General features: G+C 38.5%; 1 protein-coding gene across 1 annotated transcript; it reads left to right on the forward strand.

Annotated features, from left to right (window-relative positions):
- The first annotated feature begins 1346 nt into the window (after positions 1-1346).
- Positions 1347-118156, forward strand: St8sia6 (ST8 alpha-N-acetyl-neuraminide alpha-2,8-sialyltransferase 6). The gene is made up of 9 exons (XM_076872893.1): positions 1347-1723; positions 1782-1883; positions 2383-2481; positions 65534-65623; positions 85529-85615; positions 109325-109469; positions 113094-113206; positions 115670-115762; positions 117694-118156. The coding sequence occupies exons 1-9, from the start codon at positions 1347-1349 to the stop codon at positions 118154-118156; spliced, it is 1569 nt and encodes a 522-aa protein (XP_076729008.1).
- Positions 118157-144179: the final 26023 nt, after the last annotated feature.

Below are 144179 nucleotides of genomic sequence, written 5' to 3' on the forward strand. Positions count from 1 at the left end.
TTCTTGGTTGACTGATAGCAGACCTCTACTGGAGATTGAAACCCACAGGTACTTGACCACTGAGTCCCAGCCCCAGTCTGTTTTTTTTTTTTTTTTAATTATTATTATTTTTTTATTTTGAGACAGGTTCACTAAGTGACTCAGAGCCTCATTAGTTTGCTGAGGCTGACTTTTAACTTGTGATCCTCTTGCCTCAGCCTCTTGAGCGGCTGGGATTACAGGTGTGGCTTACCTCACCATGCAGAGAGGACAGAGAGAGAGAGGATGGGGGGCGCTGGCATGGGTGGGGTGTGGAGAGACAACAAACCCTTTCCTGCCTCATCTTTTAAGGGTTGTCACCCATTGTGAGAAAACTACCCTTATGACCTCCCAAAGGCCCTATGACCCAACCCATCACATTGAGGATTAGAGTTTCAACACATGAATTTTGGAGGGATACCAACATTCGACCCATAGCAGCAATACAAGAAAAACTTTGTAGACCAACTTAGCAGTTTATTTGAGCAAAGAGTACACATAAACCAGGCATCACTTAGAATCAGAAGTGATTGAGTGAGCTGAAGCTAGCAGTGTGAGCGAGCATCAAGCTTTTATTGGGGAAACACAGAGGCTTAGTAGAGAAATCACCTGATTGACTGGCTTTATCTAGGTGGCTGCCTTATTTGGGTGTGATGTGATGAGTTGGCTGTCTATGATTGGCTAAAACCTGGTTGCCTGTGACTGGCTGAAACTTAAAGAGGTCCTTGTTAGGAAGTCGCTAAAAGTACAGAGAGAGCCTCAGGCTAATGGGCTCTTTAACAGCAGAAGGCCAACTTTTTCTGGAACTTGACAGATAGGATATGGACTTTGAGGGTTACAGGAATCTCTGTCACCTCTCCTCAGTTCTGCTCTTGTAGTGCCAAAGCAACCGTAAATCCCACAGCCTTATATGGTCATGGATAGTACAGAGTAGCTTAAAGTAGTGGACACAGGTGTAAGTGTTCTAATAAAACTATTTACAAAAACAGGCAGGGAGTGAATTTAGTCCTCGCCCACCCCTAAAGATTTCCTAGTCTCTGGTATCAATGAGTCTGCGTTTAAGAAGGGGAAGTTACTGTTTCCATCCAACCTCCAAGTCCTGGCAGCCTTTAATGTGTGGGAGGATCCAGTAGAGCGACTCCACAGTTTTCGAAGTTTCTGAAGTGGGCCCTTTTTTCTTTCCTCTTTCGCTCCTCCAAGTCCTTCCTCTCCACCGCTGCGACACAGACCCAGTTGTGGTGTGATTAGGTGGGCTGCGTGGGCTTCAGAGGAGCCATGCGGGCACTCAGAAGGTGGTGAGGGCGCGGAAAAGTTGAAGCCCAATCAGCATGGAGTTGAGCTCCGCGCCCCAACCTTCAGGTGACCCCGCGCGGTGGCGGCAGAGGCAGCGGCGGCTGCAGCGACCAGAGCCCGCAGCAGCTAGGAGCGCCTCCGGGAGGACAGGCGGCGAGCTCGGTGAATCGTCATCTGCCAGTGGAGCGCCGAGCTTCGGCGGGCCGTGGCTGGGTGGAGAAGAAGGAGCCAGGACACAGCTTCTTTTCTCTCCCCGCCAAGATTGTGCAGGCTGGGCTCAGGGCGCCCAGAGTGTGCGGGCCCTCGCTGCGCGCTGTTGTCGCCCCTCGCCGCCGCCTTTGAACACTGGGGGTGTGCGTGGCTACGGCCGTGGTGGCGGCGGCGGCGGCAGCGGCGGGAGTAGCGAGCTGGGGCCGCCCCGGCTACGCTTCGCCCGGGCATCGGCGGCGGCGGCGGCGCCCATGGCTCAGGGTACGGCCAGGGTGCGCGCTGCTCTCCCTGCTCTCCAGCCTGCTACTACTGCTGCTGCTGCGCCTGCTCTGGTGCCCCACCGACGCGCCCGCCCGCTCCAGGTAATCCCGGGCCCCAGCCGATCGACCTGCGGGTCCCGCGCATCCTTGCTGTGCGCCCCGCCGTGCGCCTCGAGAGCTCTGGGCGCAGATCTGCTTGCCTTGGGCGCACAGACTTTTGGTAGCTAGGGGAACAAGCCCAGGGGCAGCAGCTGCCTGAGGAAGGGGTGGGGCAGAGGGGTGACTCTTGGATCCGTGGGCATCGCCATGGGTGGTGAGGGACCTGTCAGGGTGGTGGGGGCTCCAGTGTGCGTCGCTGTGGGTGAGACAGCTGCGGAGCAGGACCTGCCGTCGGGTTCCCTACAGCCTCCCGGGCTCTCCATTCTGGTCTTTGCTATCCTTTCCTACCCTTCCTAAGGCATTTCCAACTTCGTGCTTGGGGAACTGTCCCCCGAGCCGGGGTGCGCAAAGATGCCCTGGCTAGGCTTGGAGCGCAACGCACAACCTGCCAGCCAACAGCTCCCCGCGAGGTGTGACAACTTAGTTTTTTCCCCTGGTGCAGGCTTTTGGTGGACGAAAGCGAGGAGGATCCCCAGGGCACCTCCCCAGCGCTGAGGATGCTCAGGAGCCCCGCGCCCCCGGTACCGCGCACCACGAACAGGTACGCCCGCGGAGCAAGGGACTGGCAAGGGACTGGCGGGCGGACTCCTGGGCCACCAACTAGCTTGAGCTGTCAGCTTGGGATGACATGATTGAATGTGTGTGTGTGTGTGTGTGTGTGTGTGTGTGTGTGTGTCTGTGTGTATTACTCTGAGAAACTCTTGATGCTCACTCAACCTTTGAAAGCCTGCCCCTCTATGTGAGTGTTGAGTGGTTTTTGGAAACCCCCTCCCCCTAGAGAAGTCGCTTCTCCTTTTTGAGGGATTAGTTTTTTTTTTTTTTCCTTCTATGGTTTAAAGTGTATCATTATTAAGATTCAGGTTTGGAGGATTGGAATTCTTGGGTGTGCTGTAAACGTTTTTCTCCTTGGTGAATGAAGACTTAAATATTTTCCTTTATCATTCATATGAATATTTAAACAGAGACAAGAGTGATTTGGATTTTCGTTTTTTTTTCTGATCATAAAAATAATACAACTCAGGAAATACAACAGGAAAAATATATAAAAGAAAATAATTCACTAAGTCCCAGCACCCAGAGACAGTATTCATATTGGTAATTATTTTCTTCTAGTGGTCTTTGCCATATACACATATTTTTAAAATACAGTTTAGATTGTATTTTGTACTTTGTGTTCCACCTTTCCCCCTAAACAGTCGTAGACTTGTGTACATTTTATTAATTTTGTCCTAAAACATTGCTTTTGATTATTGTATAACCCATCATATGAATAGTTCCTAATTTATTTAACTATCTTCATTTTTAGACATTAAGGTTGTTTCCAGTTTTTTTTTGGGGGGGGGGTTGCTATCAAAATTCTATTAAATACATCCTTGTTTGTATATCTTTGTTTCAAATTAATTCCCCAGAATGAATTGATAGAAGTTGGATTATTAAGTCAAAGAGTATGTGCATTTAAGGTTCTAAATCACATTTCCAATTGCTTACTAGAAGGATCAAATCCATTTATGCTTTCACTAACAGAATGTACTGCTTTGTTCCTCAGCATTGCTATTATTATTATTGCAATCTTTTACCGTCTCACGTCTTCATATCTCTTGTGAATCCCTTTTCCTCTATTTATCTTCCTGTATTTCTTGGCTCTTGGATCACCTTAATCTTCTGATTGCCTGACTGGAGGCTCCCTCCTTTGTGGCTCTGGCTTGGCACTATGAAAGTCCAGAAGTACCTGGAAGAGACTCCAGAGTGAGGAACAGTACTGCCAGACCCAGTCCCCTGTTGAATGTCATATTATACTAGAGGCACTAACAAATTCTGAATTAACAAAAGCTTGTGAGAAAAATGTTGGCCTATAGTTTTATTTTATGCAGTTTTGTGTGTGCAGATGGGTAGCTTTTCAATGAACTGGGGGCATTTCATTTTCTTCCAAGTCTTTTGACTATTATACATCCTGAGGTTTCTGCTTTGGGAAAGTTTGAAAGCATGTGCTCATTAAATGATCTGGTCCCAGGTCTTCGAGTGTGTGTGTGTGTGTGTGTGTGTGTGTGTGTATTTTTTATGAGTTTTACAACAGTTTATTTTGGCACACTTTTTTTTTCCATTTGGCATACTTCTTGAATTAATATAGGTAATTAATTCATATTTTTTTGAGTGTGGTCAAATTTTTTCATTTATACCATAGTGCTGTGTTAGTAGAAATCTCTTTGCCCTTTGATCTGCTTTATATCCCCCTTTATCACTTTTAATTTTATTACTTATGTATCAGGGGAACAAATTTTAAATCACTGTACTACTTGGTTATATAGAGAAATTGCAATTTCTTATTCTGCAGCTGGTCTGATCTTCCTCATTAATGATACCAATAAGAGGAGCCCCAAATGAATGAACTCTTCTTATGGGCCAGACACTTATCTATACCCTTTATTAACTCTTTTAATCCTTAGAAATAGTAAGAAAAACCTGTTTCATTTTATAAACCTGCTTCATTTTATAGGCAAGGAAACTGAAACACTGAGAAATTAAGTAATTAAGTAATTACCCTAAGTTATAGATTTCCAAATGGTGCTACTAGGAATCAAATCCATGGACCCAGAATCCCACACCTAATCTCTCTGCAGTGCATTGTTTTATTGGTGCAGGGCCAGTTGGTGTACGTACCTATCCTTAAAACTCTTTCTGGTAATATTTACTCTGTTAACAAATTATTCATATCTCACATTGCTCCCAATATATCCTTTCACTTAAAAATGACATCTAGGTGGGTGTGGTGGCACTCACCCATAATCTCAGTGACTCAAGAAGCTGAGGCAAGAGAATCCAAAGTTCTAGGACAGCTTCAGCAACTTAGCGAGTTCCTGTCTCTGAATGAAAAATAAAAAGGACTGGGGATGGAGCTTAGTGGTAGAGCCTATGGTTCAAGATCATGGTACACTTTAACTCCTCTGGTCTCCGGAGTGATGTTACATCTTTTCTATCTGGTAGACAGGCCACCTTTCAATAGCCAGGTATGAGATCCTTCCGCTTGGAGTTCATTCTTTTTTGGTTAGGCATTACACCTGTTAGTACTTTCTAGTTATCTCAGTGCCCACTGATGCTATAAGGAATCTGGTGAAGGGTTTCTGTGGATCCTTTACTAGATTGTCACTTTTTGACCTTTGCTACAATACTATCTCTCTCAGCTCTAGCTAGCTAGTTCCACAGTCTCTTAGCCTTTTAGGGGAACCATCTAACCTAACCATTGTTGGTTCAAGAAACTAAATATCAGGGCCTCCCTCCCTTGTGCTCCACCAAGATGGGACCCCACTCACGGTTAATTTAAAAATAGGGGACTGCTCAAGAGGTGGTCTGTTTCCAGAATCTTAATAGGAGGATGCAAAAACCTCCTTTCCCTCTGTTATTATCCTTGATGTTATCGTGTTATGGTCCCCACCTGTTTCTCTCCAAACCCAAACTCTCTTCTACCTTTTTGTTGCTTCGTCTCACCTGTACTCCATGATAGGAATGTGCTGGTTCCCCTCTGCTTCATATTTTGTCATGACTCAAATACGAGCTTTAATGGAAAATTGTGGGGGTCAGGGGAAAGGGACTGGGAAAACTCAGGGAACAATGTCTTCTTCTAGGTCATGTGGTTAGTGTGTTAAAGGAGGGGAATAGGAGAAATCTCTTGGAGCTGAAGCAAATTCTATTTTGCATTGTCTAGAGTACAATATTACCTTATACTTTCTCTTTGCATTCTTTCTTTATAAAAAAAATCTTATTTTCTCCAACAACCCCCAAAGATATTTCTAAATGCTTCTAGAAGACTCATGTATTAAGAAAGACAGAAAAGCCCAGCAGCTTCAGAGGCTGAGGCAGGAGGATCGCGAGTTCAAAGCCAGCCTCAACAAAAGCCGGGTACTAAGCAAGTTAGTGAGATCCTGTCTCTAAACTCAGTGGTCAAGTGCCCCTGAGTTCAAACCCTGTACCCTTTCTCCCCTCAAAAAAAAAAAAAAAAAATAACAAAAGAGAAAATATATTAATAATTTTTAAAATATTATCCCATTACAGTGGATTTTTTCTCTTCCAGATAAATTGCCAAAAATCTGTCATTGTCAAACAAGAAGTTTTTGAATTTAGATCTTAACTCTTGTATCTCCTTTATGTTACTTTTTTATTTTAAAATATCATTTTCCCCAGTGTAATGTCTTGTGGTGCCTGCTTGATTTATTTATGTAATTTCCTCCTTTTCCTTTGTAAAAGGATATTTAATACTATGAACTTTCCTTTGAATAAAGCTTTGGATATTTATTTATTTTTAGGTACTAGGGATTGAATCCAGTGGTGCTTTACACTGAGTTCCATTTCTATCCCTTTTTACTTTTTATTTTGATACAGGGTCTCACTAACTTGCTTAGGGTCTTGCTAAGTTGCTGAGGCTGGCTTTGAACTTTCAATCCTCCTACCTCGTCCTCCCAAGCTGCTGGGGATTACAGGCATGTGCCACCATGCCCAGCTCCATTTATTTATTCATTTATTTATTTGTATTATGAATTGAACTCAGGGTCTCCTGCATTCTAGGCAAGCAGCTCTAGACTAATTCCTTAAATTTGAATACATGGTATCCATATTTAAATATATATATTCCATATTATTTGATTACATTTACATTTTTATTATATCTCCATTATTATTTTGAGAATGATTTAAAAATTTCTCTATGGTGGATTGTTTTCTTAAGAATTAATTGAATAGTTTTTAAAAATAATATCAGTTTACTTAGATTAGATTTTTTAATTATGAAAGAAATCCAATAAAATGCTGCTATGATCATAAGTGAGTTCCCAAATATCTAATTATTAGAAATGAGGAGCTGAATTATTGTGAGCTAATGAAATGGTTAGCATAAGCCTGTGTAACTAGCTAATCTGGAGTTGAAGGGTCTCACTGTGGGATCTATCCAGGTTCTGGCCATGGTTCAGTACCTTTTATTGGCAGTTGTTCATTCTGACTTAAACATCACTGATGATGATTTAAGATCCTGTAGCTGGCTAGAACTTTCTGGACAGCAATAGCTATTCCTTGAAGCGTCGTTAGTTGATGCCTGTTTTGACTTATCTGGGATGATTGGACAATTACCCCCACTCCCCAATACCACATATGTTTTCCCAAAGAGGTTTGCCTGCTGTTTCCCTTGTGACCTTGCCCTCCCTGCCAGTAATCCTTCTTTCCTGAAGAGGAACTTGGACTTGTCCCTGTTTGAGAACTGGGGCGAGGCAGAGAGCAGACAGCAACTGTATTATGTTCCAACTCCCATTATTGTAAGGTGTGTCATTGTAGAGATTTCATTGTAAGTTTTTAGATGAACACGGAGAAAAGGAAGATAGCCTGTCATTTCAATACCTTAAAAAATGGCATCTCATATTTTGTTATATTTTATGAGCATTAATCTAATAATTTTGCTATGAATATATTTTTTTGTCTTCATACATGTACTTTGGAGAATAATGCCCATCACATTGCTATGGATATTTTGATACAGGTTAGGAACTTCTTTAAAAACAATACCTGAACTTTTTTCCATGTCATTAGTATTCTTCTGCAACATAAAATTAAAGCATGATTATAGAATGTATAGATGTATCTTAATTAATGTATTCTTTCCTTTTGTACATTTGGGTTATTTATTATCTTTGATTTTGATTTATATTCTAATATGAATGACTTTAGGCTCATGCACACACTTTAGTTGTTTGGACAAGTTCTTCTTAAAAATGAAGGGGCTGCATCATAGAATATATGAAATTTTCAAATGTTGCCATGATTTTTCCAATAATTTTCACAAATGGTTGTTAGTTGTTCCAAATTATCTCACTTTCAGAAGTACATGAGAGTGACTGTTGACCCTAACCCTTTTCAATACTGTGTATTGGACTTTTTTCCCCCATTTTTTCTAACTATTTTCAAGATGAAAATTTATGTCTTAAATTTTGTTTACCATTTTTCTTTCTTTCTTTCTTTCTTTTTTTTTGTTTTTTTTTTTTTTGGTGGTACTAGAGATTGAACCTAGAACTTGGCACATGCTGGGTAAGCTCTACCGCTGAACTATAATCCAAACCTTTTTATATTTCATTTTGAGACAAGATCTCTACAAGTTGCCCAGGCTGGTCATGAACTTGTTATCCTCCTGCCTCAGCCTTCCAAATAGTCAGAATTACAGGTGTGTACCACCATGGGTGGCTCATGGTGCTTAATTTTCAAGATATTTGCTGGCCATTTATATTTTTTCCCTAAATTGATTTTTCATATCCTTGTCTATTTTTCCACTAAGATATTCTATTTTCTTATTGATTTTCAAGATATATATATATATATATATATTTCAGGCTATATATAGATATTTTATATATAGATTAAAAGTATAACAGTAGAATGCATTTTGACATATAATATATAAATGGAGTATAACTTCTCATTCATCTGGTTGTACATGATGTAGAGTTACACCAGTTGTGTAATCATATGTGCACATAGGGTAATAATGTCCAATTCATTCTACTTTCATTCCTACCCCGATTCCCCCTACCCTCCCTTTACTCCCCTCTTTCTAGTCCAAAATACCTCTATTCTCCCCCCTCCCCTTATTATGAATTAGCATCCACATATCAGAGAAAACATTTGGCCTTTGGTTCTTTGGGATTGGCTTATTTTACTTAGCATGATATTCTCCAATTCCATCTATTTACCAGCAAATGGCATAATTTCATTCTTATTTAAGGCTGAATAATATTCCATTATGTATGTACAACATAGTTTCTTTATCCATTCATCTGTTGAAGGGCACCTAGGCTGGTTTCATAGTTTAGCTATTGTGAATTGAGCTGCTATAAACATTGATGTGGCTGCATCATTGTAGTATACTGATTTTAAGTCTTTTGCCCACCCTCATTTAAAAATATTTACTCTGAGTATTTAAGTCAATTTATTTTCTATTGAGAATTTATTTTGGCATGTAGCAAAAAGGTTTTTTTTTTGGGTGGTGGTGGGGAGGGTTACCGGGGATTGAACCCAGCAGTGACTTTACCACTGAGCTATATCCCCAGCCCTTTTAATTTTTTGTTTTGAGGCAGAATCTTCCTAAGTTGCTTAGGGCCTTGCTGTATTGCTGAGGCTAGCCTCAAATTTGTGATCCTCTTGTCTCAAGCCTCCTGAGTTGTGGGGATTTCAGAAATGTGCCATCACACCTGGCATGGGATAGACTTTTTACTTTTTTATTAAATAAAATAATATTTAATGTATTATTTTGATAAATAAAAGTATCAATAAATTATTATTTGAGAATTATTTTTAAATTTAAATCAAGCTTAAAAATCTAGAAGTACTATTTAGATTCTCTTTTCAGTGCTTGAAATTTGCCATTTTAATGATCCTCTTCCCATTTCTTCTTCTTCTTCTTTTTTTTTTTTTATTTTATTCCTTTCTTGGTCAGTTGGCATAAATTTTCCAACATTTTTAGCATTGAAATGTGGATGACAGTCTTTCTGAAACTTCAGATTTAAAAAAAAAACATTTTTTTTAGATACAGATGGACTTAATACCTTTATTTTATTTATTTATTTTTATGTAGTGCTGAGGATTGAACCCAGGGCCTCATATGTGCGAGGCAAGTGACCTGCCCTGAAGCCACAATCCCAGCCCGAACTTCAGATATTTTTCATACGTGAATACTGAATTAGCACTGAGTAATGAACACACCTTCACTGTGTTTTTTGTTTTTCTTCTTAAAATGTTTGTGAACAGTGTTCCCTAATTTCTGGCATTTAAGGGTTCTGAAAGAGAAATAGAGGCAATCTAATTTTTATTTCTTGTAAAGTAATTGGTTTTTTTTTATTGTAATTGGTTTATTTTTTTTATTGGATCCTGACATTTGTTTTCATTAGATTTAATGTAAAATTCACACGAATATGTCTATACAGGGTCTCTTCTGACTAATTTTGCCTGTCTTTTAAATCACCTGACTCAGTGAGTTTTAAATTCAGGAAGGAAAAACAAAAAAAACAAAACAAAAAACAAAAACAAAGCTTGTCCAATGTTGGGTGACTTGAGTGTTCCGCATGTTTGGGCAATACTCTGTGAAGCAGATCTTCATGTTCCATCTCCTATCTCTGCAACTCTCCCTCTTCCTCTTTCTCCATGTCAACAACTTTATTTCACCTTCAGATTTCTGTTTTCTTTGTCCTTTTCCTCTGTTCTTTGGGATGGCTTCTCAAATGTGTCCTCTTTGTTACTGTAGTTTATTTTTTCCATAGTATCCATTCTTGGTTTTGCCCGGTCTATGATAGTACATTGATTTTTATTTTTATTCTCTTAAGAATTTTTCCTTCCAGGCTATCAGTTTACATCTCAGAAAGCATCTGAGTAACTTTTTAAGTCTCACTCCCCCCCCCCTTATTTTATGTTTTCTTGTATTTCCTGGGAATATTCCTTGTAAAGGTTTCTTCTGTTTCTCGTAATAAATATTTTTCAAACACAGGGCACTATCCTCCTCCTATAGGACAGCATCTTTGCATAAGTTCTAGAAAGTTTGTTCAATTTAGGTGCCCCCAAGGACGAGGCTTCTTTCTGGCAGTGTTTGTCAAATTGGAGGCATTGGGATTCCTTGCTGGCCACTCCAGAGCCTGGAAGAATCTCTTTCTCTGAGCGTATGTCAAAGGAAAGACTGAGTCACAGAGCCCTTAAGTTTTAAGTTTGTTTTTAATTATGATAAAATACACATAGCATAAATACACATAACATAAACTTTACCAATTGGAGTTTTTAGGAACCAGACCCAAAAGCTGTCTCTTGCTCTTACATTGTGGACTCATGCCTGTCAGAAAGTTCAAGTATACCTGGGTGATCTTCACCACCCTGGACTTCTGCTGCTGCCCAGAACCATGCATGACAAATGTCATTCAAAACCCCTGAGGCTCCCTGGGTATCAGCCATGGACACTTCATGTCCTAGGGTATGATGACTGATTGGTTCCCTTTCCCATTTCCTTCTATGCCTTTAGTGTTACTATGCAATGCAATGCAATATTAATCTAGTATAATACAATATTATATAACATAGGCACAATCTCAAGAGGAAGTAGAAAGAGCAATAGAGAAGGCTTCAGCAACACCCAAACGGCCCTTCCTGCCATGGGAAGCAGATCTCTCCAGATCTCTAATTTTCTGGCCTAGGCAAACTCTTTTCCTCAGGTAAAGAGAGGCAGACAGACAGTGGGAGAAGAATCACAACCTTTTTCATTTTTCCTCCTTGGACCTGCTTTGTTTCTGAGGTGAAAATTTGCATCTGCCCCTGGTAATTCCAAACACTGTGCTTACACCTTTGCTCTTGTCCATAATATCTCTTCCCTGAACTAGTCAAATTTCAGAAGCAGCTGATCTGTTGCCATCCAAATATATGCTTGTCATTTTGTGTAGACTTGTGTACATTGAGAAGAATGTAAATAGTCTGGGAGAGGGAAGATCGGGCCCTGTCTACTCTCCACTGTCATAACCTGCAAGTTGTAATCATGTTTCATTTGACATTTTTCTGTTGTATATGTTCACACTGGGATCATAACTGCAGGCTTCAGAAAATTCAAGATGAGCATGAACTAGAATTTGAAAAAAAAAAAAAAAGGACCATATAACTAAACATCACTCCAAAGCAGCTCATTTTTACCCTCTTCCCCTTTCTCTCTACCCCACCCCACACATATGTGAAGGTTATTGGATTTTACTTCTGAGAGCAGTAAAAGCTTTTTCACTTGCACATTTTTTTCTTTTTGCTTTTAGAAGTAACGATACTAATGCATCCTGATTTTTAAAATTCAGAATGCTTTAGGGTTGCCTTGAGTCTGCTTCCTGAAATACTTTGAAATGAGGCTTGGAATCTTGCATTCTTTTCCTACTTCCTAATTCTCCGTTTTAGTTGCAACCCTTCCCTTTTAAGGAGTAGAGAGGATTCTCCTCCATTCTCTCCTGACAGCACAGTTTACTTTTCTCCTTGCTTTCTCTGTGGTTTGGATGTGGGTTCACTGTGGTCTTCCTGATGGGCATTTTTCAGTGTCTTCATTCTCTGCCTTCCATGTCTCCTGTTTGGCTACCCAGCTCCGGAAAAACTGTAGGATGCATGGGTTTGGGGCAGTGTATGCAGAGAGAGGGCTTCAAAGCATGGGCTACAGTCACTGCTAGGGCTTCTACAAAAATCACTGGCATGTGGGTAGAAGAGTCAGGAGAGCTTGAAGGACATGGAGAAATGTCCTCCTATTCCCTTTACTTTGTGGATGGATGAGTAGGACAGGAGTTTATAAGAAATGGGCTCTGAATGACTCACCTGTTACTTCAGAGGTTCTTGGAGGTGGAATTTCATTTTCCACCAGACTCAAGGAATACAGTCTGTGTAATGTCCCTTGGAATCCATGGGGTATGTGTTCTCATATGCATATGCACCAATGCTCAAGTCCCATATGTAAAAAGGTGTAATATTTCCAAATAATGTGTGCACATCCTCCCTTTTCTTTGTCATCTACCCATTACTTATAATACATAATATAAAGTAAATGCTATGTATGTAGTGGTTAGACGATATTGTGTAAGGAATAATGACAAGGAAAAATGTATCGGTGTTCAGCACAGACACAGTTTTTCCCCCCATGGTTAGATGGATCTACAGATATGGGGCCTGCCCAAGGGTGAGGACCATAATCCTGACTTGACTGCATACGTCTCTGAGCGGAGAGTCCAGGATGCTTCTTTATGCAACTGAGGGGTAACATCTCAGTAAACAGTACTGTTCCCAGCGTATGTCAGAGCAAAGGTGGTTCTATTTCAACATCAGTTCAGATGGCCTTCATGTGGTGTGGCTGTGTGTGAGTTCACTGTCCCCTGGATAGACATTTTCTTGAGCCAACAGGCATTCGGATGAATTTGAAAAAGAAAAAACCCTGGCTGTCCCTGGGAGGGGCGATAGAGATCTGATAAGGCAGGAGTGGGGAGAAGCACACAAGGACTGGGAAATTGGGTGCTAACAGCAGAGATGATGAGACAGAGGTCTGGATAGAGAAGAAAGAATATGAGGGGGAAGGAAGTGAATGTGTGTCCTCCTCTGCCAGCTGCAGTATTTCTACTCACTGGTCCTCAGCTGCATATGGTTTAAGGGTGCAAGAATTCTATAAGCTCTTGTTTGGGGGCAGAGAGAGAAGGCTTCTAAAGAGCCATGGAGGCTTTAGGGAAAAACTTGAGAAAGTGCTTTTATTTCTAGATGCCTTGTTTTGTGGATGCTTTTGTCATTAAGATGGTTATTAAATATATTTATCTGTACATACTTGGGATGTTAACTTGTCCAGAGTGGTTAAGTTCATCTTTTTTATACTTTTAGATTAGGAAAAAAAATTGTTTCACCCAGTACTGAGAAGGATTGTACCTGCTGTAGACAGTAATTCTTGGGAACATTTATATCCATGACTATAATTATTTCTAAAGATAATTTCATAAGGAACAACCTGTTATTTTGCAGTGATTGTAAAATAATTTCCATTATCCTAGTTGGTTAGTTATTGTTGTTATTGTCGAGTACATTGAAATTCTTTAACATGTAACTTTTAAACAGTTGCATCCAAAGAAATTGAGGTTGTAAAGGATCATTAATTTTGCAAGTGATAAATATCTCCCATGGTTGCTGGAACCTTAGTTGGAATACAAGTGGCCCCTGCTATGCTGTCTTCAAAGGACAAATCCATATTCCAGATATTCTCTTTTGAGAGTCCATTCCATTATTTCCTTACTTGATGGAATATAATATATGATTCCCAAACTTGATATTTAAATGTATTTTTTAATGCTGCAGTATGCATTTTTAATATCCCTGATACTTCATAACTTTAGAAGGACTCCTATATTCTAAATATTTATACTTGTCCACATAATATTATTACTTGCATGTTAAGTTTATGGGCATATTTTTGTGGGGTTTTTTTTTTTTTTTTTTTTTGTACTGGGGATTGAACTTGGTGCTTAACCACCAAGCCACACAAAATTCCCAGCCCTTTTTGTATTTTTATTTTGAGACAGGGTCTCGTTAAGTTGCTTAGGGCCTCATCAAGTTGCTGAGGCTGGCTTTGAACTTGTGGTTTTCCTGCCTCAGCTTCCCCAGGCCCCTGGGACTGACTATAGGCATGCACCACCACACCTGGAATATTTTTGTGATTTAGACGTGAGAATTCATTCAACACTTCTGTTCTGTTTGTGGACACCAAGTACTTGCGCTGTTTCTGTCTGAGGGATATTAGGCAAAGGGCTGTAGTACTGAAGGCCCTTGTCTATCTCTTTCATCACTCTGCCCCCACTATATATTCCAGAACTCCATCCAGCATGTGGACATTTGCATCCTGTTGCCTTGTCTTCATAATGGTCCTAGGTTATTGAAGTACACTTTATCATTTTTCAATGTACGATAGACAGTAAGATTTACAGGATAAAATACTAGTGATAACAAAACCAGGGTTTATAGCTGTGTGCTGAGGTATGAGTAAATGAAATAAAATGTTCCAGTGGGAAGAGAATGGATTCAGCCTGGAAAGTTGAAAACTCTTATCTACAATGGTTTCTTAAAGGCAGAACAAATGTAGATTAACAAAGAATTTGAATAAATAGGTGTGGTGCCTGCCCATAATCCTGACTTGGATTTCAAGTGTTGTGAAATTCCTACCAAGGGGAATTATTCTTTAGATAAACGGTTCAGAGATGAGTGATGGTATATCTGTTCAGTCAATGTTAACATTCCTATTTCTGTGGGGTTTTGGAACACTCTTTGAAAAGCCTCAGATTTGTTGGTTGGAAATTGTTTTTTGTTTTGGGTACCAGGGATTGAACCCAGGGGGCACTTAATCACTGAGCCCACATCTCCAGTGTTTTTTAATTTTTTTTTAAATTTTGAGACAGTTCTCACTAAGTTGCTTAGAGCTTTGTTAAGTTGCTGAGGCTGGCTTTGAACTTGTGATCCTCCTGCTTCGGCCTCCCAAGCCGCTAGGAGTATAGGCTGTGTGCCACTGTGCCTAATAAGCTTTTAATAAAAATGTAACTTTTGATAAATAATGATTAAAAATGCATTTTTCAAAGCAGAAAAAAATTAGTGTTAGATTTCTGCTGGGCTGCTGCTAGAAGATTCTTGTAAACAAAAATGACATGTTCTAAGCTAGCAATTCTCTACATAATTTTTTTTATTTTATAATATATTACTACTCATGCATGAGAGCCTTAGGCTGGTCTCTTAAAAAAAAGCTATGACAACCTGAAAAATCTTGCTATTTTACAAAATTTTAAACATTGTATGAGGTTTTCTCCATTTCTCCATGTGTTTTTTGAAGAGACTATAACATGTATCACATTTAAGAGATTGTTTTATGTTATCTTTATTCTGAAAACAATAAAAGTCAGAGAACAGAGCTGCTGTTTGGACATAATTTCAAATAAGTTTTTTTCTTATATATAATCATGATTTTATTGAGTGTGACAGAGTCTTTCAAATGAAATTAATTAAATTCATTAACACTTTTAGAGGTGAGATTTCCAGATGGTGGAGTGAGAATAGTCTTTTTAGTAAATGATGTTGGCACAGTTGGATCTCTATATGCAAAAAGTGTCTTAACCTGTTTTCTGCTGCTATATTAGAATACCATATACTTGGTCATTGACAAAGAACAGGGGTATATTTGACTCAGCATTCTGGAGGTAGAGAAGTTAAGGCCATGGTGGTAGCATGTGGTGGGAGCCTTCTTGCTGTTTTATCTGAATGTTGGAAACAGGGGAGGATAAGCATGTATCTGTAAAAGAAAAAGCCTGAGGAACAGACTTGTTTTATAACAATCTGTTTTCATGATTACTGGCCTAATCTCTGATAACAGCAGTAATACATTCACGAGGACTCTGACCTCATGATCCAATCATCTATTAGGACTCACTTCCCAATATTCTTGTATTGAGGATTGTGTTTCCAACATACAATTTTTGGGGGGGGGCATATGCAAACCATAATAGTAAATATAGACCCTTACCTCACACCATATACCAAAACAAATAAATAAACAAACAAACAAATAAATAAATAAATCTCAGTGTTAAAACCATAAACTTCTAAAAAGAAAGCAGGAGAAAATCATAACTGTGGATCAACTAGAGTTCTTGGATTAAAACTAAAAGCAAAAATGATACAAGAAAAAAAATTGATACACTTATTTTAATTAAACATTTCTTTGCTTCTACATACACCAATAAGAATATAAAAAGCCATCAAAGGCTGGGAGGAAAATATTTGTAAACTCTATATCTGATAAAAGACTTCTATTTGGAATATATGAAGAAATCTTTCAAGTCCATAATAGGAAAACCAACAACCCAACTGAAAAATGGGCAGAAGATCTGAAGAGACATTTCATAGCTGAATGGGGTTCTGACTTCAGAGTCTGTGCTCCTTATGTTCTTAGAGACTGCAGGTAGAGGAACAGGGTTCAGCTGTGGTGTGTCCCATGGGAAATGCCGGGTGGTTTTTCCAGACATTCGGGGGTCTTGGGAGAGGAAGATGGTAAGTGATCATTCATGACTTAGCCTTGCAGACACAGAGGGCCTCGGCGAGATGCGGGCATGACAGCACTCATGCTGGCGCAGCGGACCAACCAGAGATCTCTGGATTCCTTCAGTCTGTGAAGTCAGGCTTGCTGAAGCCGATGTGCAGGAGTGACAAGGACTGCAGAATAAGCTGCATGGACAGGGGCATGCCAGCAGGCTATCCATATCCTCCTGGGTGTAATCCAGGCCATTCCTTAAAAGAGCCCCCAGAGAACTGACCTCAGCTTGGGAGTCCTTGATGAATCTGGAAGATCAGAGTCACCCTAACCTGCATGGTGTGTGTGTGTGTTGCCGGGGTTGGGGGGATGGTTCAGAGAGCTTGCACTAAGCTTTAAAGGCCAAAGTTGGGTCTTTTGGTGTCCACCTGCCGAAAGTGGCCATCTCATGTTAAAAGTAAAATCTTAACTGGGTCAGGTTTAACTGAGACCCTAGTTTTTGTTCACCCAATCTGAAGTCAACCAACTCAGGCAGTTTCTCTCTTCCCAGCTTTATCTAATTTCTCTCTCTCTCTGTGTGTGTGTGTGTGTGTGTGTGTGTGTGTGTGTGTGTTCTCCATGCAGACACAGGCTCACTCTTTATTCCTATCAAGTATAGGCTTTGTTAGTAGGATCATACTGTTCTTTCGGGAAGGTCCAAGGAGCAAGCACATCCGCCCCATTCACTGTGACTTTCATTAAGAGCAAGTTCCCTAAGAAAAGAATGATTCGTAACCAAGCAATTCTATCCTTAGTCAGTCAAAAAGGTGATTTTCTTTTCTTTTGAAAATATCCTTCCCAGCACTGCACTGACTCCAGCACACAGTCAAAGGTTATTAATGACTTCATTCATCCGTTCAGTAGATATTTATGCTGCAGGAGACCTGTGCTCTTATCTCAGAGCCTGGGCACCAGGAAGGTGGATATGCAGGTGGGACCTAATTTGATTTGGGGAAAAACATGCTTCTTTCCTTAGGGAGGCAGTCACCAAGTTCAGCTCAGCAGAATTTGTGGCAAAGCACATCAATCATCTAACCTCCAGAGATTTTCTGTGCTTCCAACTTGGTCAGCCAGAGGGGCAGATATGTGGACGTAATCCTGAAGAAGCATTCCCTCCCTGGTTTTGAGAAGTCCCTCATCCAGAGAGTAAGAGGCAGCATATGTAATGACCACCCAGTGCAAGCTCTGCCCTGGAAATGTGCCCAGACATAGAGAAGGGGAGGCCTGGGGGAGGGAAGCTAGACAAGTAAGGGTGACTGTGTGGAGTCTCCAAATTTTAAGAAATAGTTCCATGAGCGGACAAGGGCGGGGCCCAGACATTCTCAGGATGTGAAAAGTCTTGGAGATATAAGGACAAAGATGGTTTATGAGGTTGAAAAATCTTTCAGGATGGCTGCACCCCAGGATGTCAGTTTAGGGGTGATGAGCCTGAGACTGAAGAGCAGATGGGTTAGAAAACAAAGGAAAGTCCCTTGCTAAATAGCTCAGAAACTACTTTGTAGGTTGTGAGTACCCAGGGAAGGATTTCCAGAAAGAGGGACATGAGAGGGTCTGTAATGTAGAGAGGTGATTTGGGCTAGTGAGTTGGGATAGCTGTACCAGTTCTTAAAGGCTGGGAGAGCTGCAAGTCTGAGTCCTAGGTGCTCTACCCCACCTGCTGCCCTGCTCCCAAAGCCACCAAAGGTGGGTGCCTGGCTGAGCAGGTGACTGCACTATGGCCTGACACCTTGGCCCTGCATCTGTTTAGAATCTGTTGTGGTCTCCTTTGAACATCTTTCACTCTGCAGATGTTGGACCAAAAGGAGAAGGAACTGAAGACAGAGAAACCAATAATTAGGATTATCAGAGCCCCAAATTAGGATGAGTCTGAGTTTACACCCATATGTGGGGAATGGAGGGGAATTGAAAGACACATATGAGAGGTCTGAATCGTCAAGTTTTGTTGACTGAATGGAATTGGTGTGTCAAAAGGCATCTGAATAAGGTCAATGGCATGTGCAGTTACAGATAGCATTAGTTTGTTCAGGTAAAATGCTTCAGGTTGTGTAGCTTAAACAACAGAAACTGAGTCACAGTCTGGAGATTGAAAATCTAAGGACTTGGTTCCTTCTGAGGGCTGTGTTGGAAGGATATTTTCTAGGCCTCTCTCCTTGGCTAGTAGATGGCCATCTTTTCCCCTTGTCTTCATATCATCTTTCCTCTGTGTCTGGGTCCAGATTTCCTCTTCTGAGGATACCAGTCATTGACCTGTGATCTCATTTTAGCTTAATGACCTTTTTAAAGACACAGCCTCCAAATGCAGTCATATTCTGAAGTAGTAGGGGTTAGGATATTGACAAATGAATCTTCGCTGGGCGGGGGGCATGATTTAGACCATAACATGGAGATGTAAAACAGTACCAATAAGCTCCGTTAAATGATTCATCCTGAGGGATCATAATAGGCTTGCCTGTATTTCCAGTGACCAGAGTTGATGTGCTATTTGTGTAATGGAAGGGAAACTTACATACAAAGACTTTCATGGAAGGAATCCCATGACCTAAGTTGAGGCAGCATACCATAACCTGGTTTTGGAAATTCAGATTTTCCTCAAGGTGAGTGCTGCTCCTTTGCTTTCCATGACTGTGTTTAGCAGGGATGACCTGAGTGTCTGTGGGGGTAAGTATATTTCAGGAGTATACACAGTCCAGTAGCCTGAAACTCTGGGTGGGGTGTGTGTGTGTGTGTGTGTGTGTGCCCCTTTGCATGTGAGAGTATGCAATCACATGTGCATGCATGTGATGGATGGAGTCAGATGAGCCTAGATTCTCATCTTTTGCTAAGAGCCACAGACAAGTAATATGATGTATGGCATTTTTGGTTGAAAGGTGACCGCCAGCTAGCCATTGAGATGATATGATTATGTTAAGATTTGCATTCTTATGGATATTGGACTCCTGCTGTCCACCTCGGCATGCAATGGGACTCCTGGAGAGTTTCCATTGGTTGGGGAAGTGCGGTAGGAGGGAATTCCGGAGGAGGAACTTCCTCTTGGGATCCGGGAGAACGCTGCGTGCGTAGATCGGCAATCTTCCGGGGCGCATACAGGGCATTGGCGGCAGTTTCAAAAATAAAGTTTGTTCCTGCTTGAGTGGCTCATGATTTTGTGCCCAGCCAGACTGCGGCAATCTTTCCTCAGCCTGTCAGTCTTAATCTGGTCAGGCTATCATAAGAAAATACCAGGCAGAGCCTAGGTAGCGTCAACAATAGAAATATATTTTATTGCAGTTCCAGAGGCTAAAATTAAAGATCAGGGTGCCTCTGTGGTTGGTTTCTGGTGGGGGCTATCTTTTTGGCTTGCAGATGGCTGCCTTTTCCATGTGTGTTCATATGATGAAGAGAAAGAGACAAATAGAGTTTCCCTGATGTCTCTTCTTGTTGGGGGTACTAATCCCATGCAATGAGGGCCCCACCTTCATGGCTTCATCTAAACCTAATCACTTCCAAAGTCCCTTTCTCCAAATAGCATCACGTGACAAGGAGTGGCAAGACTTCAGGATATGGACTTTGTGGGGAACACAAGCATTCAGTTCATAACACCATCCTGTGCAACCTTAGGAAATTTACTTAACCATCTTAGTCCAGTTGGGCTGCTATAACCAAATGCTTTAGACTAAGTCATTTATAAAAAACAGAAGTTAATTTCTCGAAGCTCTGGAGGCTGGGAAGTTCATGATCAAGGTGCCGGCAAAGTTGGTGTCTGGTGAGAGCCGGTTTATCATACATGGTAGCTTCTTGCTGCATCCCTCTCATGGTAGTGGGGGTGAACAGGCTCACTCAGGCCTCCTTTATATGCAATAATCCCATTCAGGAGGGTTCTTCCTTATGGACTAGTCACTTCCCCAAGGCCCCACCTATTAATTCTGTTGTGTTGGTTACTACGTTTCAACATGTGAATTATAGGGGGATATAAACATTAATTCCCTAGCATCATCTTAACTGTGGGACCTTAGGAAATTGACCCACCTTTTCCTGAACATCCTTTCTTCATCTCCCAAGGTGGGAAAAATCGTTAATGGTGGACACACGGAGCCTGGAATACAAGAAATGTTAGTTCCATCAATAAGAGTTCTCTTTTGTGACTCAGTAGAACACCCAAAGCAAATTCTGCCTCATCATATTCTGCCTCTGTCCATGGTGTTCAGATTATTAATGTGCTCTAATAAGAACTGAACTTTATATTAGAAACACCTGAATCCTGTGCACTTATATAGTTTGTGATATAAGCTACTATGCCCTATTCTTATGTTAATTTTTACTAAGTAGTCCATTAAATAGTTAAAAAGCCCAAGAGTACAATTAATTTTTTTTTCCCCTAGAAAGAAAAGATATATATGGTTTGTACTAGTGCTGGTTGCTGGCAGGAATAGATTTAGTTCTTTTATTCTTCATCTCGCCATCAGAAGACAGACACACACACACACTCACACACACACACACACACACACACATACACACACTTTTCTCTCTACTCTCCTAATACTATTATGCAGACTTCAATTAATTCTTTATTAAGTTGCATTAGTATGAATTTGTAAATATTATTCACAGCTGAATCATATACTGGCCTATGATTACATCTTTTGTTCTCTCTTTTTTTTTATCTGCTTATGTTTTGTTTGCTTGGTTTTGTGAATAGCTATCGAAAATTTCACCCCAAATTCTCTGAAGGAGCTATAAAATCCTACTCTTTGGGTCTAACAATCAGATAATCTATGAGTGCAATTTCTTTTTTGGAAAACACCTTCCTTAGAGCCCATAAGTTGTCCTGCCCCTGTCAGGACTGGCTGCTCTCTCTGCTATTTCATTGTGATGCTAGACTTTTATTTTAGGATCATTCTGGAATTTGTCTCTTTCTTAAATTGAGACCCCTGTTTCCCAAATCTCAAACTTATTTTTTTTCCCTATGCTCCTTTGTTTAGGTGGATGCATTCCCCAACAGCTTCCTCAGCAAGGACACATGACAGTTAAATTCTCTACGCTTTTTTATTGTCCCCAAACTACTTTATTCTACCTTACCACTTCATGACAATTGAGTCTGGAATTCCAGGTTGGAAACTATGCCTCTCATGTCTTCCAGCTTTTGGAAGTTAATTTCTCACAGCTCTGGAGCCTGGGAAACTCATGATCAAGGTGCCAGGAGGTTTGGAGTCTGGTGAGGGCCTGTTCATCATAGGTGGTGGAATCCAGTGCCCTTCTGACTGCTCATTGATTCATGTATCCATTCATTTATTTATTCAGCAAATATCTAGAGAACTGTTTCTTTACCTATTATGTGCCAGACTACCTTTGAGGTTTGGGGCACCCAGAACATAATAGATAAAGCTCTCTGCTTCACAGAGCTTACCTTCTGATGTTTAGAAAGTGGCCAAGTATTTATTTATTCTTACTTACTTACTTGTTGTCTCTCCAGAGGACACCACAGTTCTGGGAGTATGGGCTTGACTGTTAGCATTCTGGGGGTCCCTTGGGAGAAGGAGTTGGGGTCTCCCATTTGCCATCTATATGTACATTTTCACTGAGCTATCCCCACCCCCCATCATTGATGACTGTGTTCTCTGGTTCCATTTGATGACTGTGTTCTCTGGTTCCATTTCTCCAGAAGGGATGGCTAGACCCCCTGGTGCAAGCTCCCTACCCCAACTTTCTGAAATATCCGATTCCTGTGCCCTTCTGAGGCTGTGTGGTTCCGAGTAGCGCATCCACCCGCAGCACACAGGCTGGAGCTTTCTTTTCCTCATTAAGTCAGTAATTACTCATCTATCTACTTTCTGTCTTCCAGAAATTGCCTAAAGCTTTCATTTGTACACTTTCTCTTTTTCTCTTGATGGATTTATATCATTGGTTCTTCTTTGTTTTTCTCACTGTAGTGAGAATTTAGGAGACAAAAACATTTATTCTGTCATGTTCCTCCTCTGAAATTGTGACATTTTCCCAAAAACTTTAAACTAAATGAACATGCACTTTTGTGTTAACATATTTATTTTAATTTTAAAAGGGAGCATGGGGTCATTTCAAGTTTATAGGATATAGTATTATATTTTACATATTAATTAACTAGTTACTTAGTAAATAGATACCCTCAAACTGTCCCAGCACAGCAGCTTCATGTCATTATTGTAGTTTTCCTGACAGGAATAAAATAAGGTATATATCTTCAACTTAAGACTTAATTTCTCCACCCTAAAAGGACTTGCCCCAAATATGGAGAAGCATGTATTACATTAGAACTTGTGCTTAAAGTGTTTTCTCTTGCTCCTTTAGAAGTTGTTGTATTAATTCAAAAACAGTCTTTCTGACTTCTGTAAGAAAACACTCTATCTCTGGGTAGCTTATCAAAAACAGGAATTCATTTCTCATGGTTTCGGAGGCTGGAAGACCTAGGTCATGGTGCCAACGTGGCTGGGTTCTGGTGAGGACCCTCTTCCATGTTGCAGGAGGCCAGGTTCCCTTGTGTTCTCACTTGGTAGGTGCACTCTCGGGGGCAGGGTTGGGGGGGCTCTCTTTTCATCAGCGCATTAATCCTACTTATAAAAGCCCCACCCTCTTGACCTAATCACCTCCTGAAGGCTCCACCTTGCTGGTTAATATTTCAAGATGTGAATTTTGAGACACATTCAATCCATGACATAGATGTTTTTATATTAATATGGCATCTGAGACTAAAATGACTCTTTTTTAGTATGTGAGATGATGATTGCTAGTCTGTTACAGAATAAGGTCCAAAATGATACTAGCTGCTGCAGTTGAAATTGTCTTCTTATTCATACACATGCTATTTAAATCAAAGGATGGTGACTGCAAAGAACATACTGGGGACTCCATAATAAAAATAAAAATAAGAAACCAGACAAACGGAATAAACCATTCTCTTCCTCTAAGGATATCTCCCTGTGATATCAGTCGGGATTCACCCCAGCTCACCCCAGGGCCTAAAGCAGACATCAACAGGGGAATCTTGGGAGTGGAGTCTTCTGGATCTAATGCAGCCTGGGGCACTTCCTACAGGCTGTGACTCAGTGGGTGGAGATCAGCAATCTGCACTTAGCACGCAAGTCAGATAATTCTGATTAGACGTTCCTCCATGATCTTTTTTTTTTTTTCCTTGATACCAGAGACTGAAATCAGGAGGGCTGGGTCACTGAGCCACATCCCAGTTCTTTTTTGATATTTTATGTAGAGACAGAGTCTTGCTGAGTTGCTTAAGACCTTGCTAAGTTGCTTAGACTGGCTTTGAACTCACAGTCCTCCTGCAATTGCCATTGAGGTTACAGGCATTTTCCACTGTGCCCTCCCAAGATCTTTTGAGAACTCTTTGTCGGGAGGACCCCAAAATCATTCTAGTTAGTCTTCAGCTTTCATGTGCCCCAAGTATGTTCCTTTAAGGGCTTAGATATCTCAGAGTGTGGGACCCAGCTTCTGTGAACCAAACAATTTCTTGGCTTTTTTTTTTTTTTCCTCTCTTTAACTTGCCTTTGTAAACCACTTCAAAGTGATCTCAAGGTTGTATCTTGTAAAGTTGCCAGGGTTTTGTTGTAGTTAAAACTGTATAACCATTTCATTTAGAAAAACTATAAAAAAGGAAATGAAAACTACCTTGAAAGACACCTATTACCCTTTATGATATGGGAATATTGTCTTCCAGAATCATTTTTTGTGTGTATATATACATTAACATATGTAACATTATATATATATATGCACAAATATATGTATATACACCTGCACATACATATATTTAAACACAAATTTGTATCATGTCTTTTTTACTTAATTAAACACTTAAAAATTCTTTAAAAATGCATATTTTAAATTACTCTTGTATGTGACTTTCATGATTTACCCATACTTTCTTCTATTTCTATTTTTCCCTACTTAATACCATCTATCTTTCACATTCCATTTTCATAATACTTACTAACAAATGATATCTATGTGTTTGTTTAATTGATTGATTGTTTATCTCACCCTAAGAATTTAAAGTTTTATTTCTTACACTGTCCCACCCCTACTCAGGGGCCTGGATCAGTATCTGGATATTATTGGTAATAATCAATAAGTGTTTGCTGAATGAACAGTGCATATTTATGCCTATACTTTTTTCACTTTATGGAATCTTTAGAATAGACTTTAGAAGGATCATTATCAGCAGCAGATATTGACAATTTTAAATCTTTGATGCATGTGTTAGTTAGCTTTCCATCACTATAACAAATACTTTTATACCAATTTATAAAGAGGAAAGGTTTATTTTGGCTCACAGTTTTGCAGGTTGCAGTCTATGACTAATTGGCCCCATGACTTTGAGGTCTGTGGTAAGGCAGTGCATCGTGAATGGGACATGTGCAGAACAAAATTACTCCATTCATGGCTGGGTAGGGAAAATAGAAAGATTAAAAAAGAAAGAGGAAAGGATGAAATCCTGCTACCCCTTCAAAGGCATGGCCCTTCCTCCTATTGTACCACCTCCCAAACAGCACCAAGCTGGGGACCAAGCCTTCAACACGTGGTAATTCCAGGTCCAAACTATTGCAATACATATTGACATTTTCTGCTTTTGAAAGATTATATCAATTTAAAACCCACCACTATGATATAAGAATTGCTATTTCATTAAACATTTGCCTACACTAGGTATTAATTATGTTTTTGTATTTGTTAGATTGATGAGTAAAAAAATGGTATGTTTTAATTCTAATTTCTTTCATTCCTAATAGTTGAATATTAAAGCTATATCTCAGAGCTTCATCCTTAAAAATAAATGAACAATGACCTGTTATTTTTTTTCCCATCAGTGTTAAACAGTTTTTAAAAGCCAAGTGTTTTAATCAGCTTTTTGCCTCCAAAGTCATGCCCCCAGTGAACTATGTATCTCTGCTAGCCACACCTTAGTTGCCTAGTTACCACCCAGTTGAGTGTTATCAATCCACTGATAAAATTATAACTCTCATAATCTAATAATTTCACCTTTGAACGTTCTTGCATTGTGTCATTCATGAACCTTTGGAGGACACTTCACATCTGAATCATAACAGCAATATTGTGTATATGTGTAAGTGTGTGTGTGTGTGTGTGTGACAACTTGATGTAGATATGTTATATGTATTTAAACAAGTTGATGCAGAAATGATCTGGAACTGTTGAGGAAATGTACAGTTTTTTTTTTTCTTTTTCCTCCAGATCTGGAATGCTCATTAGTTTCTTGAGTCACATAAAGACTCCAGAGAATTTAGGGTGTGACTTATATGTGACCGGACTCATCTGTTTCCTTAGATCATTAAGCAGGCTCTAAATATGACACCAACCTAGAGTCAGTTGTTTGAAAAGCTGAAAAGTACATCTTTATCACTGTGAGCGCATAATATGAAACCATATTTGTTGGCTATATTTTTTCCTACTAGCATGTTTTTAGCATAAAGATCATAATCTGGCAATAATAATGCATCTTAAATGCATAAGGTGTCTTGTAACTTATGTTCATGTGAATGACATCATGGCTGATTGGTGGAGCAGAACAGGCCGGTATCCATCCATCCGTCTGACTGGATTGTGGATTGCCTCAGAACTCCTGCCCTTCAGTGCCCCTTCTCACAACCTCAGGATCAGTGGTCCTTTTAAATATAAACTCCCTCCTGTCATTCTCCTCTAGTGACTCCTCAATTCACTCAGAGTAAAAACACAGTCCTTTCAACGGCCTGTGAGTCATAAAATCTGTCCCCATTGCCTGTCTTGACTTCATTCCTTTCAGTTCTTCTTGCTTGCTGTGCTATGGCCACATGGAACTTCTAGCTATTTCTAGAATTCTATGCTCAGGTGCCTTTTCTCTGACTCTTCCCTGCTTGGACCAGTGCTCCCCAATGCTCCCCACAAGCTGGCTCCCTTACACATCGAGGTCTTTCTCCAAGTTGTCAGCCTCCAGCTTCTCCCCACTGTCCATTTGTCTCCACTACGAATCCCTCTCACTGTGCCCCCTTTCACCGGCTTCATTTTTCCCTATTCCTTTTTTCACCACGTGACATGAGCTGACTTGGGTTGTGGTCTGTCTCCTCCCTCTGGGCAGAGAGCTCCATGTGGGCATGGAGTTTTGCTTGTTAGCAGCTCTGCTTGGAATAATACCAGGAAAGATGATAAAGAGGCACAGAAAAACTTAATGATTTCCCTGACAGCACACAGGTGGTGGGTCTTGACTTGGGACTTGAACCCAGGTTGCCTTCTTGTGCTGTTTTTAGGGTACCAAGATTCTCAACACTGGCTTTCCGAATTCCATATTGTTTTTATGGCAGGTTTTTCATTGTTGTTCTTCTAGTTAGTGGTTTGTTGTTGTTGTTGTTGTTTGTTTTTTTTTTCACTGTAGCCTGGACAGTTTATATTTTTTAAATCCAAATAAATCTATATATTATAATCATCTGCCCCCGCCACCTTTAAAATAATTTTTTTGTTGTTGTTCACTCAATGACTGCTTTCAAATCAGTATATCCTCATTCTGGTCATACCTTAAAGTGACATGCTTAAAATACCTTTAAAACAGCACTGTGGGGCTGGGGTTGTGGCTCAGTGGCAGATCACTTGTCTTACACATGTGAGGCCCTGGGTTCAATTCTCAGCACCATATAAAAATAAACAAACAAAATAAAGGTATTATGTACATCTATAACTAAAACAATAATTAAAAAATAGCACTGTGAAGAAATTTCTTTTGAATAAAGATAACAAATGTGAGCTAAAATAAATGCCCTGACTTTCTCACCTCTATTCTCTGTCTCAGAACAGAATCTACCTGCCCATCAAGGTGAGGACCACAGGGATTTCCCCCAATTTATCTGCCATTCTGTTCAAGTAATATTGTCTTAGTTGGAATGGAATCAGGATGCCACCTGGCCTCTTGGTGTCAATAACATCAGACTTTCTCAGAAGAGGATGATAAAGTGAGGGGGCAAGATAGCCCTTGGGTTCTGCTTCATTCAGAGCTGCATCTCTCATTAATTCGGTACAACTTATCAAATTTACATGAACTATTAGTTGTTTTAAAAAAGGTTCTGCAGAAAACATTTGAGAAGTATGCATTTGGTTCTTTGCTGCTGAGCTACTTATTCTGTAATTTCCACAGAAGCTACTTATTCTGCAATTTCCTCCACTGCTCAGTCCAGACTTCCCTCACGTACATGGTTCACAGCCTTCAGCAGAGTTTTAGAGCTGTCTGGCTGCCACTTGCATAATGATCGCCTGGGGTACTCATGAAAAATGAAAATTCCTGGACCCCACTTCAGACCTGTGACGTCAAAATGCCTAGAGCCGGGTCCCAGGAATCTGAATTTTAAAACGTCACGTCCTATTTCATCTGCCCTTGCAAGTCCCTGAGGTATGCACTTTTGTTATTGCACCCTTGTGCTTCTCCCCTTTCATCAAAGGCTAGGGGCCCTGTTTGCTCTTCATAGTCCATTGATGGATCTTCTCTTCCTCCTTCCCCATTTCTCTTCTCCTTCAGTAATTTTTTATACTGGCAGTGGGGGTGACACATCCATTTTTATTTGTGTGGCATGTGCAACTTTGTAATTTCTTGCCCAGGCAAGTTTCTGGGTACTTCAGTGTGTTGCTTTTGGTCCAGGAGTCAAGAGGATCAGGAAATATGTCAAACCAAACTTCAGGGTCATCTGATTAGAGATCTTCCCAGAAGGAAACCATGTTGGGCAAGAGGCAGCATTGCAATAGGGGATAGTTTGCTTTGCATAAACTTGGAGCAGCCTAGCAATGGAGCTTTAGAGGAAAGCATGGAGGTCAGAGGGCTCCTGAGCTGCAAGGGGCCATATAGAGCAATGAGCACCAACCCAGTGCCAGCTTGGGATGCTTCCAGGAGCATGCTCCACCTAAGACTGTCTCCGGCAATGAGTAACAGGGAATGTACGTAGCAACAGTGGCTTGGGATTCTTACCTAGCAAGAAGTCTTGAACTAGCAGTCCAGGGCAGTATGGCAGCTGTCCTTATTGTCAGAATCCCAAATGCCTTCTGCCAGCCTCAGAGGGTGCTTCTCATTCCCCCATCATCCAAGGGTAGTTTCTCCTTAGAAGATCTGCATCACAGCTGGGAGGAAAGGAAAGGGTAGTGATAAAGGGCTTTTTTTCCTAATGAGGCTTTGTCTTTATAGTTGGAAAGAAAATTCCAATCCAAAGATTTCTGCCTAAATCGTTTTGGCTATAATTGTTTCACATCCAGGCCAGGCTGCAAGGAAGACTAGAAAGAGAAATGTTCTAGCTTGTGTAGCCTGTGTTACCAGAGGAGGGCAAAAGAAAACGATTTGTGAATGGCTTTGGGGCTGTGGATCCATGGTCTGCCACAAGGGGGAAACCCTGATCACACTGAGCAAGTGCCTTTAGGAAACCCTATTATGAAGACTATAGGCACTTGGGAGAGGAGTGGGACTACAGAACCAAGAACAAGTTGCAGAACGAAGCCCCAAATCACAAGAAGTGATGTACAGATAAGAGTTAAAAGTACACAGGAATTTGGGGGATATTGGTAGTGGGGACGGTGGTACTAATGGTGTATTATATACTCAAAAGAGAAAAACTAACAGTGTAAATATGTACGGTATGATAAATTAACTCATATGAAATATGACTATCAAGAGAGAGATCTCTGAAGATACCAGATACAAGCCAACAACAGCAAACCTGTGTTTACTGTATGCACTACTGGTATAATCAGGGACCCCCTAACATAAGGGGAGGGGCCACAGAAAGCACGTAGTACATTTGCGTTCAACTCCCACTCATTCTTCAAACTCTCACAGGGCTGGCTTCTGCGCCTACCTACTGTTCTGACAGTCTTTCTTCTATGATTATCAGCAACGCAGCCAATGGACCCTTGCTAATCTCTATGCTACTTCTTTGGTTGGATTGGCTGATCCTTTCTTCTCAACCTTGGACTACCATGCTGCTAGGTGGTAGCTGGGCCTCTGCTTCTCTAACCTATCCTTTCCCTGGGGAAATCTTACAGCCACTTTTCCTTCCTCTCTCTAACTTTCTCCCTGTGTGTTTCTTGACTGAGCTCATTATCTCACTAGAGTAAATGGACTCTTCATTTGTCCCTCTTGGGGGAGTCTGAGAGCTGTGTAACAGTAGGGACTGCCCATCATTTTTGTATCTCCAGCATTAATTGAGTATCCTGTAACAAATAAAAATAAATGTTTGTTAACTCAGTGAATGAATGAAAGCATTAGGATTTACAGTGCATCTAATTCTATGAAGGAAAAAAAAGATCCCTAAGATAACTGAGGAGGTGAACAGAGTGTGGGGCTTGGATGGAGACCCCAGCGAGGAGTGTGAATCGTGTTACTTTATCATCATGGCAACCCCTGGGATACATGTGGTCGTACTTATGTTATAGTATTTAAAGAAATGGACATCAAGAGGGATTTAGTCACTCAGCCAGTAAGTGAGAAAAACTGCTAGGAATAATACTAAAAGTTAATAGGGCTTAAAATGAAGTCAAAACAATGTCTCAGAACACTGACAGTCAACACAATGATCTTGTTTCTTTTCTTCACACAAGTAGAAGGACTCTTAGAGTACTTCTTGCCTACTTGAATTCAGAGGAAAAAAGATAAAGCACTAGTGAGGGTTGTCCTCTTTTCCTGAGCAAATGCAGTTCCATGTCACCAAGGTACCAGGCTATTCTCAACAGACTCCTGCCTGTGCCCCTTCAGGAGCAGAATGTGGAAGTGCAGGCATCCCCTTGGCCACAGATAAGTAACTGCTTGTTTCTGGCACAAGAGTGACCTCAACTCCAGCTCTCAATATGATCTCCTGTGGAGATCTTGCTACACGCTGTCCATTGAGGAGAATGACCTCATACATTGGGACTTTGACTGGTCTCATGTTCAGGTGCTGTCCTTAAGTTTAATTGGGTATCACATGATGGGGAGGATACCTACAGAGAAGCATGCTGTTAGGTAATTCTGTTTTCTCGTGAAATCACAGAGTGTGTTTACACAAGGAGGTGCGGGGTCACTTGTTGGACTTGTCCTCTGATACAAGGGAGAGATTCATAAGGCATCTGCCACCATAGCATTATGTTCTGTTTTGTAGTAAACATTTTTTTTTTAATAAGGAGAAGGAGTACAGTTTAAAACAATGATAAAACGTATTGTATAGTAAATGATAAACTACTAAGCATAGTGGTTGATTATCATTATCAAATGTTATAGTTGAGTGCAATCGACCCACGCCTATAATCCCAACGACTCCGGAGGCTGAGGCCAGAGGATCCCAAGTTCAAAACTAGCTTTGGCAACTTAGTGAGGTACTTAGCAACTCTGTGAGACCCTGTCTCTAAATAAAAATATAAAAAGAGCTGGGGATATGGCTCAGTGGGTAAGCACCCCTGGATTCAGTCTCTGGTACCAAAAAAAAAAAAAAAAGTATATGTATTGTCCATAGTTGTATGTGCTTTGCTTTTATTTGACTGGCAGCATAGTAGGTTCGTTTACACCAGTCTCACCACAGACCTGAGTGATTTGACATTACAATGGCTACAATGTCACTCGGCAATGGGGATTTTTCATCTGAGTTATAATTTCATGGGATCGGCACCGTATATGTGGTCTGTTGTGACTGAAATTTCGTTCTGAGGCTCATGACTGTACTTCTCTTTACTCAAACGATGTCCTTGACCTTGATCTTTGTACAGAAAAGCTCATTATCATCTCCAAAACAGCCAAGACAAAGCTGCTGAATTTTCTTCTGTGACTTTCCTCATGCTTTGCTGGTCCTTCCTACCATTGAAGTGGCCTGCTCTGATGCTGTTTTGACTGTGTCATGTCCTTATCACTCAGCACAGGTCTCCATAACTCTGTGTTTGAAGATTTTCGGTTGCAGAGTCTTGGCCTTGGGCCAAGCATGGCCTCTAGACTGGCAGTGTCAGCATCACAGGGGAAATAGGTAGAAATTCAGTTCCCAGGCCTCACCCAGATGACTTCCTGAGAGCCTTTGGATGGACATCCTCACCTTCCAGATGGTTTTGATGCATGCCGAAGGCTGAGACCCACCCCATTGCCAAGCACTAGAAATGAGAGAGATGGAGTGGCACCAAACTTCATCAAGCTGTGACACTCTAGCCTTTTTAACTTTATTCCCTTTTGGTGCATGGAACTTTAACTGTCTGATGAGAATCATTCTATATGTGGATTAGTGAATTTTGTGGAAAAAAAAAATCAGGATCAAACAAGATTTTGGCATAAGGGACCACAGCTCTTTCATACTGTGGCAGCCTGGCCCTGCCCATATCCCCTCAGGTCTTACAGGGAGAGTGTTGTGGACCAGCTGCCAACTGTGGATCCCGGGTCCCTCTGCTACATGGCTCCTTCAGTAGTGACCAACAAGAATTGGCTTTTAAAAGCCCCAGCTCTTAACTCAGGCCACAGTGGTGCCCACCAGTAATACCAGCAACTCTGGAGGCCAAAATAGGAGGATCACAACTTGGAGGCTGGCCTCAGCAATTTAACAAGACCCTGTAAAAAGGGATTAGCTCTATGATAAAATACCCCTGGGTTCAGTCCCCAGTACTGCAAAAAAGGGGGGAAAAAAGCCCAACTCTTTTACCATTTTGGAGAGGGGTCTCTGAGGTTTTTTTCTGACTGGCTCCCAGAACTCTCCAGATGGCTTTAACTCCAGTTGCTCAGTGAGCCACAGTAGTAACTCACTTGACAGTGCACATTTTATTACATGCATTTCCTTCTGTATGTATCTCTTTTAATTGCCTCCTGTTCTCCCTTTTAGTGAGGGAAGGATTTCCCTCCCCCCAGGGGTTACAGGGACGTCCACACTGGAGAGATGTGATTAATGGCCATTTATTATTCTCATATACTCATAGTACAGGGGAGGAAGACACTGCATGTCACTTGGGGTCACATGGAGGTTGTGCTTGGAAGCAGAGTGAATATCCTCTGAGTTGTTCTTATCAGATATTTTGGTCACAGTGATACAAAAGCTGACTAAAACAGCATCTCACCCTGGTTAAGATCTCAGTGGAAAGCAGGAGGTGAGGATGATGGGGGAGAACATTGCTTCAAAGCAAGAAGTTAGAAAGTGGAAGTCTAACCACTGTTGTATTTCTGACATTGGGGAATTTTATAATAACTGGCACATGATAGGTGCTCAGTTAATACCTGTGATCTCTGCTTCACTTTACTTATCTACAAAGGCTTGGTAGAATACATATTGTTCTGAAGATGATTTCAGAGAGAGGTTTAAGATTCCCTTGAAGATTATTGCCCATGTATTTCAGGACCCATCACGGATGCCTGAATGCACAGGAACAAGTGATCTATTTTGGTGTGCCTAGCACAAAGGGTGGGAGGAACTGCCCCTTTTCTGTAAATGTCACGTTGTTCTAGGGATGCTGTCTGCTATTGTAGTCTCATCAGAGTGGTAGCAGAAGAGAAAGTAAGAGTGTCTAGAGATAATGCATGTAACAACCAAAAAGAGATTGAAAAAAAAAAATAGAGAAGACTACTATTGAAAAGATCACTCATTCATTTAAAAAATATATCTGGGGCACCTGTAATGTGTCTCATACAGTATGAGGTGTGCGGAAACCAGCAGATGCAAGGTCCCTGGTCTCATTCAGCTGCCAATCTAGTTGTAAAACATTAATTATTCTAGTTCAGGGAAATACTAATTACTGAACCCCAGGAATGTTCAGTTATGTCCATAGGACTCTATGAGAACATGTAAGAAGGGGATTCGAGATTTCCCTGCGGAAATTACTAGAATGGGGAACACAGGAGCTACCAGTTATAAATATGGTGATTTTTCTCATCTTCCCATTTGTTTGTTGTCTGTGGTTGGAATTTGTGGGATGGCTGCTGCTTGTGGTGCTGTTTCAATATTTCTGTCTAATTACCTGCTAATTTGGCTTCATAATATATCAGACACATATTTTCTGTTCCCCAGCATTCCCTGAGTATCTCCTTGGCTCTGGTGCAACCGAATGAATGGCACCAATATTCTATTTAAAAATGCTCCCATGCACATTTATTTTCTGTTGTGATGAGATTTTCATCATTTCCCAGTTGGTTTTATTCAAAGTGAAATTGCCACTGTCCATCATCCCCGTCTAGTACGTATTGTTAAACAATTCCTCTATTTTCTATCATTCTCTTGCTCTTACCTTGCTTAATATTGCTCAGGATTTCCTGTTTAGTTTTTTTTGGAAATTTTAGCATAATTCAGTTGACTTTAAGTGGTATTGGATCAATGAAAGCCAGGCGTTTCAGACGATTTTTAAGTACCGTTGACCGTAAAGACATAGACACATCATCATCATTAAAGTTGAAGATAAATTGCTGCCCCTAAGAGTCAGTAAAAGAGGTTTTTTTACAGTCCATTTCACTAAGTGTTTAGACTGTGTATTACCTGATTAATCAATGTGTCATGAACCATGACAATGTCGATGTATTTTCGCTGTTCTGTACAGGGGCAGCGGTAAGAGAGGAGTGGAATTATTTAAGGCACTCTTTGCCATGGAGTAGTACATTATCAGGTTCATAATTAAAGGAGCTGTTGGCTGCCATGGGGTAAGGAGCAGATCAGGATTATGGGACTGAAAGGAATTTGCAAATGTTGTCTTTCTGACTCAAAGTAATTGGATCTGACTTGCTCAATCCTGTCCTATAAACCAAATCTTAATTACTTATGGGGAGGTGCTTTAGGCAAAATGCTAGCCCAGAGCATAAATTCATTAATTAGAGGAATAAAAATGGTATCTCATAAAAGTTTTAGAATAGTTGACTTTCAAACGTGAGCTTTCCCCTGCAAGATATTTTAACTTTTTTTTTTTTTTAATATACATCAAGTTTTTCCTCTTGCAGCATGATTGAATACTATTTCTGTTAGCTTCTGTTGATTAAAAGTGAGATGAGGGCGTGGTATCATAGGTGCTCTACTTTTTATGTAAGTAGATTTAAGATTGAAATGATCTATATGCATGGAATTATAAATTCTAGATTATCATAATAAATAAGAAACTCTGTAACATATCCTATCGTAAATCTGAAAAGGAGTGTTTCAAGCAAATCTTTGCAGAGCCTTTAAAATCTCCACTTACTTTGAAGACCATGTACCAATGGAAAATGTTCATTCCTTAAAGACAATAAAATTAATTTTAAGACTTGTTCTAACTCTGTAGGTATCCTTTTATTTCTAAGATCTCACTTATTCAGGGCTGAGATAATTGGAAAATTTATATACACTTTTTTTTTTTTTTTTTGTATACCCAGTAGAAACTCAGGTCAATTAAACTACATAGGGTAGTTTGTACTTTATTGAGTGTTATATCTCCAGGTCCCCTGGAATAAGGATGCTGGGATGGGGATCTATCTCAGTAGGAAGTGCCTTCAACAACCATGCCCAGGAGGGAAGCAGGATTTACAGGGGGAAAGTGGACTGTAGTATAGTTGCAACAGGGGACACTGCCAGTTCCTTGGAGAGCTCTGAAGCTGGAATGGCTCTTGTGCTGAGTTGTGGTAAAGGTCTGGCATTGATCAGGCAAGGCATGCAGCTCTAGCAGACAGTGTCAGCTTGGAAGGGGCAGCTCCTGCCAGGGAGGACACCTGCTGGGGAAGAACCCAGTGTGAGCTATTGTTGTACAAACTCCCAGCAGCTAGAAGAACAACGAATGTCCCAGTCCTGAAGGAGGGGTCTGTGTGGCATGCCACGGAAGTCTCTACTCAACATCTCAAACTTCATGGCACCTAAATTGGCTCCAGGAAGTATCCGTCTATATGGATGGATTCCCTGGATGATGCCTATAGGGAGTTTCTGGGGGATGATCATAAGCAATACAAATATTCACATATTCACCAAAATAGAAAAGCGTACTTTCTCTCTCATAAAGCATTTCAGAGTTTTCAGTCTTTGAAGTTATATTTTTTAAAAATGTAACTATCATGGTTATCATCTTAATACCTCATTCTTATCTGATTGGAAAAATCTGTGTGTTTAAGACTTGCCAGGTGGAAAAACTCTTAACAACATGAAATTCTGATGACATAAATGCAAATGAAAATACAGGGAAACAGGTTTTAGGTTAGCATGGCTGCAGGATCTCAGTTTCAGATAGGGCAGGTGGACAGATAAAGCAAGTATAAGAAAGATATGTACAAAACAGTGGCCCAACATTGTAAGACTGAAAAAAAGCTCAGGAATACAGTGAACCTTTGATTTTTTTTTTCTTTTTGTTTATTTGTTTATTTTCTTTTTGTTATTGGAGATGGGACCCAGAAGTGCTTTACCACTAAGCTATATCCCTAGCCTTTTTTATTTTTTATTCCAAGACAGGGTCTCTCTAAGTTGCTGAGGCTGGCCTTGAACTTGCCATCCATCTGCCCCAGCCTCCAAGTTGCTGGGATTACAGGCGAGCACCACTGTGCCTGGCCTGATGTTTTTTTAGATAGCCAGATTTTAAGCAAAAACAGGAGAGGGATATGTTCATTGCTTGGGGCAGATTGAGTATTTTTCCCTGTTGGTGGGGAAATGAGAACTGTCTGTTCGTTTCTGTTTCAAACTTGCTTTTCGAAGACATTGATCTTCAAGGAAACTTAGCACAGAAGAGGGAATAGAAATCCTAGACAGTAAAAAAGAGCTAGTTAGAGTCACTCCACTTTATGTAATTTCGTTGCTTCAGATGGAGACAAATTATCCGCCAGGTACTGACTATTCTTTACAAGTAGAATTGGATACTCACTACTGGTGGTCTTTAAGGAATCAGACAGAGGAGAGGCGATAGAAAACCACAAAAAGGAACAGATGTTACTTTGACACTTAACGAGAGGGACAAATGTTATTTTTGACACTGAGAGGGAGGATGAAGATGTATTCTGAAGTCACAAATTGGTGTGCTTGACTTAAATCACTAGGAACAATTAGGAGGGAAAACAAGAAGATGCCTTAGATTTGAACTCTTATTTTGCTGCATTTACTGAATGATTATGATCGTGTCAAATAACCTCTTACCAGAGTGATCCAATTCAGAATTGTCAGTTACGCTGTTTATAATCCCATTTACTCTTTTTATTATTTACTTTCCCACACCTTCCAGGTACTCAAATTTGACAAATGCTGAAAGAATTCTCTGGCTTACACCTGGACTGTCTAGTGCAACCCTCCCCTCCCCCCCAACTCCCTTCCATTAACTACTCAATCACACCTGTGTTCTTTATTATTTTTGACTGACAACCAATTTTTCCAAGTCTGTCCCCTCCTAAGCCTTTCAAGTTCTATCTTTTTCTATTAATTCTCTGTCAATTCCCTCCATGTACAAAGAGCCCAGGTCCAGTCTGGCTGAGCCCTCTCTCCTTGGGAGATAAGTGAGGTGGGAACAAATGGAGAATTGGAGGAAGGCAATTATGGGCTTCTTCTGGCAGCCCAGAGGAGTGGGGGGAGAAGCTGAGATCCATTTCATTCCTGCAGTGAGCATCCAGGTATGTGCCTGGTGGAGAAACCCAGCAGGAACCCAACAGACAAAGCCCTGCCCTCTTGAGTTCATTGTGATTGGTATGAAAGAAGCAGAAAGAAAATGCTGAGGGCGGATGAGGGTGTATGGTGGTGGTGGGGGGTCAGCCTTAGATGGGGTGGAGGAAAAGCCACTTTCAGGGGCTGACCTTTGAGTTAAGATCTGAAGGACAAAAAGGAATGTTTCAGGTGGAGGGAACAGCCAGGACATAAGTCCCTGAGCTTGACATGTTTGCAAAGCAGAAAGAAGAGGGCCTAGAGAGCAAAGGGAAAAAGAGTAAAAGTGACCCAGCAAGTCAGATTATGAGGTAGGCTGTGAGCCTTGCTGAGGACTTTTGAGTTTTATTCCAATAATATTCCAGTGAAATTGCTGATGGGTTTTGAACAAGGGAAGCTCCAAATTGATTCAAGTGTTGAAAAGATGACTGGGATCTCTGCACAGGAATGCACAGTGGTAGGGCAAGAATGTAAGCAGAAAAACTAGTTAGGACACTGTGGCTCCTCTCCAGACAAAGGCTGACGTGCCTTGGACCAGGGCGACAGAGGAGAGATAAAAAGAAGTGGATGGATTGGAGGCAGAATAGCCACAAGCCTGGATTTGCCAGGAGGGGAGGGTGGCCGGGAGTCAAGGATAATAAATTTTGGGGTTGAGCAGTTCCTTGTCATCCATGGAGATGGGGAAGGGTGGAAAAGGGAGAAGGAAGTCAAGGGTTATGTTTGGGTTGGCTACATTTGACAAGACTATTAGACACCCAACTGGAAATGTCAGGGAGGCATTTGGAGTGTATAAATGGATCTGGAGGTCAAGGGAGAGGTTAGAGCTGCATAGATAAATTTGGGTGTCATCACCAGAGGAGAGTATTCGAAGCCAGGAAATAGGATGAGCTCACTTAGCACTAGAAATAGCTGGAAAAGAGGGTCCAGCAACAAGTTGTAGGGTTGTCCAACACTTAGAGGTTTGGAAAGAGGCACAGGAGCTGGCAAAGGAGAGGGAGAAGGAGTAACTAGTGAAAGCCAGGAGAGGGCGCTCTGTTGCATCCAGTAAGAGGCAGGTTTTCAGGGAACAGTGATCATCTGGATCAACTTTTGTGGAAATATGGAGAAAGATGAGAAGAGAGAAGTATCCTTGAACTTGGAGCATTGGGGCGGGGGCTGCTGATGAATTTGAGGCAAGCAGTTTTAGCCAGATTCTATTGTTCTGATGTGTGCATAAATTGTTGAGGAAGGGGAGGCACTGATTTTAGATGACTCTTTTTAGAAAGATGGAAAAAAGAAAGATGAGTTGGGGGGTGGGGAGGGATTATGGATTCAAAACAGGTGTGTGAAGGATATTGAAAAGGACAGCCCCCAGCACAGGGAAAAGACACCCACCCAAAACTGTCAGACATGGAGGAAGAGGGAGGAGGAAGGCAATCATTAATTCTCTCCCTGTAACAATGGGCCCCAAGGGGAAAATAGCAAACTTCCATCCCTTTCCTGGTTCCATCCCAGCATCTCCACCAAAAGCAAAGATTCATCCCTTCCCAACAGTAATGGGTCATCAAGGAGGAGGCAATACTGAAACGCTGGGCCTTGGACTTTTACCCTTTCCCATTGCTGATGATGAGTCCCAGAAGGAGAAAAGTAAGTAGTAAAGCTCTGGGTAACATGGGTCCCAGAGGAAGAGGATACACAGTGAGCTCGGGCCGAGTTCTGAGCTTTCATCCCTTCCCAGTAACAATAAGTTTTGGACTTTTTACAACTTTTTTTCCTGACTTCCCAAACCGACATATTCTGCTTGAGTCTCCAGTGATTAATTCACTCTCATTGTAACCTATAAAACTCAGAGTCCTTCTGTAACTGGCGGCCGTTTTCTACCCAGAAAGTGAGCCCCTCCAGGGCCTGATTGATTGACTCCACTGCAGAAGAAAGGAAAGCTTGCTGATCCCTGTGAGGTCTGCTTCGCTCCTGGTTATTTGTGTTTTCATAATGATGCTGAAACCATGTTGGTTATTTTTGCTTATAGAGCATGTTTATAGCTCGGGAGAATGATTCTGGGGAGAGGGAGGTTGATGATAGGTAGAGAAGAGATGGGCAGGTCTGTGATATTAAGAAGGTGAGAAGGGCCAGGGTCCCCAGAACTGATTAGGGTTAACTGATTTTTGATGGGAGCAGGGACATTTTTTTTTCCCCATTGTAACTTATGAAATGGTAAAGAATACAGGCACAGTTATGGACTGAATTGGTATCCTCCAAACTCATATTGAGACCATAATCTCCAAAGTAACTATATTTGGAGAAGGAGTCTTTAGGGAGTTAGTTAAACTTGAAGGAGGTCATAAAGGGTCTTGATCCAATAAAGCTCATATCATTACAAGAAGAGGAAGGCACCAGAAATTTCTCCCTTGTTCATGCATAAGGACCCAGAGAGAAGGTGCCCATCTGCGAGAGACGGCCTCACCAATACCCAACCCCCATGTCACCTTGATCTTGGACTTTCAGTCTCTAGAACTGTGAGAGAGAACAGGTTTCAGTTTCCTAAGTCATTCATCCTGTGATGTGTTGTTATGGCAGCCCCAGCCACTAACTGAGGCACGGAAGCCAAGGAGGATTTTAGACAGAGGGGAAGGATCATGGAAGTGTCACCCTCTGTGAGCTTCTGTTTCCTCCATTATATAAGATAAGGTCATCAACTGAGAGTTAATATGGAATGGTGGGTAGGGAAATTAGGAGAGAAGAGAAGAAAAACAAACAATTTTGGTTGAGGAGATGGGATCTATTCAGGAAACATAGTAGGGTTGCCAGGTGTAACCTAAAACTCGTAAAGCCCGTTTGAAGTTCATAGTGCTGAATTTACAGTGAATCATTCGGGAGAATTTGACTTTTTTTTTTTTTCCTCTAGCAATATTTGGTTACTCAGGGGTTGGCCAGATGGCATAAAATGGGATATATCCAGGGCTCGAAATTTGCCAGTTAAGGATAACTGAAAGAGAAGGAAGAGAGTCAAGGACATTTTGAAGGGCACAAGATGGGAAAGAAGGGAAATGAAGATCAGAGGTACAATTGGGTGTGGGGTTCTCAGGAGACAAAAAAATTATTGCAGAGAGGATATGAAAATAAGTGAACTTGACAAATAGTAGGTATCAATGTTAACAGTTAATACAGTTAATAAATTACACTTATTATATGAAACTGGTGATAAAAATCCTCCCTTCATGGGATTATTTTAAGGATTGATAAAAATATGTGGCAAACTATCCAGGTGAGTTATCAGCCTGGTAAGCGCCGTAGTGCAGCACATGTCTTGATTTTATTAATGCATTCTACCATAACTGTCACACTCATGAACCAAATCATAATACATGTAAGATGACACCCTAGCTGGATTTGTAGCTGGCAAATGATGTGCATCAAAAATGGTTGATTCTGATTATTTTAGCCCCTGGCCAACTCTGTGGCCAACTACCTTGCAAAATTGTCAGTGCTTCCATGTCAGACAATGCTTAAGTGAGAAATTTCAGAGTGTAACACTGTGTAAGGAGGGTATTTGATGTTTTCCAAATGCCAACAATAACTTGATGGAAAAGGCATCAAAGAACTATCATTTTATTATACTTTTAAAATTTATTCTAATTAGTTATACATGCCAGCAGAATGCATTTTGACCTATTGTCCATAAATGGAGCACAACTTCTCATTCCTCTGGCTGTACACGATGCAGAATCACACCAGTCATGCAATCTTATATGTACGTAGTGTAATAATGTCGGACTTATTCCACTTTCCTTCCCACTCTCACACCCTTTCCCTCCCCTCACTCACCTCTGCTGTACCCAAAGTTCTTCCATTCTTCCCTAGCCCCCACCTTTATGAATCACCATCTACATATCAGAGAAAACATTTGACCTTTGTTTTTTTGGGGGGATTGGCTTATTTTGCTTAGCATACTATTCTCCAGCTCCATTCATTTCCCTGAAAATGCCATAATTTCATTCTTCTTTAAGACTGAATAATATCCCACTATGTATATATACCACCTTTTATTTATCCATTCATCTGTTGAAAGGCACCTAGGTTGGATCCATAGTTTAGCTATTGTGAATTGAGCTGCTGTAAACATTGATGTGGCTGCATCACTGTAGTATGCTGATTTTACATCCTTTGTGTATATGCTGAAGAGTGAGATGGCTGGGTCAAATGGTGGTTCTATTCAAATTTTCTGAGGAATCTCCAGACTGTTTTTCAGAGTAGTTGTACTAATTTGCAGTCCAACCAACAATATATGAGTGTGCCTTTCCCCCACATCATCACTAACAGTTATTGTTGCTTGAATTCTTGATAATTGTCATTCTGACAGGAGTGAGATAGAATCTTAGTTTTGATTTGCATTTCTCTCATTGCTAGAGATGTTGAACATTTTTTCATTTATTTGTTGATGGATTGTATTTCTTCTTCTGGGAAGTATCTGTTCAGTTCCTTAGCCCATTTATTTATTTGTTTATTTGGTGTTAAGTTTTTTGGGTTCTTTATATATACTGGAGATAAGTGCTCTATCTGAGGTGTGTGTGGTAAAGATTTTCTCCCATTCTGTAGGCTCTCTCTTCACATTATTATTTCCTTTGTTGAGAAGAAGCTTTTCAGTTTGAATCTATCCTATTTATTGATTCTTAATTTTACTTCTTGTACTTGAGGAGTCTTTTTAAGGACGTCAAGTCCTAATCCAACATGATGGAGATTTGGGCCTACTTTTTCTTCTATTGGGTGCAAGGTCTTCTTTTCTAGTGCCTAAGTCTTTGATCTACTTTGAGTTGAGTTAGAACTATCATGTTAATTTCAAGAATCTTAAGCAAAGAGTTACAGGAACCCTGAAGAAAATTATGGACTGCATGTACTTTTATATCCAGAATTGCTCAGGCAGAATGAGAATGTGATAAGACTTGTAAATTCTTAATTACATTCAATTGTATCTAATCAAGAGATTTTAAAAAGTTGAGAAAATATATATTACTTCTGGGATAAAAGTAGAGAGTTACGGACAAAAAGATAATAAGTAGTTGAAATAGAGAGAAGTATTCAATGTATTCAGTGCCTAAGGGGGGAAAATACTTCACAGCTGCAATAAAAGTTATCATTCTGAATATTCTATTTCTTGAATTAAAAAATTTATTCTGTCTTTGAAAGAGGTGGAAAAAGTGTGGTCTTAGATACCAGAGTGCTAACATTTTATTTGCTTATCTCAAATTCTCTTATATGAACGTACACTTACATTGACTGTTGGCCCATTCTGTAAGCCTCTCTAAGAAGCCTGTATATCAGGAAAACACAGGTTCAGATACAATGGGAACACCTTCATGCAGCCATTTTGATGTAGTGGTGACTGGTTCTCAAGGCTCAGAGAGGCCTTTACCTTCAGGGGATAGTCAATGAGTCCTCCCTGAAGCCAATCCCAGGGCTCAGCCTTGTTAGTTTGCACTGTCTCCTCCACCTATTGGCCGACACTTGATTGCAAGAATGGTATGGTTTTTTGTTGTTGTTGTTGTTGTTTTGTTTATTTTTTGTTTTTGTTCTTTTTAGTTATACATGACAGTAGAATGTTTCTCGACATATCATACATACACATGAATATAAAGTCCCATTCTTGTGGTTGTCCATGATGTGGAGTTACAATGGTCATTTATTCATATATGAACATAGGAAAGGTATGTCTGATTCATTCTACTGTCTTTCCATTCTCATTCCCCCTGATCCTGCCCAATTCTGTGAACCTCCCTGCCCCCAACCTATGTGAGTCAGCATACACATATCAGAGAGAACAAAGAGAACATTTGGTCTTTGGTTTTTTTTTTTTTTTTTTTGGATTGGCTTATTTCACTTAGCATGATAGTCTCCAATTTTATCCATTTACCAGCAAATGCCATAATTTCATTCTTCTTTAAAGCCAAGTAATATTCCATTGAATATATATATCACAGTTTCTTTATCCATCATCTATTGATGTGTGTCTAGGTTGGGTCCACAGTTTAGCTCTTGTGAATTGAGCTGCTATAACATTGATGTGGATGTGTCACTATAATATGCTGATTTTAAGTCCTTTGAGTACAGACCAAGGAGTGGGATAGCTGGGTCAAATGGTGGTTCCATTCCAAGTTTTCTAAGGTATCTCCACACTGCTTTTTATAATGGTTGCACCAATTTGCAGTCTCACCAGCAATGTACAAGTGAACCTTTTCCCCCACATCCCTGCCAACATTTATTGTTACTTGTGTTCTTAATAATTGAAGAATGGTATGGTTTTGTCATCAGAGGAAGGTTCAAGGAGGTTCTGGAGAGGAGACCCTCAACTCAAAATGAGTGGGATTCTTGACAAATGTTACAGAAAAGAATTTGAGCACATGCTAGATGGAGGTACAGACATAGACTTATTTAGGGAAACAAGGCTTACACACTGGAAAGGAAAGAGAGTGTGGGAGCTATCTTGAGAGTAAGAAGCAAGGCCTTGGCCTAAGGTTTTAACATTTATAGAGGGACACTAGCTAGAGGCTGAACTAGAGGTGGAGTCAGGGCAGGATCATACAATTTTGTGCCAGTTTCCCTTGTGCTTGGGCAGCGTCCTCACATCATGCTGCTTCCTATAGGCAAGAACGTGGCTGTGATGATGCAGGCTGGTTGTCAGCATTTGCTCATTTCACATTCCAGCTGTTCGTGGGCATCTCCTACATTCCAACTATCGGTGGGCCCTTTCCTTTTGAGATGCAGTGTAGTTTTTTGTATCTCCAAATTCCTGTATCTCATTTTGAGGAGCCCCTCTTTGATCAAAATTTGGGACCTGCTTCATAATCAGCTCTACTTTAGAGCCTTTGATTGAGTTAATAATTTTTTTTTGAGCTCCAATCAAGGGGGAGAGGGATTGGCTTGGCTAGTTGGTGGGTGAATGGGACAGGATGAGGCTCTGGGAGGCCAGTCATGGGGTGGGGAGAGCAGATGTTTTCTAGGGCAATAAGATCCAAAATACTGGTCATGTGAGGTTGGTCACAGTGATTGCTAACCTTGGCCAAAGACATCTTCAGAGGTGAAAACTGAGAAGGCAAATCTATTCTGCAAGAGTGGGGCCAGAAGTTGAGACTTGGGTAGGCATGGGCAGGTTGGGGAGGCAAGAAGAACCACTGCAGAGAGAGCTTAAATGGTTGCATTACTCTAAACAGGCAAGCTGTGTCTCTTTTTTGGTTTTGCTTAAAGGCAATAGGGTTGGAAGTGGGGGCAGAAAAAAACATTCCTTAAAAGCATTTTTGAAATGCAAATATGTTCATTGTGAGGTGTGATACATTAAAAGCTCATTACAGCTCAGTGCCATGCATGATCCTGCTCACAAAGGCTAGTCTTTCAAATAAATAAGAAATGGGACTCTGAATTGGTTAAAGAGCAAGAACAGATAGATACCTTCCAGGTGGTAGGTGCTTTAGAGGGAAAACCTGAGAGGTCTTGGAAGAGAGCTCTTTCAGGTGAATGGAGACAGCTCCTGGACTCGGCCAAGTTAAAATGGGAGAGAGAGCAAAGCAAAAAAGGAAGAACTTGAACAAAAATATTCATAACAAGACAAAGCAGCTCAGATTTAACTAGATTCAGATAATTCCAAATTGTAAGTGAAATAACAGCAGGACATTTTATCATCTGGGAAATTGTGAATAAGTAGATGAGAGATTAATACACTATAATGTAATCAAGAGTTCAATTTTGTTGAGTAGGTTTATTGCTCCTGAGTCGCCTGAAATGACACTTGATTGACTGTACTTCTCAGAACCTAACACCACCACATTCAAGTAATTTTATTCCCTCTTTTCAAAGATTATTACTTTGGACTGTTTCCTTGTTGAATTTCATCTGTAATTATATTGCTTCATAATGTGATTGATAGGTCTCATGGGATGCTCTCCTAACCTTTCCTAATTATAGTTTACCTAAGCACAGTAAATTTAGTTAGGCAGTTCTCTTATACATTCATCAAATATTAATAGGGATATTTGAATAACATCATTTAAAATACAGTAAAATCTCAATTAAATAGAATGAACAGATATTGCATTCATCTCGTTAACTGAATCTTATAATTAACTGTGGGTTAATCGGAGGATTCTTCTGCTTCTCATTCTTCCTGTTGACTTTTTTTTCTAAGATGTTATATTTTATTTTTCAGTCTGACCCCCCCTCAGATTTTACTTTTCCCTGGATGATTTTCGATATTGCAGACCTCAGGTTTAGTTTTTCATTTATTTTTTTCATTCATTTGTTTGAATTTATTAGAAGGGAACTAACAGATAAGGAAGAAATTCATTCCAGAGACAGATATGGAAACAATAAACTAGTGAACCAAGGGCAAACCCCAGAAGTTGGTTTTTAAAAAAAAAAAAAAAATGTAGGTAATAGTTTTTTTAATTTTTTTTTCATCATTGTCTTATAAAATGTAGGTCATAGGGGAAAAAAGTTGATTGACAGCAAGATTCTGGTGGACTTCCTGTAAACCACATGAAGTAGCTGGATTCCCTCTTGACATTCCAGAATTTTAAAAATCATCCTTTTTTGACAGAACTTTTGGCCTCATTTCATGTTTATAAAATTGCCACCAAAGGACAAGTTATCCCCTGGCTATTTATTTATTTATTTATTTATCTTGTGACATTCCTTTCTTGCCATTTTATTTCAGATTTAAGGTGCCTTGTGACTCCTGAGAGACTGTTTTGCCCTGATCTTTGTTCTGAGGATGCTAATCTGATCTCCACAAAGAAGCCCCAAAGAGCCTTTAAAAGATGTGACAACATTTACCAGTTCTGAATGATAAAGGGAGGAGTTAGGATTTTGTTCACTGCTCTGTTGTGCTGGGCAGCCCATTTTTGTAGTGTTTAGGTTTTTGTGATGTGTAATTCCCAGGAGCCTCCATGCTGATTTAGGCCGCCTCCCCAAATTGGCTGTCAGCCTTGGATGGTTTTAATTGGTTCACTTTTCTTTGCTGTCCTGGCCAGAAATGGACACATCATCCTATTAAACTTTATTCATCGTTTTGTTTTTCAAAGAAGTTTCCATAAAATCCTTCATAGGAAGTTCCCAGTTTTTTAACATAATAATTTTCTGAAAATGAATATAAAAGTGAATGTATAAAGTTAAGCTATAGACTTACAGATTATGAGAGAGTTTTCACTCTGAAATGATTACACTTATTTAAAAAATAATAGTTATTGGTCAAAACTTCAAGCATTTGTTAAAAAAAAAAGTAAGAAAAACACTTTTTTTTTTTTTTTGATACTAGGGATTGAACCCAGGGATGCTTTATTTACATGGCGCTTCATGCTCAGCCCTTCTTATCCTTTATTTATTTATTTATTTATTATTATTTTTTATTTTGTGGTAAGGCCTTGTGAAGTTGTTTAGGTCCTTGCTAAGTTGCTGAGGCTGGCCCTGTACTTGGAATTCTCCTGCCTCAGCCTTTTAGCCACTGGGATTACAGGTGGGCACCATTGCACCTGGCTAAGTATTTAAATTCTTGAGTGTTAAAGTGGCTGTAGGGCTCTCTCCACAGTAATATCACATTTGATATGGGTAAAAGATATCATCTCATTAAAATTCCTATATAAATACTAAAGAAAGACATTCAGGAAGATCTTAGAAGATGGAGAGACCTCCCATGTTCTTGGATAAGCAGAATTAATAGTGTCAAAATGGCTATGCCATCAAAAGCACTACACAGATTCAAATGCAGCTCCCACAAAAGTTCCAATGACATTCTTCATAGAAATAGAAAAAGGAGTCATGAAATTCATTTGGAAAAATAAGAGCCAAAGCAATCCTTAGTGAGAAAAGTGAAGCAGGAGGTATCACAATACCAGATCTTAAATTATACTACAGAACTATAGTAACAAAAACAACTTGGTACTTGCACCAAAAACAGGCAAGAAGAGCAATGGAACTGAACAGAAGACCTAGAGACAAGCTCACACGAATACAGTTACCACATACTAGAGAAAGGCCCCCAAAACACACACTGGAGAAAAGAGCCTCTTTAACAAACGATGCTGGGAAAACTGGAAATCCATACATAATAGAATGAAATTTCATTCCTATCTCTCACCCTGCATAAAACTCAAAAGTGGATCAAAGACCAAGGAATTAGACCAGAAACCTTGCACACACTAAAGGAGAATGTAGGCCCAACACTTTAACAAGACTCCTAAAGCTGTAGAAGTAAAATAAAAAATCAATAATCAATTGTATGGCATCAAACTAAAAAGCCTCTTTACCAGAAAGGAAACAATTAAAAGCTAGAAGAGAGAGCCTACAGAAAGAGAGTAAATCTTTGCCACTTGTACCTCAGATAGGATGCTAATTTCCAAGGATATACAAGGAATTCAAAAAACTTAACACTAAAAAGGCAAATAACTCAATAAACGGGCAAAGGGACTGAACAAGCACTTTATAGAAGAAGAAATACAAATGATCTACAAATATATGAAAAAAAATATTCAACATCTCTAGCAATTAGAGAAATGTAAATTAAAACTACCTGGAGAGTTCATCTCACTCAGAATGGCAATTATCAAGAACACAAGTAACCAGGCTGGAGTTGTGGCTCAGTGGTAAAGCGCTCACCTAGCATGTGCAAGGCAAGCACCACATAAAAATAAATAAATAAAATAAAGGTATTATGTTCAATTACAACTAAAAAAATATTAAAAAGAAAGAATACATGAAACAATAAATATTAGTGAGGATGTGGAGAATGCTCATACTTTGTTGGTGGGACTGCAAATTGGTGCAGTCTCTCTCTATAAAGCAGTATGTCCATATATAAAAACGTCACAGTGAATTCCACCATTGTGTACATCCACAAGAATGGGGTCCTAATTAGAATACTCCATGCTTGCATAATATGTGAAAATGGATTCTACTATCCAAACTAAAAAAAGAAAATTAAAAATTAAAAAAAAATTCTGTCTAAAAATGCACTTCTGTGGGAGTGAAGAAATATTTAGTTGTCAGAAAAAAATTTATTCATTTATTTGGTTGTGAAGTTACTGAGTGTGATGACATGTTTAATATGGACACTTAGACACTGATATAACTGACATTGAAAGACTTTTCCAGAATTTGCACCCTTTGATGTTTTGCAGAAGCAACCAGCATCTTCTGGCTGTCTGTCATGGAGTTTGTCCACTTCAGGGCTGCATTTACTGGGCTGGATCCAGTGCTGAGCCTGACTAAAGATTTTAGCCTTGATGGAGGCTGCTTTATGTTCCCCATAGCAGAGCTTTTGGGAGTCTGAGCTGTGCATCTGAGTTAGGAAAGCAATTATGTTAAGTGTTCTCAGTACATAAGTCTCCTCTTATATTATTTCTTTTGTTGAGCTTTTTATCGAAGGAAAAAACACACAACAATACTTACTGACGTGATGGAGCTCATTTTACTCTTGTAATTTTCCAAGTATTCCATTGCTTTTTCTATTCACACTTCACTTCTCGCTAGGACAGCTTCTCACATTTCTGGTTTATGAAGTCTTACTATAAATGATTAAGAAAAAAACAATCAGGGACTCGATCCATGACACCTTAAAGACCTTGTTACTCAAAGTGTGACCCTTGGTCCAGTGGACTGATACCACCTGAGCTTGTTAGAAATGCAACATATTAGGCCTCACCCCAGCTCTACTGAACCACCATCTGTATTTTAATAAATTTTCCAGGAGATTCACAGGCTTTTGGCAGTTGGAGAAGTGCTGCTTCAACAGGCATGCCAAAGCAATAACTACCCCCACTGCAGGGACTTCTGCTTCTGAATACTGCATATGAAGTGGACTCTCCTTTCCACTCTCTCTGCAGAACATTCTATGCATTATCTTTTCACATCTTGCATCACATCCATCCAAGAGCCGGCATTATCCCCATTTTGCACATGAGGATGCTGAAAGCCTAGAAAGATTAAATAATTTTTCTAAGGTTAATCATCTAGTGTGTAGTGAAGTAGAGATTTGAATTATTGCCTTTATGCCACTAAAGTTTATCTTCCTGACCAGTGTTCTCTGTTTACTGGATTAAAAAAAAATGTTTTCAGCCTTCTCATTTAGGGTGGCAAAAGATAATTTTTATAAAAAGGTAAAACCAAGACTCTCATGTAGATGTGAAAATGAATACTTTAAAAAGATTTTATGTGACTTATCAATGAAGAAATTGGTAGGTGTTATCACCAGTTTGAGGGACGATCTACAGAACAGACACATTTGTAGATCAAGAGTATTTTGACAAATGTGCAAAAGGAGGTGAAACACATTTTTTCTTGGCGTGTATGTGTGTGTGTGTGTGTGCATATGTATGAGTTGTCTTGCCACTGGACATAATTCATTTGCATGCCTATAAAAAAGAATTATTTTGCATTGCTATTGTTATCTACAATGTACAGAACTGAAAAATTGCTCTGTTAAGGAAAAAAATTATTCATGACCCTTGTTAAAATGGTAAGGCAGATTTTATTCAGGACTGTCGAGACAGGTATTACTGAAATGGGTTTTTGCAGGAGATAAGAGTAGGCTCAACTCCAAATATAAGCTAAAGTAGAAATTTAGAGCTAAGGAGCAGGGGGTGGGGTCGGGGGTTCAGTGGATGGAAAATTACTAAGAGGAAACTTCAGGGGTGAGGGGGGATTCTGCCTAGACTGACAGGATAGGATTTTTTTTTTTTTTTTTTTTTTTTTGGCTGAAGGCAGCCTGTAATGATCAAATGTCACTTAGGGAGGTGGGCCATGAAGGGATTCTGACTAAAGTGACTTAGCAGGGGAATTGATAAAATTGGGTTCTTGAGGACATGCCCAATAATAGGAACTAGTTGAAAAGGCCTGAGTAGAGTTTGGTCAAGGAGAGAATCAGCTCCCATAGAATCAGTTAACCCGGAGGAGCAGGTGGTTCTCTAGACAATGAAATAGTTCTCGACCCAAGGGCAAGTTTTCTCTGTAAGAGGAGGCAGAATATCACAGTGGTTGAGAACACAGAACCATAGTATGTGGCTTCAAAAACCACTCCATGTCTAACTAGGAGAGTGACTTTGGGGATGTCTTTTAATCTTCTGGTGCCTTATTTTCCTCATCTATAAAATGAACCTAGCACCTAACTTGTATGTTCATTGTGAAGAGTAAATGAGATGTTATATTTGTAAAGTGCTTAGCACAGTATGTGGTACCTACAACCATCCCATCTATGTTGCTATTATGACCTTCATTCTGAACCATAAGAAAATTTTTGCATCAGAGACTGTGGATATTGTTATTAAAAATATACACATTTGGGTTGGGGATGTGGCTCAAGCGGTAGCGCGCTCACCTGTCATGCGTGCAGCCCGGGTTGGATCCTCAGCACCACATAAAACAAAGATGTTGTGTCCACCAAAAACTAAAAAAAATAAAAATAAATATTAAAATTCTTTCTCTCTCTTTAAAAAAATATACACAGTATATTAATGATTTCCAAACATAAGTACACTAAAGAAAGATTAAACAATCTTGGCTGTATAGACTAAGAAAAAAACTTGTTTTAAAGAAGACTTAATATGTTAGCTCTAAAATTACTGTGAGATATGGTGTGGTGGGAAGGTAAAGAAGAAGAAAAGAAAAAAATCACAGAAAGAGCCTTAGAGACATCACACTGAGAGCCAGGTGTGATGGTGCAGGTCTATAATCCTGACATCTGGGAGGGAGGGAGGGAGGAAGGAAGATAGATCACACTGGAGATACATTCCACCTTGACTCTGCTCTTCCAAGTCTGCCTTAAGCACCCAAGGAGCTCACATTCTGGACCAGTGAGACATGGCTGCTCCAAAGTTTGTCACTTGTTCCCAATCTGCTCCGATTTTATTTTTTCTCTACTTTGCTAAAGATGATTTCGTATTTAGGATCTCACTCTTGTCATCTAGATTTGAAGTTTTCATATATCCTTACATCAAAACTTGTCCTGGGTCACTGGGTTCAATCGTCAGCACCACATATAAATAAATAAATAATAAAAAGATACATCAACAACTAAAAAATATTTAAACAACAACAACAACAACAAAACCTTGTCCTTTTGGTAACCTTGCGTAGGCCTACTTGGGGGAACTTGGCATTTGCTGACTGCTCCAAAGGGCTCACACCTAGGCCAGGTCCCTCTGCTCCTCTTTGGGGCAGACCGTGGGGTGGAAGGGGACTGAAATTCCCAAGAGGCTCCACTCTGTTAGGTTTGTTACTGTAAATCCTTCCTTTAAAGTTACAGAAATGGGCAGTAATAGGGTTAAAGATGTGAGAGAACATTTTGTGCTTCATGCGGTAAGTTTGCTTTGTTTAGATCACATACCTCTTTGAGTTATCTGACTCTGATCCTATGGGAGCTATTTGACAACTCTAAGTTGTGGTTAACTGATAGCAATGCAAAATAATTCTTGTCTGTAATTATGCAAATGATGCTGTCTCTGGTAGAGGGCCAAAACAGATCAGGGGAGGCAAAAGCCAGTTTTGCCTCCATTTGCACATTTATCTCAATATTACTGATTTATAAATGGGTTGGAGCGTTAGATTTTTCTTTTTACTAGTTCCCTTATTATGAGCAAAGTAAAATTCTTAATACATATTCATTATCTGTATGAGAGTTACGATTTTACATTTTTAAAAACTCCACAATAGTAGGGGGCAAGGATGCCTTATGGTAACTGATTTAATAGTAGAGAGCTAGTTCATTAATCTTCATCAAGGTTAACTGGAAAAAAGAAAAAAGAAAACAGATAAAAGCCAAGTAAGCAGAGATTATCTGCAGAATATTTTACCATTTAAGTTGCTAGCAATGTTCCCATATAAAAGAATTGAAGTTCTATGTGGTCATTTTAAAAGCAATTCCCATATCTTCAATTAAATGACAAGACACCAAAGCACAGATTCATGGTTTCTTGAAATTAATGATTAAGGAAAATAGCTCGCTTTCCTTCTGCACACTCAGATCGTACCTGTATGTTCACTTGTCTGTCCTCCCTGGCTGTCTGTTTGCTCCAAGGCCACAGTGACCTGGTCTTGCACATGACTCTCTCTCTAGTATCTTCCCCTCTCTCTGGCACATGAGTGACTAAATAAAGAAGCAATACAGGATCTACCCCTCATCTTTGTAGGTGCCAAGATCTGATTTTGTCGATTTCTGGGTCTGATGGGTATTTCTAAAGCTAACTGTGAGGATGATTTAGAAACTAGAATATTACTTTGTCGATTAAAGAGAGTAATCAAATTAGACAGTGGTCTGGTCTACTTGCCTTTCTCTCTTCAGAAAACTTCATTGGGAGCTACACTACAAGGAGAAGTTTGCTTGCTGAGCTTGGAATCAAAGCAGGGGTAATCACTATGGCCTCTGTCCTGGGGACACCTTGGCCTGCCACATGCCTCTTTGGGGATGAGGTGGGGGTGGGGTTTCTGTTGGTGGTCTGGACATTTTGAGGGCTGTTTCTCTGGAATGAAGAAGGAGTCTTAGAAGTATATGGAAAACATTTTTTTTCTTTAGACTTTCTTATTTAGGAAATATGCCTTGAGTGTTAATACATTCACTCTTCAGAGAATAAGATTGATTTGGCTTTAAGCTTTACATTTAGATTTACAATCCAGTTTTGTCCCTATTGTGGTCACCAGAAATAGAATTTGGATGTTCTTGAAACTCCTTAGTCACTTGTATGCAGATTTTTCTTTGAGATGTTTTACTTGGCCAGGGGACTGATTGCAGGATTGCATGATTACAGGTCATACTCAGAAGGTGACATTAATTCTGTTTCAGAGGTCTTTGTGGATGATCACTAAGTACTGACGACATTATTTTGTAGGGATTGAATAACTTGTTTCCTTTGAGAGAGATTCTTTGTGTTATCAGAGTTTTAATTTTTATTTTTTTGCAATGGCCAATGTTGTCTCTAAGCATCTTGCTTTTCTGTGAAATCTTGCCAGCTGGTATTATAAAGTGATCGCTTTCAACTGAAGAATGACTTATAAAGATAGATTTTTTTTAAAAACCACAGCATCCACACAGATAACAGTGAGAGCAGAAAAGCTTGTTTTTGTGTGTCTTTTCCTCCCAATCTTATTAAAGATTTTTTTCCCCCTGACATACTGAAGTGATGAAAATGTGCCTGAAGGCTTGGTTGCCAAAACCAAACAAATAAATTCTATAATTAAATAATAAAAGCAGTCAGAATCCATAATATAAGACTTGCAGGGAATGGAAAAAAGAGGAATTTGTACCATTTAATGATTAGCAAACTGTCAGTGAACTCAGTCAGGGGACAGATGGTGGATGGCTTTGCCTGTCCTACTAAGGAATGGAGAGCATGGTTACAAGAATGATGGGGGTCGTGGGGGACCTTGGGGAAGGGAAATGACGTGATCAAACACTCACCTGAGCAACTCACCTTGGGGCATTGAGGATAGAAATGAAGGAAAAAGAGATAGGTTGCATTGTGAATGAGAGGCAAGGCAAGAGATAGATTAGCAGAGTGAATTTGTGTTAATTAGCTTTTTGTCACTGGGACCAAAATACCTGATAAAAGAACCATTTAGAAAAGGAAAACGTTTATTTGGGGCCCACAGTTTCAGAGGTCTCAGTCCATGGTCAGCCAACTCCATTACTCTGGGCCTGAGGTAAGGCAGAATATAATAGTGGAAGAGTGTGGCAGAGGAAAGCTACTCAGGTTGTGGTAACCTAGAAGCAGAGAGAGAGAGAGGTGGGGAGGGGAGAGGGAGGGAGAAGAAGAGGGAGCAAGGGGGGAGAGAGAGAGATGGAGTGCCAGTAATCCAGGGACAAGATATAGCTTCCAAGGGCATGCCCCCAGTGACCTACTTCCTCCATCCATGCCCTACATGCCTGTAGTCACCATGCACTACCATTCAGCTATCAGTGAATTAATCCAATAAATAGGTTAATCTACTGATGAGGTCAGAACCCTAATCATGGCTTAAAAGCCCTACTTCTGACCCTTGCCGCATTGGGGATCACGCTTTCAACTCATGAGCTAAGCCATAATGGAATTATCTTGCCTTGGATTTTGAAATGGTAGAAAATTGAGCATAAGAAGAAGACAGGAGTAGGGAGAGTGTAGAGGTCCAGTTCAGAGAAGGGTCTGACCTCAGTGCAGACAGAGGATGGGTGGCAGGTAGATTATCCTTATTTGAGAGGGGAGACACTTCTTTCTCTGATATGGAAGTTCAGGATGACTGACTGCTGAAGATTCATTCACACCCAGAAGCATCATGTTTCTCTGAAACAGGAAGTATGATTAAATGAGAAGTTGGGAGAGCAGAGACTGGGCGAACGCAGTAGAACTATGAATGTATCGGGTAGCCATTGAGAGAACTGGGATTTGGAATCATTATTTAAGGTATACAAAGGGCCTAACAATTTGGACACCATTTATCAAGACACCGGCCCATCCACCTGTCTGATATTTTTCTAGAAGCTGTCAGGGTCAGGCATGGAAATATCTTCTGCCAGAAGTCATCTTGTACCATGACTGCACATTTGCAAGGTGGATGTGAGAGGATGTCAATGAACTGGGAGTTGAGAGTATGGTAAAATGCAAGGAATGCTACACATGGGCAGACAGGGAAATTTGCACAGTGACACGTGGCAGAGGTCAGGATCCCATAGTGGAACAACTAAGGAAGCAATGATTGAACAGTTATAGCTGCTCTGGCAGGCTTCAGGTGCTAACCTGCTCTATCTCCCTAGCAGATCTCCAGCAGGAGGACCACTGTCCCTTCCATGACCTGTCCTTTTGGGAGACACTCTCACTGTAGGATTTGGCAGTGCATATATGAGCTGATCTTTTTCTCTGGCTTAGCTAATTTGGCAAGTTTTAACAAAGTTTTTTTTTTTTTTTAACCAGAAAATTGGAATGAAGCAAAAATTTTAAAAGAAAAGAAAAATGTCTTACTTTCAGCCTACTTAGTATAGTCCCAGGGTTTTGGTTGGTTAGAGTATACCTGGTAGCACTCCTGAGTCCTGTTCTATTTTCTCTCCCAGCACTCAACTGCTCAGACCACTGACTTGAGCTAGTTTAAGCAGGGGGAGGTGGAGAGGATCCCTCTCCATTCAGATCTTGGACTTCTATTTGAAAAGAGCTTCCTGGCAGCAGTCTGTGATGGACCCTTTCGAGTTTGTTTAGTCAGCATTCTCTAGAGGAACAGAATACACAGGAAGTATAATTATAAAAGGGGGCTTCTTAGGTTGGCTTTCGCGACTAGAAGCTGGATAGTCCACAATGCTGTCTGTGGGCTGGAGAGCTGCACAGATCAGTAGCTGCACAGTCCAAGAGGCTGCAGCCCCCAAACAAGAGGGATCAATGGTGCTACCCTAGCTCAAGACCAAAGGCTTATGGAGAATCACTGTTAGAGTCATCTTTGGAAGGGTGAAAAAGCGAGAGTCTGATATCCTCAGACGATTGCACCAGCAATCCAGAAACCATTCAAGAAGAATGGAGCTTGCATCTGATGCTACTTCCTTCTTCTTCCAACTTTTATTCCATTCAAGCCATCATCCTGTTGGATAGTGCTGCCCATGCTTTGGAAGGGTCTCCATTTTAATTGGCTATTCCACATGCCAATCAATCCTAAACATATCCTCATTGACACACGCATAAGCTTGTTAATCCTTGGCATCTCTTAATCCAATCAAGTTGACAATTCAAGCTAACCATTACAGAGTTCTTTCTGATGTCCAGCCCTTTTGGATGGGCCATTCTGACCTGATCTCTGGTAACCCTTCCTAGGGTTACTGATCAGCCCACTCTTGTCCTGTGGCAACCTCTGTACAACTCTGATTCTGAGTCTTTGGAGTTCCTACTTTCATGTCAATCAACTTCTTTCTGTGGCCTTTGATTTGACTGAGAGACATTCCCCAAACAGAAATTAAAGGGGATTTACCCTAATGTCTTCCTCTGCAGTGTGTGCCAACCTCTCAAATGGCATCCATCTGCCCACAGGTCCTGTCTTTTTCCAGCTCAGAACTGAGTAGGTTTCTTGTTTTCTTTTTCTTGAGCACGTTTGAATGACTTCAGATGAAAAGGAAGAAAACTCTGAAGATTATGAAAGAAAAGGAGACAAGAGAGACACAGAAAGCAAATAAACTATAAAGGGCTTCCCTATGCGTTCCTCTCATTATAAAATGACTTCCTATAGATATGAGCAGTTTCCAAACTCAGTGGTACTAACAATGATTGACTCAAAGGAAGAACACCATAATGAATTTAGAAGAATGAGAACACAAAATTTATTGATTGATTTCTGTGTGTCAGTTGTTTTTACACACCTCCTATTTAATCTCTTTGCTTTACGGAGGAGGAATTTTAAAAAGGCAACCATTAAGCTGAAAGGCTAATAAGGTCAGAGTGGAACCCAGATGCAAGGCTGGCCCCACCGAGGGAGTTGTCTTCTCCCCATGACTGCATTCGGTCATCTCCACTTTCACCCCAGGTACTCTTATTTTGCTTTCCATGTATCCCCTCCGGTTTTTAGTTGGGCAAACCTATTTTGAGTTTTTATAAAGGAAGATACTCTCCAATTTAAGGAAAGGTCTAGAAGACATAATTACATTGGTGCCTGGTTGTCACAGCTTCACAATTTAATATTACAAAACCATCATAATTCAAAGCACTGCTAGCTTGGTAATTCACTTCATTAATGGTGCTGCCTGAATAAAACATAGAGCAAATTAGAAATAAACAAATCCTTGGAAAGTATTATAATATATCCAGGAAGCACAAAAGGTGAGGCATATAGACAGAAGGAGAGAGAGAGAGGGGAAGAAAGTGGTGGGGAAAGAAATCATAACAGGATTAAGAGGGATTTTGTGAGCCCATATGTACACTGACCCAATATTTTTAGAAAGCATTCCTGAGAAATATTGGAGAATTAATTATGAACCTGTCTTGTTTATATCTTTACCTTTATACCTCCCTCTCCCTCACCTCCCACGTGCAATATACTATGAGAAATTGCCTGTCTTACCTCCAGAATAGATCTCATGTTTGCCTACTTCTCTTCTTTCTGATGAACACAGGTGTGGTGCAGTCTTCAGTGCATACCTATATCAGGTTTTCTTCTCTGGGCACACAGAAAGGTTGCTTTTTTTCGGTTTCTCACCTTGCCATCATATGGGGCATTGGTTTTGGCCAATGATACATCTTACCTCTGGGCCCAAACATTCAGATGCAGGGTCAGACCTTCTAGCACTTTGTTCTTCCACAGCAATTATTGAAGCATATTGTTAAAACAAAGATATAGTGCCGCAGTCTCTGGCTGGGCACAAGATCACGAGCCACTCAAACAGGAACAAACTTTATTTGAAAGAACCGCCAATAACACGTCCGTGCCCCGGGAAGCTTCCCGATCCACCCACGCGGCGTTCTGCCGGTTCCTTCCCGGAACTCTAGCGCAAGCGCCTCCCCGGAATTCCCTCCTACTGCACTTTCCCAACCAATGGGAACTCTCCAGGAGTCCCGCAGCAGGAGTCCGGTATCCATATGAATGTAATTTTTAACATAATCATATCATCTCAATGGCTAGCTGGCATCACCTTTCAATCAAAAATGCCATGCATCATATTAATTGGCTGTGGCTCCCAGCATCTCCCCCCTTCTGTTTAATTAAGTAACAAGTAATGTGGCTAGGGACCGTGCCTGTTAGGTTTGTCCAATTCAACATATGGTTCTTACCCGTCATTGGAAAACTGACCTTTAGGCGTCAGCCTCCTGTCTTAGGTTGATACCACTGCAATTGGATCATACCCGTCACTGACTACCGGTCCAGCATATAGCCATACTTGTGGATAGGCCTATGCACCAGTGGGGGGGTGAGGTTCTTTGCCTCACCTCTGTTGGCCCCCAGATTTGGCCTTGGTGCCAGTGGGGGGGTGAGGTTCTTTGCCTCACCTCTGTTGGCCCCCAAAATTAGACCATCACTAGTAGAAGGGAGGAGGATACAGAAATGCCACAACACCACATCAATTGACGACTCCTAGGGAAAATTGCATCACTGGTGACACATCAGCAAAGATACGCCAGCATTACCATAATTTGTTGTATCAACAGATAGATCACAGTGCATACAAGTGATACATAGTCCAGGCAAGTTTTGTAAGCAGTTCAAAGTGGAGGAATCTATCAATATGTCCATTTCCTCCCAAGATCATTGATGTATCAGTTTATACAGTTTGTTGTGATAATTATCGAAGAAGTTGTAGTTTGGTTTCATCTTTGTCTTCACCGGCACTGGGATGAAAAATAGGAATTCTGACAATGATGTTAAAGAGAGAAAGAAAAAAAAAATGTAACATTTTAACAGGTACTAAGAAAACATTTTTTTTTTTAGAACAATTTACATTATCTTGAACAGAATTATTAAATATAATGAAAAGGAAAGATGAAAATAAACAAACAGATTTGTTAACCTGCTTATTTGTACACATATTAAAATAATTTTTAACAGCTGTTTACCCAATTTAAATTAAACCATTAAAATCACGTGAATAATAAAAAGTACTTGGATCCATTTTTTTATGAGCACTCCTCATATATGATCTATGGACATACGCACATATAGACACATAACACAAAACAGAAGTGTGCACATATAACATACAACACATAAGACAATAGTAAAGGCCTTGTAGTTTCACCTAGGTGAAATCTCCATTGCAATGTTAAAAACTCCACAGTTAAAAAATAAAACTGATCAGAAAAACATCAACCTAGGTCTGTATGAGCTCAAAAATAAAATAGAACCTTATGATATGGAAAAATGCAATAATAAAATAGATATTGAAAAAGGCATTCTGGTTAATCACTGTCGCAGATGTAAGAATGGCCAGGCTGGAGTTCTGGATATCAGCTGTTATGGATTTGAGTCAAATCATCTTCTTTTTGATCTGTAGAAATTGTTTTGGTTAGTCTTTCTGGAATCCAAATCGGCTGCTGTTCTCCCTGTGGAAACACGCAAACAGAGCCCCGACTCCAGACAATTACTGGGTCAGGACCTTTCCATTGTCCTGTTAGAATATCTTTCCAAAGAACTTTAGGCTTATGCACATTTTTTGGATACATATGCCTTTCCGCAGCACTAAGTCCTGATGAATCCAAATTTAAAAAGTTTAGAGTAAAGAGGGTTATTTTAAGTTTATCTTTGGGGGATATATACCCCTTTCCAATTCCCTCCTTTTGTTTTAATAAGTATATTTTAATAGTTTGATGAGCTCTTTCAACTATGCCTTGTCCCTGTGGATTGTATGGAATTCCTGTTATGTGAGTAATGCCAAATGATGAGCAGAATTGTTTAAAAGAGGTAGAAGCATAACCGGGACCGTTATCTGTTTTTAACTGTTTTGGAACGCCCACAGTGGCAAAATTTTGTAAGCAATGAGCTATAACATCTTTAGTTTTTTCTCCGGCATGAAGGGAGCCCATCAAAAATCCAGAAGAAGTATCAACTGTAACATGCAAATATTTTAATTTTCCAAATTTTGGCAAGTGTGTGACGTCCATCTGCCAAATATGGTTAGGTATCAGTCCTCTAGGATTGACTCCAAGATTAACTTGTGGTAAAAATGTCACACAATTTTGACATTGTTTTATTATATGTCTGGCTTGTTCTTTAGTTATTTTAAAATGTTTTTGTAAAGTATTAGCATTGACATGGAACCTTTTATGAAAATTTATAGCTTCTTCTATTGTGGAGAAAATATGTATGTCATGTGTAGATTTATCTGCTAATTCATTGCCCAAACTAAGGGCTCCAGGCAATCCTGTATGTGCCCTGATATGTCCTATAAAGAATGGATCTTTTCTGTCCCAGATTAGACTTTGTATAGTGGAAAACAAAGAGAAAACAGTAGAAGAAGGGGAAATCCTACCTGCATCTTCAAGGGATACTATAGCATTAACTACATATTGACTATCAGAAAATAAATTAAATACAGAATCTTTAAACATCATAAAAGCTTGTAATACTGCATTAAGCTCTACCTTTTGAGCTGATTGTTTGGGTACTAAAAATGTAAAAGTTTGATCAGGGGTAACTACTGCTGCTGTACCATTATTTGACCCATCAGTGAATATATTTGGAGCATTCATGATAGGGGTCTTTCTTGTCATTTTTGGAAAAACTACAGGATGTTTAGACCAAAAAGACAACAAAGGATTAGATGGCAAGTGATTATCAAATGAAACATTAGATTTACACATGATTATTGCCCAAGTATTTAACTCATTGGCTAACTCATCAATTTGATCCATAGTATATGGAGTAATAATTTTATTGGGAGAAATCCCAAACACTCCCTTTGCTGCTTTTATTCCTTTGAGTATTAATTGTCCTACAGCCTCAGGATATCTAGTAAGAATAGTATTAGGAGAATAAGATAAATGTATCCACAATAATGGACCTTCTTGCCAAAATACTCCTGTAGGAATATTTTTTGTTGGTAGTACAATAAATAATAAAGGCAAACTTATATCAATTCTATCCAAGTGCATATTTTCCATATATGTTTCAATGATTTTTAATGCCTTTCTTGCTTCAGGCGTTAACATGTGGGGTGAATTTGGATCTGATGGATCTTTTAGGATATCAAATAAAGGTCCTAGCTCTCCTGTTGGTATGCCTAGATAAGGCCTTATCCAATTTATGTCTCCCAATAACTTTTGAAAGTCATTAAGTGATTTGAGTTGATCTACTCGTATTTGAATTTTTGGTGGACGGACCATGGTTGAGGATAACAGAACTCCTAGATAATTAATTGGAAGATTTAATTGTACTTTATCTATTGCTATCTCTAGATTATAACCTTTTAATAAATTTGTAAGTGTGGCATAACATTCTAGCAGTGTGTTTTTATCTTTATGTGCCAATAACATATCATCCATATAGTGAAATATTTGTAGTTCAGGATTTTGATTTCTAAGTGGTTGGATTGCTTTGTTAACATAAATTTGACACATAGTTGGACTATTAGCCATCCCCTGAGGGAGTACTTTCCATTCATATCTCTGATCAGGACCTTCATGATTTAGTGCAGGGATAGTAAATGCAAAATGTGGACTATCCTCAGGATGAATAGGAATTGAAAAAAAACAATCTTTAATATCTATAGCTAAAACATACCAGGTTTTTGGTAAAGCAGACAATTGGGGAATCCCTGATTGAGCAGGTCCCATAATAACCATCTCATTATTAATGGCTCTTAAATCTTGTAATAATCTCCATTTACCAGATTTCTTTTTAATAACAAAAATGGGAGTATTATGGGGAGATATGGAAGGTTGTATATGTCCTTTCGCTAATTGTTGTTTAACCAGATCATGGGCTACTTGTATCTTTTCTTTAGTCAGGGGCCACTGAGGAACCCACACTGGTCTTTCTGATTTCCAAGTAATTTTTATTGTCTCAGTGGCCCTTTCTGAAAATCCAACCCATGTCTGTCTGTTCCTTGATCTATTTGAATTGGTGTTGCTATATTTTGTCCTTGTTTTCCTAATCTTTTTTCTTTTTTAAAACCTTGTTTAGCCCTAGTAGTGGGCGCATTAGGATTGATGTTATTTGTTAACGTTAAACCTAATTGATCTAGGACATCTCGTCCCCATAAATTTATAGGAAGATGATCCAATACATATGGCTGTATAGTTCCCTCACATCCTTCAGGATCCTTCCAATCTAATACCATTGCACTTCTATGGGGATTAGTAGCCACTCCTAGGCCTCGAAGCGTTTGAGTGGCTTGTTGTAATGGCCAATGTTTTGGCCATTCCTGACTAGATATGATGCTAAGGTCTGCACCTGTGTCCAGTAGCCCATTAAAGTCGTATCCTTGAATATTTAGTTTTAGCATGGGGCGAGAATCTAAATTTAAAGACAGCATAGCCCAATCTACACCTGTGGAGCCCAATCCCCTGGTACCTCTTTCTACAGTACGACTAGAAAATTTATCATGTAGACTGGGTATTATTAGTAACTGTGCTATTCTATCCCCTGGTGAGATAACTGATATGCCTCTTGGAGAACTAGCTATAATTTTTATTTCACCTTCATAATCGGGATCAATTACCCCGGGACTTATCATAAGTCCTTTTAGTGTGGAAGAACTGCGTCCCAATAATAAGCCTACCGTTCCTTGGGGAAGAGGTCCTTTTACTCCTGTGGGAATGATTTGAATTCCCATCTCTGGAGTTAGTACTGCTCTTGCGGAGGCGCAGATGTCCAGCCCTGCGCTCCCTCTAGTTTGTCTGATGAGGGATTTAATGGATAATGTGTCCTGGGCACTACCTTGATGGTGCTGCTGGGTTCCTCCATTGCCCCGTATATTTGTGGTTTTGGGCCCCGGAGCATTGGGCCCTCCAGTCCGTTTTTTGGCAATGGAGCCTGATGCCTTTCTCCACGATATCGTGGGTAAACACTTGATCCTTGTCCGTTTTTTGATAACGGAGTGCCCTCTATGGTGGTTTGAGAACGGCATTCATTAGCCCAATGTCTCCCTCTACAGCATCGTGGGCAAATACCTGGTATTCTATTCCTTTGATACCTAGCTTTGTTAAACCCTCCTCCTATGGGGCAATTCCTTTTAAAATGTCCTGTCTGATCACAATTGTAGCATGTTTTTGGCCTGGCATCTAAAGCCTGTTGTACTGCTGCTAAGACTTGTCCTTGTTCATTAATGTCTCTACATAATTTAATATATGTGTTTAAATCTTCATGTTTCCATGGTCTAATGACCTCTCTGCAGCAACGATTTGCTTGTTCATAAGCCAGTTGTTTTATAAATGGCATTGCCTGTTCTACATCTCCAAATATTCTAGAAGCTGTCTGAATAAGCCTATCTACAAATTCAGCGTAAGGTTCGTTAGTTCCTTGTATTACCTTAGATAACTGTCCTTGTAAATCTCCATGCCCCTGTAAAGTTTTCCATGCCCTAACTGCATCTGCAGCAATTTGTGCGTATACACCAGGATCATATTCAATTTGTTGCCGTTGACCCTCATAAGGTCCCTTTCCTAACAACATCTCCAGATTTCTTTGAGGGTAACCGGCTGCTGTATTTCGCCTAGCTGTCTCCATGCAGAATTCCTCATTGGCAACCTTCCATAACAAATATTGTCCTCCATTTAGCACAGATCGACACATGTTAGCCCAATCTGCTGGTGTCATGTCTAAGTTGGTAATAGATTCGACCATGCTTATGGTGAAGGGTGCTTGCGGGCCATAGGTTGTTACAGCCTCCTTTAATTGCTTTACTGTTTTGAAATCTAAAGCACGGTGGATTCGTTGCCCTCCTGCCTGCTCAAGTACAGGGCATGCTAGTCTTTGGGATCTTGCCTTAGGATTTTGTGCATCAACTACGGGAGTTGAGGGCCGCTCAGCTGTTACGCCCTCTGGTGATAGAACGGAGTTAGTAGCAGCCTCCTGTTGTAACTCCCCACTTGATGGTCGTTTTTCCTCTAAGCTTTCTTTCTTCAAATTTTCTTCTGTCTGACTAGCTGGAGAGACCTTCTCTTTTGCTTGACCTGACATGTTTTCTACCACAGTTTGGACCTCTAATAATTTACTTAACAGTTTTTCGGTTTGTTTTTTACTAGTTTCTAATCTACTATAAAGGTAACACAACCCAGTAAGGTAGCATAAAACGAAACCGAAACAGAATGAAACAAAAACGGAGCAAAGAATAGTTGTATCAATTTTCTCTTTCTCTGGGCCAAACAACTTCAAGCCTTGAGCCAACCATTTTTCCCAGTTTGCCTGAGAAAGTTCTAGGGATAGGCAGCTTGAAACAAAAACAAAATAAATCAAAAGAAGAACACATTGTTTTTTGAAATGGTCACCCATTCTGTCGCCTTCCCTCAGGGGCGAGCAATTTTACTCACCTCCAAGCTTCAGGCGCTCCCCGTACAGGGCCACCAGTTGCCGCAGTCTCTGGCTGGGCACAAGATCACGAGCCACTCAAACAGGAACAAACTTTATTTGAAAGAACCGCCAATAACACGTCCGTGCCCCGGGAAGCTTCCCGATCCACCCACGCGGCGTTCTGCCGGTTCCTTCCCGGAACTCTAGCGCAAGCGCCTCCCCGGAATTCCCTCCTACTGCACTTTCCCAACCAATGGGAACTCTCCAGGAGTCCCGCAGCAGGAGTCCGGTATCCATATGAATGTAATTTTTAACATAATCATATCATCTCAATGGCTAGCTGGCATCACCTTTCAATCAAAAATGCCATGCATCATATTAATTGGCTGTGGCTCCCAGCAATATAGCAAGAGTGAAATAATTTGAGTCCATGTGTTAGAGCCAATAGAACACATATAGCTATATAGAATGATTTATGATGAAGAATTCGCTCTGATTATGGAGACAAAGAAGTTCCATGATGAGCTGTATGCAAGTCAGAGACCCTGGAAGGCTGATGGTGTAGTTCAGGCCAAATACCTGTGAACAAAGGGGGCCATTGGTGGAAATTCCATTCTGGCTCCAAAGACCCAAGAATCATCTGGCATAAGTCCCAGTCTAGATCTCACAGCCTGAGAACCAGAATCACTGATATTGGAGGACAAGAGAAGTTGTATGTCCCAACTCCAGAAAAGAGAGTGAATTTATCCTTCCTTCTCTCTTGTTCTATCTGGCCCTCAATGGACTCGGGTGATGCCCACCTGCATTGGTGAAGGTGATACTGTATTTTCTGAGCTCCTGCTTGTCTGAGGCACAGTATCAGGTGTTTTACAATGCTTTGTGTAGGATTGTGGCAATAACACTGTGAAGTGAGGACCATTATCTTTGCATTAGAGACGCAGAAACCTATTCATGGAGCAGTTTAATAACATGCCCATGTCCAGGCGCCTCATTGTGTCCAAGGCTCCAAAACCCATGTCCTTAGTCTGCTTTTGGTTTTATTCTGCCTTAATTTTCCAAGTTCATAAAGCAAGAGCACCAGGCCCTTATATCACAGCTACAAGGCCAGCTTTACCCATGTTCTTTAGTCAAGAGCTATTAATCTCTTGGATCTGCATGCTTCCTACCTGAGACAACATCTTTTTAAAATAAACACTATTTACATAGGTGGTAATTAAAACTGTTCAGTAGTACCCTGTTCATTATAAATATTATCCTTAAAATATGAAAACCTGGAAATATGACATCTTCAACAAAGTTTTTTTTTAACTTTTTTTTTTTTTGCAACTTTACTTCATAGTGTAAACTGATTTTGTCTTTTTTTTTTTTTTAATTTAGACTCCTCAGAGGTGAAAATATCAATTTCCTTCTCCCTGGAGACATCCAATAATAGAATGAAAGTCAGACTTCATTTAGATGCCCTTTATCAATTAAATCTGATTTTGATTAACAATATCTTATACACTTTCATTTTAAATCAATCTTTTCTTTTAATCTCTTTCTTGAAACAGCACATATCTGGATGAGAAGTCACTCCAACTGACAGAGAAATGCAAAAATCTGCAATCTGACCTCAATTCTTTATTTAACAGAACGAAAAGGTAAGTTCCACTCTTCACATGTTTAATTTAATTTTAAATATGCATCCCCAAACATTTCTGAAATCATTTAGAAAATAAGACTCTGTTCATGTTCAGGCTTGACATTGGACTCTGAGTAGCTCCCGTTGGTGACAAGGATGGACCAGGGACCAAATGGGTCACACTCTGGAGATGGACCTCAACTTATCTGTCCCTAAATCTGCACTTATTAAGAAATACTGTGTAGTTATTTTAAAGGCCATCAATCCTTTTGAAAATATGATATGCATCCTGGACACTATCCTAGAAAAATGCCTCCCTGTATGAATTTCGGTTATAATTTCAGGTTAGTGGTACATCCCCATTCCCAGCCGCAGCCCTCTCTGACTTCCCTGCTTTGGTTTACAATCTGCATGAGAGAGCCCACTATATCCTCTTCAACCTGAGGGCAAGTGAATCCAGCTCCTTGCTTCACACATAGCGGGAGCCACTGTTGGCTTGAGATTCCGATGAGTTTTGATGGTACCTGGAAAGAGCAGAGTCTAACAATGTTGGACAAAGGATGTGCATTTGGTGCTGGGCGTGTGGCTATGCCTTTAATTTGCCAGTAAATGGATGAAAAAAGTAATTTGAGATTCATTTTGCTGTGTACTTGTTTGACAAATTTAGAAGATTGTTTAGCTAAGAGGTATAGTTGATTTCATCATCCAGGGGTCCTTCCTCCTCCATATTTCTCTCTCTCTCTTACACACACACACACACACACACACACACACACACACACGCACACACATACACACACACACTTCCTTTTCTAATATACAAAATAGTGCTTTAGTGCTTGTGGGAGGAAGGAGTTGAAGCAGCCCCCAGTAATCTGTTCACTTCCTTCCCTGGGGATACGGGAGGCTGATACCAGAGGAAATGAAACCAAAGTAAGTAACCTCATCTAACCTGCTTTCAACTGAAATTCTAGGAAAATAGATCTAGAACATTTGCTTGAAGGAAGATGCCTTATTCTTCAACTGTCCTTAGAGGCTGATCTTTGGCTAAGGTAGCATTTATGGTAAATGGAACCCGTGACCCAGGAGGCAGGTGCCCCTGGAGAAGGGCACATGGGCTATGAAACTCCTTGGGTACAAGCAACAAATGTTTCATAATTTAAATTCTGCTGTGTGCAGAATCCCCTGAACCTCACTCAGAGATACCACCTGCTGTTCTAGGTCAGGCCCAGTGTGGGCAGACAGGACAGGAATGGCCAGCCTTGATGTCCCAGGCCTCTCTGTCGGAACCTCTTGACTACCCAGACTCTTGAATTTATTATAATGCTTCATGCTGGATTTGAGCTCTGAGTTGAATTAGTGCAGTTCAACAACGCAGGCCTGTAAATTGGCTCCATTTATGATGGAAGGAGAGACCTATTAGCATTTTTGTATGAGCTCTAATCTTGATAAAAGATCCCATTGTGATGAGTCCCCTCTGTTTACCCCACCCATGCCCTACCCCCCTTCCCTGTGGGATAGTCTTTGTCTTTGCCCAGAAACGTTGGCCTCTGTGGACTTCATCAGTATGCTCTGGGCTCTTTTTTTAAAATATTTTTTTTAGTTGTCAATGGGTCTTTATTTTATTTATTTATATTGGGTGCTGAGAATTGAACCCAGTGCCTCACTCATGCTAGGTGAGCCCTCTGCCTCTGAGCCATAACCCCAGCCCCACTCTGGGCTCTTTTGACATTGTTTTATCTTTGGATTTGACCAAGTTGGTGCATGAGAAAGAGATTAGAGAGAGACAAGAAGGTAAAACAGCTCTCTCCTGGTGTCATCGTTGCGGGTTAATGATATCCTCAATGAAGTTACGGGAAAAAAGGCCATGACTTTTATTCAATCTCTTTTTCCCTCTCCTGTTCTTTTATTGCCCCTTACTTTCATTCTCTTTTTTTCTCTCTCTCCAACTTAGGGATTAGTTATTAATAGTCCTTCATTCTGCCCAAACCTTTGGGAATAGTCCCTCATTAAGGCCTTCTTAAATTCTACAGTTTGAAGGGCATTAGTGCCTTTTGACAAATGAATGGATAAAGAAAACATGGTACATATACACAGCAGAATATTACTCAGCCCCAAAGAAGAATGAAATCATGGCATTTGCTAGTAAATGGATGAAACGGTAGACTATCATGCTAAGTGAAATAAGCCAACCCCCCAAACCAAAGGCTGAAGGGAGGGTAGGGAGGAGAAAAAGAAAAGGTCATTGGATTAGACAAATGGGAATGAAGGGAAGGGAATGAGAATGGAAATAGGAAAGACATAAAATGATTCAGACATAACTTTCCTATGTTCATACACGAACACACAACCAGTGTAACTCCAAATCATGTGTAACTACAAGAATGGGATCCTAATTGAAATGGATTGTACTCCATGTAAATATAATCTGTCAAAACACACTCTACTGTCTTGTAAATCTAAAATAAACAAATAAAAAAATTCCACGGTTTGAGCTGGCGGTGGTTCCCGCCTGGACCCCAAGTTGCTATAGATTGTCTGGAGCTCATGCTACATGATGGTGCTTTACGTCTGTTTTGATTGTATTGGACCTGTTGTTTGTTTGGGTATGTGGGTGTTACAAGACCCAGTCAAACTTTCCCTGAGTGACTCTTTTCCCAAATATCTTGCACTACCTTTCACCCATCAGATGTGAAGGAGGCTTGAAAAGTACAACTGGGAACAGTAGGGGTTTGCTCCAGCATACCCTGTGGACCTCAGTCAGTGATCGCCCAGTGTGCACATCAGCCTGACACTTGCCTTTGATTCTGTGCAGTTCTTTCATTGACATGAACCAAGTTTGCTCCACAAAGTGATGATGGTCTTCAACATAAGAATGATCCATGTGTGCCCATGTGACAAAGCACTCAGTCATCCTTAGGGTGACTTCTCTTATCACGGATGGCCTCTTTTACAAGGCAGGGAATTTGACCACTCCTTTGTGTGCATCAAGAGCAGCAGCTAAAGGCAGTATGCTAATGAGAATGCCCAGGCACATGCTGTCCTGTTTGCTCTTTGAGTTTTTTCCCGTTGTTTTGTATTTGATGGGAAGACCTTTTCTCAGCTACTCTTTAGGGGGTTGCCTTTCCATTACGCACACAATTTTCAGCTAGCTCATATAATTAGCCTGCGCTGGTATTCTTTGCGGCAAAGGTCTAGAGAGAGCAGGCCTGAATTGCCCATTGTTGTGAAAGTGTTATTTTGCACACAGGAGACTAATTTTTTTCGGTTGTATCGTCTATTGTCAGGAATGGTGCGTTCTGCAACGAGCACTATTATGGACTTACAGGGGACAATTGGGAAAGCCATTCAGTGGATGGTGATAAAAAAGTAATTTCATTTTCTTAGAAATAATTATTTAGCCCTATTTTTGTCACGGTCTGGTAAAGACTTAGAATTTTCTCTTTCTTCAGCCAATTTGTCCCTTTCAGGTTGCTAAAATAGAATTTAGAAAGACAGTTATAGTGGGAGGGAAATGGGTTTTTTTTTTTTCTTTCCTCTGCTAATCTTGGTGCATTTTTGAATAAAAGAAAATTAAGCTTCTGCCATTAGGACATCCAGTGTGATATGATGTTATGGATTGTGATTATTTATTCTCTTTTTAGGATAGTGAGCTCCAAGAAGATAGAACACTATCTGTTTACAGTTCATCCCTGGTGCTCATCACGGGCCTGAACACCAATTAGTTGCTTAGGAAACGTGTTGAATAAACAAAGGAATGAATCAATTTCTCAGGTCATCAAAACATTTTCTGTGCCATCTCTAACTTCTAGGTATTAAAAACTACATATAAATCCACAAACTTCAACTCCTTTTGGAAATCAGTTTTACCTTCTTTGATTTCTTCTCTTACTTCGTTTCTGTTTTCTGATTTTTTTTTTTTAATCTCGTCCTTTTCCCCTGAAAGCTGGATATTTCTATGGGTTTTATCATTGCAATTCTTTTCTCTAGGTTATCTGCCAGATGAAAGATTACACAGTATTAAGAGTGCTATATAGCCATCTAATCATTGCTAGTTTGCTCATTTTTCAGTATGGCAAACTTATTGTTTGCAATTTTTACTGCTTACGACTTTTTTTTTTTAAATGGCTTTATGGATGTCCAAGCTGTCTATCTTATTCCTTATTGCTTCAGAAAAATGAAGTGATTTTTCTAAGAGCAGATACTTCAGAGGTGCTGACCCAGGAAATGAACTTAATTCTCCTTCTTGGGTTTTTATGCCTCTCTTGCTGGGCTAATCAGCTTTCCATTACTGTAACAAATTCCTGAGATAAATCAACTTGTAAAAAAAAAAATGAGATTTATTTTGGCTCACAGTTTTGGAAGTTTCTGGCCATGATTGAACAGACACATTATGTTTAGACCTCTGGTGAGGGTACAGCATGTCACAGTGGGAGCATGTGGTGGAACAAAGCCATTCCACTCGTGACGGCAATACAGAAGAGCAGAGACCTGGTTCCCACAGTCCTCTTTTAGGGCATGTCCTCAATGACCTAAGAATTTTGCACTAGATCCCACTCCTTAAGAATTTCCCACCTCTCAACAGTGTCAAACTGGGACCAGCTCTTTAACACATGGGCCTTTGCGGGGGCAATTTAAGATCCAAACTATAGCTTTTGCTGAGCCTTCTTGGCCTTGTGGCCATCTGCCATTATTAAGAATCTGAGATCTCAAGCAAATGTACAGTTGCATGTGTTTTGATTTTACCATTTAGTCAGAGTAGGTGAACTACACTAGCAAAATCTCCCCAAAATGCAATGTCTTAACACAAATTTTTTTCTATTACCCAGGGTTCAGATCCTTCTTGATCTAGCAACTCTTCTTAGGTGGCTCTTCCCCCAAACTCTGACTTAGGTGTTCTGGCTCCTTCTGAAGCTGTTCCAGCGTAGCCATCTTCAATAGGTGGTGCCCAGGCTTGTGGCCAGAGGCAAGATAACATGAAAGCCTATCCTCCACACAGCTTGGAGGGGAATTAAATCACTAGTCACCACCCACATTCTGCAGGCTAGGTCTGGTCCATCTAGATGTTGGGCTCATGTGACTGGTTTTGGCCAGTAGCATGTGAGTGGAGTTTACATGAGGTTGGTTTGGGGGAGGGTGGTGTCTAGCTGGGCAGCTGCTTATAGAAACAAGTTTATGCAATAAAGACGGAGAACCAATTAGTGGTGGGCAGTCAGACACCTCTGCCATGTATATATTAAATAGCAGTATCATTCTGATCATCCAAAGAAGGATATACAGCAACCCGGTATATCTTCTGAACCCTTGAGCAATTTAAATAGTGTCTCTAGTGAAAAGATTCAGAGGTCTTCTCCAGAACAGAGGGTAAGCCACTTTCTGCAAAGTTGCTAAGGCATGAAAAGGCTCACTTGAATTCAGATAGCTTTTGTGGGGGTAAACCACACATACTCAGAATGAAGATTTGGAACATCGGCCTTGCCCTGCCTAGGTGTGGCTTGAACCACAGGCTCCCTGGTGAATATATAAATTTGATGAGCTGTTTTCATGCAGTTACATTTAAAATGACTGAGAACAGTAGAATTTTCTGAGAGCAATTGTTTTCATGGAGTGGCATATAGATGCTGGTGGGAAGGTGCTGTGATGTAGGGTGAAACGTGAAGTGAGTTGAAGACTGGCCCTAAATATCTTTATTCTTCATTATCCCGGAGAGAACAACATGACCCGAATTGCTGCACAGAAAGAGGAGGCGTAAATTATGGCAGATCAAACTTCAAAAAGCCTGAGTGTGAGCGTATCACTTGACAGCTTGCTAACAAAGCAAGTGTTCCTAAATTTCAAGTTGTCTGCCAGGAAGAAGGATTTTTGGTCAAAGGAAAGATCTTTGGGGGTCTAAAATGAGACATGGCTTGATTCTCTTCAGCTTTCAATGCACTGTGCCTTAATTAAGGCTTTTTAAAGTGATATATTTACATACTTTTGTCTGTCTGCTTTCCTCTGACCTTTTAACTTGTCTTTTCTGGTCAGCTTTTAAATGCTCCAAAATTTAGCAGCCCTTCCTTTTATTAGTGGAAAGAAACAGGCCAGAAAATAAGAAGTTAACACCAAATAGCCCATCGAACCAATGTGGAGAATTCTTAACATCTTAGATTTCTCTTGGTAATCAAATTAGGGCTGTGTTTGCTGATATAAAATTTTAATTTGGGAGGCACATGAGCTAGTGTGGAGACCATTATAGCAACTTCTGAAATCTTTTTGCATTTACACCAAACAAAAGTCAAGCTAAATCTGTTAAAAGGTCGTTTAGCAGTCATCTTTACCTTAAAGAGTACATGAGAACCCAAAGGAATAGTTTATTCAATTCTTGTAATCTGTATACATTTTTTGTTGTTTTTACTGTGAATGTGTATAAATTTTATATTTTCAAAGACATCTAATTGCCTTAGTTTAAAGATTATGACTTGTTCCAAGTCAGGCAACCTGAAGAGTAAAAAATGAAAATTTATTTTTTTCTTGTGTGTGTGTGTGTGTGTGTGTGTGTGTGTGTGTGTCTGTTGATATTGAAGAATAACCGGCACAATCCTAATCCAAATTCCTTAGTACTTGATCAGAGTTACTTACTATAAATTTTATAGTGCTGGAGATTGAAATAGTGTAAGATTTTATTTTAATTATTTTTTCTTGGAAATAAAATTGAATTTTCTTTTCGAAGAAAATTGAAATACCGGCTTCCTAGTTATACTCCAAAGTTGATTACCTATTTACATCAGAAGGCTTCCTCATACTTCCTTAAATAACTGGTCTTTGAAAGAAGTCTTTAATGGGAAGATCATGACAATAAAAATAACCACATTTACTTAGAGTTATTGAGAAATCATTGGAATTATTTCCTGTTTCAGAAGGTGGTACAGAGAAAAGAAAGCTGCTCTCTAACAGTTTCCAAAATCTTCAAGTACACCAGGCATGTTACAGTTATCATTTATTTACTCTTTGTGGTTAGCCAGACCTTCGAGATGGTCCCAAAGGTCATCTTTCACAGTTCTGAAGTCCCTGCTACTCTGAAGGTGGCTGTCCTGTGCAGCCAGTAGGATATTGCAGAACTAAGGACATGTGACTTTCAAGGCTAAGTCATAAAAGAATCGGGGGTTCTGATTTGCTGTCTCTAGGATTGTTTGCTTTGGTGATAGCTAGGTGCCATGACATAAAGACTTACAGTGGTCCACATGACAAGGAATTGTGATCTTCTGTCAAGGTCTACTCCATCTGGTAGTCATGAGAGTGAGCAGTGTGGTGGTGATCCTTCAGTCCCAAGCAGTATTTGACTTTGTGACCTCCTCTTTTCACAGCTCTACAGTACCAGTCACATGAGAGCTCACTGATAAGTCAATTATTTAAAAAGAGAAAGGCATTTGATTTTATATGTGAAGCTACTCAAAATGATCCGATTCCAAAATACTACACGTTTCTCAATTTTGTGGAGCTTATTTTTTTTTTAAGTTTCTATAATGTGACTGTATTTTCATAAGCATTATCTTGCATAGTGTTTATTCTAATTGCTACTTGGAAGATCATGTGGCTTCTCTTGGTAGGATCATGGCTGGTGGCTAATGGTTATCATAATTCAATATTAATATCTGAAACCTTTTGTATTCTGGTCATATACTAAATTTTAGTGTCAGAAATATATAGTAGGCACTATGGTGTCTGTGAAGGGAGAGGTGTGCTCAGTTCTTAACCAGGGGTAGGTCTCATTCACTGGGGAGCTTTTTCAAAATAGGCATGGTTGAAACTCTTACCCAAGGAACATGTTTCTATGTATCACTGCCATCAAGATAATATAACTGTGAAGCTGATTCTGTTGTGAAGTTGTATATAGTAAATCATATAGCAAACACTTAAAATAGTTAAAAATTAGTAAAGACATTAGAATGCTATGTTAGATCAGAAAAATTCACTCAGGCAAAAGAAAGTTGTAAAGGGGAAAACAGGAGTGATAAAACACATGAAACATAGCAAACAAAAAAGTAAAATATGTATGAATCTAACTACATCATTAAGAACACTCATATGTGGAAGCTAGAAAGGAAAAAGGAAAAGAAAGATGGGGGTGGATCCCATGGAAATCAAAGGGAGATCAGTAGAGGAAGGGTGAGGTGAGAGGAGGGAGGGAGAGAGAAGATGGGAAGTGTTGTAGGCAAAATGATATTGTTGTATTGTGTTGTATTGTGTGCATGCACGAATATGTGACAACAGATCCCATCATTACACACAACTATAGTGCACCAATTTGAAAAATGTGGAAAAAGAAAACAGAAATAACAATACTAAATTTGAATGGATTAAATAACCAATCAAAATATTGGGATTGCCAGACTGGATTAAAAGACAAGGATTTAACATTATACTGTCTACAGAAGACACACGTAATATTATAAAATGCAATAGATTGAAGGAAAAAGGATAGAAGAAGATATAACATGTGGATAGCAACCTCACGGAAGCTGGAGTGGCCATACCAACATTAGATAAAATAGACTTTTAAAACAAAAATATGTTTAGAGATAAAGGGAGATTTTTAAAATGTCCGAAGAATCCATCTATCAGAAACACTTCTTGATTACAAATAAAATGCACCTAGTGACACAGCTTTAAAATACATGCAGCCAAAACTGGCATAAATAAATCTGTGCTTAATTAGCACCTCTTAACCCTGGCCACCCTGCCTAAATTGCAATGCTGTTCCACATCCTTTTTCCCCCATTGCCTTGCTCGATTTTCCTCATATTATTTAGCACATAGAAATATCTATTACTTCAACCTACTATTAATTTATATATTGCCTTCATTTACCTCCTCATCACCTACTACAATATCAACTTTATGAGAGAATGGATTTCTTTTTTTTTTTTTTTGGTAATAGGAATTGAACTCAAGGACACTCAAACACTGAGCCACATCTCCAGCCCTATTTTTAAATTTTATTTAGAGATAGGGGCCTCACTGAATTGCTTAGAGCCTTGCTAAGTTGTTGAGGCTGGCTTTGAACTCTAGATCCTCCCGTGCCACTGGGTTTACAGGCATGCACCACCACACCCAGTGAGAGAATGGATTTTTACATTTAGTGAACCATATTATTGGTGCCCATAAAAGTATTGCATATCTAGGCAGATGTTTAATAAATATTATTCAATAAATTCATGAAAATAAAAGAATAAGTGTTTTAGGTGTATGTAATAAATATACAGGTGATGCTAAGAAAGAGTGGAAGAAAGAGTGAACTCTGTCTCTGTGAGAAGAATTTGAGTGGCAACGGGCTAAGAGCCATCTATATATGGCTTCAAAATAGGGTCTGAGGATGTACTAGAGTGGCAGAGTACTTGCCTAGCATATTCAAGGCCCTATGGTTGATCTCTAGCATTGCAAGAATCAATCAATCTATCTATCTCACCAGCCATTTTATTCATGCTATCTCTCACTATTGTGATTTACTCTAACTATATAAAATTTAAGTGATGGATGGAGTAATATTAACTTTATTGGTTCTCTTGATTGTTTGCAATATATAAAATATTTGTAAAAATTGACTAATAAGATCACTATGTTGTTACTTTCCTCTCCAAATATTCTCCTATATGCCTGGAGATTTTTTTTTCTATAAATTTGAAAAGTAGGTCATCATTTTTTCATCTTCAAAAATCTAATCCTAGTCATATTACAAGAAGAAATATGAAAATCTTAAATAACAGGTTCATTCTTTGTTTATTCATTCTTTGTGGCCCCACAATATGTTTGCATGTTGCAGATGTTTGTGGAGAAGGAACTCACAGACACTGAAAATTATATTTTGTATTTTGCTGGGAGGTACTGCTTGTATCCAACTAGTCCATTGAAGTAAAGTTCAATTACCCCAAAATAAAACCAAGAAATAGCACCACCAATAGATTTCCATTTGTCATATATAAATTCTTTGCTGCCCCTCCAGACGCCCTCTTGCTCTACTTTTTTCCCTCTTGCTCCTGGGGTTGATTTCTTTGGACTAATTACTCTCTTGCTCTTTGGCTTCTGGTTAAGGTCAGCCTGTGGGAATCATTGGTCGGAGAGTAGAAGGTGGGAGGAGTTTGAAGTATCTGTCCCCCGGGATCATTCTGTGGACTGCAGTTAGGGCTGACTGCATCTTCTATCATATCCCCTAGTCTCTCTCCATTGAGGGAGGTGGGCGTGACACCCTCTCCCACTCCATCTTGTCACTAGCTCCACATAATGTACTTCCCCAATTTGTATAGCCTTTCCTACACCACTCCTGTCCTTTTTTGTAAAAAGATACACTATTTATTCCCTGTTGGTTGGATAAGGTTAGTCACTGCCTGCAGCATTTCTTAGCATGTGTCTTATATAATCAATACCAATACCCCCGAATTTAATTTTATAGAACAGAGAAAATTTTCTTATTTATTTATTTTGGTAAATCAATGCTTGACTTTTTGAATAATGCAGTATGGCCCATTAGAGATTTCACTGGGGTTGTGAAGAAGCACATTGGTATTCTGCATTGTAATAATTAACTTTGAAGGGATATCATAAAGTTATGAAGAGGATAAAAGTTTGTGATCCCTTTCTCCCAAGTCCATTGACAATACCCGCAGCATTCTGATCACAAGTTACCATCATGCAGAGTTGAAAACTTATATATATCGAAATCATCTACCATGAAGGGATGAGATGTCAGCGTGATGGCTAGACTCCCCCCAGGTCGCTTTGCTTAGCTTTTGTACACTCGTCAGCCCTTCCTTTAAAAAATGTCACCCAGTGGAAATGATAGATGGTCATATTGATTGAAAATCTTGTAGCATTATATTCATTTGCAGAATTTGTTCTCATGTGGAGCTGGGCTCTTCAAGAGGTGTGGTAGCAGCTGCAAAAGATTTTTTGATCTACACAGAGGATCATGCAGAATCCTGCTGGCTTTGTATTCCTGGGTTGTCCCCACTTATTTCAATGGGCAGAAGAGGTTGGCTTACACCACGAAGAGATGTTATAGGAAACCAAATCAGCTGTTTGAATGGGAATAATAAATGAAAGTCCCCAAGATAACATCCAGGCACATAATAACTACCCAATAAATATTTAATGCTTCAATTAATTAACTATATATTAGAGTATTTAAAAAGCCCTATTTATATCTGTATTGAGATAAAATTAGTCACATATGTGAGTCTTTATCTTAAAAGAGACATTTCTGGAAAAATATGTAAACATTTACTCTGATATTTATTTAGTGTAATTTAGAATGTTATTCATAATTTGAGTCTCATTTTGAGTATTATTAATAATGATTTAAATAGGCATTATTTATTCTTTAGAAAATAACTTGCTGCATTATTTAGTGTGATTTATTGTGCATCTTGGGACCAGAAAATTTTTCTGATGGGATTAATTTTCAGTTTCATTATGAAAATAGATGAGATGCAGCATGATATATTGGAGAGAGCCAGGCTCTGAATCAGAAGACATGAGTTTAATTCTTAGCTCATCTACTTACAGTGTAATATTGAGCAAGCTGTTTACCTTCCCAGAACTTTTAGTTTGTCATCCACAAAAATGGAAGTAATATCCTAAATGGACCTTCGTTTTAAGATTTTTAGGGTGGGGTCTGTGCTTTGTAAATTAAAAACCCACAGTAAATGTGCAGATAGTGAGCTGTGATTAGGAGTATTTTACTTAACAGGAGTCTTTTGATGAGACACATTTATCCCACTAATTGACCCACACTTGTAGCATACAGGTAGCTTTTCCTCCCATATGATTTTCTAATACATCCATGCTCCCTGCTTATAATCATGATGGTACTGTGGCAATCGTAGTTTTCTAAAACAGGTGATTTATTTTTCAGTAGAAAAGAATAAGGATTTAGAAAAAGAAAACTCCCTTTGCTAGTCCACATTCTTTCCTTTTATTTTATCAGGGGATAATGCTTCATTAGTAGACTGAACGTCCAAAGAGTTTTTGAGCCAGGTGTGGTACTGCGCACCTGTATCTCCAGCAGCTGGGGAGGCTGAGGCAGGAGGATCGCCAAGTTCAAGGTCAGCCTCAGCAAATTAGTGAGACATTATCTCAAAATAAAAAATAAAAAAGGGTGGAGATGTGGCTCAGTGGTTGAGTGCCCTGGATTCAAACCTCAGTACCCTCCTCAAAAAAGGAAAGAAAAAAAAAGAAGTCTTTGAATATAGCAATCCCAGAGACTAAGTAGTTTGACTATTGTCTTCCAATTGTAAATTGGCCAGAAATATTTTTTTCCTTCTAATAATTGTGTCTGCTATAATGTGTTCACTTGGTTTTAAATATCAGTGGCTAAAGGTCAAGAGCCATTTTCTGCAGCTACTTCACCAGTAAAATTAGATACATTGTGATTGACATCTTTCAATATTGAGTTAAATTGGAGCCAACTACAATTTACTGAGGAATGTATGCCACTAAAACAAATTGCTTTAAAGACTATGCATACTTCACAATGCACCTTTACTCTAATTGGAAAAGGATGGCAATTTTACTGTTCTAGACTAACTGGGTATTCAGGCAAGAATGATTTCAAAATGGCATAAACTCTGCTTTTCATATAAGCCAAATTATAAAAACTCAAGAGCATTTGCATAAAATCTTGGTGGAAATAAAATCATGTCTAATTTCCCAAGGTAACAGTTGTCAGCCATCTTGGCCAATTTCAAGTTACCAGTGGTTTAATTGCTTACAATATTCCCGAAAATTAACAGTCAACTCCCACAAGCTCATATGAACCAGCTCCAGCACACCAAGGAGAGACCCCAGAAAAAGGGAGGAAAGGCTGCCCCTCCCCCATCTCAACAAAGAGGATTGAGAAAGCGGATTATGCTCAAGTCCAAGAGTCAGCCAAAGAGATCGGGATGAATTGTTTTCTCTCTTTCAAGTTGCAGAGGTTTTTATGTTGCTACTACATAGCAAGATAAACCCTTTCTCTATTTCTAGGTTACTACTGCAGGGGCTCAAAGAGGAAGATGAGTGTGGTCAATTTAAGGGTTACTTGTGAGAAAATTGGTAGAAGTAACCGAAGATACACATATGCACACCCTCTTTAGTGCCAAGAAATTAGGAAATTAGGAAGAATTAGTTGGATTATTGGACTGACACAGACACTAACTAGCTATTAAGCCATAATGTGAGAATTCTCAGGCAATACACAAAGGACGGCTAGGTGTTAATGCAGGGTGATTGGTAAATAGGACAAGTCAGTGGAAGTCAGCGATAGGGAAAGTTAATCAGTAGAAGCCATAATCCATGGAACAAGGAATGTTGCTTTGAGCTTGTTCAGAGGTTGATGGTCTCATTACATTTTCTATTTTTATTTAAACATGCCTTTCTTAGGTTAACAAAAATAATCAACATGTCTTAGGATTGTGCTGGACTAGAAATGGTGTCTTTCAAGTCCTGAGCAGAAGGGGACAGAATGGGAAAATCAACATGTAAACTCACAATTAAATTCAATATGAGAAAGACTGTTGTAGAAGTACTGGTCATGGGGCTATGAGAGCTCACAGGAAATAGCAACTGTGTTATCCAGGGAACTGCAGTTTAAATATACTCTAGATTCATAGTTACTAGAATTTTAAATTTTAGAATGGTTGAGCAGACAGAGGTTATCATCTTAGTTAAATATACAGTTTGATGAGTCTTGACATATATATGCACCATTGCTACAGTTAAACTAATGAACGTGTCTATCACCCATAAAAGTTTTCTGGTGTTCTTTTGTAATCCATTTCTCTCCTCCACTGCCTCCCCCCTCCACATGCAAGCCCCACACCCAGTAGCCCCTTCTTTGCTTTGTTACTCTGGACTAGTTTTCATTTTCTAGTTGCAATCTGCATTGTGTGTTCTTTTTTCGGTCTTTTTTCATTCAGCATAATTATTTTGAGATCAATCTATGTCTTTGCAGGTATCAGTCGTTCAATAGCACCATTATTTCATTGCTATATAGACACCATGGTTTGCTGATCCATTCACTTCCTTATGGACATTTGTATTGTTTTCAGTTTGGGGCTGTTAAAAATGAAGCTGTTTTCAATATTAGTGTTGAAGTCTTTGTGTTGGCATATGTTTTCATTTCTCCTGGGTATTAAATAACCTAGGAGTAGAACAGCTGGGCTATAGGTATCTACAGAAGGTTTGTGTTTAACTTTTGAAGGAACTTCCAGACAACTTTCTAAACTAATTGTATATTTTGCATTCTCATCAGAAGTATATGAGAGTCCTAGATGCCCTATTCTATTCCTATGGCAAATGATGTGATCCCTTGTTTTCTATTGTAGCCGTTCTAGTGGATGTGTCCTTGTATCATGATTTTAATTTACATTTCCCTAGTAACTAATGTGGTTGAGCATCTTTTCATATGTTTGCCACCCATCGTATTTGGTTAGATGTCAATTCAAATATTTCTCATGATTTTTAATTGGGTTGTTTGCTTTAACGACTAATTTTAGGTTTTACTATAGCACTATAATAATAGTGTAAGAGTTCTTTATATATTCTTAGTACAAGTTCCTCATCACGTATGTGTTGTGCAAATATTTTCTTTCTTTTGGAGACATCTATTTTCATTTTCTTTTTTGTTGAAATTTTTTAGACATTGATGGATCTTTATTTTATTCATTTACTTATATGTGGTGTTGAGAATTGAACCCAGTGCCTCACACATGCTAGGCAAGTGCTCTACCACTGAGCCATGATCCCAGCCCCTATTTTCATTTTCTTTACAGTGTTTTTAAATTAATCTCTTAATCTTGATGTTTAATTTATAAATTTATTATTTTATAAGAATTTATTTTATAAATTTCTTATTTTATTTCTACACTATGTACACAATACATATAAAACCCAATGTCAATATGTATTTTTATTGTTTTCTTCTAGAGGTTTTCTAGCTATAACTCTTAACTTAGGCTAGTGATCCACTTAAGGTTAATATTAGCAAGTAGGGTGAGGTCAGAGTTGAGGGTTTACTGTTGTTTTTCATATAATTATCCAGTTTCCCCAGCAATGCTAGTTAAAAAGATTGTTTTTCTCACTGAGTTACGTTGTTCAACAGCTTTATTTATAGATTTCTATTCTTTTGATAATTGATTTTAAGACACTGTTATTATAGTGTTACAGTAAAACCTAAAATTAGGTAGTATAACTCTTCCAACTTTGTTGTTGATTTTCTGTCACTATTCGTAAGCATTTCAATTTCCATATGAATTTCAGAATCAACTTCTTAATATCTACAAAAAGTACTTCTGGAATTTTTATTCAAATTGCACCAAATCTATAGATATATTTTTGGGAAATTGATAATCTCAAGTCTTCTGATTAGTGAACATGAGATATGGCTTCACTAATTTAATTTTTTGATTTCTCTTATCAATATTTTATACTTTTCAGTATATAGGCCATGTACATTTTGGTCGATGTATTTTATATTTTAATGTTATAAATGAAAATGTTAATTACTTCTTGCTAGTGTACAAAAATATAATTGCCTTAGTACATTGACTTTCTATTCTGCAAATTTGCTGAATTATTATTAGTTCCTATAGCTTTTTTTTTTGTAGATTCTTCAGATAATCATGTCATCTCTGAATAAACACAACTGGCTTCTTGCTTTTTGGTGTGGATAGATATATTTCTTTTTCTTGTCTTATTGCCTTGGTTGGATTTCCAGTACAATGTAGAATTGAGATGATGAGAGTGGACATCCTTCGGTGTTCCTTATCTTAAAGAGAAAACAGTATGACTTTTACCATGAAGCGTGTTTTTAGCTGTAGGTTCTTCTGTAGAATGTCCTTCGTTAAGTTGTGAAAAATCCTTTCTAGGTTGAATTTTCTAGGAGTTTTTGGCATGTTTCTTGTTGCATTGGGTCATTTTTCTTTGTATGGTAATATAACATTTTATCAATTGCATCGATACTCTAATATGTCAATTAAAATATCAACATTCTAATAATATTGTACTTCTAACCAGTTTTCATATTATTGGATTCAATTCAACAACATTTTGCTGGGAATTTTTGCATCTATGTTTGTAAGGAATATTTGTCTATAGTTTTTCTTCCCTTTAATGTCTTTTTTTCTTCTTCTGGGTTTAGTATCAGGATAGCACTGTTTTCATAGAGTGAGTTGAGAAGTTCCCTCAGCCTGTCAAATTTCTAGAAGAGTTTGTGTAGACTTGGTATAAATATTCCTTAAATGTTTCATAAAATTCTCCAGTGAAGTCATTTGGGCATGGTGCTTCCTTTGTGAGAAGAATTTTAATTACAATTTTATAGTAGTTATGGGTCTCTTCATATATTCATTTCACCAATATATGTGAGTGAGCTTTGATAGTTTTCTTCTTTCAATATGTTGACTGCATTTAAGTCAATGACATTTTTTGACATAAAGTTATTATACCATTATTATGTATATAGGACTGTTACACTGCATCCTCTTTCATTTCTGACATTGGCCATTTGTATCTTTTATTTTTTCTTGATCAATGTAGCAGTAGATTTATCAATTTTATTGGTATTTTCAATGAACCAGCTATTAATTTAATTGATTCTTAATTATTTTATTGATTTCTGATCTTGTCCTATTTTCTCATGGTAATATTTCTTGCTCAGGAATATTATTTTCAATGGCAATATTCCTTGATCAAAATCTACTATGAATATAGCCATTCCAATTTTGTTTAATTAATTCTTCTATAGGTCATTCTTTCCCATATTTTTACTTCTAACTTATTTATTTATATGAAGCCAGTTTCTTTTAGACAACATACAATGGTAGCTTAAAAATTTTCAGTCTAATATCTCTGTCTTTTTAATTGGTATGTGTATATCATTTACATTTGATGTGGTTATTCATATGGTTGGGTTTAAATCTACCATTTGATATTTGTTTTCTGTTTGCCTATTATTCCTTTCCTGTCTCTTTTTCTGCTTTCCTTTGGATAGAGTATTTTTATTATTACATTTTTATGGATTTAATTTTAGTTTTAGTTTTTTCTTCTGATTATTTTAGATAAAATATATATCATTTTCTTCTTCCAATCGGCTTTCAAGTGATTTATACTCCCTCTATTCCTTCTCATCTTCTGTCTTCTGACCTCTGTTCTAGACATCATGTATTTTTACATATACTATAACCCCCAATTTGTTGTTGTTATTTTTTCTTTAAACTGTCAATTATCTGTTTTGGGAGGGTACCAGGGATTCAATCCAGGGGCAGCCCTTTTTTGTATTTTATTTAGAAACAGAGTCTCATTGAGTTGCTTAATACCTTGCTGTTGCTGAGGCTGGCTTTGAACTCAGGATCCTCCTGCTTCAGCCTTCTCTGGAGCGGCTGGGATTACAGGTGTCAATTACCTTTTAAAGAGCCTTGGAAAAAGAAGCAAAAGTTTCTAATGTATGTTTCCATAATTTATTCTCAGTGCTCTTCATTACTCTTTGTTTAGCCAGATACCAATCTGGTTTTATTTCTCTGTATGTCTAAAGAACTCCTTTTAACACTGCTTATACTACAGATCTGCTGGTTGTGAATTATTTTGACTTTTGTATATCTGACAAAGCCTTTATTTTACCTTGATTTTTTTTAAAAAATCATTTTAGTTATAGATGAACATAATCTTTATTTATTTATTTTTATGTGGGGCTTTATTTTTTGTATGGATCGAACCCAGTGCCTCAATGTGAGGGACAAGGGCTCTACCACTGAGCTACAGCCCCAAGAGATTTCCTGAATAGAGAATTCTAGAATGATAGTTTCCCCCAAATCCCAGTCTGAAATGCTATTTTTCTACTGCCTTCTAGTTTGCATTGTTTCCAACAAGATGTCCATTGTTATTCTTTGCTTCTTTATACTGAATATATTTTTACACTAATTACTTTTAAGATCTTTATCACTGGCTTGGAGAATTTTATTATTCTTTGTTTTACTGTTGTTGTTTGTATTTATTGTTCTTTGGGTGTGTTGGGCTTCTTAGATGTCTGAATTTATAGTTTTCATTGAATTTTGGGGAAAAATTTCCACCATAATTTTTAAAAATATTTTCTTTGTCTTCTCTCTTTTTCTAGGATTATAATTACACTTATATTAGGCCATTTCAAATTGTATCACAGGTGATTGACTCTCCATTTTTTATTCATTCTTTTCTGTTTTTAATTTTCATTAGTTTCTCTTATTAACTCTTCAAGTTCATTAATCTTATTGTCTTAGCCATACATTATAAGAAATTTGATTTCTTTTCATTTAATAAATTACATTTAAATAAAATTTGAAACTTTTGCACATTTATTTCCATGATAAGATGATTGCTTTCCACTTACTTTACTTTTCATGTTATGCTTTATCTTGATGACATAAAATACAATTGTAATTTTTTAAAATTTAATTAGATATTTATATTTGGTTCCTCCCTTTATACTTTCTCTTTAGTTGTGTTTTTAGTTTTTTTTTTTAGTGCAATTGTTTTTGTTTCTTTGGTCATGGACCTTTATACACATAGTGCTTTGATTGTAGACTTATCAATATTACCAAAAGATTTGAAGCTATGCCTTGGTAGTAGACAAGATTTCTCCAGGCATGGGAGAAGTCATAGTATTATGCTTTTCTGGAAGAGCCAGACTTGGGGAAACTTTGGTAGGTTGCTGAATATGTGTTTGTTTTGGGGGATTTAATAGTTGCTTGCAAAGTGTCCCTGACTATCATTCTCCATGGGGGACAGGCAATGTTCACCAGAATATATTATTCATATTGGTAGCATCATTGGAAGGACAGAAACCCAAGAGAAAGGTAAATTTCAGGGACAAAGGAGTTGCTTGGTCAACTACATTTCCTAAATATAAGAGAAATATTTAATTTTAGAAATGAACTTTGGAGAAACGCTGTTTTATTTGTGTGGGCAAGGGAGGAATTTTCCAGACAAAGCTATCTTTTCCTTCCCTACCTGCTCACCAACATATTCTCCATCTTGTCAGGCAGCCTTGATTTCTAATAGTTAACAATTAATGACTAAGAGACTAATTTAAAGAAAACTTAAGGTTTTATTCATTCACATGAGCACCCTTAAGGACTAAGCTCTATTCTGTGCTTTAGGAATTAATACTTAAGATAGAGGGAGCTCTGTTGCGAACTGAGATCCTGTCCTGTGCTTTTAAACTGTAGAACTGTGTCTATAGTTTTTGTGTGTGTGTGTTGGGGTGGGGGGAGAGTACTGGGTATTGAACTCAGTGGCACTTGACCACTGAGTCACATCCCCAGCACTGAGTTGCTTAGTGCCTTGCTTTTGCTGAGGTTGGCTTTGAATCCTCTATCCTCCTGTCTCAGCCTCCTGAGCCACTGGGATTACAGGTGTGCGCCACCACACCCAGCCTGTGTCTATAGATTTTTATAACAATATATATGTTTCCTCCCTTAGCTGATATGGTTTTTTTAATGTACTATTCAAAGTGAAAACTTAATATGGTTGTTTTGGGAAAGTTTTAGCTATATATCCCAAGGTCAATGTATCAACTTAGAATCTGAAAAACAATGATTACATATTATTGAGAAAAATCTATAAAGCATATATTTATTTGTCTATGAGTTACAGTCAAGTTGAAATGACCATAAGACGCATGTGCAAGTTGTGCTACCACAGTTTTTAAAACTAGACTTGGTTTATAAGATGTGCAATTTAAATAATCCTAAACCAACATAATAATTATTAGTAAGTTGTATGTTCCTAATGTTTCTAAATGAGTCTGGTATTTAATTATTTCTACTTTATTCCAAAAAAGACGTAGAGGAGGGCTAAAATGAGTAGATTTTATAAAAGTGTCCTCTAAGAAAGCACTATGTGAGATCTTTATTTTCTAATTATGTTGATATTTAACTTTTAGACAAAAAGAGGATGATTACCTTCAGATCATCACAGATATCCAGAACTGTCCGTGGAAACGACAAGCAGAAGAATATGAAAATTTCAGGTAAAAGATTTTTCATAAATAATATGAATAAAAAAATATTCATTTGCTTTGTAGAAAAATAGGCAACAAGTTATTAAAACAAACAGTAGAAAGGGCCACTTGGTAATCAGGAGAATCGAATTCTAAGGCCCTCTTGTGAGGCACATGGCATTTCTGTCCACACTGCTTACTTAAAAGTTTTAAATTTTGATACTGGAATTAATTCAAGAAAAAAAAAAATGCAAGTCCTAAAAAAAGTTTTCATTAATGCTTTTATTATATTTTAAATGATGATACTTCTTTGTACCCTTTTTTTTTAGTATGTGTTTATTTTATAAATAAAATATAATGGCATTAAGGAATGTTCGGCAAATGTACAGAGAAGAAAATCATCCATGATCCCTTTAATTAGAACAAAAGCTTTTTTGCTTTATGCATATTCTCCTCCAGTTTTTCATTAGCTTTTTAACACAAGTAACATTTAGGAGCATGAGTTCCTATAAGTTGTAACTTACAGAGGAACCATCAACCACAAAACTAGGTTACCAGTTTGCCATTAAAGAGCTATCATTCATGCTTGGAGAATTTGTAGTTGCACCCAGATTAAAATGCCATTTGTGAAAGCAATATGCCGTTGGAGTGCATGGATATTTATTTGTTACCCTTTCCTCCCCAAACCATACCTAGCACAGAGCTAGGTCAGTTGTCTGGGCTAGCCAGGTGTAAATTATTCTGGATTGTGTTTTGTTTTTCTGGTTCTCTTCTATGCATCCCACTCAGGTTTTGATCTGTGCTAAATTATTTTGTTATATTACAAGCCGGAGACTCATCTTTATCTTCACTTTTTCACATTTTCAAGTTTAATTTAAGCAGTAAGCCTTTAAAGTCTTATTAATGGGACTTTGCTTTCTCTTAAAATATTCTTAGGAAATATCTGCTGCCTGCCTCTCTTCTAGAAAAGGCAGCGACTCTTCTGTTTCCTTGTGCTGTAGCCCAGCCTGTCCCCCTTCAGATGAACTGCCTCTGATTCCCCTGAGAATATAAGAGGGGTGCTGGTCAGCCCCTTTTGAGTTGAAGAGTAGCTTCCTGATTGGCTTGAAGCTGAACATGGGTATCTTCCCTCCACTGTATTAGACAAATGGATGTCGTGACTTCCTGTAGGATTCCATAAGCATTTAACCTGTCACTTCAGGGTGAAAGGCTAGAACAGAGATTCCTATTAAACTCTTTCACCTCCAGGATACCTTAGGTTACACAGTCCTATTCAAGACTGGCTTCAATGTCCTGAAGAGGATCCAGATAGAAAGCTGTGCTGACAATCATAACCTGAATAATCACAGCATCAAGAGTGGCAGCAGAATCTGATTTTCAGAGACCTTTTCTCACATCTAAATGGGCAAGAAAGAAAGAGTTAAATATTGAGCTATTGAATCCCAATAATTAACTAAATAATTAACTAGAAAGCTAGATGAGTAGTGATGGCAGTAATGAAAGCAGGGGTAAAGAAGCTTCTACTTCTGGCCAGGCGCAGGGGCAGACACCTGTAATCCCAGTGGCTCAGGAGGCTGAGGCAGGAGGATTGTGAGTTCAAAGCCAGCTTCAGCAAAAGTGAGGCACTAAGCAACTCAGTGAGACCCTGTCTCTAAATAAACTACAAAATAGGGCTGGGGATGTTGCTCAGTGGTTGAATGCCCCCGAGTTGAATCTCTAGAACCAAAAAATAAATAACTAAATAAAAATAAAAAGAAGCTTCTACTTCTAGCTGTCAAGTCGGTTCAGACCAAGCCTCAGGAGGTAATGTAAACAAAACAAAGAGCAGTAGTTAGAAAACTACTGGACCAGGGGGAATTTACAGGAAGAGGGAATCCAAAGGAGCTGAGTGGCATTTGGGGCTGCTTTTTCTCAGAAGGGACTTGCTGAATGTAAAATGACGAGAGCTTGAGAAGCTGAGCAGAGCTTCCAGAAATCCCTGGAAAAGACCAGCTCTCCAAAGAACTGATGCCTGAATTCAAATCATTGCCATCCTCAGCTGGATTTAGGAGATCTGCCCTTAGCCTAGATAACAAATAGAAGCAAAAGTAAATCCTCTCTGGAAGAAGGTAATATTATTCAGAGCTTTAAATTATCTCTGCAAGTTTTCTCACACAATGTCTGGCTCAATTAAAATTAAAAAAAAATTTCCTTTTAAAGATTTAAAGGTTTCTTTTTTTCTTTTTTCCCTTCCATTTTTTTTCTTTTGAAACATAAATTGGCAGTCACTTTAAATCCAAAACTGCATGAGCATCCTTGCTGCAAATTATGATAGATAGCAGCGACGTGATTGATGGTACATTTTCTCCTTAGTACCATCTCAGTATAAAAAGCACATCAGTAACCATGACAATTACCCAATGCTCTATCCATCCCTTCAGGGACAATTTAAGTAAACATCTGGAACTATACCACTTATGGTGTGTTGTTATTCTAGAGAACAGTTACGGTGACATTTACGTATTTCCTTGAGTCTATATTACATTATAATGTTTACATTATGGACATATTTGTAAGCTGAATTGCATAAACCCTCAATCGGAATCTGTGAAATCAAATCCCAATAAACCATCCACTCTTAATTTTTGCCTAACATACTTGGCCAAATCTGAGTCTCTACCTATTTATAAAACCAGCATTGTAGAAACATCCCCTATTATTATAGATGTCAAGTAACTAAATAGTTTTCCATTTTATTTATTTATAGCATTTTATGTCAAATTGAAGGAAAGCAAAATTTTCCTTAAAAAGGTAATAATATTCTTGTATCAGCCATTCCAAAAGTTATATTAAATTCTGAAGAATATGAGTAAGAGAATATATTCTAAATCCATCTGCAACACAATTGTTGAAATTTCCTATAATTGATACCCACAGACTCTGAAAATCATGAGACTCCTATGGTCAAGGGATCTAAAAATAAGAAAGCTTGAAAGTTATTTTTCTGAAATAAGTATGCTACTTGCCAGCAAATGGGGGCAAAATTTATTCATCAAGCAAATATTTGTTGAGCGTTTTCTATATCAAGCACTCTAGACCCCTTTAGTATTGATAAAATTCTGGGTACAAATCATGGCCTCAAGAAATAGTTGTTAAATAATTGGATACATGAAAGTAAACAAGGAAAACATAAGGTTTCTTTACTGACCTCAAAGAATTTATAGTCAGTTTGGAAAACAAGAATACAAATATGTATGATTTAATGTCAAAATGAATGCTTTATGATATATTCTATGGTATATCAGTGTAAGTCTCATTTCTGGAAACATTTTGTAGAAAGAGAACTATAAGTCTGAGGATGGACAGAAAGGGAGAGAGAGACCAATTTAGAAATGATAGGGCCAGGAAGAGTGGCCAGTTAGTTTCAAGGCCAGCTTGGGTGAGTACAAATTTGTACTACGGGGTGCTTGTAGATAGGTGGGGGATGGCCTGATGATGCCCGGAGCTTTGATTATCAGAATAAAATCCACAGGCCTTCTGTAGGTAACAGGAACCCAGGAGAGATACTCCTACTAAGGAAACTGCATGACAAATTTATTGTTTCAGGGGAAATACTGAGTCACATAACATTGTGTGAGCTGGAGTGTGAGTGGGTTGGAGGAGTCAGAGCAGTTAGGGGCTGGTTGCAGAAGAGTGATCATAGGAAAATAAGACTGGAACATCAGCAGTAGCTATGAAACTATCAAGGAAGAGCCACATGACAATGACCCCTGGGGATGGCTTGTGTTATTTGTCTTGTATTTCCTGTGCCCATCACATAGGCAGTACCCAACCAATAGCTCCCAAGACTGGGTTACTTGCTGACTTTCAGTTCTCTTAATTGAAGGAGAAGAAATTGAAGTGAGGGCTGGTGATATAGCTCAGTTGGTAGAGTACTTGCACAAGGCCCTGAGTTCAATCCCCAGCACCACACACGTAGAAATAAGTAAATGAAGTCAAATGGGAAGTTTTGGACCTGGTTGATTGGTATAATCATAGTGCTACAGACAGAAAGATTTCAAGGGGTAAATGCTTTGGGGAAGATGAGCCCATTCTGGATAGGGTGTATCTGAGCCGAGTTGAAGCAACTGGGTATAGAAGACCTTGCCGTGGTCTGGGGAAAACATGAATGCTAAGAGAACCTGCCTCTCCCCCAAAAGAAAAGAATGACAATTTAAAACTGACTTATGTACAAATATGGCCACTGAACTCTATAATCAGCAAGTTTCTTTTGTGTCAAAGGAGCTCATCTTCTTTTCATAGATTCCTGAGTTCATTCAGTACTTACCTAGAAGTAAGAAAACTTTGTGCCTGAGAACTTTGAAGCCTGGCTGCATTTCTACCTTCTTACCTGGTTGCCTTTACCTGAATCATGAGAGGTTTAAATGAAAGTCTTTTGGTTTTTGGTACTGGGGATTGAACCTAGGGGTGTTTAACCTCTAAGTCATATTCCCAGTCCTCCCACCCTTTTTAAAATTTTGAGACAGACTAAATTGCTTAGAGCCTCTCTAAATTGCTGACGCTGGCGTTGAACTTGCGGTCCTCCTGCCTTAGCCTCCTGAGTTGCTGGGATTATACAGATATGCCCACCATACCCAGTAAAAGGTTCTTAATCCGAAGTCCACGTTAGCAATTTTATAAAGCCTTCAAAATTGTGTGAGAAATTTTGAACATGTTCCTGAGAAAAGGATCCACAACTTTCATCAGATTCTCAAGAAGTCTACGATGCCCCAAATGACTAAATTATTTCTAGGAATTCTTCTGGATCTGAGGTTCTGGTGGTGTTGGGATTTGATTGCTTATTTCACCTTCCAAGTAGGCATAGTTACCATTAGCCTAGACATTGATCTGCCTTCTATTCCTCCCTCCCCTTTAGATATTCTGGTTCTGAATTTATGTTGTTTTTTTTTTGTTTGTTTGTTTTGTTTTGGTGACATCCCATTGAACCTAGTTAAAGAGGGTTTTAGGTAAAAGTTGAAAACATCCTACCCATTTGTCTTCCTTTCTTCTTGGTGTCTAGTTTCACTTACATATACCTTTACAAACTCAAGAATGTTGAGGTATCACCTCCTCTGCTTTTAAAATCATTTATTGAACCACAAGCCAATATACAGAATCATTTGTGGAATAGCTAAGTCTAAGAAATGATTCCTCTTCACAGTCTCTCCCTCTAATTTTCAGAAACTGATGGCTAAGCATTTGCTTGAGCATGACACTCAGAAATTTGAGATGCTTAAATTGAAATTAGACATTATATGAATCACCTCTTACTGGTTCTTTCCCACTTCCTCTCCTTCACCCTTGAAAGCTCTTTTGTGAAGCCCTGGAAACTTCTGGTAAGCAGATTTTATCCCAGCAGAAGATCTTTGAGCTTTAGTAATTTGTCTTAGATTCCCTAAGTAACTTGCATGGAAATTACTACATTAGCTTTCTTCAATAGTTTTCTAACTTAAAAGAACTGTATTCATTTGTGTAACCAATTACAGGAATAGTGGGTACACAGCAACAGTACTCAATTTTCATATTACCTTCTCATTTTTTCCCAGAAAATACACTATTGTTATTATTTTTTTAGTTTGTTTTGGACCCTCTGATACCATTCAATTTCATTAAACATTGTGTTTCAAAGATATGAGTTGGAGTCTGAAGCTGATTATTATCAATCAAATATTTACTGAAAACTTAAGGGCAGAAAACAGTTCTATTATGTAAATGCACACCTTTAGGACTCATGCAAATGAGATACCTTTGAAATGACTTGTAAAACAGGTATTTACTTTGTTATGGATATCTATTACAGTAGCAATTTTAGTGAATCTCAAATTATCCCCTCAGGGTTGATTAAATTAAAATTTCTTAAAAGTTATCCTTACTCTTTCTTGTGTTGAGTTTGTAAGCAAAGATCCCAATTTTATTTTGGTAGATACATTGATGTTCCAAAAATAGCACGCTGCATGTTGTTTTCATTTTTATTTGAGCTCCTTGGGAAAAAAAAAATACACTGTTAAACAAAATAAACGTCTACACCATGTCATGTATGTTAATTTTTAAACACTACATTTACATTGTTAAAATAATGTCATTTAATGATTTAACATTGTGCAAGGATAGACTCCTGCAAATAAGTAGATGGATAAGTTGATCAACATATCAGAAGAAATAATAGATCTGGAAAACCAAATTTAGTTTAACCAACAGAGATTTCAATTGCCTTCTGAAATAATTCTACAAAAGTAATAGTTCTGTTTATTTGTGAGCCTAGAATTTTTAAATTGGCCAACACTTCCTGAATAATATTCGTGTTCCAGGATTTTTGTCCTCTAGCACAGATTCTTAGAGAGAAGCAAAATCATCTCTGTTTCAGACTTTTTGTTTTTTTTGATTATGGAAGACCACGTTCATTTTTCAGAGCCACTGTTTTTCTCCTTCCTGTTCCTTTTAAATGTTTGCTTTTACAATTCATACAGGGTGACTATGATGACAGCTGAAAGCAATACATATTTTATTTTTTTTCATATTTAAGAAGATGTGTATAGTTTATGATAGGTGTTTTGGGTCAGTTGTCAGATTGAAAAAGCCTTTTTTTCTCTTTTCCTCAGCACCCAGACTGTTCTTCACTGTTAATATCCTGTCATATCATCTTCTATTTGTCATGCCATATAGCATGCCTGTGCATTTAGAAAAGCCACAAAACCCACACCATGTCATTACTTCTGCTGTATTTAATAATAGAAATGAGCTCTTGGACATTAGGGACCAGCTCCTCTCCTTAGTCTTCAGAATATAAACTTGGCTATAAAAATGCATTGAACTCATGTGGGATTCACTGTCTTCTAAATTCTATTTCAAAAATTAACTCCCAAGTCATACTCAGTATTAACTGTATTGCTGTATGTGCCCATGTCAGATAAGCCTCCTCCAAGGCCATTCTGTCTTTCAAATCTTCCTCACTTATACCATTGCCTGCAATGTCTTCATCGATGTATTGCACTGTTTAAACACTGGTACAAATCCCAGGAGACAAGCCTTCTCCAGTGTTTCAACATGACTGCTTCACTGCTGGGTTTACATTTCAATAGACTTCATCTCCTTTGCTTTGATAATAATATTCACTTATATTTTATTTTGCTTTGGTTTAGTTCTTGTATTCTACTCGAGTATATGAGCTCCTCGTTCGTAAACTTGAAAATATCCGTGCATACATTAGCCATGAATGGAAAAACGCAGTTATCTGAGTTGCTGATTGGAATTTGGTCTTTATTCGTTCTCTCAGACTGAAACTTGTGTGGCTTCCATGTTGAATACTAGTTCACACAACCCCTTAAATTTTTCTATGGCTTTCAAGTTTTGAAGGAGAACTTTGGGTTGAGGGACAGGATGAACAAAATGGTAAAGTTTGTGAAGAATTCATTTCCTTGTTTTATATTTCATATACATCTCCAGATGTATTGAATATCTTCTCTGTATCAGATTTCTAGGTTTCCTTTTCTCCCCCTTTTTTCAAAATCTTTTTTTATTGATTTTTTAAAATAAATGACAGCAGAATGCATTACAGTTCTTCAAAATCTTTTTAAAATGGTCTCAGCAATTCCTGTTCTCTGTTGCTTCCAATCCAATGCCTTGGAGTCTCAGGGCCACCATGCCATGTTAGGACTCCATGTTCCCAAATGTTGTCTTCCTTATTCTTTCTCAAAATTCCAGTTACTGTGTGGTAGATCTCTCTTGATCTCTGGGGTATAGTAACTCGTGTTAGATGTCAGTGACCAATAGACTGTTTCTGAAAAGAAAGGAGGCAAATAAGCAGTTATTGAATGCCTACTGCATGGCAGCTGCAATGCTTACACATTGTGTAATCTTTAAAGTGTATAATTCAGTGTTGTATATTGTAGTAGATTCAGAGTTGTACAATCATTGCCACTAATTGCAGAATATTTTCATTATCCCCCAAAGAAATCCATTCCCATTAGGGGTAACTTCCCATTCCAACTCCCCATAGCCCTTGGCAACTAGTAATCTACTTTCAACTCTATTGATATGTTCTAGAAATTTCATATACATGAAATTATACAATATGTGGCCAAGATAGAGGATTATGGCTTCTTTCTCTTAGCATTGTTTTCAAGATTTATCCATTGAAACATATATCAATACTTCATTCCTTTATATTATCAAATAGGATTCTATGGTATGGACGTTTTGTTTGCCATTCATTAGTTGAGAAACATTTGTTTTGTTTGCACTTTTGGTTATTGTGAATAATGATTTTTTAAATGAACATTTGTATCTGTCTGTGAGTGTATGTTTTCATTTCTTGTTATACACCTAGGAATGGCATTTCTAATTTCTCTACATCATTAACAACATTCCTTATTGTCCTTTTTAAAAATTTGTGTCATCCTGATGAGTGTGAAATGTTATCTTGTAGTCTTGGTTTGTATTTCTCTAGTTATTAATGATGTTGAATATCTTTTCATGTGCTTATTGGCCATTTTTATATCTTTAGAGAAATATCTATTCTAATCTTTTGCTTTTTTTTTTCTTTTTGGTACCAGGAATTGATCCCAAGTTTGCTTAATTACCAAGCCACATCCTCAGTCATTTTTTTTATGATTTATTTTGAGACAGGGTCTCCCTGAATCCCTAGGACCTCATGAAGTTGCTGAGGTTGGTCTTGAACTTGCAATCTCCTGCTTCAGCCACCAGAGTTGTTGGGCTTTCAGGCATGTACCACCAAACCTGGCTCTTTTGCTCATTTTTAAAATCGACTATTTTTTGTATTATTGTTGAGTTATAAATATTCTTCATATATTTATTTTGTACACACTTCCTCATTAGATATATGATTTGCAAGTGTCTTCTCTCATTCTGTGGGTTGCTTTTCAGTTTTCTTTATCCTGTTCTTAATCTTTAAAATTTTGATGGAATCCAATTTATTTTTCTTTTGTTACTTTTGTTATTGGTGTTATTTCTAAGAAAACATTCCCTGACCCAAGATCATGGTTTATGCCTATATTTAAGGAGTTTACAGTTTCACCTTTCACACCTGGGTCTATGATCCATTTTGAATTAACTGTTGTGTATGGAATGAACTAGGAAGCTAGCTTCAACTCCAGTTGTCCTAGTTACATTTGTTGTAGGGACCATAAAATATTATTTACCATCAACATGAGAGTTTATTTCTGGGGTCTCCACTTATTTCCACTGAGCTATTTATCCTTATGCCACCGTTGTAAGTTACAGCAAGTTTGAAATTGGGAAGTATGAGGACTCCTCTGTGGCTTCCATTTTCAATCAAGTTTGGAAGGGTATACATAGTTTTCTAAAAGTTTTGACGTTTCTGGTGTTTTGTTTTTTTTTTTAATCCCTTCTGGGAAAATTGCTCAATTTTGGCCAATTCTTCCTTTCCATTCCCTTCTTTTTTCGACTTCATGTCAGTCCTTACACACTTTAATTTATTGACAGTCTGCCTTGTGCCAGGCACTTTCTCTCTTCCTGCCCCTCCTCTGAGTTCTTACGTTCTTTCATCAAGTCTTTAACAGCATATGCAAGTCCAGCCAACATAATGTAGTCTGTCTTAGATAGGCTGATCTATTGTTAAATCAATGCTGACATGTCTCCAGTATCATCCAATGGGAGTATTTTGTCATGCAAATGAAAATATGAAACTTCTCTGGGGAGACTGAAGGATGTTATAGTGGTGAGAAGATTGGAAGAAGCAGCCTGAAAGAAGGCACACAAGATAGAGGATTATGTTCAGTCTCCTAAAACCCCACATTCAGGAATAGAGCAAACAAAGGACCAGGCATTTGGGGGTCTAGTCTTAGCTAGTGATTCTGAAGAAGGCTTTGATCCTCTACTTCCTCTCTATAAAGCCAGGTCTTATAGCAAGCATCTCTGAGCTCAGTCTTTTTCCCTTGCTTGGATCCCTTAGGTTGTGGCAATAGAAGTGGGTATTAGGAACAATGGAGCGGTTGTCTAAGTTGAGCTATATCTATGCAAACACACACCCTCCCATATGCAATGAGGTGAATTAATAAACGAGTGCTTTTTGTTGAATATTTAATATATACACAGGAGTATATATCCAGTTCACTGGTCGGGACTGGACATACTTGATATTTTCTTCTTGATGTTAATGAGATTCAGAACATTCTCTCAGAAATTTTAAGCAATATGGTGACGTATATGCAAGAATAGATAACTACCAGTGAAAGATAATATATGGGACAAAGCCATGGATCACTGTGGATACTCAGAGGGGGAGCAGATCCCTGAGACATGGGTTTGTAGAAAAGGTTTTATTGAGAAAGGAAACCAATTGAAGAAAATGAAGAATTCAGACAGGAGGAGAGGAAGAACACAGATGGAGGTAAATCTGTATAAGTGCATTTACATCCCAGGGAGAAGAATGAATAGTTAATTTTCAGGCAGCTGATGTAATGTTATATGGTGCCCTGGGAATTTGGATTTTATCTTATAAGTGCTAGTAAGATAACTGAAAGTTAAATATAGCTGTCCTTGTTATAACACTAAAAAAAAATTTTGTACTTTGATCTTGGAGGAAATATGACCATTTTAATCCACTGTGTACTCTGTGATAACCTGTCAAAATGATTAACCGGTTTTCTTGTGCAAATTGTTATAAGTAGCCACTCCTGCACAGGACAGGTGTAAAATGAAGATGTGGACGAGGAATTCAATAGAATAATCTTGAAGAGAAATATGCTGGGGTGGGGCAGCTCTGGGGAGCATTCAGCAGTTCCAATGGAAGAGGAAAGAGGCAATACAGAATGTGGTTTCTGTATTCTGATAACACTCTTGGCTTTTTCTGTTCTGGGTCTAAGTAGATTCATTAATGGATAACCACTGGTGTCTGACTTTCTAATTCTAAAAGCATAGGGCATCCCACCTTCCTTTTTTTAATATTTATTTTTCAGTTTTCAGTGGACACAACATCTTTATTTTATTTTTATGTGGTGCTGAGGATGGAACCCAGCGCCCTGCACATGCCAGGTGAGTGCGTTACCGCTTGAGCCACATCCCCAACCCTGCATCCCACCTTCCTAATTTTGTGAGTCGGAGATTTGAAAATAAAATGCCGCTGCTGATTATCGTTATGAGTCAACCTGAAGCAGGGATAGCTATCTGTTCCCCTATCCTACCTATCAGTGTGGTGCTAACCTGATAGTCACACAAACTAACAACAGATCCCCTCTGGATTCCTGGAATTCTCACAGTGGTCTAGGCAGCTAGATCTGTCTTGTGGGTTCTTAGACCACTGTTAATTCTTTTTTTTTTTTTTTTTTTTTTGTATCAGGGATTGAACTCAGGGGCATTTGACCACTGAGCCACATCCCCAGCCCTATTTGGTATTTTATTTAGAGACAAGGTCTCACTGAGTTATTTAGTGCCTTGCTTTTTGCTGAGGCTGGCTTTGAACTCGTGATCCTCCTGCCTCAGCCTCCTGAGCCACTGGGATTACAGTCATGCACCACCATGCCCTGCAGATCATTGTTAATTCTTAATAGCACAAACTCTCCCTTTAGTTTGAAACATGCTTCCATTGTAAGCCAGTTGATTCTCAAATTAGTGTCAGCACATCATCATGATTTTTGTACTTCTTACATACTCAAAAAACACTTTCTCCTCCATGACACAAACCCTGGAAGGGGTTGTCTATACACACCCTCTTCTATTACCTTCTGCTTATCTTGTGACTTTTCCCCTGGTCACCATGTACCATGCTGGGTCATTCTCATCCATTCCTGGCTCGATAAAATTAATAGAAGTATTTTTTAATGCAAATTGAACTATGGACTTTGGCCAGGACTTGCTTCCAAAACTTCTTCCTCTGCCACAAACAGTTTGCAGCCTACTCAAGACAAAAATTAAAATCCCAGGAGTCTCTACGTTGCCTGGGAACCACTGCTTCTGCAGCCTCACTACCCACTCTTTTGCTCCCCTGTATTGGTCCAGTACCTCATCAAATGTTCTGTACTTGCTTCAGCCACTGAGCCTTGACGACACTGTCCCTTCTGCCTCCCCCACCTTTCCTCCTCAAGGATACTAATCTTCATTTATCCCTTCCTAAACCCAAATAAGTCGTTGCTGTGCTATCCTGAAATTTACCTTCATTTAAATTTACATCAGTCACAAGAATACATTTTCATTGCATGTGTGTGGTTATTTATTTATAGACCTGGTTGATTTATGATCCAATGGGCATGCTGTATATGGGCCTTGGTTGAGTAGAGAAAGTAGGAGTTGGAGCCTAAAATTTGGTTTCTGGATTCAGGAGCATAGACTCAACTCTACATTGGCACTATGTGTCTTATTGACTTTCCTTTGTATTATCTGTTGTCTTTAATTTTATAAAGTGGTCCCCTCTTACGTTTGGGAGCAGTGGATGCTGAAACTCCAAATGGTATCCTGAACCTATATATGCTGTTATTTCCTACACATACATACTTATGATAAATACAAACTCTTAATAACACAAATTCTCTCTTTAGTTTGAAACATGCTTTCATTATAAGCCAGTTGATTCTCAAATTAGTGTCATCACATCATCATGGTTTTTTAATTCAATTTGTAAATTAGGCTCAGTTAGAGATTAATAATAATTGCTAATCATAAATAGAATAATTATAAACATATATTATATTAAAATTGCCAACACCACTACTTTTGTGCTTGGGGATTATTATCAAGTGAAACGAGGGTTACTTGAACACAGGGATTACAATACCATAACAGTAGATCTGAAAGCCAGATGACTACTAAGTGGGGGGCAGGTAGCATATACCAAATGGATACACTGGACAAGGGGTGATTCCTCCCTGAATAAGACAATATGAGGTTTCATCATGTTACTCAGAATATCATACAATTTAAAATTTATAAATTATTATTTCTAGAATTTTCTGTTTAATATTTTCAGATTTACTGTTGGTAACCTCAGAAGGCAAAACCACAGATCAAGGGGAACTACTGTATATTAAATTTGTTCTTTGTGATTGAATGAATTCCCCCTTAGAATGTCCTAAAGGCATCATTTGATTATTGGTCATTGGTATCATCATTGTTATTATTAGCTGAGCCACTTCTAGCCAGTCTCTTTATTGGTAAAATGGAGATAATCCTTGCCTCTGGAGTTTTTGTGAATATTCACTATGTAAAACATTCAGAACAGAGTCTGTTATATGTTAGAGTCTGAGTATACAATAGACATTAGTATTTCCAGTTTTATATCATTTTACTAACTTATAATTAGTGTTTTACTAAATATGGTTCAAACTCTTGCTATCTATATAAATATAGCAAGTCAATGATGTAGCAATAAAGTTATAATAGTTTCAGTTCCAAACCTCTGCCAAGGGAAGGAGAGGTACAAACACACATATGCCAGGGTTTTGCTTTTCTGATCATTTTGTTTGGATTATGCCATGCACTTGGTAAGGACCAATACTCCCTATTCAATTTGTTCTCTTTGAACTCTCTTTGATCTTTTATGATGGAAAATAGGTCATATAGAGGAGCAAGTATGAAGCTTCAACTTTCTAAGTTACAATCCTCCTGTGCATTGTTTTCAGTGTGGGTTTCATAGCTTGTCCCTCCTTTTCAAGATAGCTACTCAAATCACATGCACTAAGGTCTAATCAGAAACAACTCTAAATTTCCTGAAAATTAATCAGCCTGATTATAGGCAGAGCCAATAATTATACATCCTGCCTTTCCCCCAGATTATTCAGCCCATGCTTGGAACTGACTAAGGAATCTCTAGTCCAGTGAGGGAATGGATAATTCATATTTGAGGTTCTGTTAAGGCAAAGCCCGAGGGCAGAGATGAAAAGTCATGAACTGGAAGGCAGCCAGAGGCCAAAAGCAGGAACGTAAGTGCATGGCTCCCAGAGGCCAGGCAAAATCAGAAGCTGAGTTCAGGGCTGAAGCCAAAAAAGCAGATCATGAATTCTGTGAGCCATGGGAGCTGTCCTGGAAAAGAGCCTGAAATGTGAGCTTGGCTTTCTAGGAGCACTGAGGGTGCATTTGAGTATGTGAACCAGGCTAATCAAATGACCATGAGGATGACCTGCCTGCCTGTTCCTCCACCTGCAAGATGCTGACCCATAGTGTGGATGAAGCCCTTGAGATACACATGCAGCTCTTTTCACCAGGGCACACATTTAGGAACGAGTCTAGTCAGTTGCAGTTCAGGAAATAATGAGAACTTTTATAAAAGAAAGTGGCATTGACTCAAAATATACCGGGAACATTTCCCTTAAGACATGCTTCACGGGGGCTGGGGATGTGGCTCAAGGGGTAGCGCGCTCGCCTGGCATGCGTGCGGCCCGGGTTCGATCCTCAGCACCACATAAAAACAAACAAATAAAATAAAAGCATTCTGTCCATCTATAACAACAACAAATTTTTTTTAAAAGATTTCTTAATCTTCCCTTCAAATATCTAACTAAATAAAAGTATAAACTGTCAACTGAAGTTTGATACAAATGACTTCTTTACATGCTTTTCACACATTGAACAATAATGACAGTGACCTGGATTGATTTTGTCTGAATACTAAAATATATTCAGAAATCTTAACATTTATCTTTGCGGTTGACCTTGTATTTTTAGAACTTGCTTTTTTCACACTTACGTAATTTGCAATTGACTTCCACTTAACAGTTTTGAAAAGGCAGGGGACAGTCATGCAACTGGAGCGCTTCAGGGGTTTCTGGAGAGATCAGTTCTGCAGTTGCTTTGTGCTCATTCCAAAAGGCATCTGAAGCCAGCCAGTTGGTTGCGTCTCTCTCCTGTGTTCAAAGACCTCACAACCCAGCTCTTTCACAGTCACACTTCAGGGTTCTAAGGATCCATTTTCCATCTACGAGTCTCAGCATGAATTAAACCCATAACAGGTCAGCACCTTCATTACCAACAGCCATTGTCCTCCCCATCCTTGCTTAGGTTTTTCCCTAGAGGTATCACCCTTCCTCAAGAGACTTCAATGAGAAACCTGGGCATGATACTTGCTGTCCTTCATCTACTCCTTCAGTACCCATTTCCAGTCAATCACTAAACATTAGCAGTTTCACACACTAAATATGTTTCAAATGTACCAACTTTTCTCAACCCTCCTTCCCCCACTAGTCTAGTCTATTCTTTGTCTTGGTTCTTCCAGCCCCAAACAATCTATTTCCTAGGTAGGAATTTTTGGCCTTAACCTTGACACCATGGACCTCTGTTCCCCACCTTCAGCCCCTTAACCTGGACTTGGCTGGGTCTTCCCTGGCCCCAGGAGGAAGGGATTTGGTTACTATTTTCCCCCATTTATTATGCATATAGGTGTGGAAATTCAGCATGGCTTACAAAGATTTAATCACAATTTCCAAAATATCTGAAGATGTAGATATTTCCCCCTGAAGTTCAAGTTAATCTACACGGCTTGAAACAGGAGCTGGGTGGACTGTGATTTTTCTTCTCTCTTTTGTCTCTCTGTTATGATTGATTTGTGCAAATGAGGGAGAATCAGGCAGTGTTAAGTGCCTGGATTCAAAGCCCTGGCATGTCATTTATTAGCTGTATGACCTCAGGCAAGTCACTTCACTTCTCTGACTTGGTTTTAACATTTGAAAACTGGGGATACCAGTAGTGAGTGTGATAGTTTTTCTTCCCTCTTAGAAATGTAAGGTTCAAATAAGCTGACATGGAAAGTTTGTTGGAAGGATACCAACAAAGATGTGTTTATTGTTATTATTTTGGTATCTATGTACATGAACCTTAAATTGACACATTGCTCCTTTTAATGTTCTTTTCTGAACCTGTAGGTTTTTCCTCTTTCTGGCCTTGTTTCTATGGAGTGTTCTGTCTGCATAAACCTGTGGTTCAGTGTAACGTGCACATTTGCATTTCTCTGTATGTTTCAGGGGTCTATCTATAACAGAGCTTCCTTACATATAACAGGGGTTCCACTTCATGCTTGGAATAGAAACCTTGCTGCTCAACCACTAGTGTGGCTTATTTTTAAACTGGCAAGGGCTTTTTTTCTTTTCTTTTCATTTCCCTTCCTCTTTTTTCTTCCCCTCCTCAACCTTGGGGGAAGTCAGATTAACATTCTTTCTGACCTAAGTCAAGCTATCTGCCTTGCATTCACTGTCCATAATAATAATAATAATAATAATAATAACTCTGGACCTGGAAACTAGAACAAAAGCTCTTTCAAGGATATAAGTTAAACAGTAATTAGATCTACTGATAATGATCTTGGAAACAACCTTCCTCTTCCTCCCCTAACCCTGCATGTTTGGTACTGGTGATTGAACTCAGGGGTGCTTTACCACTAAGCCTCATCCCCAACCCATTCTATTTTTCTTGAATTTGAGGCAGGGTCTCTCTAAGTCTTTCAGGGTCCCAATTGCTGAGGCTGGTCTCAAATTTGAAATCCTCCTGCCTCAGCCTCCTGAGCCATTGGATTAAAGGCCCTCTGTTTCCTTTTGCAATTTGAATGGCAGCCTCTGGGTCCTGAGTCCGTAGCCTTTCTCCTTTGCTAGCAAAGCAGTAAAATTCCTGTTTCCATTTTCTCTCCACCTTGTTCTCTTTATTGTATCAGCATCAAGGACAAGGACTGGACTTCCGTATCACATTCCTGATGTTTGTGTGTAATTATCTTTTAGCTTCTGTCCTCTGTGCTTTTCTCAAGTCTTTCTCCCTTTTATGTGTCTTTTTCTTCTGTCTTATGCTGTGCCTGTGTGTTGTCTCTGTTTTTTGTTTTGTTTTGTTTTCTCCTTTTTGGTTTCTCTCTTCCTGATTTGCTTTTTCTCCTTAACTTTTCTACCTCCGTATTTCAGTTAATAAAATAGAAAAAAAAACCCTAAAATTAAAAAATATATATATATGCTTTCCGAATTCATTAAAGAATTTTCTATGCCCCTTTTCAAAAATGTATAAGTTTATGAATACAGTGTTTTCTATGGCTCTGGGGAGGATCAAATTGTTCTCTGCTTACACACGCATCTATCGATTCTCTTTCCTGTGGTTCAGTGACCCTTTGTAGAAAGAAAATCCCTGTTGGACAGACCTTTCCCTCTAGACAGTAGGTAGCAAACTGTTAAGCACCCTTATTGCTTTGCTCTGAAGCATCTCCCAATTTCTACTTATCTAAATTGTGCTGTTCTAGGTGCAGGATGAGTGCAGGGATGGTGCCTCATTATTCCTTGGCTTCTACCTGGGTCCAGTACAGTGCCTGGAGCACAAGATGCTCTTGATAAATATTGTGAAATGAATGAATTCTACTGGGAATATTGAACTTCAGGGGAATCCACAGAGAGCGACTCATCACCCAATTATTGTCTTGCCCTTTTTATTTCTGATTTTGAAACAGGAACTCGTCACATTGCTGAGGCTGGAAATTGCCTCAGCCTCCCGAGTCACTGTGTTTGCTTGTCTTTAATTAGGCAGTTCTCTTGCGGTAGCCTGCCAGCCACTTCCCAGCCAGACTTCCTCTCTCTGGTCTCCAGCTGCTGTTTGCTCTGTATTATCCAAGCACAGGTTGATTCATTCAATGAACAAATATTTATTGAGGACCCTCTGGGCACTGTGCTAATGCCACCTCTATAGAAGCTTCCCTAAACCACAGGTTAGCTGAAGTGTCCTTCCCTCATGTTCCTCTTATTGCCTCTTCTTGTTTCATTATATTGAAATGATATCAATACCAATTACATCTTACAACTGTTGATCCTAGTGTGAATAAGCTCCTAGAAGTTAGGGCCCGCCTTTATTTTAGTTATATTTGCATTGAGTAATTTGCAAACTGTAATTCTCATGACCTTGGATCATGAACCTCACCTAGGACTGCCCAGTAAATGTGTGCTGCATTGCTCTATGCATTGCTCTATGCCTTGTCTTAGCTCGGGCTGCTGTAACAAAATACAATAGACTGGGTGGTGTAAGTAACATTTATTCTCCCAGTTCTAGAGGCTGGAGGTCCAAGATTAGTGGGCCAGTATGATTGTGGTAAGTTCAGATGAGATTCCTTCTCTTGGTGGCCGATAGCCCACTGCTCATTGTAATTAATTTCACATTCCTCAGGGCTTCATTTTCATGACCTTATCTACCTCTGATCACTTCCTGAAGACTCCCCTCCTAATTCCATCACGTTGAAGATTAGTATTTCAATGCATGGATTTTGAGGAACCCAAACATCCTTCATTCTGTACTTGAAATTATACATTAATTCTTATTTCCTCCTTCATATTATGTATAGTCCTAAGATTTGAAGACAACTATGAATCTCCTGAAGCTGTCCAGACCAATGCTATCTGGATATTATTGGTTTTTCATCTGCCACGGATTTTGATCTGATCCATCCAGACAGGCCCCCATTTGTCAATGAGCCTTTGAAAGAAAAGCTTCTAACAAGACAGACCTGAACACACGGAGTATGGCTTGAGCATCAGAGTGGAATGTGTTTTTCTCTCTTATCCAGCCACTCTTCCTTGGAATTATATAATTCCAAGCCACATTTGAATTTTGGGAAGCCAATGCACACTGCTGAGTTATAACTAAACAATTAGAAGTTGCAAATCTAAGATCCTTCAAAGTGCCCCTAAGCAGGCATGACTTGGTCTCAACTCCCAATGCTGAATTATTCCTTCTCTCCCACTTTCCACATGCCTTAGCCACTGGAGCTGCACTCCCAGGCCCCTCTGCAGATGTGGAGATTAGCAGTCTGCTTGGTCACTGGGGCATGATGACAGTGAGGAGGTGAGCATGGAGTCTATTACATGATTGACATGAATAATAGTAGAAAGACCCTCTGAGCTCACACAGCCCTCTTTATTAAGTGCTTCTAATTATGAACTTGAGAGTGTTCTAGAAAATTCCACTGGGAAAAGATTAAGGACTTCAGTTCTGAGTTTTAATCCTGCTTAGTACCTTACAATTCATCCTTCTAACCTTCCCTACTAGATCATAAACACTCTGAAGGCAAAGTAAATGATTATTTTGTTCACCAGTGTGTAGACAGCCCCTCATCGTGTTCAGTATTCAATAGAAGCTAAACAAATACGAACGAATGAGTAAATATGTGATCTGTGACCTTAACTTTGTGATCCCGAGTGGTCCTCAATTGTGAAAGGGGAATTTTTGATTGTATCTATTTTGTTAGATTATCAGAGGGCTTAAATGTAATAACCTATATAAAATATTCAGCACATAGTGAGACTGGGCTAGGTGTTTGTTATTGGCATTATTGGTCAATTTGTGAATTGTATAATGTAGGGTGGGACCAGAAGAAAGGCAACTAGAAAGGGCCATCAAATTTCTGTTTGTTATAAATTTAAAGGAAATGAAAGGGATCTTAAGAAAAGAGGGTCCGTTGGTATATATCACTTTGCCCGTATGCTGTGGTTTCGTGAAGGGGAAAAATGGGTTGCTTTATTAGAAACGGTTAGAATGGCAAGCATGTCTTTCACATTTCCACAGGTGCTTTTACGTTGAAGCTCCTTTTCCAGGACTCTCATTAGAACCACAGAGAATGAATCCTAAATAGAATGGTAGTTCTTTGTTAATAGTTAGAAGGTGCCTGCAGCCTCTCCCCGCCCCCTGCCCTGAGTGGCCCACATCTCATTAGGGAATCTCAGAGAATTTAATAAACAGAAGAGATGCCTGGGAACCATGGGCTCAGATCTGGAGGTCGTTAGTATTCAGTGTGTCCAATAGTGTCCTGACTGCTATAAGCCTTAAGGAGCCATTAACATTTCATGAAAATCCAGGTAGCATTCCATTTAGAACTAAAAGACAATTTTGACCTGAGACTCTAAATGAATGAAATAAGAAAACCAAAAATAAAAACAAAGGAAATAGCACTTGTGGTGAAAAAGAAAAAAGGAATTTCTATAAACTTAAGAAATATCCTTTTCTTAAAAGTGTATTTATTAGACCATCTGGGATACAAAATGAGTTGGTACATTTTCAGATTCCATATTTATAGATCAAGATTAAAAATAGGAAGCTGGATTCTACCCAGACCAACCTACTCCTTGAAAGTTAGGCACTTTGGGAAGTACACGAATTCTTCTGAATTCTGGAACTCTGTGCAGTCCAAGGAATCCTGATTCTTTTCTGGGGGTAGGGCATGAACTGTGTGTTCTCTTTTGAACCTGGGTTATGGGAAGGAAGTTGCTACATGTGAGACCCAGCAAGTGTTTAGGGCACATTGACCAGATCAATTGATATCCCTGGTCCCACAGAGAACCCTTTACATCCTGTATGGAAAACAAGAGTTCATGTTTAATTATATCTGGATAGAGTTTTGAAGCATTTAACGTAAGTATAAATGATATGGTAGCTTTGGGGTTGTGACTAGGCAGATTGTGCAGCCAGATGATGCTTGGATCACTTTGCTTATGAATGACTATTATATCATGGTACCATTTTGGAAAGCATCCCAAAGGAAGAGGAGTAAATGACAACATTATTCACAATTTCAATATACTCTCGTGTAAACTATCAAGAACTTACTCTCGTAAGATGCAGATTTGAGTTGTTTATAACCTGAATTCCTTGGTCATATCACTTACTGTCTCTCATCCCCAGTTCTCTCATCTGTGAAATGAAAATAATAGTATTTTCTGCCTCTACAAAGTGGGAATCAAAGTGGCCATGAATGAGCAAATGTGGTGGAAAGAATACAGTGCTTTGTGGATGCTTGGCTTGCCCCTGTCAAGCTGGCTGGACATCAACTCTTGTGGAGTGTGGAACTTCACATTAGAGATAGTTTGAGCATCATGGAAATGGTGGATTTTCCAATTAACACTAACAGTATTCTCCATCTCATAATATCTCCACCTTTTGTTCACAAGAAGGGAGGAATTGCCATACTCATTATTGTGAACATATCTAGTTCACTTTGGAGTGACCAAAGATCAGAGTTGATTCTTCTTAGGCTGATAGAAATGGAATAACAGAGATTTTTTTTAAAAAAATCTGTTTTATTTTGTTGATTATAAGCAGCTCGGTTTTATGTTGCCACTGGCTGTTACTCTGAGCCAGAGTAATAGCTGGGGAGTGACAAAGAGCAAACATTTATCATTCTGTAGCAGAATACACAGACTTAAAAAGTTTAATTAGTTTGTGACTAAAGGCAGGCTTCAGAAATGATATTTCAGATTATTATGCTGATATTTTCCCCAGCAGATTATTATGCATAATTAGGTATTTAATTTTTTGTTGTTGTTAGTGATTTCTTAAAAAGTATAAGGAGATTGGCTAACCTCTCTCTGGTACATTCATAAAATGGAATATGATTGTAGCAATAAAAAGGTGCAACACGGAATGAATTGCCAAAGCAGTTAGGCTATAAGGGAAGTCTTACACAAAATCACATTATTATATGATTCTCTTTATTATATTCTATATCAGGCAAAACTGACCTGTGGTTAAAAAAGTTAGAAACCACAAAAATGGTTGCCTCTATGACTGAGAAGGGAGTAGAGAGGTAGGAAGCATTTGGAGGTGAAGTGTACCGAGGACAGCAGTCTATTTTGAATTGCAACAACTACAACAAAAATTGGTAGATAGATACACAATAAGGCAGAATTAATAAAAAGTCAATCATAAAATATAGCTGGTGCCCAGTTTCCAATTTTTTCAACTTTCCTGTAGGTTTGAAAATTTTATAACAACATTTTTAAAAATATAATTTCAGAAAAAAAATTATTAATATAAAAAAGCACCATGGGAACTCTGGTTAATGTTTTTAGTGATGCAATATTCTTATAAGCACGAAATATCCTTAGAGACATTAAGTTACTTGTCAAAGGTAAATGAGAATTTATTACATTGCAGTTTCTCAAAAAGCTGGATAAAAGAGACACTTAAAATCATAAACACATAAAAATTTCTGAGTTTGCAATGTGTCACATGAATTGCTACCAAATTAAATTTATAATTAAATACTACTTAGTACCATGTTGTTGACTATGCATCGTTTCATTTTTATTGTTTCTTTTGTTAATCTCCATGAATTCTCCTTCAGAAATGATAGGTTTTAAAACACAAAAAGGAATAAGCAGGTGACAGAATTCAATTAAGAAGAATATACCACAATGAGTCCTACTATTATGTATAATTGTTATGTACCAATACAAAATATGGGGAAAAGGGGGAGAAGATGTACATTTTTGTGAAATAAGTTAACTGATAATGTAAAGCACTTTTGAAAACCTTGACCTTGGGGTACAAATAATACCACCTTGTCTTTCATCCCTTAAGAATTATCAGAATTCAGAAAGACTGAATTTAAAATGAACATGACAAATTAGAGCATTGTATTTTTTCAAAAGGACAAAATTCAGTAGTATGCCCTGAAGAACCAAGAACCAGTAATAAAAGTGTATAATGGGAAAGGACCAATTATAATCAATGTCACTGAAGTCAGCTCTAGCAGAAGACTCACTGTCTGTTCTCCCATGGTGGTATCCAGCTTGCATACATATTTTTAAAGTAACATGGAGAAATAAGTCAGGGTTTAAAGAGGAACAAGGTGACTAAGATAATGGAAAACTACTCTTGTTAGGAAAAATCTGAGAGAAGAGGAAATTCTGTCAAGATTGAAAGGTCAATCAAATGTTTGATTACTGTTTCCAATTATATGGTGTTCCTAAGAGAAGACTTTAAACTATCAGAGAAAAGGGATTTAAGATCTGGTTTAGTTTTGCAAATGGAAAAATCCCCAGACTTTGAGGTTGATTAAACCCTGGAATAATTTATCAAGAGATGTTTTGGAATCTATGTCCCTGGAGAATTAAAAAATTAGACAAAATATAAATCCTGAGCAATTTGACATTCACCTGCTACAGGCTGAGGGCTAACTCAGATGATCCTTGAAAACACCTTGCTGGATCTGCATTCTAAAAATAATGTTTCATTCTACAGTAATAATTTTGAAGTACAGCTTGATAGTAATTAACATTTTCTGGGCTTCCTGTAAGGAATTATAAGTTTACATTCATTTCACTTAAAAATCAGTACATTTAATGGCTTTTCTTTACCTTGGCTGTGTCTCCTACAAATTGATTGTGTGTTGTGATGGTGATACTGTTCTTAGTTTCTGTATTTTTATAATTATTGTAAAATAATTATACAGTCTTCCCCCTTTATCCTCAGGGGATACATCACAAAGCCCCCAGTGGATGACTCAAAACTCTATCTTACCTTGTTTTTCTTATGCATACACACCTAAGATAAAGGTTAATTTATGAGTTGGGAAGAGTAAGAGATTAATAACAATAACTAATAATAAAAAGAACAATTATAACAATGGACTATAATGAAAGTTATATGAATATGGTCCCTCTCCTTTGAAAGAGTCAAGACAAATATTAATATTCTTGGATTGCAATTGACATGGGGCAACTGAAACTGTGGATGAAGGAGAGTGCTCTCATGCATTCTTTCATTTCTTTTTCTTTCTAATATTATAATAACATCATTACAGGATGTTCTCACATTTACAAATGTTATTCTCCTGAGTATTTTATGTTGGTGAGAAGACCCCCTACCGGGTCTGTTTCAGCATGCTCCCCGCCATTTTTACCCTGTCTTTTGTCCACCTTTGGAAAGTCAGCCCGTGGAGCTCCCCTCTCGCATTCTCCACTGTGGTCTCTATTTTTGGTGTCCTAGTCTCTTTCCTCAGCTCACTTTCATTCTTACCCATTGCAGAGCAAAACTTACTTCCTGTTGTGATGCTATTCAAAACTTCGTGGTTTCTCAAAATAACACTCCTGTTGGAACTAACATGAGCTATGAGGTGGAAAGTAAAAGAACAATCCCGATCGGAGAGAACATTTTTCATATGCTTCCTGCGGTGAGTAAAGATTTGTTGTGGGTAAATTTTCTCTCACTTCAAATTGTAACTTACAGTAATGAATGAATGGTTGGATGATTAAAATACTGCCATTTTCTGTTATGTTGTATAAAATATGTATAGTGAAACCTTTTTAAATGGCATTTTTTTTATGCTGCTGGGGATTAAACCAGGGGCTTCACGCATTCTAGGCAAGTGGTCCACACTGAGCTGCATCCCCATCCACAGAAGGGCAATTCTGAATGTGGTTTGGCTCTAAGGGAAGGACATTTGTCATTTATATCTACTGACTCTTCTTGTCTCTCAATGAGATGGGGCACTTGAGCTTTCTTCATTATAATTACTGTAATTACTGGGGCTTGTGCAGATACATTCACTTTAAATACTGGAATAAGATGCTTCTAGTTGTCAACTTTGGTGACTACATCAATTCCTTCACGAAGAAACTGTAGGTTGATGTGGCTTATCTTTGGGAAGTAAATATGTAAGAATTTGTGGAAAATAAACAAATATTCATAATATAGAGATTATTGTCTGCCCTGTGTAGCCAAAGCTCCTAGAACATTCCCCACTACATATACTTGTTAAGAAAACAAATCAGTAACGATATGGTTTTCTATTGCTAGACACAAATGTGGAAAAACTTATCACTAAATACAAATCCAAACTTGGAGAAATTTTTGTTACGAAAATCTGGTTGTGTATAAACATACTCTCAGGCATCTTTTCATGATCCATTTAAAAATTACGAGGCCAAATCAACGTGGTCCAAAATGGAATCACAGTTTGCCAACCTTGGGATATTAGAGTCTTATAATTAATTCCCTTCTGTTGGACTTTTGACTTCTTTCAACTAACCTATTGCTGTTCATGTAAGTTGCTTTGATTTTTTTTTTGTATGAAAATTCAGAGAAAGGATAATTTGCTGAGAATGAATGAGAAATAAACAGAAAATGACGAAGGAAAAAAATACCCCAAGCTTTGTGGAAAAGAAGGGGGACAAAAACTAACTCATAAAGAAAATAGTTGGCAGTAGAGAAAATTTTTATGAAGACAAAATATGGTCTTTTGAAATCAACAAAATGAATGTAATTCATGGTCTATAGTTGTACAGACCATGTTTCTTCAAGAAGGAAACTCATTAAGCTTTCTCGTGGTGCAGTGGAATGGCCTATAATTGAAAATTTAATAACAAAAGAATATTTCTGTTCCTTATTAGGAAGGCCTTGGAGAGGACTGCAGTGGGCAACTCTTTACCCATGCAACTTCTGCTAGTGTGTATCTTGCTGACCAGCAAGAAGCACAAGATCTTCTGCCTCTCACTTGGCATCTTGAAAGAAATAGCATAAGGGTTGATAATCTGCATGTGATGAACAACTGCATCCAGTTTTGACTAGTTTGGACTAGTGGGGAAATGAAATTCTAGAACCAATGCAACCCCTTGTTACTTCATCTTCCTTGGATGGAACTCATAGTATAGTTGACCACTTTCCTACCTTGCTGCATGCTTGCCCACCCTATTCTACTCTGCCCCTCCACAACCCACAACCCAGTAGAATGGCTGGGCACACAGCAGATGGCAAGGAATGCTTTTGAATAAATGGTGCATAGTCACTTTCTCCAAAAACTTGGTAAAGTTACTTGAAAAGGAAAACAACAAAGTTGATTTTCAACCAGAGTGAGCAATGAGCAGGCTGTTGAGCCATGCAAATTTGCATTTTCTTAGGAGGTTTATTTTAGAGTTTGTAATTTATTTCATCTCCTACTGAACATGAGATCCCAAAGCATATGGATGTTTCCCCCCAGTTGACCAAGAAACCATAGAACGCAGTCATTATTTTGAGTGCTTAATTTGAGATATATATCCCTCAGTAATCTTTTCTATTGTACCATAAAGAGCAGATTTGCATTTTTGTGTTCTACCCTATCTATAAAATTCAGAATTTATTGAGGTACCATTGAGTGAACACTGTCTGAAGACATCCTGAGCTGAAAGTTCAGTGACATGAAGTAGCCTGAGGTATCAGAGAACCATTCATTTAAAAGGCAGGAGCTGTGGTAGGCATTGTGGATATGAAGCGGAATAAGTCACACAGTTACATTAACCCTGTACTCACTGACTAGTAAGAAACTGCACTAGAAGGTTCTCTGGAGCAGACTGCTTGGGTTCATACAGGGAGTGCTATGCTTCTCTGTAGCTGTTGCTTAAATTCATGCGTCTGTTTTCCCATCTGTGAAGTGCTCATGAGATGGTTGTGTGGATTAAATGTGCTCATAAGTTATACTCTTGGAATGGTGCCTTTCGTGCAATAAGTTTAATATGAATGGTAAATTTTACAGACAAAACTTACAAAGAGAGAAGTACAGGATCAAAATTCTCTTGGCTGGTTGGGCATTTCCCAGATGCAGCACTGGGAGCAGGTGGCAGCTAGTGACTCGGGGCTCTGCCAGCACTCTGCGCTGCCCAGAACCACATCAGCCCTGGGCTGTGGACAGTGGTGTTGGTGAAATGGCTTGGGGGAGGGGTTTTGTCTTAGACTTTATAGCCTTTGCCATTTTCAGTGGTTTCAATACCAACACCATGGCTGGTTTCAAGACACCAGCAGTTTAGCTGGCAACTCATGGAGTTCTTGAATATTGCTCAGTTGGCTCCTACAATCTGAATGAGGCAGCTCCAGCACACTGCTGGGTCTGCCCTGGGGAAACATAAGTATGTACTCACTGTGTACATTGTGCAAGACTAGATATGGAGGGAAAGATGAAGGGAAATGGAAAGCTAAGGAACAAAACAACGTTGATGCCCTTGAAGACTTACATTCTAATATTAGAGACAAAGTAGAAGGACCAGGACGTCATCACTGTGGGGTATGAGCTGATATTATTGCTGCAGACTCAAGTACACATTATTACTTTAAGGGAGTGACCAGAAAAGGTGAAGTGCACTGTTGAATTGAAACGTTATATTTCAGATTGTGGAGGACTCTGGGAAAATGGGAAACCTTGTGGGATAAGCGGGGTGGATTCTAGGAGGAAATAAAAAATTCTCAGGCCTCTGAAATTGATGTGAAGTATGTCAGCCCAGAGTTAGGAGGTCCCCCTGAAGCTACCGGCTGATCATTTGCAGAACCAGCAAGCATAAATCTAAACCATTACTGAGCCTGAAGCTCTATTTAAGATGCACAGGAAACTATTGCTAAATTACCTATTAATTTTATGCCTTAGAATAAAAGATTTAATGCTACTTTCTAACTTCTTTATATTTTCCTTTTTTTGTGTGTGTGAAAATGTCCATTTGTTGGAAAGATATGAAATTTTGCCACTCCATTCTACTACTTACATGATGTATGAGATATATATTATATTTCGCATGCAAATATGTTATACTTTGTGCTCTGACATTTTATTGTATATATTATGTGGTGTCTTTTCCTCTTAAGAGAAATCAAACAGGTTTATGGAATGATATTTTATTAGAAGCCATAATAAGTTGATCAGTTTGCTGTGCTTTTTTTTTTTCTTCTGCTTAGCATATATGAAGAGTTAAGTTACTGGAATTAAGCTGATGGTGTTTGTGGCTCTGAAATGAATGGTGTTTCATGCTAGTTTTCTACTCTTTTCTTCTAGTCCCAGCCCTTTGTGGAGTATCCTTATAACCAGTGTGCTGTGGTTGGAAATGGGGGGATTCTGAATAACTCTCTCTGTGGAGCTGAAATAGATAAATTTGACTTTGTTTTTAGGTAAGACTTGTCAATAGTTTCTTGGAAACCAAAGATCATTTGGACAAAGGGGGTAATGAAAATATACCCTGTGTCAATTTTGATTTTTGAGTTGTTGTTGTGTATGCTAAAATCCACAGATTACCCAGGTAGGCTTGCCTGAATTGTTACATGGCTCAGGAGGTTCATACCATAAAGATGAAAACGTGCCATCTTCATCTACTGTTGATGGAAAGAAATCATAGGGAAAGAGGGTTTGGGATTACAGGACTTATCAGGGCCTTCACCACTTAAATGGATAGCATTGCTCCCTGGGAAGGACTCCAGGGAGGAGTAATTACCAGTCTCATCTGACCTTGAAGATCTTTTTTTTTTTTTTTCTTACAGAGAATGTCAGAGAAGTTGTTCTCCAGTAGCTAAGCAAAATGCTGATCTTGACACTTTAAGCCATGAACATCATTGTTTAGTTTTTCTGTCTTGAAATTAAAAAAAATATTTTTTGCAGGTTCCCTCAATTCTGGTTTTAAATCATTTTTATCTTGATATTTCTAGTTTACAAAAATAGAAACAAAAGCGGTTTCTATGTGTGCCTCATACTAATAAGCCATGCTACAAAGCATTTCCACTCTCAAAGTATGACAGAAAGGTGATTCATCCATCTGAGGATGGTTTTCAATTGAAATGCACCTTTTTAAAGAGTTGGAAGAAGCCTGTTTCTTTCAGTTTTAGGAGTATTGATTTCATATATCAGAGGTCTTTTGATCCCTCATGCTTTAGCATTACCCCTTTTATCAGTTGAAAACAAGATTATGATTTTTTCAATAAATAGCTCCTCCTCACTTGAATCTCATTTTAAAATTTTATGCTGAAGAAAATGACAGACCAACAGTTATTGAATGTGTTCTTCATGGTCAATGTTAAGATAGCCATTTCGGTCAAATTCCCAGTGTGGAAAAACCCATAATGAAGATAAATAACCCTTCTTGCAATAGACTTTTTACAGACTTAAAATTCCCCAAACATCTGTGTTGACTATTATGTCTAAACATTGATTTTACTTTATAGCAAGTATAGGAGATACAAATTTGGGTTCAAAACACAAACAAACAAAACAGTCTCAGCAGCTATTTCATTTATAACTCCAAAATAAATGCCTTTGCTTCCAGATTTTACTTTTGCTGATGCCAGATGTTTTTCTGAACAGAGAGTTCCTTTTGAAGTTGGCCACTCAAACTGAAAGGCAAAATGAGGGTCAGGTGTGGTCGATGTCATTAGAATTCATTTAATTTTTTAAGATAGTAATTATTTTGCCTATGCATGTTGATAGTTTATAAGAAAATTTGAAAGCTGCTTATTTTTTTTCCATTTCAAAAAATTTGGAGCTACAACTTAAATGTGTAAGGAATGAAAATTAGCCAATAACTATACCATTCCTATGCTACAACCATACTATTGTGACTGTGTATCTATATGATATGTAATATGTATATTTCCCCTAGGAGTTTCCTGTGGTACTATCTTGGAAATCACTTTTGATTCTTCAAAAGAAAGGGACTGTGGGTTGATAGAGGAGGCCCACTAATAAGGTCATTGCTTTGGCCTCCTATCTATAATTGACATTTACTTCCCCAAGGCACCATATTTATTTTCTGGTGTATCTTTTGTATCAAAGAGGAAAGTGCTTGTTTCATTTTTCCCTGTGTTTCATATGGCATGGAACAGAACATTTCAGCCTCAGTTACATTATTTTAGCCTTCCTTAGGAAGCACTTGGTGTTCTCTTTTTCTGCTTAGCTTTAAAGAGATAAGCCACTTCAAATTTCAAATATATTTAGGGAGTCAGAACCATCTTCCCCTTTTCTCGTTATTAAAATATACTCTAAATTAGAATTCTTCACTTGGTTTTCAATGTAAAAACAAATTAGTGCTCAAAGGAAGATGAGAAAATCAGTATGTCATCATCACTATGAGAACATTAAGATTTTATTTATTAATGCTATAATTTGGTGCAAAACTGTCCATATGGAAATTGGGAGAATTTGATGTTTTTATATAGTCTTTGTTTCTGGAAGATGCTATTACCTTGATTGCAGCACCTCAAATTTTGTTTTTAAGTCTGTAAATTAGTTATCATACCACTGTGGAAATATAATCAATATAAGTGATGATTTTAATAAAAGGATTAAAGTCTCTTCAAAAGCTAGGCAAGGTGTAGTTGTCATTTCTGGTTTTGATGCTCATAAAATGTACTGAAAATATTGAAAGTACTTATAAATTTGTATATTTTACATAACATTGAAATGTCAGCTATGAGTTCAGTACTTATTAAATAGTTTTAAATGGAAATCAAATGAATTCTGAGGTTCTCTTTTAAGAGCAATGATTTTCTCTGACATAGGAACATTTATCCTAGGTTTGGATATATATATAGATACTTGTTTCTTACAAGTTATATTTTGAAAATAGTTTTTCTTACATATTTCAGATGTAACATCCCTCCAATCAACGGAAATGTTAGTAAAGATGTTGGCAGTAAAACCAATCTTGTGACTATAAATCCCAGTATAATAAATCAAAAGTAAGTATCTCCAAGTTACATAATTGTTCAAGAATACTTTTTCATTGTTTAACATGTTTCTCAGTCTAAGTGCTAATCTCTTTGCTAAGGATGACTTGCAATACAGCTGGAATGACTTTGGGGGAAAATACAAAAGAATACATTAGCAAATTTTGACATCCTACAGAGGTTGTGGTTCATCAAAGGTATGACTCAGTTGTGCTCCTAATGTCATAAGCTAGATGTTTCTGATCAAACGAGAACTTATTTATCTCTTTATCCTTTTTCAATACTAGTGAATTTATTCCCTGTTCTTTCAGAGTTTTAGCATTATTTTAGCATTACTCTTTTAATTTCGTGACACTTTCTTCATAAAATTTATTGTATTTAGACATTTGGGGGTAAGCCCTAGGACAGCCTGGCAAAATACAGTTTTCACATTGAATAGTTTATCTCTGACAAAATAATTCCTGTGGTCGGCGGGGATGTGGGGAAAAAGATACACTCATACATACACTGCTGGTGGGACTGCAAATTGGTGCAGCCAATATGGAAAGCAGTATGGAGATTTCTTGGAAAATTCGGAATTGAACCACCATTTGACCCAGCTGTCCCTCTCCTCGGTCTATACCCAAAGAATTTTTTAAAAAAGAATACTACAGAGACAGCCACATCAATGTTTATAAAGTCACAATAGCTAAACTGTGGAAGCAACCTAGATGCCCTTCAATAGATGAATGGATAAAAAAATGTGGCACATATACACAATGGAATATTACTCAGCAATAAAAGAGAATAAAATCATGGCATTTGCAGGTAAATTGATGGAGTTAGAGGAGATAATGCTAAGTGAAGTTAGCCAACCCCAAAAAACCAAATGCTGAATGTTTTCTCTGATATAAGGAGGCTGATTCATAGTGGGATAGGGACAGGGACCATGGGAGGAATAGACAAACTCTAGATAGGACAGAGGGGTGGGAGGGGAAGGGGGGGTATGGGGTAATTAATGATGGTGGAATGTGATGACCATTACTATCCAAAGTACATGTATAAAAACACGAATTGGTGTGAATATACTTTGTATACAACCAGAGGTATGAAAAATTGTGTTCTATATATGTAATAAGAATTGTAATGTATTCTGCTGTCATATATAAATAAAAAATTACATAAAAATAATTCCTGTGTTTCATATCTGCAGTGTGGCTGCTGCAAAATGTTGATTGGCTCATAAAATCCCAACCATAGGTTTACTTTGTTGTTTTCATCAAAAGTGACTGATGATCATTATTAATAGAATATGCCCCTCCAAACAGTTCCAGAATCTCTTGAGGGAAAACTATATTGTACCTGCCTTCCAAAAGCTTACTTTAGTAGATACTGAAAAATCATTCTCATTGTAACACTTACTAAGGTATCCTTTCTGAAATATATAATAGTGATAGCATAATACATACAGAAAATTTTAACCTAATATAAATGGATACCTAAATTTGCCCACATGTGTTTCAGGCTTTCTAAAGGAAATTTCTATTTTATAATTCAATATTTATAATATGTGCACAAATAACAAATGTATAGCTCAATGAATTTTTCAAATGCTTGAAAAAAATTTGATTGTACATTTGGAAGACATTAAAACATCAGAAAGCAATGTTAGAAAAAGGTGATTGAGGAGGACTATTAAATAATACAAGAAATGTCTATCCAGTAAGGGGATGGTCCAGTAAGAAAGTAGAACTTGAAAACCTAGATATTCCAAGGGAGATATAACTCTTGATATTTTCATGATGCTTCCATGATTTTTCAGAGTTCATAGTTCAGCTCTTTGATACATGGGGTAATAAATGGTTCTGTTTTTTGACTAGAGGTAAACTCATCCTCATGTTCCCCATATTGTTAACTCTGATTATTATTACCTTGACGACTATGATTTTTTAAAAATTTGGCAGATACCAGAACTTAAAGAAGAAAGCAGAATTTGTGCAGGATATTGCAACCTACGGAGACGCATTCCTTCTTCTGCCAGCCTTTTCCTATAGGGCAAACACTGGCCCCTCCTTAAAAGTGTACCACACACTCAGAGAGTCTAAAGCAAGACAGAAGGTTCTCTTTTTCCATCCCAAGTACCTGAAACAGCTTGGCCTTTTCTGGAGAACTAAAGGTGTGGATGCATACCGCTTGTCTACCGGCTTGATGATCGCAAGTATCGCAGTGGAAATGTGTGAAAATGTGAAGCTGTATGGGTTTTGGCCCTTCTCTAAGACTGTGGAGAACACACCTATCAGCCATCACTACTATGACAATAAGTTGCCTAAGCGCGGTTTCCATAAGATGCCCAAAGAATATAGCCAGTTCCTCCACCTTCACATGAAAGGCATCATCAAACTACAATTTGGCAAATGTGAAACATAGCTTAAACAAAGTTTCTTAAAATGAGAATAATTCTTATGTAATGCAGTAGGTGAGTAACTGTTTCCAAATGCGAAAGGAGGCTGATATCCAGTATCCTAGGAAGATCTCCAAAACTTGGATTAACCAAAGCTCCCCCACTAACTTTGCAACCTCCACAATCATTCAAGCATTCTCATCTTAAATTTCCTACCCTATTAAGTAGGGGTCATGATATATGGCTCATGAAAGTGAATCTGGTGAATTTGCAAAAATTCTTGGCAGGGCAATTGGTGTGAGGTAGGGACTCTAGGACTATTTCCTTGTTTGTATTTACTACACATTTCTCCCCTCACCAGACTCATTATGAAAGGTATGTTCTCTTGGAGGTCCTTTCTGAAAAGAATAGCTGAATTTCTAGTATCCATGGGGTTTCTCTTTATTAGTAACAGACTTCTCTTTATTAATAACATCCTTCCCATTTTTCTTTCTGTCTTCAAGCATACATACAACAAAATTATGTAGTTAAGCAAGAAATCATTCATTAATCAGGAATGAAATTCTTTTCTTTGAATGGCCAACAGTATGCCTGCTTATGATTAAATTCACCTGTGATATCACCAGTGCTGGTGGGGTTGGATTTGGGCCTTTTCTTTTCCTCCTTTATCTACATGTTTAATCAGTGTTTATGATTTTATATTAACATCCTGCTTCACTCTTAAGCCTTTTTCTCTTCCACTACAAGATCTATTTCAAGGACATGAATAGTCAAAATACCCAGTCTTTCTTACCTATTGTCTGTAGGGGTCACTTAATTTTAAGAAAATATTAAAAACAGCTATTTCATGCCAGGCCCTGTACCAGGCTTTGTGGGAGGGATATAAAGATGTCTGCCCTAGTAGGAGGAAGCAGGTGTGTGTATCAACTGACCTGATACAATAAATGTTATGTCAACAGTTATAAGTAAAGTGCTAGAAGGATCATATTCAGGAAGAATTAAATCTATTTCTGTAGAATCTATTTCAGAGATTAGTTGATTTCAGAATTAAAAGTAAAAATGAATAAGTTTTTATCAAATGAAGAAGATTCTAGGCAGAGGGAACATGAGATGATGAGACTATTCGAATGTAGATCATAGTTTTTGCCTCCCCAAAAAAATACCAAATGAGGAGAAGGTACAGTGTATGAGGCGGGTGGCTTGGGCCTATGTCTGTAAAATGAAAATAAGTCAGACCTGACCAGTTTCAGAGGAATGCATTAGGATGACAACACCCAAAACTTGCCATGCTCACCTGGAAATATGTTATGCCTACATGAGAAATGAGGCTAATAGCTTAGCCATTGATAAAAAAATAAAGCTTAAGTGGATATTGCATATTTGCATTTTCACACCATTCCATTATGAGGATTTCTGCTAAGCTAAGTCCACTGAATAAGTTATTTGGCTTACTAAGGAATCACAAGCATATACTCCTGCTCAACATTGTACCTTCTGCAAGAAGACTGGAAATAGACCAGTCAGAATGACAAAATAATTATAAATATAATCTATGAATTATTACATGAGCCAGATGATTGTTTGGTTAAATGTTCACTTTTAAGAACACTGTGCTGTATCTTTATACTTGACGGTTTGGGTTATTTTGAGTTCATATTTAAATTCATCCCTCTATAGTAAATGAAATTTGTTATCTCTATAAAATTGATGAAAATTTCATATATAAATATTTTTCAAATGGAAAATGCTTTTTGTTATGTAAATTCTAATTTATTTTTGTTTCTTTCCTTTTGTGGTGATCGTGTGGCTCTTTTCTATTGTTCCTAATAGATTTAATTAACAGGTTTTAAGTAACCTATTAGCCGCATCAGTAATGATTCAATCATGCTACTAGCAATGGATTCAGAATAGATCAGAACACTCTAGTATTTTACAGTTAGTAAAATGTTTTTCTCAGAATATTTTATGGCAAGTAGAAATAAACTATTTTTGATGATATTGGAAATACATGATTGCTGAGTTAAAAGAATATATTGAAGTAAATTATTAAATAACAATGTGGGATCTTTACATATTACTTAATAAAAAATTACATATTGTTTGGACATGTAGTGCCTACTTAAGTTCTTCACATATAACATGCTATTTTAACTCAGGAAATTTTCTCTAGAATGTTAAAATGGAATTTCCAATGTCACAGATATGGATTTCAGAAATATTCAAAATATTAGGAGATCAAGGAATATAATGATAACCATGTGCCACGTCCTAGGAAAAGTTCAGTAGGAAAAAAGTGTAGATTTTTTTTGTGTGTGTGTGGAGAAAATGTAGATCTTTTCCCATTCACTCATCAGAAGTTTATTTCTTTTTCAACTTTTGTCCTAAATGCATGTTTGAAATTTTACCACTTTGTTTAGCTTCACATTAGACAAATATCCTTAGTCAAAAAGACATCAGGAGATATCTTGAGACATAATGGTAGTTAATCTCCAAGTCTGCAAGATGGAGTTCATAGTTTTCTTTTGTTCTGATATCAGTGAAAAGTTTACAGTAATTCACCATTACAGAATCAAAACAGCTGTTACTTGTTCTGCAATTCACATATCTGATGTGTACTCTATGGTAAAATTCGTGCTCTATCATATTTTGTGTGTTGTGTTATCATGCACCAACTATATATGCCACAACATATGCATCCTTTATAACTCTTTCCCAAATCTGCAGCTGTGATTTCAACACGGCTCAGTTATTGGCCATTATTTAAAGCTTAGTCTATATATGTTGAAAAGAACTAAAAGCAGGGGAAGGTATGTGCCTCTTTCACATCATAACGTTTCCTTCCTGCAAGAGCATGTGTTCCATTCTGATGTGCCAATGATGTCCTTTGGTTCCAAAACAGAACATTATATAGAACTTTCTAAAATATGATAGAACATAAATTTTGGCAAAATAGCATATCAGCTATATAAATTTTAAAACAAGTTGCAGTTCTTTCTGTTCCATAATGATAAATCTTTGCAAGTTTTCCACCAAGATCAGGACACAAAGAAAAACTGAGAACTCCTTCTTGGAGACTTAACTGCCACCAAGCCTGACTGTAACACTCAAGAAATCTCTGAGTAACAAGCATTGCTAAAGTGTTGTTAGATGGATTCGATTTGATCTTCTGCTCTTAAAGTTCAAGTACATTTTTAGCATCACTGGACAATGTAACCATACAACAAAATTTCAAAATAGCTTCCAGTTGAACACAAAGGTAAGAAGAAATTCTCATTGAAGTACACAGTGCTCTATAGTCTCAGAAAAGCACTCCATGGACAATTGCATAAGTTTTGCACAGTATAGAAGTCCTTGAAGCCTCCAGTATATTTTCCTCTGAATAAAAAAAGGCAAAGAAAAATAGACCATGACTTTCATGGAAGATTTTCCTCTGTATGTAAATTCCAACCAGTAAACCCATGTGCACTCAGGCAGGTAGACAAGGACTTTTTGTTGTTGTTGTTAGGACTTCTATGTATAGAATATTGAATTAAGCCATAAGTCAGAAATATTTTTGCCTATATTTTTTTCCTTACTTACAGAAAATTTGCCAGTTAGAGAGTATATCACATCAAGTATCCTAAACCATTCCACAAATTTTAGGAGGCTTCTGGAAAGCTGGAAAACTTTGTGGATAACAGGCCCACGCCACGGACAATTGCATAATTTTTGCACAGTATAGAAGTGCAAATGATGTGCCAATGATGTCCTCTGGTTCCAAAGGGACCAAAATGATGTGCCAGTGATGTCCTCTGATTCCAAAAGGAACCAGAGGACATCATTGGCACATCCTAAATAGCTATTGCTAAAGTATAGTTTGGATGTGATGTGTAATGTAATTATGATACTCATAACATGTTATTTATGTAACATTACATGGAAACTATTAACTGCTACTAAACATTGCAGGAATTTATTTAATATATCTGTTGCACTTAATCTAATAAGACTACTTCTTTCTTTATAGTTGGTTCAAAAAAAAGTTGTTTGGAACCACTAGGTATATGTAAGGTTTTTTTATTTGTGTGTGGCTTCAGAAGGCTGACCCCATGATTAGCTGTGTCACTGTTCTCCTGAGGGTGGATGGGCAGGGATATTTCTCTCAACCCTCATTATTCTGGGTCATTACCCTTCTAGGAGCATTACTCTTTCATAAAAATAATGTGAGTGATATTTGGTAAAGAGGCAACATTACATAACGGAGACAGAATAAACTTTAGCAGATGGTATTGAGACATTGTCCCATCATATGGAAAAAAAATAAATGCCTACATTGCAAAAAGTTGGACTCTAGAAAGATTAAAGTTGGATGAAAAGGCAAAAGTATAAACTAATAGAAGAAAATGTAGGAGTTTTATGCATGAGATATGGGTGAGGAAATGTTTTTCTCAAATACAATAAAAAAAATTCTAAAGAACTGTTCTAGGCTAAGAAATGGTGCTTATCTCTATATTAAAATGAAAGATTTCTAGTCAGTAAATAACACCTTAAAGCTCACAGGCTGGTGACAGACTGAAGTAGCTTTTACAATGCATAACATTAATGACATTAACAGACATTTCATGATACTTCAAAAAGTAAAAGACATGAGCCCAATATAAAAATGAGTGGACGATAAGAATGTAATTTACAAAGGGAAAAACTGAGAAGCTAATAAGAGTAAAAAGAGATGCTCAAACTTAATAGTAATCTGAGAAATGCAAATTCAGGTGAGATACTATACCCATTGTATTGGCAAAAATTAGTTGCATGGTTAATTTCAAGTGCTGGTGGAAGACTAAATTGATTCAACACTTTTGGGGAAAAAATCTGCATGTACTGAATAATATAAATCCTGTCTGTCCTATGGTCCAGCTCTCTCACTTTGGATATCCATGCAAGAAAACTTTTTGTGCAGGTTCATAGGGAGACAAGTACTAGGATATTCATTTTATTCTTTAAGCAGACAGTTGGACATAGAAGTGTTCAACTCTTAGGAAACTGATGAGTCAAGTTTGGTGGATACATAATGTGGAAAATAACACAGTAGTTAGAAATAGCTTATTGGTATCTATAGAGAAACAAGAATATATCCTTAACATTTAGAATAAAAAGAAAGATAAGAGCTATAACACAACGTCCTTCCATTACCTTAAAGCATATACATGAATACATACACACCTATTCAAGGGCATATGTCAAATACAAGAAGGGTGCCCATAGCACAGAGGAATGGAAGTAGGTTTAAGAATAATATAATATACGTTATCATACAACAAGCCATTGACACATTCTTATCCTCACATAGAATTATTCATACTAATACACAAACAAACAGAAATTGACACTCAAAACTCAAGTAACTTATGTAAGGTTGCATCATAAGAGCAGAATTACATTCAAACTCACATATCTGATGCTAAAGCCAAAATTTTTCCAGTATGTAATGATGAAGTGCAATATTTGTACATAAATGACATATAATCAAATGCACATATTCAAAGTGTACCATCTGGAAAGTTTTGACCTATGTAATATCCACGAAGCCATCTCTACAATCCAGACGGTGTGTGTATCCATTGTCCCCAGTGTTTCCTTGTGCTACTTTGTAATTGATTGTTCCTTGTTGCTTCTCCCTATCCATCCCACACTAGTCCCAAGAAATCCCTGGTCTACTTTTCTAGTTTACATTTTTACTCTACAGACTGTTTACATTTTTTAGAATTTTCTATAAATGAGATTATACTATGTACATTCATTTTTTTTGTCTTACTCTTTCACTCCACATAATAATGAGATTTATTCATGACCTTTGTGTATCAATAGTTCATTTCTTTATTTGCTGATTAAAATTCCGTTATATGAATGTACCACAATTTGTTTATCCATTCATTATTTATGTACATTTTAATTGTCTCCGGTTTGGGGCTATTATAAATAAAGATATCATGAACTTTCAGGTATAAGTCTTTGTGTGAATATGTATTTTCATTTCCCTGGGGCAGATATCTAGAATAGGAATGGCTTGATCACATGGCCAATATCTAACATTTAAAAAAATTACCAAACTTTTTAAAAGCAGTGGTAACTGTTCATGTTCCTATGAGAAGTGTATGGCAGTTGCAGTTATCTTGCATTCTTGACAATTCTTGGTACAATCTTTTTTTTTTCTTTGTCTAGTATCATACACACAGAGTACCTTCTTCAATAAATGTTTAATTTTTATCTTTTTTTTTTTTTTGGTACCAGGGATTTAACCCAAAAGTACTTAATCACTGAGCCACATCTCTGGCCCTTTTTACTTTTTTTTTTTTTTTTTTAATTAATTTTTATTGTAGGTTGTTCAAAACATTACATAGTTCTTGATATATCATATTTCACACTTTGATTCAAGTGGGATATGAACTCCCATTTTTACCCCATATACAGATTGCAGAATCACTTCAGTTGCACAACCATTGATTTACATATTGCCATTCTGGAGTCTGTTGTATTCTGCTGCCTTTCCTATCCTCTACTATCCCCCCTCCCCCTCCCCTCCCCTCTTCTCTCTCTACCCCCTCTACTGTAATTCATTTCTCCCCCTTATATTTTCCCTCCTTTCCCCTCACTTCCTCTTGTATGTAATTTTGTATACCCCTGAGGGTCTCCTTCCATTTACATGCAATTTCCCTTCTCTCTCCCTTTCCCTCCCACCTCTCATCCCTGTTTAATGTTAATCTTCTTCTCATGCTCTTCTTCCCTACTCTGTTCTTAGTTACTCTCCTTATATCAAAGAAGACATTTGGCATTTGTTTTTAAGGGATTGGCTAGCTTCACTTAGCATAATCTGCTCTAATGCCATCCATTTCCCTCCAAATTCTATGATTTTGTCATTTCTTAATGCAGAGTAATACTCCATTGTGTATAAATGCCACATTTTTTTTATCCATTCGTCTATTGAAGGGCATCTAGGTTGGTTCCACAGTCTTGCTATTGTGAATTGTGCTGCTATGAACATGGATGTAGCAGTGTCCCTATAGTGTGCTCTTTTTAGGTCTTTAGGGAATAGACCGAGTAGTGGAATAGCTGGATCAAATGGTGGTTCCATTCCGAGCTTTCCAAGAAATCTCCATACTGCTTTCCAAATTGGCCGCACCAATTTGCAGTCCTACCAGCAATGTACAAGAGTACCCTTTTCCCCACATCCTCGCCAGCACTTGTTGCTGTTTGACTTCCTAATGGCTGCCAATCTTACTGGAGTGAGATGGTATCTTAGGGTGGTTTTGATTTGCATTTCTCTGACTGCTAGAGATGGTGAGCATTTTTTCATATACTTGTTGATTGATTGTATGTCCTCCTCTGAGAAATTTCTGTTCAGGTCCTTGGCCCATTTGTTGATTGGGTTATTCGTTATCTCATTGTCTAATTTTTTTAGTTCTTTGTATATTCTGGATATTAGGGCTCTGTCTGAAGTGTGAGGAGTAAAGATTTGTTCCCAGGACGTAGGCTCCCTATTTACCTCTCTTATTGTTTCTTTTGCTGAGAAAAAACTTTTTAGTTTGAGTAAGTCCCATTTGTTGATTCTAGTTATTAACTGTTGTGCTATGGGTGTCCTATTGAGGAATTTGGAGCCCGACCCCACAGTATGTAGATCATAGCCAACTTTTTCTTCTATCAGACGCCATGTCTCTGATTTGATATCAAGTTCCTTGATCCACTTTGAGTTAACTTTTGTGCATGGCGAGAGAAAGGGATTCAGTTTCATTTTGTTGCATATGGATTTCCAGTTTTCCCAACACCATTTGTTGAAGATGCTATCCTTCTTCCATTTCATGCTTTTAGACCCTTTATCAAATATAAGATAGTTGTAGTTTTGTGGATTGGTTTCTGTGTCCTCTATTCTGTACCATTGGTCCACCTGCCTGTTTTGGTACCAGTACCATGCTGTTTTTGTTACTATTGCTCTGTAGTATAGTTTGAAGTCTGGTATAGCTATACCGCCTGATTCACATTTCCTGCTTAGAATTGTTTTTGCTATTCTGGGTCTTTTATTTTTCCATATGAATTTCATGATTGCTTTCTCTATTTCTACAAGAAATGCCGTTGGGATTTTGATTGGCATTGCATTAAACCTATAGAGAACTTTTGGTAATATCGCCATTTTGATGATGTTACTTCTACCTATCCATGAACAGGGTATATTTTTCCATCTTCTAAGATCTTCTTCTATTTCTCTCTTTAGGGTTCTGTAGTTTTCATTGTATAAGTCTTTCACCTCTTTTGTTAGGTTGATTCCCAAGTATTTTATTTTCTTTGAGGATATTGTGAATGGGGTGGTTGTCCTCATTTCCATTTCAGAGGATTTGTTGCTGATATACAGGAATGCCTTTGATTTATGCGTGTTGATTTTATAGCCTGCCACTTTGCTGAATTCATTTATTAGCTCTAATAGTTTCTTTGTAGACCCTTTTGGGTTTGCTAGGTATAGAATCATGTCATCTGCAAATAGTGATAATTTGAGTTCTTCTTTTCCTATTTTTATGCCTTTAATTTCTTTCGTCTGTCTAATTGCTCTGGCCAGTGATTCGAGAACTATGTTGAACAGAAGTGGTGAGAGAGGGCATCCCTGTCTTGTTCCAGATTTTAGAGGGAATGCCTTCAGTTTTTCTCCATTCAGAATGATGCTAGCCTGAGGCTTAGCATAGATTGCTTTTACAATGTTGAGGTATGTTCCTGTTATCCCTAGTTTTTCTAGAGTTTTGAACATAAAGGGATGCTGTACTTTGTCGAATGCTTTTTCCGCATCTATCGAGATGACCATATGGTTCTTATTTTTAAGCCTGTTGATGTGGTGAATAACATTTATTGATTTCCGTATATTGAACCAACCTTGCATCCCAGGGATAAATCCTACCTGATCATGGTGCACAATTTTTTTGATATGTTTTTGTATCCGGTTCGCCAGAAGTTTATTGAGGATTTTTGCATCTAGGTTCATTAGAGATATTGGTCTGTAGTTTTCTTTCTTTGAAGTGTCTTTGTCTGGTTTAGGAATCAGGGTGATGTTGGCCTCATAGAATGAATTTGGAAGTTCTCCCTCTTTTTCTATTTCCTGAAATAGCTTGAAAAGTATTGGTGTTAATTCCTCTTTAAAGGTTTTGAAAAACTCTGCTGTATACCCATCCGGTCCTGGGCTTTTCTTAGTTGGTAGTCTTTTGATGGTATCTTCTATTTCCTCAATTGATATTGGTCTGTTTAGGTTGTCAATATCCTCCTGACTCAATCTGGGCAAATCATATGACTTAAGAAATTTATCGATGCCTTCACTATCTTCTATTTTATTGGAGTATAAGGATTCAAAATAATTTCTGATAATCTTCTGTATTTCTGAAGTGTCTGTTGTGATATTGCCTTTTTCATCCCGTATGCTGGTAATTTGAGTTCTCTCTCTTCTTCTCTTTGTTAGCGTGGCTAAGGGTCTGTCGATTTTATTTATTTTTTCAAAGAACCAACTTTTAGTTTTGTCAATTTTTTCAATTGTTTCTTTCGTTTTGATTTCATTAATTTCAGCTCTGATTTTAATTATTTCTTGTCTTCTACTTCTTTTGCTGTTGTTTTGCTCTTCTTTTTCTAGGATTTTGAGTTGAAGTATTAGATCATTTATTTGTTGGTTTTTTCTTTTTTTAAGGAATGAACTCCAAGCAATAAATTTTCCTCTTAGAACTGCTTTCAATGTGTCCCATAGATTCCGATATGTTGTGTCTGTGTTTTCATTTATCTCTAAGAATTTTTTAATTTCCTCCTTGATGTCTTCTATAACCCATTGATCATTCAGTAACCTATTGTTCATTCTCCACGTGATGCATGGTTTTTCCTTACTTCTTTTATCGTTGATTTTCAATTTCATTCCATTATGATCAGATAATATGCATGGTATTATCTCTACTCCTTTATATTGTCTAATAGTTGCCCTGTGACATAATATATGATCTATTTTTGAGAAGGATCCATGTGCTGCTGAGAAAAAAGTGTAACTGCTTGATGTTGGGTGGTATATTCTATATATGTCAATTAAGTCTAGGTTATTAATTGTGTTATTGAGCTCTATAGTTTCCTTATTCAACTTTTGTTTGGAAGATCTGTCCAGTGGTGAGAGAGGTGTGTTGAAGTCTCCCATGATTATTGTATGGTGGTCTATTAGACTCTTGAACTTGAGAAGAGTTTGTTTGATGAACATAGCTGCACCATTGTTTGGGGCATATATATTTATGATTGTTATGTCTTGTTGGTGTATGGTTCCCTTGAGAAGTATGTAGTGTCCCTCTTCATCCCTTTTAATTAACTTTGGCTTGAAATCTATTTTATTTGAAATGAGTATGGACACTCCTGCTTGTTTCCGAAGTCCATATGAGTGATATGATTTTTCCCAACCTTTCACCTTCAGTCTATGTATGTCTTTTCCTATCAAATGCGTCTCCTGAAGGCAGCATATTGTTGGGTCTTGTTTAGTGATCCATTCTGCTAGCCTGTGTCTCTTAATTGGTGAGTTTAAGCCATTAACATTTAGAGTTATTATTGAGATATGGGTTGTTCTTCCAGCCATATTTGTTTATTTATGTTACTAAACATGGTTTGTTTTCCTCTTTGATTATTCCCCCCCACCTTTACTGTACTACCTCCCGCTGTTGGTTTTCATTGATATTTTCCATTTCCTCTTCCTGTAATATTTTGCCGAGGATGTTTTGAAGAGCTGGTTTTCTAGCTGCAAATTCTTTTAACTTTTGTTTATCATGGAAGGTTTTAATTTCATCTTCCATCCTGAAGCTTAATTTCACGGGATACACAATTCTTGGTTGGAACCCCTTTTCTTTCAGTGTTTGAAATATGTTATTCCAGGATCTTCTAGCTTTCAGAGTCTGTGTTGAAAGATCAGCTGTTATCCTGATTGGTTTACCCCTAAATGTAATCTGCTTCCTTTCTCTTGTAGCTTTTAAAATTCTCTCCTTATTCTGTATGTTGGGCATCTTCATTATAATGTGTCTAGGTGTGGATCTCTTATGATTTTGCACATTCGGCGTCCTGTAGGCTTCTAGGATTTGGGATTCTGTCTCATTCTTCAAGTCTGGGAAGTTTTCTCGTATTATTTCGTTGAATAGATTGCTCATTCCTTTGGTTTGGACCTCAATACCTTCCTGTATCCCCATGACCCTTAAGTTGGGTCTCTTTATGTTATCCCATATTTCTTGAATGTTCTGCTCATGGTTTCTTAACAGCTTTGCTGAGCTGTCTATGTTCTTCTCCAGTTGAAATACTTTGTCTTCATTGTCTGATGTTCTATCTTCTAAGTGTTCTACTCTGCTGGTAGTATTCTCAATTGAGTTTTTAAGTTGGTTTATTGTTTCCTGCATTTCCAGGATTTCTGTTTGTTTGTTTTTTATAACCTCTATCTCCCTGTATAATTGATCTTTTGCTTCTTGGATTTGTTTATGTAATTCATTGTCGAAGTGGTCGAAGTGGTCTTTCATTGTCTGATTTTGCTGTCTAATGTCTTCCTTGAGACTCCAGATCATCTGAAGCATGTATATCCTGAATTCTTTATCTGACATTCCATCTGCTGCAGATATTACCTCTTCTAAAGATGAGTTGACCTGCATTGCTTGTGGTCCTTTCTTTCCTTGTCTTTTCATACTGATCGCGTTTCTTTCTGCTTGGTGAAACTGTTGTGTTATTGATTTTTCCCCCTATATATTTATATTGCTCTTGTATAGCTGCAAAGTCTCCCTCACAGGCTTTGGCGGTGGCTCTGCCCCTCCTCCAATTGAGGCAATGTGCCTTCCACGCCAGGAGGCCGCTGCACCTGTACTTTCGATGGGCCTGTTCTTTCGGTGGTCACAGGTCCGCCTACCTTGCAGGCGTGAGCAGCGGCTTTGCCCCTCCGCTGGCCACTAGGCCTGTTCTGTCTGTCGGTTGCAGATCTGTCTACCTAAAAGGCGCTGGTGGTGGCTCTGCCCCTCCCCCGACCGGGGCGATGTATCTGGCGGGCCACTGGGCCTGTTTTGTCGGTGGTCACGATTCCGCCTACCTTGCACATGCGTGGAGCAGCTGTTTCATTAGTGCCTGGGCACACTCTCCTTGTTTGCCTCCCTCAGGCCCTAAGTTTGTAGAGCTTGGGGCTGAGAACCCCCAGCAAATTTGCTTACCTTCTGGTAGCCACGCCCCCGTATCTGGTGCAAGAGACCTCAGTTGTCAGCACTGGTGGGAGCTGTAGCTGGGAGACCCACGCAGCGCGGCTCCCGCCGGCTCCTGCGTCAGCGCCGCCTCAGCTCCCGCCGGTTCCCGTGCCGCTGCCGCGGTTCCCGCCAGCTCCGGCCGGCTCCCTCGCCGCTCCTGCTAATTTAGAATCCGCTGGGAAGGAATCTCTTTGGCCGATCTTTGGTGACTTCCCCTCTCTGCTATGGCGGGCCCCTGGCTCCTTGCAGGAGTGACCGAAGGGAGAGGTGGAACTGGCTTGTCTCTGGTCTGACACAATCTCTGGTTTTAGATCCCAGTTCGCTAATTCATAGAGGCTTGGTTAGATTTCCTTCCCATCCTCTCAAGGGGGGGAGCCCTTTCCCGGGTGGGCAGGGCCGTTAGCAGAGCCGGAAGGGCACGTGCCTTCTGTCGGGCCAGGCGGGGACCCTTCTGGCTGCGCTGGGCCGCCAGGGGCGCCCACAGAGCCAGGCAGATGGCGCCCGCGTGGCTAAGAGCCGGGCGGGGTGACCCTTCGCAGAGCGGGCGGGCCGCCAGGAGTGCCGGGATGGTGGGAGCTGTCTGCCGGCCGGGCAGGGACCCTTCTCGACGAGCAGGGCCACTGGGGGCGCTTGTAAAGCCGGGCAGCTGCAGCCTCGTGGCTAAGAACCAGGCGGGCGGGGTGGCTGTTTGCAGAGCAAGAGCGGGATGGCTGGAGCTGTCTGCTGGCCTGGCAGGGACCCTTCTCGCCGAGCAGGGCCGCCGGGGGCGCTTGTAAAGCCAGGTGGCTGCAGCCGCGTGGCTAAGACCCAGGCGGGCGGGGTGGCTGTTTGCAGGGCGAGAGCGGGACCGCCAGGGTAGCCGGGATGGCGGAAGCTGTCTGTCGGCCGGGCAGGGACCCTTCTCGCCGAGCAGGGTCGCCGGGGGCGCTTGTAAAGCCGGGCGGCTGCAGCCTCGTGGCTAAGAACCAGGCGGGCGGGGTGGCTGTTTGCAGAGCAAGAGCGGAATGGCGGGAGCTGTCTGCCGGCAGGGCGGGGACCCTTCTTGCCGAGCAGGGCCGCCGGGGGCGCTTGCAAAGCCAGGTGGCTGCAGCCACGTGGCTAAGACCCAGGCGGGCGGGGTGGCTGTTTGCAGGGCGAGAGCGGGGCTGCCAAGGTAGCCGGGATGGTGGAAACTGTCTGTCGGCCAGGCAGGGACCCTTCTCGACGAGCAGGGCCGCCGGGGGCGCTTGTAAAGCCGGGCGGCTGCAGCCTCGTGGCTAAGAACCAGGCGGGCGGGGTGGCTGTTTGCAGAGCAAGAGCGGGATGGCTGGAGCTGTCTGCCGGCCGGGCGGGGACCCTTCTCGCCGAGCAGGGCTGCCGGGGACCGCTTGTAAAGCCGGGTGACTGCAGCCGCGTGGCTAAGAACCAGCCGGGTGGGGTGGCTGTTCGCCGAGCGAAAGCAGGGCCGCCAGGGTAGCCGGGATGGCGGGAGCTGTCTGCTGGCTGGGCGGGGACCCTTCTGCCGCGCTGCTCTGGGCCGCCTGCCGCTTGCAGAAGCGGCGGGTGGCCGCGGGATTGGACTCTGAGCCCGCGCTGCCGGTCAAGTTTCACTTGTCTGGGGCAAACTGTCAGGTCTAATAAACTTACTAATTCTCGGCAGGTCTCCTTTCAACGGAATTTTGCTAGAAGATCCTCAGTAGGTAGAATGTAGCTGTTTTAATTGGTGTTTCTGATCCCGTTAATGTGGAGATATTGAAAGTGCAGCTTCCTCGCCGGCCGCCATGTTGGATCCCCCCCCTTTTTACTTTTTATTTTGAAACAGGGCCTCACTAAATTGCTTGAATAATACTGCAGATTGAATAGTGAACAATAAATAGTTCAGTAGTGGCCTTGAATTTGTGATCCTCTTGCCTCAGCCTCCCAAACCACTGCAATTATAGGTGTATGCCCAGCCATAGTCAGTCAATCTTTTTAATTTTAGACAGTCTAGTGAATATATTGTTGCATCTCTTTGTTATTTTAATCTGCATTTCCTTTATGATTATATAATCCATAAGTTTATTTGCCTTCCAGAGGTCTCTTTGGTGAAGGATCTGTTAAAATGTTTTGGCCATTTTTAATTAGGTTCTCTTCTTAAAATTGAATTATAAGAAATCTTTGTGGATTCTAGATATGTCTTTTATCAGATGTAATTTTTCAACAGTATTCTCCCAGTCTGTGATTAGCATTTTCATTTTCTTAATAGTGTCTTTAGAATAGCAATTTTTAAAAAATTTTACTCATCTAGTTTCTTGATTTATAAAATTTTTAGAGTTTGTGCCTTAGTGACAAGTTCAAGAAATCATTATCAAATCCAAGATCACTAAGCTTTAATATTTTTGCCTGGCAGATTTATAGTTTGGCTCTGACCTTTAGTTCTATGTGTGATTTTAGTTAATTATTGTGTGTGTGTGTGTGTGTGTGTGTGTGTGTGTGTGTTTGGGTGTGGGGTAAGAATTAGGTTAATAGTTAATACATCTATCCAATTGTTACAGTAAAATTTATTGAAGAGATTTTTTTCCCCATTTGAATTGCTTGGCACCTATGTTGAAAATTGATTTATATTTGGATGTATTTGTAGACTCAATTTAGTTCTATTGATTTGTCTATTTTTATGCCAGTATATCATTTTTATTACTGTAGCTTTGTAACAAGTATTGAAAAAAGATAGTGAGTATTCTAGTCTTATTCTTTTTCAAAGTTGTGTGTAAGTGTGTGTGTGTGTGTGTGTGTGTGTGTGTGTGTGTGTTGTTTTTGTTATTTTGGAGGAGTTTGTATAAGTTGGGTATTTTCTCCCTTACATGTTTGGCAAAATTTACCAGCGAAGTCATCTGACCTATGGTGTTTCATAAGAGAAGACTTTAATTTGAGCAATTCCTTAATAAATATAAGCCATTCAAGTTACCCGTTTCTTCTTGAGTAGATTTGGTAGTTGGTGACCTTCCAAGGATTTACTCTCTGTTCATCTAAGGTGTGGGAATCATTGTCACAAAGTTGTTCACAACATTTCCTATTTCTTTGATTTAATAGATATCTATAATCCACCCTCCCCTTTGTTTCTTGTGTTAGTATTGTTTCTCCCATTGGTAATTTGTGTCTTTTCCCCCTTATTTAACTGGCTAGAGGTATATAAATTTTTTTTATCACTTCCTGGAACCAGTTTTTGGATCTTCAGTTGGATCTCTCATATATATTCTTTTTCCTTTTCTTCTTTCAGTTTTACTTGGTTTCATTTTTATAGCTATTTTATCATGGAAATTTATTTTATATATTTTCCACAAATGTTGATGTCATGTTTTATTTTCATTCACTTCAAAATACTTTCTGCCATCTGATATTGCCTTTGTATAATGCATCATTTAGAAGCCTGCTTGATTGCAAATGTTTCTGAAATTTTCCAGATACATTACTCTGGGTCACTTCAACAATTTCAGTGTGATCAGTGAACATTTTTTTAGAAGTTGAATTTATTTAAAACTTTTTATTATAACTTTATAGTTAAACATAGTAGTTGGGTTGATCCCAACAAACTCACATGCTCAAAATTCAATTTCAGTTCATGATATGCCCGTCTCAACCCCTCCATCCTCCTTTCCCTCTCCCATTCTCCCTCTTGTATTCTACTAGACTGACTTTCTCTTGTCTATTAACTTGTACTTGATTGGTTCTTTCTACCTATGCATAAAGGTGAAGTTCTCTGTCATATATTTATATACAGACATAACATGATTTTTAAAGAATTCATTCTGCATTGCCTTCCCTTACCCTTCCCTCCACTCTGCCTCTTGATCTTCTTCTTCTACATTGTTAATATAACCTTCATCTTAATGTTATCCTATCCTTCCCTCCCCTTTTTAATTTTCTATAGTTTTCACATATGAGAGAAAACATTAACCTTTGAGTTTCTGAGATTCACTTATTTCACTTAGAATAATATTCTCCATTTCTATCCATTTACTGGCAAATGTCATAATTTCATTCTTTTTATGGCTGCATAGATCTCCATTGTGCATATGCATATGTGTGTGTGTGTGTGTGTGTGTGTGTGTGTGTGTCACAATTTCCTAATCCAATCATTTATTGATGGGCATCTGGGTTTACTCTATAATTTAGCTATTGTGAATTGTGCTGCTATAAACATTGAGGTGGTTGTATCACTGTAGTATGCTGATTTTAGATCTTTGGGGAAAATACCAAGAAGTGAGATAGCTGATTCATATGGTGGTTTCATCCCTAGTTTTTTGAGGAATAGCCATTCTGCTTTCCAGAGTGGATGTTCTAGTCTGGAGTCCCACCAATAACATACAAGTGTCTTCTCTCCAGCCTCGCCCCATTTATTGCATGTATTCTTGATCATTGCCATTCTGTCTGGAGTGAGATGAAATCATAAGTGTAGTTTTGATCTGCATTTCCCTGATTGTTAGAGATGTTGAGCATTTTTTTTCATATATTTGTTGGCCATTTGTGTTTCTTCTTTTGAGAAGTTTCTTTTGCTCATTTATTGATTGGGTTATTTAGGTTTTATTGTTGTTCAGTTCTTTGAGTTCTTTGTATATTCTGAATATTTATTCCCTATCAGAGAAGTAGCTGGCCAAGATTTTCTCCCATTCTGAAGGCTCTCTCTTCACACTCTTAACCATCTCCTTTGCTGTGCAGAAGCTTTTTAGTTTGATGGGATTCCATTTATTGATTCTTGGTTTTATTTCTTACACTTTGCTGGTCTCGAAGTTAGTGCTAACACCTATATTATGGAGTGTAGACTTATATTTTGACCTTATTTTTTCTTCAAACAGTTGTAAAGTTTCTGGTCTAATTCCTAAGCTTTGATCCATTTTGATTTGAGTTTTGTGCAGGATGAGCGAAAGGGGTCTAGTTCCATTTTCCTACATATAGCTATATAATCCAGCACCATTTAGTAGAAAGGCTGTCTTTTCTCCAAAATACATTTTTGGCACCTATTGATTTGTCTCTGTGACTTCTATTCTGTTCCTTTGGTCTTCATGTCTATTTTGATGCCAATATCATGTTGTTTTTGTTACTACACCTCTGTCATAAATTTCAGATAGATATTGTGATGCCTCCTGCTTCATTTTTCTTGCTTAGTATTGCTTTGGCTACTCTGGGTCTCTTATTCTTCCAAATGAAAATTGCTTTTTTCCTAATTCTCTGAAGAATGTCAATGGTATTTTGGCGAGGATTGCATTGAATCTGTATATTGCCTTTGGTAGTGTGTCTATTTTGAAAATATTAATTATTCTTATCCAAGAACATGAGACATCTTTCCATCTTCTAAGGTCTTCTCCAATTTCTTTCTTCAGTGTTCTATAATTTTCATTGTAGAGCTCTTTGACCTCCTTAGCTAGATTAATTCTCAAGTATTTAATTTTTTTAAGTTATTGTGAATGGGATGGCATTTCTGATTCCTTTTTTGGCTGAATCACTGTTGGAGTATAGGAAAGCTGTAAATCTATGGGTGTGGATCTTGTATTCTACTACTTTCCTAAGCTCTAGAAGTCTTCTGGTGGAGTTCTTTGGGGTCTTCTAGATATAGAATCATACTGATGGGAAACAGATCATTTGACTTCTTCATCTTTTATTTGTATCCTGTTGATTTTGTGTATAATCACTCTTGCTAATATTTCAAGGACTATATTGAATAGAAGTAATGAAAGCGGACAGCCTTCTCTTATTGCTAATTTTAGAGGAAATGCTAGTAGTTTTTCTACATTTAGTAAGACATTGGCTTTGCGTTTGTCACAAATAGTTGAGTTTGTCATAGTCATTGAGGTAAGTTCCTTTCTTCCTTAGCTTCTCCAGAGTTTTTACCATGAATGGGTGCTTGGTTTTATCAAAGGCCTTTTCTACATCTATTGAAAGATCATGTGATTTTTGTTCTTAATTCTGTTTAAGTGGTGAATTACATTAATTGTTTTGCGTATGTTGAACCAACCTTGTATTCCTGGAACGGAACCCCTTTGATCCTGATGTATTTCTATTCTCAATTCTTATTTGGTCTGTTTTTCATCTAAGAAAGTATTATTCAATCTCCTTGTATATATGTGATTTCTATTATATTTCTTGCTGTTGATTTCTAGCTTCATTCCATTATGATCTAATAGAATACATAACGATTATATTGATTTTTTTTATTTTTGCATTTGCTAACATTTGCTCTTTGGCCTAGAATATGATCTATTTTTTTTGGCGGGGGGAGGGGGAGTACTAGTGATTGAAGTCAGAAGAACTCAACCACTGAGACACATCCCCAGCCCTATTTTGTATTTTTTTTTTTTTTTTTTTTTTTAGAGAGAGGGTCTCACGAGTTGCTTAGTGCCTTGCTTTTGCTGAGGCTGGCTTTGAACTCTCTATGTTCCTATCTCAGTCTCTCAAGCTGCCAGGATTATAGGCATGCACCATTGTGCCCAGTTGAATATGATCTATTTTGGAAAAGTTCCATGTGCAGCTAAGAAAAAGGTAAATTCAGCTGTTTTGGAGTGGAATGTTCTGTACATGTCTGTTAGGTCCATTTGATTTATAGTGTTATTTAGGTTGGAAATATCTTTATTAATTTTATGTTTTAATAACCTGTCTATGATCTTGTGACCTGTGATAAGGGTGTATTAAAATCACCCACAATTTTTGGGTTGGGTGTCTATGTAGGATTTAATGTAATAGAGTTGTTGTTGTTTATGTGGGGCATAAATGTTTACCATTATTATATCTTCTTGTTGGATTGTTCCCTTTACTAAGATGTAGTGGCCTGGTTAATTTTTGCTTGAAATCTCCTGTGTCAGATATAAGAATAGCTACTCCTGTTTGTTTTCGTGGTCTGTAGGCATGGGGTATTTTTCGCCATCTTTTACCTGCAGCCTGTGGCTGTCTTTCCCTTTAAGATGACTCTCTTTTCAACAGCATATAGTTGCATCTTTTTTTCTTGATCCATTTGCTAATCTGTGTCTTTTCTTAACATTCAGCGTTAACATGGATATATGTTTGTGGTTTCCTGCCACTTTGGTTTTTCACTAATGTTTATTCTGATTCAATTCTAATTTGATAGGTTATTTTTGTATTGAACTTCCCTTGTATGTGAGCTTTGGGAATTGTTTTTTAGTTCCTTGGTGTGCAGTTTATCTTTAAGTGTTCTTCTTAGTGTTGGCTTATTGTTCAGGAATTCTTTTAGTATACTCTTGTTGTGGAAAGTTTGTATTTCCCCCTCAAATTTGAACCTGAGCTTTATTGGGTATAGTAAGCTTGGCTGGGCAGTTATTTTCTTTTAGGGCTTCGAATATCTCATTCCAGGCCCTTGTTGATTTAAGGTCTCAACTGAGAAATCAGAAGTGAGCTTTATTGGTTTGCCTCTAAATGTGACCTAATGTTTCCCTTTTGCAGCTTTTAATATTCTTCCCTTATTTTCTATGTTAGGCATTTGGATTATGATACGTCTTGGTGAACTTCTCATTTGAATAGATCTTTTGGGGGTCCTATTAACGTCCTGTGTATGGACATCTGTCACATTCTAATAAGGGAAAAATCTTCTGTAACTATCTCATTGAAAATGTTCTTTATGCATTTAGTTTGTATTTTCATGTTTTCTTCTATCCCAGTGATTCTCAGATTTGGTCTTTTAATATTGTCCCAGAGTTCTTGCATATTCTGGTCATGTTCTATAGTTTTTTGCCCCTTTACTGTGTTCTGTGTACTTAAGATCATGTTTCCTGTCTTCAGTTTTCCATTTATTTATTTATTTATTTATTTATTTATTTATGTGTGTGTGGTGCTGGGGATTGAACCCAGGGGCTTATGCATGTGAAGGAAGCACTTTACCAACTGAGCCATACCCTCAGCCCTATGTATCCTGTCTTCAGTGCCTGAAGTTCTGTCTTAAAGGGCTGAGGTTCTATTTTCTACACATTCTAATCTTTAAGTGATGCCTTCAAGTGAATTTTTAATTCACTTGATTGTGTCTTTCATTTCTAGGAGTTCTGTTTTTTTTTCAACTCTTCCATTCCTTTATTAAAGTGGTCTTTCATCTCCTGTGAGTGCTCTCTGAATTCTTTCCCCTTAGATCTTCTTTTAGTTCGTTGAATGAATTAATAATCAGTTTTTTGTAATCTTTCTCTGTGATTTCATTCACCTCACTATCAGTGGAATCTTCTGTTGGGAGATGGTGGATTTTAGGGGTAGACTTGTTTGCCTGTTTCCTCATGTTTTCAAAGGTCTTGGACTTGCACATCAACTGAGGTAGATTACTCTACCTCTTTTTTAATGCATATCTTTTCATGTGTAATTATATTATTTGTTCTGGTATTGTTTTTGATATATAAGTAGATGTCCAGGGGTGGGACCTGAGTTCCCTCTCTGATTGTTCCTTCTTGGGTCCTTTTTGTTGGTTTGGGGCTTTTGTCTCTTCACTTCTATAAGTTGGAGTAATGTCAGGGCTCTGGTGGAGTAAATTTTGTGTGAAGTAAGATTAACTGTTGGTAAGTGTTTCTAGGCTACAGGATCTCTAACTGTGATCTTGAAGTTTCCCAATCTCTTTCCAGCTCTTCTTGGAAGGGAGAGTCAGGGGTAGCACTATGGCAGCAAGAAATGTGCAACTTTATGCTAAATGTCTGTTGTCTACTTTGACATCTGAATACTATTTGTCACCTACATAGAAATGGTGGGATCAGCATTGAACAACAGTACCCACAGTAAATAAATAAATAAGAAAGAAAGAAAGAAAGAAAGAAAAAACATGAAGTAGATCAGGAATTCAACAATAGGTGTCTACTATGTTATCCAATGTTAATGATAACCTCAATATAAATGGGGTGGGAGTTACATAGTCTAATAATTAGTTTCTGTTTTTGTCTCTCCCATTCTTTGTATTAAAGTATAGCTGAAGATTAAAGATTGAGTGTCATTAATTGACATGTGGAACAAAACGTGCTGTCTTTTTACTGCATCTAGTTCAGCAACAGAGTCTCTATCCTGTGAACTCTTAGTGTCCCTGTAGGTTCCCAGCATCTCACATAATGGGGCAAAATAAACAATAGCAACAACCATTACAAACAATACACAGCCTTAAAGTATATACCCAGTTCCTACTATGACCTCTTCAACATTAATTACCATGAAAACACAGGAATGGTGGGTTCAGAAATTGTCAACAGTTAAAACAATAAATTAAAAAACAAAATAAATAACCATGAACTAGATCTGGCTTTAAATCCAATGTCAACTGTATCATCCACAGGAGTAGTGATTGTATAATCATTAATGGTGAAGCAGGAGTTATATAAGCCAATTAGTTTTGAAAGATGGTAAAAATACAGTTAATTGGAGGAAAGGAAAATGTGTCAGGAATTTATAAAAGAGTTTACGATTTCAAATTTCAAAATGTGAACAGAGAATGCAGAAGAAATGTAGCAGATGATGTTTATAAAGGAGGGGGAAAAACAGAAAGAGCAAAGTATTGGGAGAGAGGGAGAGAGAACCACAGAATTTGGCCATTAGCAGAAGAGAGAAAGAGAAACGAGAAATAAACAAATGAAAATAATACAAAACCAAACCAAAATATATAATCCAAAAAAATCCAAACCCTCAAAAGACAAGGCAAGGAAAAAGGAGCTACATTTTCTTAAATGCTGAAAATGTGGGGGGAAAAAGAAACAAATAAGTGTATGTATAAATGTCCCTGAACCAATCAGCACAGCAATAATTTACACACACACACACACACACACACACACACACACGAAAGAAAATTTTTAAATTCTTGAAGGAACCACCTCCAATATGATGCTCAAAATAGTTGATCAGATTGGCTGGTCACTATCTATGCCCAACAATTTTTTTTTTTTTATATTTTTCTGAGTTAAGAATTGATAGATTGAAGATGGGGGTTGTTAACCCTTTCCTGTTTCCGTGTTGCTCTCTGAACTGCCAGCTGGAACAGCCTAAGATTGAAGCTGTTTGTCATAAGACTCAACTTTTCTTCTCATAAGTATGAGGTAGGATGGGTGAGGAAGTACTCTCGGTTGGAATTTTTTCCATTCAGACAAAACTCCAACCGACAGTACTTCCTCACCCAGACTGGTATACTCCCAGGGTAAAGTTTATGCAGAGTTTTTTGCAGGGAGTTCCAGCAGGTGGGGTTTAGGTTTAATCTGGCCTCAAAGACTTTGGTGGGTAGTGCCTGCTCTGGAGAGATTAGGTTGACCAGACCCGAGGGCTTGACAGTAGCCAATCTCTGTCGTGGGTCTAGTTCTCAGAAGAGTACCAAGAAATCCTCCACTCATTGCTGTCCAGGAGCACAGCCTTGCTGGGCTTAGTCCCTGAGTGTATTCACCCGCACCCACTCAGACTGCTGGCCCACTTTGGCTGGTCGCATGAGCCCCCAGACACAAAGAAGAGGAGAGTCCGACTCCCCTCTTCCTCCTGGTTTGAATCTCCCTGGTTTCAGTCCACTCCATGCCTGATTCATTCACAATCCACAGCCTTGGTCACTCGAGGCACCTGCCAGCATATTGTTGCAGCGATCTGATCTCCCATCTCCCTCAGCCGCTGCTGTGGTGCGCTCACCCCAAAATAGCTCCTAGCTCAGCTCTCCAAAGCCAGCTGAGATGCAGAGCATGCTTTTCAAGCACCAGTACACAGTACAGCCTCTGATTTTTGATCTCAGATTTTTCTTTTTTTTAAAGAGAGAGAGAGAGAGAGAGAGAGAGAGAGAGAGAGAGAGAGAGAGAAAGAGTTTTTATTTTTTTAGTTTTCAGTGGACACAACATCTTTTTTATTCTTATGTGGTGATGAGGATCCATCGGCAGCGCCCCCGCGCATGCCAGGTGAGTGTGTTACCGCTTGAGCCACATCCCCAGCCCATATCTCAGATTTTTCTGTGTTTTCTCTCCATGTACGGTGAGTCAGAATCTCAGCTTTAGGTGCTGATGTGGCCTCTGGGTTGACTTCAATGTGTGATTTATTTTTTGTTTATTGTACCCAAGTTTCTGGGTCCCTAAGCCACTTTGAATGTCCAGTATTGACTGTTGATGAAATCCTTCTTTGGCCCACCTCTCTGAGAAGCTGTACAGCTGCTGCTTAGGTCTTGAGCCCCAGCACAGCTTGAATGCAGCTTTCCTCTCCTCCACCATCTTCTGTCTCTCTCCATTTAATTTTTTTGGAACTTTTTTATATTGTCTTTCTGCTATTGTTGGATAGAGTATACTACAAATGTTAATTCGGTTAGATTGGAAAACTAGTTGTTCAAGGTTTCTATGTCTTTTCTTTTTCCATATAGTTACTCAATTAATTACATCTCTGTGACTGTGGATCTATTAATTCTTGCAGTCCTGTCAAATTTCGCTTCATGTACTACAGGTACTGTTAGTAGGTGCGTGCATGTTTAGAACTGCAGTACCCTCTTGACCACAGGCCCCATTATCAACCTGAAGTGACCCTTTTTATCCTTAGTAATATTCTTTGTCTCTGAATATGCTTTTCTAATTTTATTACAGCCATGCTAGCTTTTTTTTATATATTAGTGTTTGCTTCTTTTTTCCCATTCTTTTACTTTTGTTATTTATTTCTTTATATTTAATGTGGTTCTCTTATAGAGAGCATATAATTGGATTTTTGCTTTTTTATGCCATCTGAAAATCTGCCTTTTATTTGGCATGTTTATACAATGTATATTTACTGCCATATGTTTTATTTCCATATATTATAACCCCCACAAAACATTGTGGTTTTTTTTTTGTTCAAACTGTTATCTTTTAAAATATTTTTTTTAAAAAACTGTATTTACCCACATACGTACCATTTCCAATGTTCTTCATATTATTATTTCTCTGAAGGAGTTCCTTTACCATTTCCTTCAGTGCCAGATTGCTGGTAAGGAATTACCATTTTGAGTTTACACTATAAATTTTTATTGTATTCCACTGGATTCATTTTAGTTTTGGAAGTATCCAATGTTTTGCATCTTCTTGAATTCTCTTTAAAATGAACATTTAATATGATATATAATATATATATATATATATATATATATATATATATATATATATATATATATATCTTCTGGACTTTGAAAGAATTCTGGACATGTATGTGTATGTGCATGCGTGCATGAGAAGGAGTATGTGATATCCAGTAAAACATCATTGAATCATTATTCTATTTATTGTCTTCTGAGGATTTTACAGAGATCTTTAAATGGCTATGTGTTCTTTGGACACCAACACTATCAATCTCATCTGATATGGAAATGCAAACAATCAAAAACCAGGCTTGTGTTGGGGATATAGCTCAGTGACAGAAGTTTTACCTCACATGCACCAAGCTTTGGTTTCAATCCCCTGCACTAGAAAAACATACAATACAATGCAATACAAGATTGTTACATATTTGCCTATGTTCATTGTTAACAAAGTTAATGGCAAGCACACAGTGTGTACACAACCAACATCCCAAGACTGATTTCATTGACTAAAAGTTTATACTGTGCCAAGCAAAATGTGTACTACTTTTTAACAGAAGGAATTCTTAAAAGATTGTAAGGTAGCAATCCATTTTATTGCCACAGGTGAAAAAACTAAAGAGTGATTAGAGTGGTTTCAATCATAAACACCAAAAAGCTCCATCAGTATTGTTTAATCTATTTGGAAATATTAGCACACAGTCAGAAGTCCAGAGACAGGCCATTTTAGTCATTGCCTTAAACTGTTCCTGGCTCCCCTTTCCTGTGAGTATCTCAATCTAGCTTAGATGAAATGTGTCAAGTTCATCCATGAGCGGGTTATTGAACAAATCCTACACATATGGGCTTCAAATCTGTATGTCTATACATACTCAGAGAGGAGGAGAGGGTCACTTCTGGACCACCCCAGAAGGAAGAACTTACCTCAAAGCCCAGCAAACCTTTACTAATTTAAACAAGCCACGTGCCTGTTCCTGAACCAATAGTTGAGAAAGGGATATAGATATAACCTTTGTATTTTGTCTTATGCCAGGTACATATAGTCCTCCAGGGGAACAGTGTGCACCTGAAGATTTCTAAGTTTCAGATGGGGTGGAGGAAGGAAGGAATAGATGCTAGATGGGTACCTATCCACATTTGTTACAAGTAAATCTCCTTGTGTCTCTCATCTATTAAGTGATCAAACCTGAGTTTGAACCAGGTGTTTCTAACTTCAGATTTCAATTCTTCTTTCACTCCCTGAAGCTTCTTAGTATGTCACCCAACTTATGGAAAATATGCCATAAGTAACATTGAAAGTATTTTCCACAAAATTAGTTACTATACATGAAATACATTCATTTCAGAAGTTATTCTTTTTTTTCAATGGTACCTTTTACAAATTATTTTGGGGTATTGATCCCTCCTATGTATTAAATCAAAATGAGTACTTACCTGGTCTTCTTAGTTGCCTTTCTTATAAGACAATACCTTGACTAATTTTTCATCAAATATGTGAAATGAAATGTCGGTTCAAATGTGAATCTTAGAAATATCTATTAAGACTTTACCTTCTGATAGACTTTCTCGGCCTATTGACCTTTGGTATTTTAACAACTTTGCCCCAACAGGTCAAAATAGCCTTTTTATTAGGTATTTACCCTTGTTGTTCTCTGAAGCATCATGAAATTCTTTCTATATTACCATCACCATTGTAGTTCTAGGGAGTGGTTGGTCTCTTGATAATAAATATCACTGAAGAGAATGTATTCTTCCATTTTTCATCACTAAGTCAATAGTTTAGGGAAACTTTATTCTGAAGAGGGTGATCCCATGTCCTGGTTTACCCAGATGGCCTATTTT

Source organism: Callospermophilus lateralis, chromosome 13 (genome assembly GCF_048772815.1).
Source record: "Callospermophilus lateralis isolate mCalLat2 chromosome 13, mCalLat2.hap1, whole genome shotgun sequence".
Taxonomy (NCBI): domain Eukaryota; kingdom Metazoa; phylum Chordata; class Mammalia; order Rodentia; family Sciuridae; genus Callospermophilus; species Callospermophilus lateralis.

Excerpts from the sequence above, each read along its gene's own strand:
- St8sia6 (XM_076872893.1), top strand. The coding sequence starts at position 1,347 with ATGGAGTTGAGCTCCGCGCCCCAACCTTCAGGTGACCCCGCGCGGTGG. Across the intron at positions 2,482-65,533 it reads GTACCGCGCACCACGAACAG|CACATATCTGGATGAGAAGT; the intron begins GTACGCCCGCGG and ends TTCTTGAAACAG. Across the intron at positions 113,207-115,669 it reads AAATTTGACTTTGTTTTTAG|ATGTAACATCCCTCCAATCA; the intron begins GTAAGACTTGTC and ends TACATATTTCAG.